The sequence below is a fragment of the Microcaecilia unicolor genome, chromosome 7, assembly GCF_901765095.1.
Source record: "Microcaecilia unicolor chromosome 7, aMicUni1.1, whole genome shotgun sequence".
NCBI lineage: Eukaryota > Metazoa > Chordata > Amphibia > Gymnophiona > Siphonopidae > Microcaecilia > Microcaecilia unicolor.
The window spans coordinates 254129640-254263637 of NC_044037.1; the positions used below are offsets into that span (position 1 = coordinate 254129640).

Sequence of the window (133998 nt, forward strand, 5' to 3'; positions counted from 1 at the left end):
CCCTCTTTAGATATCAGCTATCAACAGCACTACTGGAAATGTTTCTTGAAAGAATATCAGAGAAAGTAAAACATGATCAAGTATAAAATATCACATTTATTGCTGATTGAAATCTCGAATTGATAATGAATGTGACTGTTGGGCAGACTGGATGGACCATTCAGGTCTTTATCTGCCGTCACTTACTATGTTATATAACAACCAAAAAGTAACCTGGTCCTTCTCTTTTCTGTCTTCTCTGTCACTAGAAAGGAAGAAGTAGTATTAATCTCTATAAAAGGACTTCTCTTCTAGTAAATTCAACAATTAGGTTATCTTTGTAAAAGAGTGCTGTGCTGTTCATCATCTACTCTATCATTCTATGTTACTCTATTATAGTGAAAGTCTATTAAAACAAAACCTAAGTTCAGGAAAAAATTTGCTTTAAGCAAACTGAGAACAATTGACAACAAATGATGTTACAGAAGCTAACATTGCAAATAGTTGTCAAATGTCAAAACTAGCAGCGCTGTTTAAAGTCATTTTGGACTTTGCATTAAAAGAGTAGGGGAGAGAGGTTTATTTTAACCCAGGATTTATTTCCCGCTTTCTCTCATGAGTAAATAAAAATGCTGGCTAAAGGCAGATAACCCCCACTTCTCTCCATTCTACCCACCGTAAAGTTTTCCATAGTTCAACCCTTGACTTGCAGATTATACACTTTGATTTGCGAAGGATTCTAATTAATAACCTGGCCCTTTGCTAATTGAATTTGCTGTATAAGTATAATAAATGGGCAATTTATTTCTTTTACTTCTGATTAAACATTCCCTACTAACAAGAAAAAAAGCATTTAATCTAAAGTAAGGGGACTGCTTCATCCTGCTAATGTACACAATACATTAATGAAATGTCTTCAGTTCCTGCCCCACCTGCTACTCCTTTTGCAGGTGGCCTGTGACCTGTGCTTTAAAATAATTATCTCATAATTGCAAGAAGGCATTCCAGGGTGTATGCCGTAATGAAATATTTGGGGGTGGTTGAAAGCATTTAGCCTTCAGTTTCATGACTCACACTTTAACCCACAGTGTTCACTATGAAAAGCCTGGTTTACCAAACTGTGTTTTCAGAGACACAGAAATGAGAAGAAGGTTGTGCAGCCTAACTTTGTATAAGATGTCAGATCGGACAACAGACATTAGGTCTGTACACACAAAACTGCAACAGTACTTTATAAACACTTGCTGAATACAGAGCTTGCAATAAAATAATATCCTGCTTATAATCGAAATAGAACAACGCCTATATTGTGACCCAAATCGGGAGATAGACGTTTATCTCACAAAAACGAATAAAGCGGTATAATCGAAAGCCAAATTTGGACGTTTTCAACTGCACTCTGTCGCAGATGCGGACAAAGTTGATGGGGGCGTATCGAAGGTGTGGTGAAGGCGGAACTGGGGCGTGATTATCGGGCGATCAGAGATGGTCGCCTTTCGCCGATAACGGAAAAAAAATATGCATTTTTAGCGAGAATTTAGGGCACTTTTCCTGGACCCTGTTTTTCCACGAATAAGGCCCCAAAAAGTGCCCTAAATGACCAGATGACCACTGGAGGGAATCGGGGATGACCTCCCCTGACTCCCCCAGTGGTCACAAACCCCCTCCCACCACAAAATATGCCGTTTCACAACTGTTTATTTTCACCCTCAAATGTCGATACCCACCTCCCTGGCAGCAGTATGGAGGTCACTGGAGCAGTTATTAGGGGGTGCAGTGGACTTCAGGCAGGTGGACCCAGGCCCATCCCCCCCTCCTGTTACACTTGTGCTGGTAAATGGGAGCCCTCCAAACCGCCCCCCAAACCCACTGTACCCACATGTAGGTGCCCCCTTCACCCCTTAGGGCTATAGTAATGGTGTAGACTTGTGGGCAGTGGGTTTTGAGGGGGATTTGGGGGGCTCAACACCCAAGGGAAGGGTGCTATGCACCTGGGAGCTGTTTTACCTTTTTTTTTTTTTTGTAAAAGTGCCCCCTAGGGTGCCCGGTTGGTGTCCTGGAATGTGAGGGGGGCCAGTGCACTACGAATCCTGGCCCCTCCCATGAATAAATGTCTTGGAGTTATTCGTTTTTGAGCTGGGCGCTTTCGGTTTCCATTATCGCTGAAAAACAAAAACGCCCAGCTCAAAAAAAGATAAACGTCCATGTTTTTCGAAAATACGGTTCGGTCCGCCCCTTCACGGACCCGTTCTCGGAGATAAACGCCCATGGAGATAGGCGTTTCCGTTTGATTATGCCCCTAATCAAGCAGGCTCTGCTTGTAACGATAAAAAAGCGAAGAAAAAAAAACTTCATCATGAAACAGTATCAACTTAGACCTCTAGAAGGAAGCAGTTAAGAAGGTTAGGCTGAGAGCGGGAAATGGCATGACGTGAAAACCTGAAGCTGTTTACCCCCCCCCCCCCCCCCCCCCCGTCTTGCCGTGCAGCCACCATTTTAATACGCTCGAAACAAAGCAAACAAACGTATCAGTTGCTGCATCCACATTGTGGCTATTGCTGGTAGCATTTTTATTTAATATCACTTATATTTTCAAACATGACAGCTCGTGCAGCACACGGAGGAGTGCAGTGGAGGAGTGGCCTAGTGGTTAGGGTGGTGGACTTTGGTCCTGGGGAACTGAGTTCGAGTCCCACTTCAGGCACAGGCAGCTCCTTGTGACTCTGGGCAAGTCACTTAACCCTCCATTGCCCCATGTAAGCCGCATTGAGCCTGCCATGACTGGGAAAAACGTGGGGTACAAATGTAACAAAACAAAAAAAAAAAAGGAAGCAAGTAGTAATTAGTTCTAAATCATAATGTAGGGAATTTGGGGGGGGGGGCTCATATTCAGCTTCAGCAGACATACCAAGTCACATGCATTTGGCCCCATTCTCTAGCTCACACACCAAAGCCCCCCTCCTCATGCATTGGGAAAACCTTCCCACATCTACCCAAACAATGCCCTGGAGCTGTAGGGTAGATCAGGCAGGGATCCCCCAGTCACTGCTTTGCTTGTGGCGGCCATAAACACTCACTGTTGGCAGACCTACTACTCTAGAACACCAGTAAGGAGGGAGGAACTGCATGGGGAGGGGGAGAGGAGGCAAGGAGAGAGTAAAGCTGCAGTTACCATTCCAGGAGGGAGATTTGTTGACCAGTCCTGGTTTGAAACTGACATCCCAAAGCAGTGCAGTATTTTTAATCCACTATTCTATTCATTGAAATAGATCCCATAATGCACTAAGATAAGGTTGGCAGAAATCCAGGATTGGCCAAAAAGTCTCCCTCCTGAAATGGGGAACTTGGCAGCTGTGGGAGAGAGATGCTGGACAGGAGGTCAGGCAGGGAAGAGAGAGATCCAATGAGAGGGTGAAGAAGAAAGAGGGCACAGATTTGTCCGGCTTAGCAATGAGTTTAATAGAACATAAATTTAAAAGAACATAATGATATATTGTTATTTAAGTTAGGAATTTGTGTTAATTCTATTATTTGTATCATTCTGTTCTTTTGAAGACGCCATCTGAGCAAAACATGGTTCCAGCATTGGGATAGGCCATTCTTGGCATCTCTGCTTCAGGGTCGATTCAAGTTCTGGTTTGTACTTTGCCCGCCTGCTCATAGTGAAAGTCTGGAGCATGGGGGGGGGGGGTCGGAATTAATTGTACTACAAGGACAGGCAGAAGGGAAAGCTGGGGAAGCTATTATGAGGATCAGAGAAGTATACACTAGGACCAATTAGAGAACCCTTGGGGGGGGGGGGGGGGTTGCAGGGATATTCAAGAATCCTAGTTATCCCTGTTAAGAGAAAATTGAAATACTTTTTTGTTTATTTGAACATGATTAAAGTTTAAGGCCTTCTCAGCTATGTGGGATACAAATGCTACAAATAATAATAATTTGCCTCAGTGTTTACATACCCAATTGAGGAGTCACAAGTGAGGCTCGTGTCCTCAAAGACCCCAGAAACCTTTGGCCATATAGCTAATGGGTGGCATTTTGGCAGATCTGAGTACTCAAGTGGTTGTGTGAGTGCCCCCTTGCGACAATGCATAGTGTCATAGAAAATGTACAAGTATTTGCTAGTATGTACATGACATTTTATAAAAGTTCACATCACTTAGGGACTTTCTGCATGGAAGTAGCATCATTTCACTGCTTATACATGTATATACCGACATTTACTCTTCTAACAGATTTTGCAAAATTCCACACTTGAGGGAAGCCACGTCAAGACCCGAGCTCGAGGGAAGCCACGTCAAGACCCGAGCTCAGAAACTCTCATCCATTACCCCTTGAATTGATTAACCAGTTAACCATACAAATTTTATACAGAGAATTATTAAAAGAGTTTGGTACATTTCCCAGGTGCTAACAACATTCTTCACTTGAATATAGCCAGGTTGAGTTTACAGTCCTTCCCATGAACTACAGATTACTTCTTAGGTTTTAGAACCGTTAACCGTTGTTTTAGAACTGAAATTCAGTGACAGAACAGAAAATTCTCAAGGTAGACAGAGCTATCTCTGTGTCAGTGAGAGGTGTTAGTTCTCCCTCCCAACTGTACCTGAACGTTAACAACCCTAGGCACTGATGCTCAAAAGTAAACACGAGTGCTAGAGGCCATAAGCACCATACTAATACCTGCATTTACTTGCGCAGAATGTTCAGAGGTGTGGAGCGTGGAAACAAGCAAGCGCACAGTTGAACAATGTTCTAATGCAGTCATGCTCATGTTAATGAAGTCATTTTGTACTCCTGCCCAATGCTCAGAAAAGGATGCCCGAAACAAAACTGCCTTTTCTCTGCAAAAAGTAATGCCTGGTCAGAACTGGCGGTAGGCTATTAGATGACAGGATTTCTCATGATTCCCATGCTTCTCTCATGAATCGTTCTGCAAGATCTGCTGGTTTTGAATGCTTTTGGAAACAGAAGGAAGCCCAAGCAAGCCTTTAAGCACTGGGCTTGAGAAACAGCAGGCCCAAGTGAAAACACACATTGCCATCTGCTTCCTGCATCTAATTATAAGCATCCAAGCTTTAAAAAAATGGGTAAATTTAGGCCACAGATAGACACCAATGCGTACTTCATATTCTCAAGCCGACCTTACTGCAGAACTCTTCTGCACATTTGCCAAGCACAGTCTTCCTGCCAAACTTCCGAATGCTCAATGCTATGAGCACACCTATATTTGCATCTCATTAGCACTGAACATTAGGATATTGTCCTTCTGCGCTATTCCAGCTGTATTTTTTTGAGCAGCGAGGCCCTAGACTACAAAAACATTAGCTAAAGCCCAAAACCCAACTAGAACAAGCAGAAGTTCATTTAGGTATGTCATATACAGGCTCATTTTCAAAACAGGATGCCCATCTTTCGACAAATCGGAAGATGGGCGTCCTTCTCACAGGGTCGCCCAAATCGGTATAATCGAAAGCCGATTTTGGGCGTCCCCAACTGCTTTCCGTCACGGAGACGACCAAAGTTCACGGGAGCATGTCGGAGGCATAACGAAGGCGGGACTTGGGCGAGCCTAACACATGAACGTCCTCAACCCATAATGGGAAAAGAAATGGCGTCCCTGACGAGCATTTGGGCAACTTTACCTGGTCCTGTTTTTTTTTATGACCAAGGAACAAAAAGGTGCCTGAACTGACCAGATGACCACCAAAGAGAATCGGAGATGACCACTGGGGAGAATCGGGGATGACCTCCCCTTACTTCCCTAGTGACCACTAACCCCCTCCCACCCTAAAAAACATCTTTAAAAATATTTTTTTGCCAGCCTCAAATGTCATACTCAGGCCCATCACAGCAGTATGCAGGTCCCTGGAGCAATTTTAATGGGTGCAGTGCACTTCAAGCAGGCAGACCCAGCCCCCCCCCCCCCCCACCTGTTACATTTGTGGTGCTAAATGTGAGCCCTCCAAAACCCACCACAAACCCACTGTACCCACATCTAGGTGCCCTCCTTCACCCATAAGGGCTATGGTAGTGGTGTACAGTTGGGGGTAATGGGTTTTGGGGGGCTCTGCACACAAGGGAAGGGAGCTATGTACCTGGAAGCAATTTGTGAAGTCCACTGCAGTGTCCCCTAGGGTGCCCGGTTGGTGTCCTGGCATGTCAGGGGGGCCAGTGCACTACAAATGCTGGCTCCTCCCACGACCAAAGGGCTTGCATTTGGTCATTTCCGAGATGGGAGTCCTTGGTTTCCATTATCGCCGAAAATCAAATGACCAAGCCTAGGGACAACCATCTCTAAGGACGACCTAAATTTCAGGATTTAGGTGTCCCCGCCCCTCCACCGGGATGTTTTGCGAGGACATCCTCAGCAAAACTTGGGCATCCCTTTCAATTATGCCCCTCATAGAAAACATTATATGTAAGCTATTTTCTCATGCCACACTTAGGATGGAAAACTATAAATATGGCTCTACCCAAAGGATTTATGCATCTCCCTTTGAGAGTTAGGCTCCTAAATCAGCCTCTTGAAAATTTACTAGGACCAAGTGCATACATTTTTGCTCAAAATTTCACTGAAAAAGTGAATGGCAACAGAGGCAAATGTAAGGCAGGGGAAAAAAAGTTAGGTGATTTGCACAAATTTTCAGCACTAGGCTCTTAATTCTAGGCAAATGAAGGGCAGGCCTACATTTTTAAGCATAACTTTTAAGCTCTTAAATTATGATGGATTTTTACCTGAAAACAAAGGATCCTAACTTGGGCTAAAAATAGGGCACATATGCAGGAGTTCAGCTTAAATAGTAAGGGATAAAGGGATTTATTTAAAGCAATATTCTTTACATGGCTTTCTCTCTCTCTAACAGCACAGTTTATGTTATTAAGCATGCTGTGCATGCCCACTTATGGTTTTGTGAACTTGGATGTAATATATGCTGACGACACTTACCTTGGCTTCTCAAGCACCCTAACAGCTGCTCTCCACTAAATCTTTATATGTACCTTGAAAGCAGCAAAGGTCTTGTAAAAGTACTTCACTAATCTACCATATCAATCACTTTGCATGGTCTGTGCCCCTAGGTCACAAAGAAGACTATTTGAATAGTGTATTATCAACAACTCTTAGATGTCTGCAATTAAAAAATGGTAAATTGTAAGACAAATGGGCCTACGTACTGAAATCATTTCCAGGATGCAGGAGAGAGTTTCAGCCTGTGCACAACATACAATTCTAAAATTAGATTATCAATAATCATGCAGAATCTTGTACCCTAATTGGTTAATCATAACCATGACTGAAGGAGTAACGTAATGGCAGTGGTGGCCCAAGGCAAGATGGCACCTGAGGCAGGGCCAAGATGCCACTGCACCTCTCCCCCAGGCTAAGTTTAACTTCTTTATTCATGTTCCAAAATCTGGCAACATCAGTGATTATAATACGCTCCCCTGCCTCCAGCACCGGCCTCTTCTCTACTGCAGCCATCTCTGACGAAACAGGAAGTTACATCAGAGAGGCGGCCGCAGGAAACAGAAGAGGCGGGTGCCAGTAGCAGAGTAGCGTATTGAATTTGCTGCTGCTGGTGGCTTTTGGAACAAGAAGAAGAATGTAAATCTCGGGGAACAGAGTGGAGGAAGGAAGGGAGAGATGCCACTCCCCGAAGAGTGCCACCTGAGGCCCCCACCTCAGGTGGCCTAACGGTCAGGCCACCCACACCCAATGGTTGAAACCTTCTGCTCAGTGTGCTGCTGTGGCTAAGAAAGCAAATAGAATGTTAGGTATTATTGGGAAAGGAATGGAAAACAAAAATGAGGTTGTTATAATGCCTTTGTATTGTACCATGGTGCGACCGCACCTCGAATATTGTGTTCAATTCTGGTCACCATATCTCAAAAAAGATATAGTGGAATTAGAAACGGTGCAGAGAAGGGCGACAAAAATGATAAAGGGAATGGGACGACTTCCCTAAGAGGAAAGGCTAAAGCGGCTAGGGCTCTTCAGCTTGGAGAAAAAGCAGCTGAGGGGAGATATGATAGAGGTCTATAAAATAATGAGTGGAATGGAACGGGTAGATGTGAAGCATCTGTTTACACTTTCCAAAAATACTAGGACTAGGGGGCATACGATGAAGTTACAATGTAGTAAATTTAAAACAAATTGGAAAAAATATTTCTTCACTCAATGTGTAATTAAACTCTGGAATTCGTTGCCAGAAAATGTGGTAAAGGCGGTTAGCTTAGCGGAGTTTAAAAAAGGTTTGGATGGCTTCCTAAAGAAAAAGTCCATATTCCATTATTAAATGGACTTGGGGAAAATCCACTATTTCTGGGATAAGCAGTATAGAATGTTTTGTACTTTTTTGGGATCTTGCCAGGTATTTGTGACCTGGATTGGCCACTGTTGGAAACAGGATGCTGGGCTTGATTGACCTTTGGTCTTTCCCAGTATGGCAATACTTATGTACTTATGCTGGGAACCAGAAAAGCCAGAGTTCAAATCCCACTGTAGCTCCTTGTGATTGCGGACTAAATACATAGGGGGTATTTTATAAAATGTACCCAAAGTTAGGCACTCAACTTAGTGTGGGAATTTTGCATATAGATTCAATATCCACATACAAAGTAATTAACCAAATTGATGATAGAAACATACAAACATGACGGCAGATAAAGGCCACATGACCCATCCAGTCTGCCCATCCTATGTAACCCCTAATTCTTCCTGTTCCTACGCGATCCCACATGCTTATCCCATGCCTTTTTAAATTCTGGAACAGTCAATAATTGGCATTAACAAGCATTTAATTGGCAGTCATTAGGTGTTATGCACAGATCTGTCCTAAGTCCTATTCTGTAACATGCATACCTAATTTTCACAGTGTGCAACCCCAAAAGGGGCATGGACAGGTCAGGGTCATTCCTAGAATTTAGCAGCGGTGTTATACAATACCTGCATTTCTGCACCTGCCATTATTTGAGCGCCAGGATGATCCGTGCTGAGCTAGTATTTCATTGAGGCTGTTCCATGCAGAATGACCTTTACAGAATACTAGCTTAGTGCGGATTATCTCGGCACCTAACTTTGGCCAACCTATACAGAATGCCTCCGTTAACTCACCATTGCCTCAGGTACAAGCTTAAGAGTGAAAGCCCTCCAGCAACAGGAAAATACCTACTGTACCCAAATGTAAATCATCTTGCCTGTTGATACTACTACTACTACTTAACATTTCTAGAGCGCTACTAGGGTTACGCAGCGCTGTACAAAATAAACAAAGAAGGACAGTCCCTGCTCAAAGGAGCTTACAATCTAAAGAACGAAATGTCAAGTTGAGCAGACTAGATTTCCTGGGTAGAGGTGTAGAGGTTAGGTGCTGAAGGTGACGTTGAAGAGGTGGGTTTTAAGCAGAGATTTGAAGATGGGCAGGGAGGGGGCCTGGTGTATCTTGCCTGTTGATAAGATGTAACACTTGTCTTCCTGAGCATTATTGCATCTATAGAATCTATTGCCCGAGTTCAATCCTCAAGGACTGCAAGCAGACAAGGTTCTTGGGATAATCTCTCATGAATATGGAATGAGAGAGATCTGTATACAATGGATGTAGTGGGCATGCAAACTCGCATATGCATATTCATGAAGGAAATCCTGAAAACCCAGGCTGCTCACAGCTTTGATGACTGAGCTTGGTCAAGCTTGTGTTGTAGTAACCAAGGGCTAAGAATGTTTGATGGCATCATGACGGAGCTGTTAGGGATGCTGCTGCTAAAATTAAACAGGCCATTTTGGGTACAAGATAATGTATTTAAATATCACAATAAAACATTTTCATCCTGCTTTAAGTAATACATCTGGCATTTACAAGCTCTTTTTTGCATCCCATCATATGGAACAATTTATCCTCCACCGAGAATGTGAAGTGTTTGCTAATAACTGAAAGAAGTGAATTAGAATAGCTGTCCATACTGTAAAACAAATACTGAATGACAACACAATGCATGCCTGTTAGAAAAACAGTTAATGGTTTTCAATGAAAGTAGTCTTGCAAGATGATTAGAGAAAGCAATTTCAAACTACTCAGCTAATAGTCTGCCAAGAAACTGACATGCAAGTGGCAGTCCCTGTAATAAGTCAATTCTGACTTAGTAATTTACCTTTACCTTACCTTTTAGTCTTAGCAACAGACTCCAACTGTGCTAGGTATGTGTAAGTGTAAGACCAGAGCAAGTCTCTAACCAAAGGGACAAATGCAGAATGTGGCCAGCTGTGTTTCAACAGTTGCACCTTTTCTAGCAGCATTTCATGTCAGCTTGTACAGATTGAAGTGCAATGGAAATTGTGACCAACTAGATCAGGTGTCTAAAATTCACCTCTGTCCATGACCGAACAACCTCTAGAAAATGTAGAGTTTTTAATTTTCATTACGCAGCTAAGGGGCCCTTTTACTAAGCTGTGCTAACAAGGGCCATGTGTTATAATTAGTGCATGTAAGCTGAGGACACTTTTAATGTGGATGTAAAATGGCCGCATTTCCATATTTTCTATTAATAAACAGGTGCTAATTTCCAAATTAACACATGGCCATTAGCACATAAGCCCCAACACCTTTTGAGTAGGCGGAAAGGGCAAATGTGCTAACAATGCATTAATCAATTGGTGTGCAGCAATATTCCTGGACTGAGAGACTCGCTGAGGCTTCAGCTTGAGTCTCAGAGGAGGAATCCGCTTCTTTACCATTGGAAGTCTGCCACAGACTGCAGGGTGAGATAACAGGATTTGCTACCTATTAGTTAGGGGATAACTAGCTCTTGGCTTTTGTCTGAGACAGATGGGTTTTATGTCATGACTTATGGTCTGTGAATTTAGCTGCTGTGTATTTTGCATAAGACGTGGTGTAAGTTCTTATAATCATTAGGATATCAGTATTGTGATTGGTTGTGTAATCACTCATTTAGTTAGTCCATTAGGATAATCATATATCATTATCTATATTTTGGTGATAATCTATTTTTATAGCAAGTTATTTTGTATTTTGCTTCAGAAATATTTATATATATATTTCTTTACCTAATAAATAATATATATATTCCATCTGTGGCATTGTTCCTTTTTTCAGCACATCTAGCTAGCCATAGGGCCAAAGAGGTACGCTTCCCCTAGACACGAGTCCAGAATAATTGCTATTTAGTAGTGTTCAGTCAGCTAAGTACCTCAGGATATATATATATATATATTAGGAGTTGTCCTCCTGGATATATACCCCTACAGAGCCTTGACTGACATTTTTTAAATATGGCGGTGCCGGGCAGGGGGAATAGTGGCAGCACAGCGGACAGGAAAGAACATGTTCCCCCTTGCAGAGGCCACTAGATTACCAGCAGTGTGACTGTCAAGTTAGGAATGGGGAGGGGCTGTAGTGTGCAGCGGCGGGCATCCGGGAATAGCCTTTGGGCCCTTGGGCACTGCCCGGTTGCCTGAATGGTCAGTCCGCCCCTGCCCCACGGTAGTGCATTTTGAACTTACTGCTGCTTAGTAAAAGGACCCCTAAATTTGTTATTCTCAATCTGAGAAGAGCTTTCTGTCATGCCACCTCCTATACAGAAGAAAACATAAGTAAATCTTTCAATACAGGAACAGACATCAGTGAAACGTGTAATGTAAATAATTCACAACAGACATTTCCCCCCTGCGCGATTTCATGTGTAAATATAGATTTTATAACTACGCATGTAGATTGTGTTAAACAGCTCTTAAGCACTAATTGACAAAAATTAGAATTTGCACACATATATTGCTAAGCGTATTCTGTAATGTACTGTGCCTAAATTCTAAAGTGCATAGGCAAAAAGGGGCGTTTTGTGGGCATTCCAAAATCTCCACGCATTGTTATAAAATATGAGACAGTTGCGAATAAATCTACATGCAGGGATTTACACCAGCTTTTCACTGGCATAAATGGACGTGCATAGATTCAATCGTATTAACTATGCCTAAGCATATTCTAAATACCACATGGAGGGGCATAATTGAACGCGAACGCCCATGTGTAAAAACGTCCATCTCCGGAGATGGCGCCGTGAAGAGGCGGAGCGAACCGTAAAATCGAAACGAGATGACCGTCCATCTTCGGTTTCGATTATACGGTTCGGCCCGCTGAAATCCCATCATTTGTGTCGACTCTAGAGATAGACAACACAAATGATGAGATCGCTGGACCTAGAGATGGCCGTCCGCGGTTTTCAGTGATAATCAAAACCGCTGCCGGCCATCTCAAAAACGGACCTAATCCAAGCCATTTGGTCGTGGGAGGGGCCAGCATTCGTAGTGCACTGGTCCCCCTGAGATGCCTCTATGCCAGCCTCAAATATCATACCTAGCTCCATGACAGCAGTATGCAGGTCCCCCCAGCAATTTTAGTTTAGTTGGTGCTGCGCGGGACCCATGCAGAGAGCAAAAATCGGAAGAAAAAAAACCATGCAAGTGCAGTCAGGGACGTCCAAAAAAAAAACCATTTAAGTGCAGTCAGGGACATCCAAATTAAAACAATAGTAATAGGGGGATTCAAACTAGCCACTGTCTGATTACAAGACTTGTGCTCTAACCACTGCACCACTTATTCAGCTGCCTAGAGCTCCTTCCCTTTCCATTAAGTCCCTCCAAGTTTCTGTCAGCCAATCACAGCTCGTTTAGCTGACACGGATGTCAGGTAAATGAGCTGTGATTGGCTGACAGAAACTTGGAGGGACTTAATGGAAAGGGAAGGAATGTCTACACAACTGAATAAGTGGTGCAGTGGTTAGAGCACAAGTCTTGTAATCAGACAGTGGCTGGTTTGAATCCCCCTATTACTATTGTTTTAATTTGGACGTCCCTGACTGCACTTGCATGTTGTTTTTTTTTTTGGACGTCCCTGACCGCACTTGCATGTTTTTTTTTCTTCCCATGTTTGCTCTCTGCATGGGTCCCGCGCAGCACCAACTAAACTAAAATTGCTGGGGGGACCTGCATACTGCTGTCATGGAGCTAGGTATGGTATTTGAGGCTAACATAGAGGCTGGAAAAATATTTAAACAGTTTGTTTTTTAGGGTGGGAGGGGGTTAGTGACCACTGGGGGAGTCAGGGGAGATCATCCCCGATTCCCTCCGGTGGTCAGCTGGTCAGTTTGGGCACTTTTTGGAAGCTTGGTTGTGAAAAAAACAGGACCAACTTTGTGTGGACTAAATGCTCGTCGGGGACGTCTTGCTTCTTTCCATTATCAGGAGCGGAGGTCCATCTGTTAACCACGCCCCGGAACGCCCCTGTTCCGCCTTCGCTACCGTTCGGCCACGCCCCCGAGAATTTCGCCCGCCCCATGATGGAAAGCAGTTGGGGCCGTCCAAATTCAGCTTTTGATTATACATGTTTTTGAGACGGACGTCCATCTCCTGATTTGTGTCGGAAGATGGGCGTCCGTCTCTTTCGAAAATAAGCTGGATAGTAACATAGTAGATGACGGCAGAAAAAGACCTGCACGGCCCATCCAGTCCGCCCAACATGTAAATCTATGCATGGTATTTAGAATACGCTTAGTCGTAATTGCCTAGTGAACGTTAATTTTAGGCGCTATATATATAGAATTGGGCCCTTTAAGTTAAATGCTTCTTTACTACTACTACTACTTAACATTTCTAGAGCGCTACTAGGGTTACGCAGCGCTGTACAAATTAACAATTAAGGACGGTCCCTGCTCGGAAGAGCTTACAATCTAATGGACGAAATGTCAAGTTGGGGTAGATAAGTTTCCTGAGAAGTGGTGTAGTGATTAGGAGCCGAAGGCGACATTGAAGAGGTGGGCTTTGAGCATTGATTTGAAGATGGGTAGGGAGGGGGCACGGCGTATGGGCTCAGGGAGTGTGCTCCAGGCATGGGGTGAGGCAAGATAGAAGGGACGGAGCCTGGAGTTGGAGGTGGTGGAGAAGGGTACTGAAAGGAGGGATTTGTCTTGAGAGCGGAGGTTACGGGTAGGGACGTAAGGGGAGATGAGGGTAGAGAGGTACGGAGGGGCAGGAGAAAACATTTTTTACTAAATGTAATTGCAATGCAACACCATTCATGGGAAAAAGAATTAAGATGTTTGCAAATTTACAAATAAAACAGAAGAAAAGAAAATAGCAGTAGATCATAAAAAGAGAAAGGAATCTACCTGTAATGAAAACATGCAGGTTAACTCTGCAAACCATGAGAGAAAATAATTAGAAATCTACCACAACTTGATCAGTGAAGCAAATGAGGATCCCCCCTTCATAAGAACATAAGAGTAGCCGTACTGGGTCAGACCAATGGTCCATCTAGCCCAGTATCCTGTTTCCAATAGTGGCCAAGCCAGATCACAAGTACCTGGCAGAAACCCAAATCAAGGCAACACTCCATGATACCAATCCCAGGCAAGCAGCTGCTTCCCCATGTCTGTCTCAATAACAGATGAACTATTCTACAATACTGAATTTCCTAAGGTATAATACATACATATCTCAAAGTAACCTATCCAACACCAATGTGGTCTCCTTTAATCATATCTGAAGCCAGCAAGCATGGGAACACGAATATCCAAAACACATGTCTAGCAAAACGAAGAAAAATTCATACTGCAGTAACATCTTTTAGGCAGTGTAGGTGTTACTGTCTTCTGTCCTGTACCAAAAAGGAACAGCAACATATTAATGCTGATACTGTAAAAATCTACTCCTATGAAATGCAATTTTTAAGCCTTTTTCTTGGTTACACATGATGGATTATTACATCCGACTGATCGTCTGATATGTTTTCTAGTGGGTGGCTCTCTTTAATGCAATGGAGAGTCCCTACCTCTAGAGCTAGAACCACACCCATAAAGTTTGGAAATCTCTCAACAGAAATAGAAGTCAAAAATATAAAGGCAACATCTTTAGACTGGAGTAACTATACAAGTGGACTAATACAACAACTTAATATCTTTATCCAAATGTCCAACTTATTGCAATCGTTCACGATGTAAATGAGCTTTAAACCCATCTCACCTATGCAATATGCATGATTGTATTCTTGAGTATGGCAATGTCTTCAGGAGCCAAATATCAACATCAAGATTCTTCCAACTACAAAAAGGCTTCAGAAGGACGTTTTTGCAGTTTTATTATTCCTCTGTTAGAGGAGTTTAGGTTACAGTGGTTATGTTCCATGTGCTGAGTTGCATGGCCAGAATCGTATTGTGGCTTACCCTTAGTTTTCCAAATAAGGAAGGAATGTGCACATCAGCTGGTTGATCTTCTAAGGCAGTTAATGGCATTCCAGTGTCAGACTAATGTCAAAGCCAAGAGATGCAATGACTAGGTTTTAATAATGTGTATATTTGGGATGTTTAAATTATTCCACTCTGGTCGCCAGAATTCTTCTGGGTCCGAGTGAGATTCTCGAAAGCACAACTGATGAATGTGATGTTTATCAAAATCTGAACACTAAACTCAGCAAAATACCAATGGATCCCAGTTCTGGTGAACGTTTTTGCCAAACAGATATTCACAGAGACATGTAAACTGCAGGGAGGTTTACTCACTTCCTTGCTAATCACAATCTACCAAACAAATAAGGCCTCGGCAATGTGTCACACTTATGACTCAAGTTCCAGTTCCCATTGTGGGAATGTGGCATCACTCTCCTAGAAAGTATTAAACAAACATGAAGCCTAAGAACACAGTGGCTGTTTGCCCTTGTGAAAATTTAACCTGGGTTCTTTTCCCCTATTCATTTACATTGACAGAAATACAGCTATTTCGAATGAGTTCAGCGTCTTCATGCCATTGCCTTGGACTACCTTTATCTGTGCCATCACTCAGAACAAGAGAATAATAATTTTCATTAAGAGCACTAAAATATTCACAGCTTTGATGAACAAAACATTTGTTCTTTTAATTAGTTTATTAGAATACTCATTATTGATAGATGATATCCAAATGTCCTTGCCAGGTGTCTTTCCATAAATTATGGAGGAAGGTAGGTGAAAGTCGCTGGCCCATTTTCCATTATTCTAGACTATTAGTAAAATGTGAAATTAATTGAACGGCTAATACTTTGCTCAGTCTTGAACTTTGCATCAACTTTGGAAGACCGTACCAGAGTACTTAAGTCACGACAATGTGTAGTTTCTTTGTTTACAAAGTTTCAAGTTGGCTGAAGATGTAGAACTTGTCATGTCAATGCAGGTTCTTGATTCAGAGTTGTCCTTCTTGGATCCTTCTAAATGTGTCTCTATGGATGATACAGGACAGGTGGACACTGTGTCATAGTAAGTGCATTCCAGCCATGAGTGCGGTAAGCATTGGAATACTTATCGTTCTCCTTCTGGCATCTGAAGTCCTGCGAGCATGCATCACTGAAAATACTGCATTGGTGTGATTTGTTGGAACCTCTATATTACAAATCATCCCTTCACAGCAGGAAACACACTCCTGTAAATAAAAGGAAGATGACAGGTGAAGCATTCACTGAAGACACACATAGTACAGCATACTGTAAGTTCCTTTGGCAGACAGGTCCCTATGATAAGCTGCTAGAGTACATGGAAAAATATAGCTCTCATATATTTCACACAAAGACAGCAGTGGGTGTCTGAGCAAATAGTTCATAATTATCAAAGGTCCGTCAATTCATCAAAAACTGATGTCAGAATTGCTAATGGATATTATACCCATGAATGGAAGACATTTTGCTCATTTAAATGGCTGTTTACTCTTGTACTTTTCCTACTAGTGCACACTGAGGTCTTGTAGAGATTCAGGGTTGGATTTCTTTGCCCTGGATGGTTTGGAGTAATTCTCTACAGTAGGCACCAACATTTATGTGCACAAATGTTTACAATACAGTGTTATTCTATAAGTATGCACATACTGAGGCTTATTTTCAAAGCACTTAGCCTCCCAAAGTTCCATAGAAACCTATGGAACTTAGCCTCCCAAAGTGCTTTGAAAATATGCCTCACTGTATCTTCAGTAGTGCAGTTTACAGATGGGCAGAGAGTGGGCAGGGCACAAAGTTATTTATGTATTTCTATTTAACTCATACTTTTTTCAGTAGTAGCTCACGTTGAGTTGACATTCAGGTACATTAGGTATTTATATATGCCACCTGCAAGCCCAAAATCTATCAAAGCAATGTACATTTAGGTACACTAGGCATTTTTCTGTCCCTGTAAAGCTCATAATTTAATTTGTTACCTGAGACAATGGAAAATTATATCACTTGCCCAAGATCACAAAAGTAGCCGCAGGATTTGCCAGCCCAGTGCTCTAAGCACTAAGATATTCCTCCACACCATTATGTGCATGTCACTGAAACTTAGAGCTGGAGTAAATGTGTGCCTATGGCTGGTGTAAGAGCTCAACCCTAAGTGTATGAACACAGTAAATCTAGTATTCCATAAAGAAAAGTAGGTCCCTAGCAGGCTTATTCTCGAAAGAAAAGGATGCCCATCTTTCGACACAAATCGGGTCGGCAAAATCGGCATAATCAAAAGCCGATTTTGGGCGTCCTCAATTGCTTTCCATCGCGGGGATGACCAGAGTTCACGGGAGCATGTCAGAAGAGTAGCGAAGGCGGAACTGGGGCGTGCTTAACATATGGGCGTCATTGGCCGATAATGGAAAAAAGAAGGGCGTCCCTGACGAGCACTTGGCCAACTTTACTTGGTCCATTTTTTCTTGCGACCAAGCCTCAGAAAGGTGCCTGAACTGACCAGATGACCACCAGAGGGAATCGGGGATGACCTCCTCTTACTCCCCCAGTGGTCACTAACCCCCTCCCACCTTAAAATATTTTTTTGCCAGCCTCAAATGTCATACCCACCTCCCTGACAGCAGTATGCAGGTCCCTGGAGCAGTTTTAGTGGGTGCAGTGCACTTCAGCCAGGCGGACCCAGGCCCATCCCCCCTACCTGTTACACTTGTGGTGGTAAATATGAGCCCTCCAAAACCCACTGTACCCACATGTAGGTAACCCCCTTCATTTCTTAGGGCTATGGTACTGGTGTACAGTTGTGGGAAATGGGTTTTGAGGGGGGGAGTTGGGGGGCTCAGCACCCAAAATAAGGGAGCTATGCACCTGGGAGAAATTTCTGAAGTCCACTGCAGTGCCCCCTAGGGTGCCTGGTTGGTGTCCTGGCATGTCAGGGGGACCAGTGCCCTATGAATTCTGGCTCCTCCCACAACCAAAGGGCTTGGAATTGGTCGTTTTTGAGATGGGCATTTTCGGTTTCCATTATGGCCAAAAACTGGGGATGACCATCTCTAAGGTCGACCATCTCTAAGGTCGACCTAAATGTTGAGATTTGGGCGTCCCCGACCGTATTATCGAAACGAAAGATGGACACCCATCTTGTTTTGATAATACGGGTTTCCCCACCCCTTCGCTGGGTCGTCCTCAGGAAAACTTGGGCGCCCCGTTCGATTATGCCCCTCCATTTTCCTTTATAAATAGGCTCCTACCAGGTGCCCTCTGGGTGCTTATTTATAGGTGCACAATTATAAAATTACCTTCTATGGGAGCAATTCTATAAGTGGGTTCCCTCCTTTTAGGCATCCCAATGCCACATGCTGACAGCCTATTCTATAACAGCAATAGAGGCAGACTGAATTTCAGTTTCAGCACCGAAACCGACATGAAATCTGGATTTGGGTGTCAAAAATGCCCATGCATTTTCAGTGGAAACTGAAACCATAGCCCCTGCCCTCCTGCCACCATGCCTCCCCGGGCTGCCAACCAACTTCGCCCTCTCCCCCCTTCTGTAGGCCATCCCCAAGCCTACCTTCAAAAAGCCCTAGTGGTCTAGTGGCCTGTTTTGCGGCAGGAGCACCCCTGAGTTGCTCCTGCCCTCACTGGCTGCATTGTCAAAACGGCATGAGTGACTTCTTGCAGCAACCTTGTGAGACTGCCACGGTAGGCCGCGGCTTCCATTTTGGAATTGGAGGCGGCGTAAGCAATTCCAAAATGGCAGTTGCAATCTCCCACAGTCTCATGTGGCTGCAGCAGGAAGACGCAGCCATCATTTTGACAATGCAGCCAGCGGGGGCAGGAGTAACTCAAGATTCTCCTGCCCCAAAGAGGCCCCTAGACCATCAGGGCTTTTAGAAAGTAAGCCTAAAGAGGGCCTACAGAGGGGTGGGGTAAAACAGTGAAGTTAGTGGGAGGCCTGGAAGGGGGCACAGTTTTCTGTCAGGGCAGGAGGAGGGAGGCTGACTCAGGGGGACAGGCTTGTGGTGGTAGCAGGGGTGGGGCCACAGTTTCAGTTTTAGTCATCCTCTAAAACAGCATCTGGGCACCTGATTCTGTTATAGAATACTATCAGTCGCACCAGCCTTTGACCTGATGTCATCATTCTAAAGTAAATGTAGCAGTTGTGCATGTAACTGACAATCTTCTGTAAATTACACATGCAAGTGCAGCACTGCCCATGCCCCTCCCATGCTTCACCCATGTGAATGCTCCCTTGCCTTTACACACTATTCCACTTATGCATGCCCTTACAGAAAAGTGCTCAAACTTGATGCATTTATGTATTCAAGTGGTGTGTACATGCAGGCGCTCGGTTATAGGACTGCTCTTTATCCCCCTCATTCTCTAAAATCAGGTGCCATGTGTATGTAGATGTTATAAAATACTAGCACATACGTGTATGTTATGCACACATACACACAGAAGTATGAGCTCTGCATGCAGCAGTATTCAATAATGTAAGCAAACAACTGCTTTACCATGCAAATGAGAGGGGTGGGGGGTAATACGTGTGGGCAGAGCATGGGTGGGTCACTTAGGTACGCCAATTTACACCTGCCGTAGACCTGGCAAAAGTGGGCATGCCGACTAAGCTAGTATTCTATAATGGAATCTGGGTGCAGCTGGATGCAAAGTTTTCTCAATGAGCTCTTCCCCACAAAGAGTGCATATGGAGAAATTAGAGAAAGAAAATTGAGTTAGCTATTTATCAGGATTTATTTACTACCTTTTTGACGAAATTCAAAGTATAAACCCCAGATGTAAGCAATGGACATTTACAGAGTAAAAATATATTCAAACAGTACACATAAAGGGGCATAATCGAACGGAAACGTCTATCTCCATGGGCGTTTATCTCCGAGAACGGGTCCGTGAAGGGGCGGACCGAAGCGTATTTTCGAAAAACATGGACGTTTATCTTTTTTTGAGCTGGGCGTATTTGTTTTTCAGTGATAATGGAAACCGAAAGCGCCCAGCTCAAAAACGAATAACTCCAAGACATTTATTCGTGGGAGGGGCCAGGATTCGTAGTGCACTGGTTCCCCTCACATGCCAGGACACCAACCGGGCACCCTAGGGGGCACTTTTACAAAAAAAAAAAACAAAGTAAAACAGCTCCCAGGTGCATAGCACCCTTCCCTTGTGTGTTGAGCCCCCCAAATCCCCCTCAAAACCCACTGCCCACAAGTCTACACCATTACTATAGCCCTAAGGGGTGAAGGGGGGCACCTACATGTGGGTACAGTGGGTTTGGGGGGCGGTTTGGAGGGCTCCCATTTACCAGCACAAGTGTAACAGGTGGGGGGGGATGGGCCTGGGTCCACCTGCCTGAAGTCCACTGCACCCCCTAATAACTGCTCCAGGGACCTGCATACTGCTGCCAGGGAGGTGGGTATGACATATTTTGTGGTGGGAGGGGGTTTGTGACCACTGGGGGAGTCAGGGGAGGTCATCCCCGATTCCCTCCAGTGGTCATCTGGTCATTTAGGGCACTTTTTGGGGCCTTATTCGTGGAAAAACAGGGTCCAGGAAAAGTGCCCTAGATTCTCGCTAAAAACGCACATTTTTTTCCCATTATCGGCGAAAGGCGCCCATCTCTGATCGCCCGATAACCAAGCCCCAGTTCCGCCTTCACCACGCCTTCGACACGCCATCAACTTTGTCCGCATCCGTGACGGAGTGCAGTTGAAAACGTCCAAATTCGGCTTTCGATTATACCGCTTTATTCGTTTTTGTGAGATAAACGTCTATCTCCCGATTTGGGTCACAATATAGGCGTTTTTTCTATTTCGATTATAAGCAGGATAGTGGCATAGTTTGCTACTTATAATACACAATAAAACATCTTAAGATAGCAAAGGAGACCAACGGAGATTGAACATAGTACTCGGCATGTGATATTGAGGTGTTGAAATTGTGACACCCAGTTATAGAATCCTCTCCCCCCCCCCCCCCCCCCCCCAATATGTTGTCCAACCAGAAATGGGAGTCAGACTGTCTAGTTTTCAGATTCTTGTCATGGGCAAGTGAAATACTTGTAGAGTACAGGGCTCTGGTGATGAAATTTTATTTATTTGTTGCATTTGTATCCCACATTTTCCCACCTATTTGCAGGCTCAATGTGGCTTACATAGTACCATGATGGTGATCGCCAATTCCGGTATGAGAAATACAGAGTGGTATTGCGTTAGAGTTCAAGAGTGGTATTGTAAATTAAGTAGAGGAGTTGAGTTTTGTCCAGCTCCATTATAGGTTTTGTTGTGTTGCATGTTTCTGGAAATGGAAGACAAAGCGATGAACTGGCTGCTAACAAATAAATATGTATGATTTACTTGCTACGTGGACAGTCCCCAATAAAAGAGGATATACTGCCTGGCTAACACAAGGGCCCTGGATAATTGGGATGGCTTGGATACACACCCTTGCAATGCAGAGAAGACACAGAAAATAAAATTACAGATCACCTACAAAGAACACAATGAAAATTCCTGTTATTCTATCTTACCTCTCTGTATGTTCCATCTCTGCTTGTGTCCTTCTATTAAGATGTTTTAATGTGTATTCTGTTGACATTGTAAGTTTCTTCCTATGCCATAATGTGTACCGTTTGAATACTTTTAATGCTGAAATTGTCTATTGCTTATGTCCAGCTTATTCTTTGAATTATAAAGGCAGTGAATAAATACATTTCATTAACTAATTACTCCATATGCATTCTTTGTGAGAACTCATTAAGAAAGCAATGGATCCATTTGTCTGTCAGTCTTGACGAGCATACAACAGCCTCTCTCTGCGTCCAGGTTGGAGAGGAGGACTCGCAAAAGTATGTTGTGGGAACTTTCACCATTAAACTCTGTGAAGAAGGTTTATACACAAAGGCAAACATATCTTAAAATGTTTGCCTCTCACACACAAAGGCACAGTTCTGATGGAATAAGTCAGTAGCCAGTATTTCATATTCCATTTGTAGTTCGGTGCACAAACGAAATGACTGGATACTGAACAGGTATGGTTGCTACCCTCAGAAACTCTGGGGTAGGCAATCAAAAGGATTGAATTGGGTAGGAAGGCTCCTACTCTGTTAAATCTCACTGGCCAGCAAATATTCAGTAGTACATAACTGGCTAGTGCCAGGGCCGCTGAGAGACTAAGCCAGGCCTGGGGAAGGCCGACCCCCCCCCCCCCCACACACACACACACACCAAACATGATCATTGTCGCTGCTCCCCCCCCCCCCCCCCAGATCGCTGCCGCAACTGCATTGTAAATACCTTGGCTGGCGATGAGGCCCCACCAGCAAAAGACGTTTCGCCGGCACTGCTCTTCACTCTGCCGATTGCCTGCCCTTGCGTCTGCTTTTTCTCTCAGCACGTGCTCGGTTTCAAAATCGAGCATGCGCCGAGAAGAAAAGCAGCCGCTTGGCATTGGCAAACAATGGGCAGAGTGAAGAGCAGCGCTGGAGTAAGACCTGCAGTGTCTGCTCCTCCGGGTCCTCCCCTGCCTCCAAGGGGGGCCTGGCACTGGAGTTTTCTCTCTCCTGCTCCTGTTGGGATGCAATCACCTGGGTCCTGCCAGGAGCAGGAGAGAGAGACCCTGGCCAGGGCCAAGGGAATTTTGACCACCCCTCTTGGCGGCCCTGGCTAGTGCTATGGAGTATGTCCTCTGACCTGCGGCGTTATTCAATTAGTGTCGAGTCAGCCCGAGGACGGAATGAGGATGGAGCTGGCACTTAGCTTCTTAGCGGTGATTCTAATTCTGCTAACCGAGTAGCTGCCCAGATAAAATTAAAACAGCAAAAAGTGTGTCCTAATTTCATCCAGCCAATTATCCAGGCACTGGTCTGAATACTGACCATATCCCGAGAACTTCCGGTGGTCACCTATGGCCCGGAGTTGTCCCAGCATTGAATATACAGATCAGATTCAACCTGCAGAAATCAGCACCTTGAAATTTGCTGACCGCCGTGGGCTCAGAATCGGGGAGTCTGGTCCTCTCAGTGTAACAGAGTGCCACTCCTAACATATTACAGTCTCTGAATGAATATATTTCTGTTTACAAACTTTGATGCTTACCGTGTGCCCAGAGTCCCTGTAGTGGTGACATCCCACAGGATGACACTCCTCCTTCGTGGCACATTTTTTGGTAACAGACCTACTCCTTCCGTGACTTGCAAAATGATGAACTGTCAAACAATACTTTGTATCTGCATAGAAAAGCAAAACATTGTTTTTCTTGCACAAGCTACATTGAGCCTGCAAAAAGGTGGGATAATGTGGGATACAAATGCAATAAATAAAATAAATAATTCTTGGCATGCACTGTGTAGTCGGATTTTATTAACTATCAGAGAACAATAAATCCATCAAACAAATGTGCTATCCTCTGAGATCATCAAACAAGCATTTCCAAACGCTGTTTTCAGGCTGCATCCGATAAGGTTATTTTAAGAAGCGTTTGCGTGCCACAGTGATGGCTGTATGACTCAAAAGATGACTTTGCAAAATAAAAGTAGCTCAAAGGCATGAATGTGGCACACCATGCCGTGACAAGAACCCAAAATTCTGGTGTGGAGTTTCTCTCCAGGTCAGCAGTATTGTGAAGCCTCAATGATTTCAATGACAGAAATGAGTGAAGGACCAGCAGGGGAATTTATGGAACTTATACTTATTCTCACTCAAGAATGTACAGAGTTTTGTAAACTGACAAGATGGATGGGGGACAAGAGAAATGTTATGTTACGTTCCACCAAATTTCTATTCCGCAGGTACCTTAACAGTTCTATGTGGATTACACAAATTCAAGACGACTGGATAAGCAAGCATTCCAGGAATTACAATGCACTCGCCAAGCAGGATCTAATTAACTAGCAATACATACTTGTGAGATAAATGTTTTCAAAATTTTCCTAAAATACTAAATAATCAGGGATTAATCAAAATCTTGAGATGGCAGTGAATTCCAAACTAAAACTGCCCAATATTTACCATATATACTTGACCATAAACTGAGATTTTTGGACTTACTGGTCCTCCTCCCTCCTCTTGCAGTGACCGGCACATTTTTCTCTCCTCTTCCCCCTTCCCCCAACAGTGCACATTGCCTCTAAAGCTACCGCTGACACAGAATTACGGTAACTACAAGCACAGCTGGTGCAGGGCCTTGAGCATGTAATGTCAGCATGCTAGGTGAATAACACTTCCACACCCAGGAAAACAAATAAATATCACTTGCTTAGGGTGTACAGATGACAAAACTAGCACAGAACGCTTCAGCCTGATCTGCACTAGGCCATTTTTCCTCAGTTACGCACACATTAGCGCTTAACACAGCTTGGTAAAAGGGCCCCCAGTAAACAGATTGCTATTTTGAGTTTAGCACATGCCCATCACTAAGTCTTTGTCTCATTATAATTATTTATGTACAACAAAACAAAGTAATGGCATAGTCTAGTAGCTTGAGAAAATGAACAATTTTAAAAATGTCAGCACAATGGAGGTTTTTGGGCTATCCAGGTCCCTTCTTTGTGGTCACATCTTATGAAGGGACCTTTGTGGTGTCAATACTCCTGTTCTAGAATTCTTAGGTTAGTCAATAAGGACTAGGTTCTATATATGGTCCCTGAAAAATCGGCGCCAAAAATATTTCCACCTAGGCATATTATGTAAGCCGCGTCTAGATTTAGGTGCCGTTTTGTAGGGTTTATAGACTATGCCTAGCAGCCATGCCTGTGCCTAACTCTAGGTGCTTCCATTTACGCCAAATAAAACTTGGTGTAAAAAAACGGCATCTAAATTAGGCATGGAGCAGGTGTATTCTATAGCCCTGTGTGTAGTTTTTACGAGTTATTGTGTTAATACAATCATCCAGGTCCTGGCACACAGCAGGAGGAAATGACAGACCAAGGAGGTTTTCATCCAACTTCCTTGCGACAGACTGAGGAAGGTAAGGGGGCAGGGGTAGCAGCCCGAATGTGGGGGGCACGGCACGACGGTGGTGTAGTTTGGGGCGGTCTTGTCCCGGGCCCGGCTGCATCTCTTGGCAGAGATGTATCTGTATAGTATCTGTATGTATCTGTATAGTACTATGTACATCTGTTATGTGCTATACAAATCATGATAATAGTGATTTTTCTGGATGAAAGTGTAACACTTACTCGGAGGACACCATTTATCTTCAGCCCATCTGTTGCAGTTGTAATTATCTACTGCATTTTCACAGGTAAAACACTTAAAGCTGTTTGGGAAAGGGGTAGCTTTGAGAAAAAAAACAGAGATATGATTATTATTTTATTGTCATTTAACATTTTTAAATTTCAAAATTGAATGCAGCATATATTGTAAAGTACACTTCTTAAAATGCTGAGGTTGAAAACAGCTGTAGCCACATTAGCAAATTCCACAGTTGCTACCAGTAGCTGTTTATTAAAGCACTATATAGAAATAACAGGTAGCATTACTAAGCTATGCATTATGTTTCAATACAGGAAAACATTATTTCTGCAAATAATGAGCAAATTATAAAGCAAAAGGGTGTGGTCACAGTGAAATAAAGTAGTTCTCATTGTTTCAATGCAATGCAATTTCAGTTAGTTTTATAAAGTGAGCGCTAAAATTTATGGGCCAATTATGCTTGTAAATGATTAGAACAATATCAGGCTTATTTTCGAAAGAGAAGGGTGCCCATCTTCCGACACAAATCGGGAGATGGGCATCCTTCGCTCAGGGTCGCCCAAATCGGCTTTTTAAAGCATATTCCTTTGAAAGCTACATATTTATTTCCTGACAACCTTATACACACTTTACAACAGGCTCTGTGTTCAGCGAGCCTTTTGTAAAATATTTGAGAATTGGGCTTGTCCTAACCTGCCTGACTTGGTTCTTCCCAAGACGCCCTATGCAAAGTCTGAGGCACTCCCTCGGTTGCATGTCTAATAAGGTACTACAAGAACAGTATAACTCAAAGTGCAGTGGTATTTATTATTAGCCTCTGAAATTCCTAAAATTAACTGTCAGATTTATGAATGTAGTGGTTTTGTTGGGATAACAGGGGAGGATGAACTGAGTGCACAAAACCTGCAAGCCACTTTCCCTGCACATCAATGCACCACGTCCCTAGTCTTGGCCCATGACAAATAAATAAATAAATAAAATAAAATAAACTAGCAAGCTCTTCTGAAGCATTTTTGGATTTCTGCCCAGTTTGTAAAATTTATCACGTTTGGATAAAAGTTCCTTGGGTCAACGTGCAAAAAGGTCTTTTGTTTGCACATTTTTTTCCATGATTTTTTTTTCCTGTCAAATGTTGTAGCAGATTGTATTTGACCACACTGCATGAATTAAAAATTATGCAAGCAGACCAAGCAAAAAAGGTGAATCTCCCATACATCAAGAAAAATGGGGGAAAAAAGCTGAAACTTAAGCCCACAGGTAAAGACCAAGATGCTTTCCTTTGCATTGTGTAAAGCATTTCAAATTAGAAAAACAAAATCAGTTCGGGGGTAATTTTACAAAATATTTTCCATGTGTAAAGCATATTTTACATGTGGAAAAGTTGCATGGCAGAAGATCGTATACAGTTATATATGCAACTACTCATAGGTGTTTCTGTGGACATAGTTTGGGTAGAGTTGCAATGCTCCTGTATATTTTATAAAATATCTTGTATTATACACATGTATGCAGTACAGGTACACATTTACATCATCTTCAGAACAGGTATAAACCTATGTTGCCTTTATAAAATAGACACTTTTTAAGCAATTTAAATAGGCACCCTGTTATTCAATTACCCCTTAAGGGGAGATTCTATATACAGTGCCTAAAAAAAAATCTGCGCGGAAATCAGTGCCAAGCGCATTCTATAAGCGGCGCCTAGATTTAGGTGCTGTACAAAGAATATGCTTAGTTAATATGTCAGTGCCTAAAACTACGCTCCTCTATTTACATCAACGAAAATGTGGTGTAAATCCCGGCATGTAGATTTAGGCACACTCTACCACGCGCGTAGCTTTTGGAATGCCCACAAAATACACATTTTCCCGCCCATAACCACGCCCTTTTTTGCTTACGCGTGTTAGAAGTTATGTGCACTGCATTACAGAATGTGCTTATCGAGTTGTGCACATAAATTCTAATTATTGCCAATTAATGCTGATTATTGCTTGTTAAGAGCTGTTACCAATGCTGATTAGCTTAAGCCAATTAAGTTACGCACATTGTTATAGAATATGCTTGGATTTTGGCGAGCTATATAGAATCCCGGGGGGGGGGGGGAGGGTTAGTTGGAGCAGTAGCACTTCTCAGGGTATAAAATGCCTGATGTATGAGGATCAGAAAACATAAGGTTGTCACCTAACTCCATGTTCCTAAGGAGCAGGCTACTCCAGTCCTGGCTTTACCTACCGCATGTATGATTATAGTTTTGGTTGCTTTCCGTGGGACAATCAAAACTACAAGTCTACGCATGTAAAAAGGAGAAAGGAGGACTGGATTAGTTTGTTCCTTAGGACATGGTGGTAATCCTAAATAAATAAACAGCTTAAAGGTGCTGAAGTATTCCATTTTTGGCTTTATGTTGTATGGTCTATAAAGTGCCCATTCTACCATCTGTACGCATTTATAATTTAATTCTGGAAAAGAATCCAAAAGTTAGCTAGCCCACCCTGTAATCAGGCATATTATAGGGATAGATACGATGTCACATTGTTTTGTTGTTCAATTCACATAACATAAGATTAAATTATGGTATATAAAATTGTTGGGCAGACTCGATGGACCGTACTAGTCTTCATCTGCCATCATTTACTATGTTGAACTAAAAGATATGCCTCATTTTATGTCTATGAGAAAAATGCCTAGTAACTCTAGCCCAAATGTTGAGAATTCATATGCATGCACCTTCCGTAGCTATGGTAGGGACAGGGCTTTTTTTGAGGGGGTATTGAGTACTGGCACCTTTTCCATTGTCTGCTAAAATTGACCCATGGACCCCATGTTTTAATGAAAGAGCTCAGGCTCTACACATCAATTCTGCCTTGTCATAGATTCGGTGACTGTTTGCAGAGGGCTTGAATATTGTGGGGTGGGTCCCTCAGTGATCACCCCACCCCTGAAGGGTGGCCCGGCATTTGAGCATTTTGAATATCCCTACCCAGTGCATTTTTTCTTGCGACAAATGTGCTGGTACTCAAAGTGCATCAAATGTATGCTTCCCCTACTCATGGGACTGCAGGTGGATACTCACGGCCTATCTGAGGTATCACATTGTAGAAGTTGATATTTCTGGCTGAAACCCAATTCTTTGAGGAAGGAATGAGCTGAAGAAAACAGGCAATAAGCAGCCGATGGGATGTCTGCATAGTGCTAGGCACTGGTACCTCCTTGTGGGAAAGGGATGGGTGGAATCGCCTAAAAGAGAAAAAAAATTAGAAAATCTAAATTTTAGAATTTATTGAATGCCCCCTGCCCCCCCCCCCCCCTCGGTACCAAAAGAGAAAAAAAGTTTGATGCTGAAGACAACCCATCACGCCACATCAGAGGCATAGCCCATGTTCAGGAAGTTGCAGGGGTTAATGAAAGGTCAGAACTGCTTTTATTCTGGTAGAGTGTTAAGGGTTCTGGTAATGCTGTACAGGCAGAACCTAACCAGCTCTACAAAATGAATAAAACAGAGAAGCTGGTGTGGATCACTGGGGCTGCAACTAGGGACAAAATAAAGTTCAGGAGGAAGGTAGAAAAGCTGGAAAAGAGAGGCTAAGGGAGCTGGAGGAAGTAATAAGAGAAGATGGGAAAGGAAGAGCTGAGAGACAGACGAGGCAAATGTTGAGTGAATATAGACAAAGGGATGTATGAAGCACTGAAGGGGACAGGTTAGAGAAACGGAAAACTATAAGAGGGATCAAGGAAAGACTCTTGGAAGAACAGAAAAATATTAATAGACTGAAGGTCTCTTATCCTATGGCCTTGTCACAAATCTGTGAAAAAAGTGCTGTAAAATTTACAATCATAGGAATTTGACAACTGCTGTGATGTAAAGATTTCTGCTATGGCCCCTGTGGTGGCAAAGAGACCACCAGTTCATGCCACATAGGCCTCTTGTATTATAAAGCTGTATCAACTTGAGATGAAGCTGAACTGCTGACCTAGAGGTGAAAGGGTCTGTGGCACAGGAGCTGGCTCTGTAGGTGCTGTGGGTGCTTGAGCACCCCCAATATTGAGAGAATTCCTTCTATGTGTCCAGGGAGGGGTTATTTCCATTGGGCTTAGCACCCCCCTTAATTCTGAAAAGTTGGCTCCTATGGTCTGTGGTACTATAGCATTTCCCTTCAGTCAGTTAGTGCAGGTGTAAATGCAGGTAAGGGAAAAGGGCGTGATCAGAGAGAGACTGTAGCAAGTGAGTGGTTGCAATATGAGCAAGAAAAAAAAGTAGGGAAAAAAGAATGAAAAGCAGAGGAGGAGAAAAAGAAAAACAAAAAACAAATGGAACCTGCCAGATATTGTGTTCAGTTCTGGAGGCCATATCTTTCTAAAGATGTAAAAAGACTGGAATCGGTGTAAAGAAAAGCTACAAAAATGGTATGGGATTTGCATTCCAAACCATACAAGGAGAGACTTGCTGATTTGAACATGTACAGCTTAGCAGAGTTTCAAAAAGGTTTGGACGGCTTCCTAAAGGAAAAGTCCATAGATCATTATTAAATTGGACTTGGGGAAAATCCACTATTTCTGGGATAAGCAGTATAAAATGTTTTGTACTTTTTTAGGATCTTGCCAGATATTTGTGACCTGGATTGGCCACTGTTGGAAACAGGATGCTGGGCTTGATGGACCTTTGGTCTGTCCCAGTATGGCAATACTTATGTACTTATACCTTGGAGGAAAGGAGAACAGGGGTGACACGATACAGACATTCAAATATTTGAAAAGTATTAATCCGCAAACAAATCTTTTCCAGAGACAGGAAGGCGGTAGAACTAGAGGACATGAATTGAGGTTGAAGGGGGGCAGACTCAGGAGTAATGTCAGGAAGTATTTTTTTACGGAAAGGGTGGTGGATACATGGAATTTCCTCCCGCAGGAGGTGGAAGAGACGAAAATGGTAATGGAATTCAGACATGGGTGAGACAAACACAAAGGAATCCTGTTTAGAAGGAATGGATCCATGGAATCTTAGTGGAGACTGGGTGGCAACACCGGTAATTGGGAAGCAAAACCAGTGCTTGGCAGATTTCTACAGTCTATGCCCTGATCGTGACTGAATAGATGATGGGCTGGAGTGTAAATTTTAAGGGGCTTTGACGTTAACGTCAGAAATTTTAGTACAAGAACAGTGCTGGGCAGACTTCTATGGTCTGTGCCCTGAGACTGGTAAGGACAAATCAAACTTGGGTATACATATAAAGTATTGAATACCATGTAAAATGAGTTTATCTTGTTGGGCAGACTGGATGGACCATACAGGTCTTTATCTGCCGTCATTTACTGTGTTACTTTATTCTAAAAGAAAACATCTTTGCGTTTTTAGTAAATTTACTAGTGCTCTGTAGAGTTAGAACAATTCAACCACAGAATTTTCTAGAATCCATGCCCGAGCTGCCGCATGGGTCTTCCAATGCGGAGTTGAAGCCGCAGCTCCAGATGGAGTACTGAGATCTGTGGAAATCCCAGGGGAGCTTTTAGCTCTGAAGAGGAAACCCGAGGTGGTGATGATGGATAGCATATGAACTGCTCTCCAGAAGCTGGACTTAACAGTGATTAAGGCTACCCAAGAGGTTTCTACATTAGTGAGTACTGTTGATAATTAAATCTTTAGAGAGAAATATGGTTGAATTTGCAGCTGAAGTTTTGGAGGTTAAAGGAAATAAAAGAACTTGCAAGATTTGACTGCAGCCATAGTGAAGGATAAATTAATTCTGCAGAGAAGGATTGAGCAGATGGAGAATTACAATCTTAGGTTAAATCTCCGCTTCTTGAACTTTCCTAAAATCACAGGAATTTGCTCCCCTAAATGTATTTCAAAGATATTTGACTGAAGTTTTGAAAATTCCTCCCGACGCTGTTTCTCCTAAATCGGATATATTATGTTCCCTCTAAGTTTTTGCCAGGGAGAACCAGGGGGCACAAGTCAAAGAAGCGGGTAAGAAGGATTTGTTGAATGTCTCCGAGTTGCTGGAAACTTTACTATCGGATACTGCTCAGACTGCAACTTTACTGGTGTCATTTGTATTTGAACAAGACTTAAATGCAGTGATGAGTCTCTTTTCAAAATGCACAAGTTATCTTTTGTGGGGAAAACTTTTTGGATGTATCCTGATGTCACCAGACAAACCCAAGCGAGAAAGAATTTTCTGGCAATGAGATCTGAAACTGTGGCACTTGGAGTGTCTTTTCTACTTGTTTACACCTGTAAATGTATAGTTAAATATTTGGGAGTGAGATGTGTTTTTCTCCGCGGAACAGCTAAAAGCTTTTATTGATTTGAAGAAAATATTTACTGTTAACGTCTAGCTTAGTTTTGGGATAAATATATAGTTGGGGGTCCTTTTTTGCGTGCTAAGCCTTTTTCTTCATTTCTATTATTGTTAATTAGCTACTCCGGAGATTTGGACTAATCTCCTCCTAATTTGTGGTCTAGGGAAGGAAAAGATTCAAGGGGTCCTTTTACTAAGGTGCTGAAAAATGGCCTGCGGTAGTGTAGGCGCATGTTTTGGCCATGCGCAGAATCTTTTTTCAGCACACCTGTAAAAAAAAAAAAAAAGCCTTTTTTGGGGGGATCGAACATGAAAATTGGCACGCGTCCTTTTTGGGTCTAAGACCTTACTGCCAGCCATTGACTTAGCGGTAAGATCTCACGCGTTAACCGGGCAGTAATGTTCAAAGCACATTGAAATGCTGATTACCGCCCGTTTGACTAATAATACATCTTTTGATTAGCTTTTGAAGGCAATATCTTCTTCAGATCAGAAATCAAGAAGGTGGCATTGCCCTCACAAGCTAATCAAAAAATGTATTATTAGTCCAATAATAAGGCATCATCTTATATTCTTTTCTTTGTTTTGTCTTATTTCTATTTATGACCTTTAAAAGTGGACTAACAGCTACCATACCTCTTTATCCGAGGTAGAATTAACAATTGTGCGGTGGATGCGTGGATGCAGTCAAATAATTTTATAAAAACCCTTTTCCCTGTGCCTGGTGTGCATCAAGGTGGGTTACTTAAAGTTTATAGGACTGATAACTGGGGTCAAGGCTGGGACTACCAAAAGCTAGGAGGCTGGCCAACACTTTAATCCACTTAGCATAATTAAATCAGATAATAAAGCATTCCACACATGAATATCAATTCCAATCCAAACCAAGACTGTTTATTCAAACTACAAGTCAACTAAGACAGTGTTTAAATGCAACTATTTACATAACTTTGTACCTGATAGGCAGGTTAGATAATCACAGATACTGTCTCTTATATTCTCCTTCCCTAATTCTCTAGTCTTAGTTACATACCTTAGCATAAAGCTGTTTCTCCCCAGAGGGAAATCTGGTGTTGGAGGCTGTATCTTGGCCGCTCCTCTGGGATTCTCCTTGTTCCTTCTTTCATTCCTGGCTGGGTCAAGTAGCACCTCTTCTATCCTTCCTCTTTCTGCTCCACAGCAAGCATCGACATAGAAAGGTTTCCCGTACCTGTGTTCCCTGGAAAAAGACCAGCAGCTTTCTTTGCTCAGAGACTGCGCTATAGATTTTGAAAAAGTGATCATTTCAGCCAGGGCCTTATATGAGGTATTATCGGAGTCATTCTCCTTAATATTATGGAGTTTATGTCCACCTCTGCTGTTTAGCAGGTGTAAAAGAGGATGTGAAGCTCCCCCCCCCCCCCCCCCAATATACATGTATTGTCTTTTGTGAAATGGGGAATACATTTGTAGATTTTAGTCTTACCTATACCAAGCCCCCTTGAAATCTCTACATAATGTGAATCTCCATGTGGAAACAATGGCTTTCTGAATGTTTTTTGTTTGGGTTTTTTTTTTACACAAAAATGCAATTCTGTTTACAAGTGAAAATTACAAAAACAATTACTATGCAACACTGCCAGTCCAATATACAAAACTTGAATAACCACATGCCCTTTACCAGGGCAACAAGCACTAAAAATGAATTTGCCCTTTTCTCATTTAGGGGTCTGAAAGGAACTGGCTACACAGAACAGTGTTAGGTTCAGAGAGTCAGTGCTATCTCTGGAAAGCATTAGATTAGCTAAACCTGCCCTGCCCGTGGGACCCTCATCTCTGGCATCTCTCATCATGCTGGCACTAAGGCCTGTCATCACTGCTGTGCACGGTTTCCAAAGCAGGGAGCAGTTAACACCTGCCCGCATACCAAATCAAGCGACATCTGGTCATATCCACTCTGTGCAAGTCACTTAGGGGTCCTTCTCTCAAGGTGCACTAAAATTTAGCGCATGGTAACGATTGTGCATTAAATGCTAAGAAGTCCGCAGTTATGTAATGGGCTGCGTGGCATTTTGCGCAAGCTAAGCGTTAGTGTGCACTAAACCCATTAGCGCACCATAGTAAAAGGACCCCGTAACATTTATTTCTCAACAACATTCTTAATCAAAATGCATATTTTTGTTTGGTTGAAGATCACAGGTATAACACGTTTCAAGAAGGTCCTTGCTTTCCTTTACATACAGGTCAAATTATGTTGTGGCTCGTATGTCGTGTTTATACTGCAATAAAGTACAATAAACACAACTAAAAATTGAGTATATACAGTATTGTATTAATTAATTTAAAACATAAGAGCCCAAGACCAATACAGACCCTAGGTTTTATAATATCCTTTTAGGTCTCCCCAATAGTGCAAAACTAATTCTTTGAACAATCCCTAAAAATCTTTTACTATCTGAATTAGATTGTAAGCTCTTTGAGCAGGGACTGTCTTTCTTCCATGTTTGTGCAGCGCTGCGTATGCCTTGTAGCGCTATAGAAATGCTAAATAGTAGTAGTAGTAGTAAGTCACTTAACCCTCCATTGCCCCAGGTACAAATAAGTACCTGTATACAATATGTAAGCCGCATTGAGCCTGCCATGAGTGGGAAAGCGCGGGGTACAAATGTAACAAAAATAAACAAAAATAAAAATGTAACAGGTGGGGGGAAGGTATGGGCCTGGGTCCGCCTGTCTGCGAATCAGCAGCGTACAGCATGGCCACGGAGGAGGATGACAAACAAGAACTTTGAAGACCTTGGTGGCTGGCGGGGGTTGGGGTCCCCCGCCAGCTGAAGAATTATTTTTAAAAGCAGGCGGAAGCGGACCTCGGCTGGCGGGGGTTGGGGTCCCCCGCCAGCAAAGGTAAACAACGTCAGCGGGGGAGGGTTGGCGGCGGGAGAGGAGGTGGAGAGAGTCGTTGGTGGCAGGGGGGGGCTCTGGCAATGGCGGGGGGGGGAGTCGTTGGTGGCAGGGGGGGCTCTGGCAATGGCGGGGGGGGGGGTCGGTGGTGCCAGGGGGGGCTAAATGTGCCCCCTCCCTCTGGCCCTGGCCCCCCCTACTGCCAGAGTCCAGATACGCCCCTGGTGTAAAGTAAAGGTTCTTTCTGTCATGAGGGATTAAACCATGGGTCAATGTGACACTGAACTCAGTTGTGTCCACTTCGCTGATGTTTTATTTTATATTGTGTTCCGATGCACTCAGTGTTTCTCCCAGAACAAAAGCAGTTCCACGATATCAGTCTGTGCACTGGAGGAATTCCAAGATTGATAGTCCTATCTGGCACTTCAAGACACATTAGCCGACATTAATCTAATGATTTACTCCACTGGTTTCTTGGCATGCAGGAAGGAAGGCTTCTACCTGTGGAAGAAATTTGCCAGAGGGGTTTTGTGCCTCGCTCTTTAGCACCACATACAATTACCCAAACAGGCACAGCGTAATTCAAGAACGCAAAACACTGTGTACTAAGGCTTTCTTTCAGGCACATGACCTGAACAAGAGACTTTAGAAACATCCAAGTCTGAATCCTCATTGCAATTTTCCTGAGCTGCTCCAAAACTATTTTAATGAAGGAAAAAAAAATATTATATATATAATATTTTTTTGTTGGCATGACACGTATTGCTATCAACTTTGGACTTAATTAATTTTGTCATATCGATGTGCCCTGCTGAGTATTGATAATGGGGCTCTTTGCCAGATCTGCTGCACTCGGTGTAATGCTTTATAATAATCATAATCTGTGCTAATTTTCTTCCAGGTCACCAAGCTAGAACCTCTATTGAAAAGTAGAAGGTGGAAAGAAACACCCTCCCCCCTCCACCACCACTTTTTTTTTTTTGTGTTTAACAAAAGCTGGCCACTGCAAAAAATAATTGAATCGGAGTGCGGGAGCTCTCTTAAGTTCCCTCCAGTAAGAGGTAGCACTTACAGTCCTCTAGGGCAGCGAGTTCACAAACTGTGTCGCAGCACAGCAAACTTGTACAAAACTTGTACAAAATATACAGGGGTGCCGCTGTATATTTTCTTCACCTCCCTCCCACAGAACTGCCAAGTCCCCGCATTCAGTGGGAGACTCCCGCTTTGCTGGATCATCTCTCCCACACTCCTGCCAAAACGGGACATTCTCCCGCTGAGACACACTGCCACCAGGCACCACTGCCGCTGCTTCTCCCAATGAGAAGCAGCGGCGGCAAAACAGAAAGCAAGCATGGAGCCGCAGCCTTCAAGCATGCGCTGTCGGCTCTGCCGATCCTCAACCCCCACTGATGTCAACTTCCTTTTCTGGGGCAGAGCCGACAGCATGTGCCTGAAGGCTGTGGCCCTGCATTTTCTATTTGTTCTTTTTCCAGGGCTGCTGCTGCTCCTCAGGAGAAGCAGCAGTGGCCAGAAAACAGAAGATACAGGGTGGAAAGGGAAGAGGGGTGTTGAGAGAGAGAGAGGCAGGAGATGTTGAATGGAGAGAGGGGAGGAAAAATGAGTGGGGATGCTGGACAGAAGGGGGAATGGGAGAGAGAGAGAGAGGAGTAGAAATATGGGGATGGAAAGCGGGCAGAAGGATGGAAAAGGGCTAGAGAGAGAGAGAAGGTGGGCAGAAGCTGGATGGAAGGGTAGGACTCAATACCATCAGCGGCGGCAGCAGCAGTGACAACAGGGGGGGGGGGTAGATTTGAGAGGAAATGTATAACCTAGGGGTGCCATGACCTGAGAAAGTTTGGGAACCACTGTTCTAGGATCTTCTTCCTTATTCTCCTTTCCTGTTTACAGCCTTGTGGCCAGTCAGATTATGCTTGGACTTTTTAATACATCATACAGAATGAAAATATACTGCACCTTGTGTTGCTAAGGACTGGACTGTCACATGGTTAAAAATGGACTCTCATCTTTATATCATGACACATGGTTTCTTGAATATTGAATTTCAATGCTGCCATAACACCCCCGAGAACAAACAGCTGCTATTCTGCTATCACAGCAATCAGATTCATACAGTTTTTCCATTCACAAAAATCATGGCTCCATCCACAGTGGTAATATTACCTGTTGCTGACCCAACGTCTAAAATTTGTATTTTGCCATTAATCCAGAAAATAGAAAATCAGGGCTTTTACGGCCTGTAAAAGGACTCTTTAGTTACATAAAATGCTCAAAGCCTATTTTTTTCTGGTCATTTAAATAATCAACTGCTACACCACAAGTATTGACTATAGTGCTGAAAATGATGAGGGGGCCCTTTTTACCAACCTGAGGTTTATCGCAGATTAAATACATTACCATGGGGCGTGCTCAGATGTCCTGCGGTAGTTTTGGAATCTGTGCACCCTACCCATGCACAAAGTAAAAATTTATTTTTTTAGCTCTAGGGACATGTTTGGAGGCGGAGAGTGGGCGTGGCTATGCTAATCTGTTAGCGACTGAGCATTGCCGTCCGCTGATTAGCGCAGGATTAGCAAACGAGTCCTTACCACCTACAAAATTTGTGGCAGTAATGGCTCGTACGCTAATGGGAAAATTAGCGGATGGCCATTATAGGAAAATTGGAAAAAGCTACCTTTTACCAGCGGGCACTAAAAGTGGCCCTCGGTGTGAGGTAAATACCTGTGTTGGGGCTACCACAGGCCACGTTTTAGCGCTGCTTGGTAAAAAGGGCCTCTAGGCTTCTTCTGAATATACTGTGTATAATTTGCATTATTTGGCCTACAGGGCTCTTTCAGGAAGTTCCAACGACTCCACCCTAGGGAAAACGCTAATCAGTTGCCACCAGTAGAGTTCCTGGGTTTGATTTCCGAGCATGTTTTTATTTTCCTTGATTTAAGAATCTGGACACTTATATGTAATATCCAATACAACTGCATTATTGAGGAATCCTATGACTGCCATTATAGCAGCAGCCCAGTAAGGCAGCAGTTGAAAACATTATATGGGCTTGCAGGACAGGTCTGAGGGCAGAAGTGTAGCCAGGTTGAAGGCGCTGGGGGAGCAGGGAGCAGACTTGCTGGCGCATGTTTTAAATGGAACGGATCACGTAAAAAATAGGAACCATCAGAAGTTCGTTGGGGGAGCCGGCTGCTCCCCTGGCACCCCCTAGCTAGGCCACTGTCCGAGGGTCCTTCACAATCATCATGAATTTTATATATTTACTCTGCTAGTGCTTGGTTTATACAGGACTTGTTTATTTTACAATTTCCTTGGGCCAACCATGACTGAGGATGCCACAGAGGGTTAGAATGGTTGAATAACTCAAGGGTACTATAAATGAAGATTTATGGCACCAAAGCCCCAGTAAGAGCCATCCACAACCGAGCTAAAAGCCCAAAGGAGGAGGAAGAGGAGGAGGAGAATGCTACTGGGCGAAAAAATCTCTATAGGGGTTATTCTAACAAATGAAGACACTAAGGGAAGAAGTTATCAACATGGGCTACTGTTAAAATAGGATATTTTACCATAAGTCATTTTATACAGTGAGTCTCTGCTAAAATCGCATGACTTGTGATAAAATAACCCATCTAAATGGTATCCCATGTTAATAACTTCCCCCTAAATCTTATTCAAAAGAAACTTTCGGCCTGGTGGCTCAGTAGTACTATGCAGAGGGACTTGTTGATTCCCGGATCAGGTCTTCTGACCTCTTGGTCAGTTGGGGCTGGAATGTTGTAAAAGCCAGTGTTCACAGCCCCTGAGGGTGGGGAGGGAGGGAATTAGTCATTGTGCAATGACGACATCTACTGGTCAGATATAGAGATCACGACTGCGGTGTTCTGGAAAAAGTCACCTGGACAAAGCTAAGGGAGATAAAAAGAAGGGGAAGAATTCCCAGACAGTTGCAAATTAAGATTAAGTGCCAGATCCCAGTCCAAAAGAGATGGACAAAGCTACCAAGTCAAAACTAAGTGCCATGAAGGGAACCCCCTCCCCCAAATCTGTACTGAATTAATGCCCACTGTATTTCTGTCAGAACTCAGGTGATTATGACAAATATATTTATATATTCAGATTTTTCAGGACAGTCTCTCCGAAAGATAATTGCCCTTGATCTGCATTTGATACTCTCTGCTTTGGTTGGGAACCTCTTGTTGGGGTCACTATTGCAGTGGCATACACAACTTGCCTGAAATAGCTATATACCAGCAACCAGCATCAACGCTACTCAACTATTTGACATGGCAAAAGAAGATTACAACAGCAGCATAAAACATAAAACCACAGAAAGGCAGTATATCAAGTCCCATTCCCTTTCCCCATTCCCTACAACTAAGGGGGCAATTTTGAAAAGCATTTCTGGGGTTCAAACTATTTTATATATGAATATAGGCTTTTAGAAAATTTCCCTCCTATAAGCCAATAAACTCATACTGAGCAGAAGTGTTCCTGAAATTAGCATTAATATGTCTACTTTAGAAAACATTGTATGCCAAAGAGCAGGTATAAGTATGTGATCATAAAGTTTCTCAGCGGAACAATGTGCATGCATTTGTTTAGAAACTTTGATGGTACCGGCACAGGGAAAAGTGTGTATATACTGGGAGTCATTTTATAAGCCAATTATGCACATAAAATGGCCTACCCTACGGTTTGTACAAGCCACATTGAGCCTACAACTAGTGGGAAAATGTGGGGTATAATTGTATTAAATAAATAAATATGTGCATAAAAGTACACATTACATATGCATAGCACATATTTATGTGGATTCAGAAAAGGGAGGGATGAGTTGGGTGGCCAGTACAACCACTCTCCTGTAAATCAGCACATTCGTGTCAGGGAGGAAAAATTGAGGAACCTGAATAAGAAGGTGGTTCAGGCATCACTGCCCCTCAGCACAGATCACTAATAAAAAGGGTTGAGGAGGCAGCACAGACTGCTAGAAGTGTTCGTTGGGTGGACAGTCCCATATCAGAAGTGACTCAAGGCTCAGCCAATCCCATCAGATTCTATTAGACCAGGCATCACTCTGGGGACCCCGAAACCCACATGGTGTAGGAAGAAAAATTGTGGCAAAAGTTCTGCAACTCTGGAGCCCTGTTTCTGAAGAGAAAGACCGTGTTTGTCAGCTGAGTGATCTTGCTGGCATTGTTGTTCAGGGGGAGAGGGCGGCAAAGAGGTAAAGGAGGACCTCTGGTGTTGCCAGCATACTCAAAATCAGAACCGTGATTCAATGCCATGAACTACCATTTTTAAGTACTTAGGTACCCCCCACCACACACACACAATTATTATCTCTCCTCCAAAATCACTGAGGGGTCCTTTTAATAAAGGTGCCCTGAAATTGGCCTGTGGTAGTGTAGATGTGTGTTTTGGGTGCGCGCAGAATTATTTTTCAGCACATCTACAAAACAGGCTTTTTTTTTTTTGCCGAAAACGGTCGTGTGGCAAAATCAAAATTGCTGCGCATCCATTTTGTGTCTGAAACCTTACCGCCAACCATTGACCTAGCGGTAAAAAATCCGGGCGGTAATGACTTACACGCACCAAATGCCACTTGGCGCATGTCCATTACGCGCACCCGAAAATAAAAAATATTTTTCAGACGCATGTATCGGACGCATGCCAAAAATGAAATTACCGCAAGAGCCGAGTGGTAGTTGGGTGATAACTCCATTTTGGCGCACGTTGGACTTACGCGGCTTAGTAAAGAACCCCTTAGCCCTCTGCCTATTCTGAAATCCTGTAATCATAGGCCCTAAATATGACCAGCAGGTGTCAGCATTGTGCAATGACTAGCAGCCCCCCCCCCCCCCCCCCCCCCCCCCCCCCCCCCCCAAAGGCAGGGATTCTCAACTCAGTCCTTGGGACACATCTAAACAGCCAGGTTTTCTGGATACCCACAATGAATATGAATGAGATATATTTGCCTACAAGGGAGGCAGAGCATGCAAATTTATCTCATACATATTCATTATGGATACCTTGAAAACCAGACTGGCTTGGTGAGTCCCGAGGACTGGGTTGAGAACCCCTGCCCTACAGACTGAATGCTACCCTCTGTGAAATCCCCAGTAGCTTGCCAGATGCCCTTGACCTGGATTGGCCGCTGTCGGGGACAGGATGCTGGGCTCGATGGACCTTTGGTCTTTTCCCAGTATGGCATTACTTATGTACTTATGCACTTGAACAGCAGAGTCCAGGCTCAGGAAATGTACCCATGCAGGGTACTTTTTGTTTTTAATTTTAAATGTTGAAATTCAATAAGGAAACTTTGTCTATTTATTAAAAAAAACAAAAAGAAAGAAAAAAACCCACGGGAAAATATGAACAGAAAAATATTGTTAGCCTGCATAAGAAAATGGAAGGCACTTACGTTAACTCTATAAATCCTAATAAATAATAAAACAAAACACTGACAGTTCTCACAAGAGTATTCTAACCTAATCTAATCCTAATTAGTAAAGCTCACCAATATGGACTAGCTAAGTATAACTTTACATTATAAATGTGTACCAAAAAAACAAATCATAAATTCAATCAGTTTCCACAGATTAACATTTTTAGAAACTTTCCTGGCTTGTATTTACCTTTCCCAGCTCCAGGGAGAATGATTCTCACACTCCACTATCAGCTTCCACTTATCTGTACCTGCTCAGGGATCTCTTTTCATAACACTTTTCCTCCAGTCAGCAGAGAAGCTATCACAGGTCCTGCAAACAGAAGGTGACAGATCTTCACCAGGCACTTAACACTCATTCAGCTTTCTTTCTCCTGTCAGAATGCAATGCAGTTTTTAATGGGGCACATGGTTACAGCTGGTAAAACTGGACCGGCTGACACTTCATTAAAATCACAGAGCAGAAGGAGGGACCTAACTACTTGGCTTCAATTTGCACATCTTTCCTGCTTCATTACAGAACAAAAAGAACAGGAGATTCAAGCAAAGAGATGAAATAGCATATTTATTTTCATCTTAAAAGCAGTCTGTTTTTCTAGCAAAAAAGGTGCCAGTACTCAAATGCCAGGCCAACCTTCAGAGGGACCCACCCCGCAATAGCCAGGCCCCCTGAAACCAGTCACAGAATGTATAACAAGGCAGAATTGGTGTGTAGAGCCTGAGCTCTTTCATTAAAACTTGAGGACCATGGTTCAATTTTACCAGACAATAGAAAAGGTGCCGGTGCTCAGTACCCCCAAGTACACCCTCAAAAAAAAGCCCTGCTTAAAACATTCAAAGGGAAAGGAGAAAGGAGATGGGATTTGATGTGCCACCTTTCTTTGGTTACAATCAAAGCAGTTGATCATATTATGTATTATATACAGGTACTTATTTTGTACCTGGGGCAATGGAGGGTTCTTTTACTAAGGTGCGCTAACGTTTTTAGCATGCACTAAAAATAGGCATGCGCTAAACGCTAGAGACGCCTATGTATTTCCTATGGGCATCGCTAACATTTAGCACGTGCCTATGTTTAGCGTATGCTAAAAACGCTCGTGCACCTTAGTAAAAGACCCCCTAAGCGACTTGCCCAGAGTCACAAGGAGCCGCAGTGGGAACTGAACCCACCTCCCTTGGTTCTCAGGTCACTGCACTATGCTTAAAGGTCCTTTTACTAAAGTACTGTAAAGCTTCACTCTTACCATCCAGTGCAGGGGTAATTCAGATTTTGAGCCCTCCTGGGACAGGAAAATACCCAGTGTACCCAAATATAATCCACCTTGAGCTACTACTGAAAAAGGTGCGAGCAAAATCCAAATAAATAAATTGAAGTGCTCAGAGGTGCCTACTTTCCTTCACAGAATACCAGCATATATGCAGTTAGGCATGAGCACTTACACCATCCACAGAGCTCACACCCTAAATGCCAGAGATACGTGCCCAACATATAGGAGTCTATAAGTTATGTGCATGAGTGAGCCCCAATCATGCTACGCCTATGTATACGCACTATGTAAGATATGTAAGAACGCATCACTTTCAAAATCTGCACGACTGTTGCACATGCTCAGTCTCAAAACAGCATGCACGGCCTGAGTGCCCAGCAGCTGCTAGGCAGGCAATGCAAGGAGGGCCAGTGCTGAAGTTTTCTCCTGCTCCTGTCAGGACGCAATCACCTGGGTCCGATCAGGAGCAGGAGAAACACAGAGAGAGACCACTGCTCCGGGTCCTCCCTGGAGGCCCGGGGAGTTTTGCCCCCCCCCCCCCCCCCCCACACACACACACACACTGTGGCTATGATCTACATTAAGAGAATATCTGCTTTTACATCTACCTAGTTGCAAAAATAGAATTTATTAAGACTGTTTATACCGCTGGTTTTGGATATCAAAGTTTTAAATGGTAGAATTTCATTCCTAAAGAAATCAGAAGTATAAGTTTTTATCTTCCATTTCAAAAAGCTTTCAAAACATATCTGTTTAAAAATGTTTCTCTATGTAATTATTAACTATCCATTATTTGTATGCTGTTATTCATTGTTTCATTGTGAGCCACAGCCACATTGAACCACAATTTTATTTTTTAGATAATGTGGGATATAAGAATGAATAAATAAATAATCCTGTATTATGTCACAGTGGTGTGTATATTTTTATAGAATCTACTGTATTTGATTTTTGAGTTATTTTTATTATTTGTATTGAATGTGTTTAATCTTTCGCCATTTGAAATCTGTTCTCTACTTAGGACCCTGTTTACTAAGCCGCGCTAAAAATTAGCGCACGCTAACACTAGAGACACTAAAAAACGCTAGTGCACCTTAGAGTTGTGTAATATAAGTGGGTTATAAATGTATTAAGTAATTGGGTAAAAATTCTGAGCTACTGCAAACAAGGATTCCTAGCATCATATCTCAGCATGGCTCAAATTGACCTGGAAAGAAGAGAGAACTGTCTACTTAAAAATACAATACACAAAAAAGGGATTCATTTTGTTGGATCTAGAAAGAAATAAAGAGATGTAACCCAGTGTTTGTCAGATTGCTTGCAAAACCTGGTAGAATTTCCACCCTATAAAGATTAACCCACGTTCTATTTAACCAATCCCTTTCTTACTCTTAAGGGGCATGTTCACTAAACATTATCATACATTTTTCTAGCTAAATAAGTAGAACTTAACTTCCAGATGCTTCTCTGATCTCTACAACACTAACACTTTCTTTGTTTTCCTCTGTAGTCCCCCCCTTGTTTCTGTACATAGGATAATGTCATTATCTTACCCATTTAAACGACTGTTGTAAAAGAGAAGACTTCAGTCCTGTGAGCAGATTAAATACAGGAAACTTTCTCCTTGTATTAAAATTTCCATCATTCTATGACATTGACCCCTATAAACAGCACCCGATTCTGTCATTGACGAAGGTAGTTCCTTATTTATGACGGTCTGACCTACCAACCTAGGGAATTATTGGTCTTTTAATGATCTATTATTGGCTTTTTCAACACAATGACCCACAAGATCATCCACGGCGAATCCCCTGGCTACATGAATGAATTGATCGATCTCCCTGCTAGAAACAGATCTAATTCTTCACGAACTTATCTTAACCTACGCCTTCCCAATTGTAGAGAAATTAAGTACAAGACCTACTACGTATCCAGTTTCTCCTTTTTGGGCAGCCAGCTTTGGAACGCTATACCCAGACCAATCCGATTAATAAACGACTTCTTGCCCTTTAGAAAAATGCTGAAAGCTCATCTCTTTAAGCAAGCCTAGCCAAATGCCCCAACCTAATCTCGCCAACTTCCACCCCCAATTCTGTTCTGACTTAAATACCAACCTCTCATCCTTCTCTTTCCATCTCTCCTTAATTTTATCCCTCCTTAATTTTATCCCACCTTACTCTTTCTCCCGAATTACACTATCCTATCCTGTCTACCCTCTTTTATCCTAGTCATATATTATCTAGCGCAACTTATCATACACTACTAAGCCCAACTTTACATTGTTTTACTACTGTTTTATTAAAATTCTATTAACTTTGTATTTCAAATTACTATGTAAGCCGCATTGAGCCTGCATTATGTGGGAAAGCGTGGGGTACAAATGTAATAATAATAATAATAATATAAAACATTTGTCCTTTATCCAGTTTTGCAGTGTTAGATCTGTTCCACTGACTTAGGAGATGAAGCTGAAGAGGGTGAATGTAAGTTTTTGTTAAAGGAGTAGCTTGATACCTGATGCCTGACATAAGCGAATCATTATTAGCCAAGCCTTCTTCTTTAAAGCAGATTATATTACCTTATCTTGCTTTCTTCAGGGGAGAAAAACACTATTATTTCTGTTTTATATTTGAAAGTAGAACTTTTTCAACCATGATCTACTTTCCTACATTGTGCCTTAAAGAGATCTGCTAGCAGACACCTATTATGTCGATCAGGATGGACATGAAAATCCCCTTTGTACAGAGAATCTATAGGTACTGCCATAACTTTGTAAAAAAAAAAAAAACTCTTGGCACAGTCCCTAGACTAAAAGGAAGATAAGTGTACTGAAATTGCCAGTTTTGTATTACAAGGTGAAGGAATCTCCCCGTTAGCTAGTCTGATAGGAGCACATAGATTAGCCTCCAATGTCTATACAACAAAGCAGCCCATCAGTCTGAGCTGCTTGGACTGTAAATATAAATGTCTCTGTATATGGGAAAAAAAAAAAGCCCCACACTGAGAAGCTTGTTTAGGAAAATTCAAGACCAGTACTACTTTAAATTCTTCTGTCCTTCTGGCTGTGATGAAATAATTGTTCAGTCTTGTTCCTGCAGCGCCACTAAAATTATGATCCCTATCACTGACAAATGGTGTACTATGCTCAAGACTGCCAAAGCTTTCTCTTACTTCTTCACAGCATAACATATTTCATCTGTCAAACTTTAAACAGAAACCCAAATTTGTCAAATGTTGATGATCACTGATTTTGCAAACAGCACAAACATTCTACCAGAAGAATTAAAAGCTGCTAAGACTCTTTGAATCTCATGCTCTAAAATAACAAAGTGAGGAGGATACTCCATCATATTTAATTGATCAGGAAGATGGTACATAAGAACATAATCAATGCCATACTGGGACAGACCAAAGGTCCAACAAGCCCAACATCCTGATTCCAACAGTGGCCAATCCAGGTCACAAGTACCTCAGAAGATCCCAAAACAGTACAATACATTTGATGCTGCTTATCCTAGAAATAAGCTGTGAATTTTCCCCATGTCCATCTTAATAATGACTTACGGACTTTTCTTTTGGGAAGCTATCCAAACCTTTTTTAAACCCCGCTAAGCTAATTGCTTTTACCACATTCTCTGGCAATGAATTCCAGAGTTTAAATTACAGATTGAGTGAAGAAATATTTTCTTTGATTTGTTTTAAATTTACTACTTTGTACCTTAGTACATTTCTTGATTAGCTTTCGAAGGTTGCCCTTCTTCGTCAGATCGGAAATAAGCAAATGTGCTAGCTGACAGTGTATATAAGTGAAAACCTTCAAGCATTACTATGACAGTCTGACAGGGTGGGAGGATGGGGGTGGGTCGGAGGTATGTATGGGGACATCAAAGCATATCATTGATATTCTAACAGGATGGGTGTGGATAGGTGAGGGGTGGGGTGATCAACAGAGACATACAGCTTTATGGTTTATAATGGGCTAGGAACCCCAGGTCCTTGTTAAGTCCTTTATGTTGGGTGTTAAAATATTCAATCATTCTGACTTCAAAGGTCTTACGTTCTTGTATGGTTTTAAAGTTACCTTTCAGTATTTTCACTGTGAAATCACTGGTACAGGTGGGACAGCACTTCACAGAACCAGGACACTGTACCAGTGATTTCACAGTGTTGATCTGTTGAGATTTGGGCGTCCCCAACCGTATTATCAAAACGAAAGATGGATGCCCATCTTTCGTTTCGATAATACGGGTTTCCCCGCCCCTTCGCCGGAATGTCCTTAGAGATGGACGCCCTTAGAGATGGTCGTCCCCGTTTGATTATGTGCCTCCACGTGTTTTTGCCTGCAATGCAATTTTTTTCAAAGTCTCTCTTTGTCTTCCTTATCAGCGCTTTTCATTTGACTTGCTATTCCTTATGCTGTTTCTTATTATTTTCAGTCAATCCTTCTTCCATTTTCTGAAGGATTTTCTTTTAACTCTAATGCTTCCTTCACCTCACTTTTATACCATGACAGCTGTCGTTTTGACTTCCTTCCTCCTTTTTTAATGCATGGAATATAACTGGCCCGGGATTCCAGGATGGTATTTTTAAACAGCATCCACGCCAGATGTAAATTTTTGATCTTCGCAGCTGCTCCTCAAAGTTTTTTTTCCCCACCATTCTTCTCATTTTATCATAGTCTCCTTTTTGAAAATTAAATGCTAACATATTGGATTTCCTGTGTGTACTTACTCCAGAGCTGATATCAAATCTGATCATATTATGATCACTGTTACCAATTGGTCCCAGCACCATTACCTCCTGCAACCGATCATGCGCTCCACTAAGGACAAGGTCTAGAATTTTTCCTCCTCTTGTTGGCTCCTGTACCAACTGCTCCATAAAGCAGTATGTAGAAAATCCTAAATCTAGTTCCCCCCTCAAAAAAGAATCCCAAGAGAATTTACAAGAATATCCAAGCACCATGCCCTGGAAAGATCTGAAACATTGCCTCCGCATTTCCAGACCAACTAAAAGAAGAAAACTGATCATCACTCAACACCTCTCAGATGAGCCAAAGTAGTAGTATAACCAGACAGAAAGATATTGATACGCAAGACTTGGTATAAACAACCACACAACATCCACTGGAAAAAAAAGACACTATCTGAAAGCAGAGGAGGAGCACATTCTCTATCTGGCCAATATACAAAAGGAGTTATGAACTGGTCACCTGGTGGCTACAGCATAGCTATCTGAAAAGTTATTTAAAATATTATCCATAAAATTGAGCAGGGTCAAGGGAGCAGCAGAGGTGGTACCCAGATAGTGATAATATTCAGCCGTTCTCTGAATAAGTAATCCAGACAGGCCTTCATCTAGCCAAATAGTGTTCTGACAGTCGCCACTCAGCACCATAAGCTTAGCCTTGTTGAGGCATTGACTGGAGCGGAGAGAGGACGCAAGTCCATTTGGGGGAGCGGTCACTCCCCTGGCGACCCACCTAGTTATGCCTCTGCTCAGCAACTATATACATCACTAAATTATCCAGAGAGCAGCACTGAATACATGGGACAGAACAGCTCTCCTAGAGCTCAAAACCAGTGTCAAGTTCTGAGCATCACATTCCATCCCATATGCAGCCATCTCAGCCTCCTCAAGCTTGTTCCATAGCTCAAAAAGGAATGCAACTCTCAGTGATCAGTCCTTCTGGATACCTATTATCAGGGGCGGCCCAAAGCAATCTGTCGCCTGAGGCAAGAATGAGATGGCACCCTAGCCCTCAGCATTGTGGCCCCCTCCTCCAGTCCAACATCTTTCTGCACTCTCTCTGCCAACTCCCCCCCCCCCCAGCTGCAGTCTGGCATCTCCTCCCATCCTTCCTCAACCCCCCCCCCCCCCCATGAGCTTACCTTCTTTTTTGTTGTTGTTTTCAAAAGGCGGTGGCAGCAGTGATCTCTACACGCTACCCTGCTGCCAGTACCGGTTTCTCCTCTGTACGGCTGTGACCCGTCTCCAAGGAAACAGGAAGTTATGTCAGAGAGGCCGGCTGCAGTACAGAGTAGAAGCCGGTGCCAGTGGCAGGGCAGCATATATGGATTGCTGCCACCCGCTACCTACTTTAGAAAAACAAAAATAGATAGGCTGCCTCAGGGAGGGAAGATGCTGCTTCATAAAAAGTGCCACCCGAGGACCCCACCTCAGTTGTCCTAATTGTAGGGCCGCCACTGTCTATTACATGTAAGAAACCATGCTTTTTCTGTCAACAAGCAGGATAGAGTCAGGCATACAAGTAGGCAGCACCCAGCTCAGGTTTGCTCAATATTGTCCAGAAACCTCCCAATCATTAAAAATGCAAGTATTGTGAATGTTACAAAGCCAGATTGACTATCATAGCTCAACCAAATGTGCTGTTTCTAGTTGCGGGTTGGTCCACACAATGTGTCATGTGGAAGTGTAGAGCAAGGATCATGTTGCTGCTTTACACATGGGATAATTGTATAATTGTTCACCTATATTTGACGCTTTTCTTGGGTGCTGCCCATGCTGCATTTAGGCATCCACAATTATGCCAGGTTTACGGCTGTTGTAACTGCAGGGCATGCCAATACTGGTTTATGCTAGTTTTCTTGAATGGGATCTGGGTGCTCACTGTGCAGCACTGTTCCACCCACTAAGAGGCACCAACTTCTGAAACTGCCACCTCAGAGGATGCCTTAACCTCAGACCTGTGCGAGTGTGCCGACATCTGCGTTTTAAGTCTAGAAGCCTTCAAAGGAGAATCGTGTCAATTTGGCAGCAAATGCACAGGAAGGTAGAGGCAACATTTGCAGAGAAGGATCAACTAAAAAGTGCAGATATTAGACATTTACAGTTGTTCGTACATTGGTGACATTAGGGTATTCAACTCTTTTAGCAATAAACAGTTTATTTTGTGGTAACATTGCCCAGTGTTTGACTGCTACTACACAATACTGATTTTGGCACCGAAATTAAGAAATGAAATATTTGTGTTTAATTACTTTAGTTCTGTGATTTAATAAGCACTATAGCAGCACATACTGTACCAATAACACACAATTAAAAGACACAGTCCAGAAAAAAAAATCATAAATGCCCCTTCTCATCATAGAATTTTCCAGAAGGTACAGAAAAGTTTATGCAGTCCTACTACTACTAAATCACTTATATAGGGTTACTTGGCATATGCAGCACTTTACAACTATACAGAAGAGACAGTCCCTATTTGGTAGAGATTACAGTCAAATCTAATCATGCAGAACAATCTCACTGGGCTGCTGCAAAGGAAAACATTACATGACAGAACAATCCGCTTTTGAGGACTATAAAATCCACGTGCCAATTTATCTGCCCTCTGTTCCTAAAATTTAGGCAATGACATCAGGTACAAATTGTACTGACCTGGTAAAAATTACTGCACATGCCTTGCCTGCAGTGCTCCTATAGCTTCACTTTCATTGACATTGATAGTTGTTCTGATCATGTGAAGGCGTAACCTCTGGTTTCGTACCAATATTTAATCAAGAAAGGAAACATGTTCTGTGAGAACCTGTACCATACAGCCCTTTATACAAAAGGCTTCCTCTAAGCACTGTGACAGTTATCTGAGCAACAGAAAACTGCAAAAGTAAAATAACTGAGGTATCACGCTTAGTACTTCATATTAAACTATATTGAAAAAAGGTCTATAATCTAGTAGGGTACTTCACAGATCTTTTCCTATGGACAAAGAATTGGAGAAGTCATTTTGACTAGAGGCCAATGTTATTTTAGGTGTAGTAGATGTATACTAACAGGGGCACAATCGAACGGGGCACCGTTTCCCTGAGGGTATCCTCACAGGACTTCCTCACAAAGGGGCGGGGAAACACGTATTATCGAAACAAGATGGATGTCCATCTTTCGTTTCGATAATACGGTCGGGGTCGCCCAAATCTCAACATTTAGGTCGACCTTAGAGATGGTCGTCCTTAGAGATGGTCATCCCCGGTTTTCAGCAATAATGGAAACCGAGGACGCCCATCTCAGAAATGACCAAATCCAAGCCCTTTGGTCATGGCAGGAGCCAGCATTCGTAGTGCACTGGTCCTCCTCACATGCCAGGACACCAACCGGGCACCCTAGGAGGCACTGCAATGGACTTCAGAAATTGCTCCCAGGTGCATAGCTCCCTTACCTTCGGTGCTGAGCCCCCCAAAACCCACTCCCCACAACTGTACAACACTACCATAGCCCTAAGGAGTGATGGGGAGCACCTACATGTGGGTACAGTGGGTTTGTGGTGGGTTTTGAAGGGCTCACATTTACCACAACAAGTGTAACAGGTAGGGGAGGATGTGCCTGGGTCTGCCTGCCTGAAGTGCACTGCACCCACTAAAACTGCTCCAGGGACCTGCATACTGCTGTCAGGGAGCTGGGTATGACATTTGAGGCTGGCAAAAAATATTTTAAAAGTTTTTTTTTAAGGTGGGAGGGTGTTAGTGACCACTGGGGGAGTAAGGGGAGGTCAACCCCGATTCCCTCCGGTGGCCATCTGGTCAGTTTGGGCACCTTTTTTAGGCTTGGTCGCAAGAAAAAATGGACCATGTAAAGTCGGTCAAGTGCTCATCAGGGATGTTCCGGCCACTGAGGCTTGTTTCATGAAGCTCATGCCGTGGAGTATAACCCTGGCACATCAAATCACCTGAAGTCTCTATTATTTTTATGAAGTCTCTTTTATTGAATAAATCACAGATCATTTACTCACAGACAGATGTTCAGGATACAGAGACTTCTTAATCTGGAGGCTGTGGGGGGTGGAGATCTGAAGAGAGGTAGTTGTATTGCAGGTGGGGAGGGTAGTTGAACAGGTAGAAATAGTCCAAAGCTGGGTGACTGGAATGTGCGATATCTCATTTGGAAGGAGATATTCTCAGGGTAAAAAACCAGGTTCTTTACAGGGAGTTCTCAGCAGGACACAGCTGTCTGGAGCAAGATGGTGTTAGCTCCATGTCCCTGGCTAGAATGGTGAAAGAAGCCCCTCGTGGCTGAAAGGACAAAGAAATGGTGGGGCTTCACACAGGGAGGAGCAGATAGAGACCAATGGGGACAGAGCCTGCCATTGGATAGCAAGGGGTGGTCCTAGAGATAGGAGGGAAAGGTCATACCTGGCTGACCTCTTAGGACAGATATAGTAAGATTGAACAGGAAATGATAGCAGAAAGACAAAAGAGCCAGGCTTGGCAGAGAGAGAAAGGAGGTCTGGGCAGCCTCACAACCAGTGGTAACAGTTCTTACATAGCCAAACAAGTGTAGTTGCACTGCCTGTGAACTACATTACCCACAATGCATTGCTCACGTATTTTTCCAGTGAGAAACTGCAGCAATGATAGTCCTTGGAACTGAGAATAACAGTAAAGGCATTACACACATTTTAGGATCACGTTATAAACTAGTGCGAGGCTGTCAGAGGACAGAACAAGGGACGCCCTTCTTTTTTCCATTATCGGCCAAGGACGCCCATCTGTTAAGCACGCCCCAGTCCCGCCTTCGCTATGCTTCCGTCATGCCCCCGTGAACTTTGGTCATCCCCGCGACAGAAAGCAGTTGAGGATGCCCAAAATCGGCTTTCGATTATGCCGATTTGGGCGACCCTGGGAGAAGGACGCCTATCTTCCGATTTGTGTTGAAAGATGGGAACCCTTCTCTTTTGAAAATAAGCCTGTTAGTAAACCACAAATGGAGTAATTTTATAAGAGAATGAATTTAAAAAAAAAAAGCTAAAACTGCACTTATTTTACAAAGGCTATATATGCATGTATGTGTCTTGATAAATGAGGCTTAAATTAATCCCCAACAACCCACAAATGCTCTCACACAAAGTTACACCTGCTCTGAGCATGTGCAGCTTTGTGTGTGTACTCAATTGGGGTACATGTGTATTTTATAAAGGCCACACACCTAGGTGGTTAGTGACTCAGCTGTTTGGGAAGGCTAAGGTGGAGTTGGGCTAGGGAGGGGCTACTGCGAGGCTGCATTAGGGTTAGATAAAATTGTAGGGATCGATATTCAAAATGAGTTAACCATCAAGACAATGGTTCCTGGCCAGTTAAATCACCTGTTTAGGGCTAACCACTAATTTCCAGCAGCACTTAATTGGTTAGTACCACTGAAAATAACCAATTAGTGCCAAACTAAAAGTTGACTATTTTGAGGGTGTTCCGGGGCAAAGTCGGCACTTGGCTGTTGACTGCCAATATTCGGCACTTAACTGGCCAGGTTAACCACGTAAACAGGACCACATAAAAGTCAGTCCTACCTTTATGCACTAACCCATAACCAGTTAAATGCTGAATATCATATACTTAACCAGCTATGCATAAGCTGGCTCTGGAAACCCTAAATTCAGTGCCTGCGGCTGGACATGGCCCGGCATTGAATTGCCAGGTATAATACCAGCAGCAGTCAGCAAAACGCTGATCGCTGCCACCTGAAAATCAGGCACATTAGTATAGGGGGCAAAGAGCAATATCAGAAGTAAGCAGACAATAGAGACACTTTAATTAGTTTAACATAGTAGATGACGGCAGAAAAAGACCTGCACGGTCCATCCAGTCTGCCCAACAAGATAAACTCCTCAACACAACAGGGAAGGATCCCCTTCACCATCTCTCTGGTGCAGATGATAGAATATCCCTTAAAGATGAGGTGAACACTAATGCACACCAACATAATACAACATACACAGACTATTGCAATCCTTTTTTTATTCAGGCTGTTGTAACAAGTTAATTAAGCATCTTCAGATATTATAAAAAATACAACTGCTAGACTAATTTGTCCTGCTAGAAAATTTGAGCAGGCATCTCTCTTTTGATTAAGTTACATTGGTGGCCAACAGGAGCACAAATTAATTTTAAGATCTGCTCCCTAGTTCATATGATTTTCTTTGGGTCAGCTCCATCATATGTTACAATTGGTAAATAGACCCCTTAATAAAATAATAGACAGAACATTTTATTTCAGGGATCAATTCATTCTGAATTTCCCTTCAGCAAAAAAAATATAAAATAAACACCTTTTCCATTGTTTTTCCTTATCAGGCTGCAACATTTTGGAATGTTTTGCCATTTTATATTAGATCTGAATCAAATTATATGAATTTTCATTGAAATATTTGATAATGAGAGAATTGTAATATTCCCAGAACTGGCTGGCATATTTTATTGTAAATCCACAATGAACCAAAATTTGGTAACTACAGTATAGAAGCATTTGCATTGTATATTAAACAGAGTAGTATGTTCAGTATTCTAGAAATATATTTCCTGTTGGTCATGTGAACAGTAACGCTCTGTAGCAGAAATCCTGTGGTTATTGGTAATACATAAAATGTTTTACCTAGAAGGGTTGTTTTGGTGTTTTTGTGTTGTTTTTTTTTTTTTGGGGGGGGGGGTAGTTTGCCAAATGGTCACCAGACCTCAGATCTGCTGGACTTTAGTTTACCGTTGACCTACCAAACATGTTTGGAAAATGTGAGATCCTTGCTGGTCGAGTGGCAGGATGGAACAGAGTGTGCTAAGTGTTTGGGTTGTGGGGAGTAAGTGCAGAGGACAGGGAAAATGTTTTGAGGCTATTAGTGTTTATTGTAGTCTATTTATTAGATATTATGTTCATTGTATATTTTTTTATGTTGTACATTGCTTTGGGCATAACATTGAGGAATGATTTATGAATTTGATATAATAAATAAATGGATATAAAAAAGTGAACACAAGTCCCAAAATTCTATAAAAAGTGCTAAAAATTATATGTGCATATTTGGGCATGCATAATTTCAATAACGAGCCAATTAGCACTAATAATTGAGATCTTAACAAGCAATTATTGGTGCTAATCAGATTTAATTAAATTTACATGTGTACATTTTACGTGCAGGTCCAAAAAGGGGGCACGGGTGGATCAAGGGCGTTCCTTTAATTTCCGCCCATTATTATAGAATAAAGAGGATCCGTGCCTAACACAGGTGCAGGGATTTACACTAAGGTTTCGTTGGTGTAAATGGTCGCATGTGAATGTAGTCAAGGTTCTCTGTACTAAGCATTATTCTATAAACAGCGCCTACCTAAGTGACATTTACAGAATAGCGCTATTTTTCGGAGCATCATTTATAGAATTCAGTCCAAGATGTATCTCTCTTTAAGCAAGAAAGCATTATGGAGCTGTTTACAATAACAAATATTTTAGGAGAGAAAATAAAAAAAAAATACAATAAATAGATCACAAGGGAAGAAGCAGGTGGAGCAAAGATTTCACCAGAAAATACAATATTCAAACACCACAAAAGAAAAGCAGCAAAGGACAGACACCATCAGCCAAAGAAACTGAGCTATGCCAACAACATAACACCAATCTGCGTGATTATATATCTATCTTTAAAGATGCCCCAGGTCTTAATATGGACCCCATCAATTAACTATACCAAACGTCCCATACGCTACAGTAAAAAAAAATAAGGGCCTAGTTACTCTTAGACTACTTCGGGATTGGTGGAAATATACTTAGCTGGATCAAGGGTTTTCTAACCACCAGAACATACCAAGTGAAATCAAACTTAAACATATCTCCTCCTTGGAAAGCAGACTGTGGAGTACCTCAAGGATCACCACTATCACCAACACTTTTCAACATAATGATGATCCCACTAGCCAAGTCCTTATCAAAGCAAAGCCTCAACCCGTTCATCTACACAGACGATGTCACAATATACACTCCCTTCAGACATGATCTAACAGAAATCAACAATAAAATCGAACTCGGTTTGAACACCATGGATTAATGCGCAAATTCTTTTCAAACTGAACACTGAAAAAACACACTGCCTCATCCTCTCATCTCAACACAACACGTACAAACCCACAACCTTAATCACCCCAGACCACACCCTCCCTATCTCAGACAGTCTGAAAATACTTGGTGTTACAATCAACCGCAACCTCACATTCGAGAGCCAAGTGAACTCCACAACAAAGAAAATGTTACACTCAATGTGGAAATGTAAACGCATAAAAGCGTTCTTCACGAGGGAAATATTTCGCAAACTTGTACAATGGTACTAAGCTATACAGACTATTGCAATGGAATCTATGTGGGATGCAAGGAACAACTGACAATCTCCAGACCGCTCAAAACACAGCAGCCAGATTGATATTTGGTAAATCGCAATTCGAAAGTGCCAAACCCCTCCGGGCAAAACTGCACTGGCTTCCAATCAAAGAACGAATCACCTTCAAAATCTGCACCCTGGTCCATAAAATTATCTATGGCCAAGTCCCAGGATACATGACAAACCTCATTGACCTACCAATCAGAAACATATCTAAGTTCATCTCGAACATACCTAAACCTCCACTACCCAAACTGCAAAGGACTCAAATACAAAGCAACCTACGCATCCAGCTTCTCCTATATAAGCACACAATTATGGAACGCACTGCCAAAAGCTGTGAAAACAACCTATGACTACCTAAACTTCAGGAAATCACTGAAAACCTACCTATTCAAAAAGGCATACCCCACCGACCCAACATAAATACCTACACTCTGCAACACAGTAAAACCAAAGCTCATAATGGCCACTATATACATTGTACCTGATACACATTTCCCTTTATTCGACCACAATATCACCTTGTATTTGTTTCTTTACCAGACTTGACGAATGCCGTTATTCAACCACATTATCACCTTGTGTTTCTCTACCGGACTAGGCGAATGCCTTTACGGTACTATGTAAGCCACATTGAGCCTGCAAATAGGTGGGAAAATGTGGGATACAAATGTAACAAATAAATAAATAAAATCACTTGTCAGGGCTATCCACTGACATTCAGTGGCACTTAACCAGACAGCATCCCTGAACCTCACCACACCCCACTCCTGTGCTATCTGGTTAGTGCTCGGGTGGACCATTGGCAGATCATGGGAGGAGCCAGGTTTTAACAGGTTAGCAGCCAGTTAAGCAAGCATCTAAAATTAGAAAAAAAAGGCTGTCCTAACTTTAGCCACAGAGGCAACCAGGCACTGGTCTGAATATTGGCTAGTGCCTGGTTGACCTCTGGGAAGCGTAAGAAAAATTCTAGCTGTCCCCCTTTTTCCAATCCTCCTTCTCCACCCCACCCACCCACCACCCCTAGAACTACATAAATACCTTTTCTGATCCTCCCTTCCACCTCCCCAAAACAACCTAAAGAAACCCCACCACCACCATCTTCCAATCCTCCCTCTCAGCCCAGAACTGCATATATCCCCCCTCCCATTCAGATCCCCCTTCCCCCGAAAAAAAACAGGACAGGCTTGAACCCTCCTCCTCCCTCTACCCTACATACACACTCACCACTTCCTATCCACCCACATAGGCCTCCCAGGCCTACCTTGAAACTACTGGTGGTCTCGGGGGGGTGGGGGGCGGTAATACATGGAGGAACGATGCCCACTCATCCCTGCCAGTTCAGTTACCTCTTCAAAATGGCTGCCGTGACCTCTGGCAGCATCCTTCATGGTACTTTGGTAGTAGCGAGGAAGCCTCTAGAGGTCAGGCAGAAGCGCCTGACAGGAACAAGTGGGCACCGCTCCTGCCCGTATGCCATCCGAGACCACCAGGGAGCTTCAAGATAGGCTTTGATATTCCTTCTGGGTGGGAGGGAAGAGTGGAAGGGAGGTTTATACCGTGGGGGAGGGGGGCAGAAGGGAGGTTTGGAAGGTAGAGGGTGTTATGCTTTTCCGGGGGGGGGGGGCAGAGGGGGATCAAAATCATGGCATGGGTCAGAACCTGGTCAGAAACTCTAATTGGGGTCGTGGGACCTGCATAATCTCCGGTGGCTTCCATAGGAAGAATTAGCCCCAAACATTCAGTGCCAGTACTTCAACACTGAACATCTAGGGCAAATTCTACCTGCAGTAGTCAGTGTTTTAAAAAAATGCCGACCATGGACTAAATATTGACTGGCAAGTTCTTAACTTGCATTTAAAGTTCCCCAGTTCAGCTCACCATGTAGTTCAAGTGGCAGAAGGTTTCAGTAACGCGGTCCCAGATACGCAAAGCAATCTCCTTCCTACACAAGATCCCTGGTAACTCATGAACATATGCTCTTGGTACAGTGCAAGTGTTATTTGGATTTGAATTTTAGATTACTCACCTTTTCAATCAGAGAAATGTTTGTTTTCTATCCCAGCTTTCCCAGGTAAAACAGCATTGTGTGCAACTACTGGCAGCTTCTCGGTCTGTTACTGTTTCACAGTAAGCTAACTGGATCTGGGATCATGTAGGTACCCAGCATGCTACACCTGTAAGAGAGGATACATGGCAAGTATAAGCTCAGACAGTTTCTCCAAAGGAAACCAGAATAATAAAGACAGGTCCACGAGGAGCTAAAACCATGGCGAGCGTATCAAAACATCATTCAACAAAAGCATAACAAGCTATAAATCATAAAACAGCCTGGCCACCTACTGTAGCAGAACCCCACTACATAAACAGTAGCAGCAGGATGAGCAATACCTTTCAACCCTGACATTTCTAACTTATCTTTCTTATTTTATTGTTAGCATAACATGCAATGCCTCACTTGCTGTTGCTAAAGACACAGTTGAGTGTGTCTTGCAATAATAGTCTTGATTACACTGTACAAGAAAATCTATCATAGATTATCCTTAAGCTTCGTATAACGAGCGAGCATGCTCACACTTATTCTTTCACTAACGATGCCACAACTCCGACAGACCTTCCAGCAAAATCCTCCTAGATTCTGCCAAAATACAACATTTTTAGCAGGGCTCTAGAAGACATGATAATTATCCAAACCCCAAGCCAATGTGTGGCATAGAAACATGGGATTCATCTCTAAAGTGGTAAGCGTGGGGAAGGAAACAGGCACACGTGCCAGCTATTATGCTGACGAATCCTCCTTGTTCAAAACCATTACTGTGTATATTTCCTAAACATCAGCTAAACATAAATAATCATTTCAGGCTACAAACACTACCTATGTAAATATACGGTTTCAGCTACGTATATATATGTGCCACCGTCTTTTTGTTCTGATCACTAGACTGTAATTTGTATTTACTCTATAATTAACAGACCTGCACAGCACTATTATACAAGCAGAAAGCAGACTGCAACATGTTGTTGAGAATAAGCAGCAAGTGCTGACTAAGATGGCTGCTTTGCGAGGTAATGTGTGGCCTAGCAGTGAAAGTACCGCACTTAAGATTCGGGACAGCTCTTAGTTCAAGATTCACCTTTGTGGCCATGCAGTAAGATTGCTCTTATCATGTGATCATGTGGAGGGTGGGCGCTCACACTGGGGCTGGAACTACCGCTAGCACCTGCACTGGGTGTGAGGTAGCTCCAGCTTAACATACGGTAAGCCCTCGTTGGGCTTACTGCCACAGGGCCCCTAAGTGATATAGCATGCATATATATGCTAGTGTGTGCTATTTTATTTAGTGCACACTAAAAACAAAATGACATGAAATGATAATGAACATACTTACAACGTAGGGCTTTTTTTCTTCTCTGTTTCCCAATAGCAGAGCAAAATACTATCCTCCTATACAAAAATGAAGGAGAAATTTACTCTTACCTGGTAATTTCCTTTCCTTGAATCCCGCTAGATCACTCCATACTAGTGGGTTAAGTTCCTTTACCAGCAGGAGCTAATGGTGAGGCAGCAAAACCCTCCAGCCTCAATGAGTAGAAGAATCATAATCTGACTCCTGGAAGCCTACACAAGCTACCCTCAACCACTGGATACAAAAAATAGTATGTGTCTAGGGGAGTCAGTCCTGTTACCACAAATATCTTGCTGAATCAGTCCAATCTACAGCATTTGTTTGTTCATTGAAGCTATTGCTACACTACGGTGCTCTTCTCTGTTCTGACAGTGGAAGTTTATACCTTATATGAAAGTTTTTTTGTAACAAACTATTGACTTTACACAATCAGCTATACATCATTAGACTCCTGAAGAAGGCGTGGGCTAGCGCTGAAACACAGCTGTGTTGAGTCGTTGTCACTTCGCTTGCAATAAAGAATTGTTTCTTTATAGACGTCTCCTCTGGTTTTTAGAAGGGCTTAGAGATAAAAGCATATAAATGCTCTGGCACAATGGGTTCACCTAAATCTCTAGACCAGGGGCGTATCTGCTATGGGGCCACAGGGGCCTGGCCCCCACAGATTTGCCCCTGGACCCCCTTACCAATGACACTCTCAACCCCCCTCCTCCTGCCGTCACTCCGCTGTTGCACCTCACCTCCCTTTGCTGGCGGGGGACCCCAACCCCCGCCAGCCGAAGTCTCCATCCTTCCTTCCTTTGTTTGAGATTGGTGGTTTCTGACGTCCTGCACGCACGCACGTACAACGTGCAGCGTGCAGGACGTCAGAAACCACCAAACCCAAACGAAGGAAGGACGGAGACTTCAGCTGGCGGGGGTTGGGGTCCCCCACCAGCAAAGGGAAGTGAGGCATGACGGCAGAGTGACGGAAGGAAGGACGGAGACTTCGGCTGGCGGGCCAGCCCCCGCCAGCAAAGGGAGGTGAGGCACGACGGCGGGAGGAGGGGGGGGGTTTAAAGTAGTTGGAGCTGTCTTCCGCGAGAGGGGGGGTTTAAAGTAGTCGGGCGGGGGGGGGAGTGGTGGCATCGTCGTCTTCGTCTTCAGTGGGGGGGGGGTCAGTGCCGCCGGGGGGGGGGGGCTAAAATGTGCCCCCTCTCCTCGGCTCTGGCCCCCCCTACCGTTGAAGTTCAGATACGCCCCTGCAGTCTAGACCAAGTTTCCACCCAGACTCCCACTCAATTTAGGCAATTCTATGATCAAAATTGTTTACCAGAAGGACATTTTTTGCATTTTCTCACCTCCTAACAACACATTCTTTTCCATTGTTTCAATAGCCTTTTCCATAAAGGATATACAGTGAGCTACTTGAACATAAGCAAAGTGGTCAGCATCACCTAAACTATAACTTGTTTGCAACGAAGCAAAGGATTCTATTTTCCCAGCATCATCCATCAAGTGTTTAATCATAGTGATCCCTTTTTGTTTCCAATATTGGAAGACTCCAGAAAAACCCCCCACTGGGAAATCTGCATTTCTCACCAAAGGCAACCACCCAGAACAGTGCCAATCCACTTCCACGTTCGTCTCGCAGGATTCACTGAAACATTCAATTTAGCGGGTGGAGAAAGGCAATGGGCTGGAGAATGAAGTAGGTAATTAAGCTGTAATGGATAAAACAAGCCCCGATCCATTCCTAGTACCTTTTAGCCAATCGAAATATGTCTCAAGTGGCATACCTTAGCACAATAACCTAGGTCAGGGACAGCTAATTCCCCTCCCCCTTTTCCATGTATGTCTCATTTTCCATTGTACACGAGACTTCTTATTATGCATAGAAACGTCCTCAAATGTCTGTCAAATATAATATTTTAACTGATGGGTGATCTTTTTCTTCCTTATGTAGGGAGTTTTTTGTTACTTGTGGATGTTTTTTCGGAAAGGAGGAGGAGCCCATAATACAGGCCAATTCAGTGGAGTCCTAATTAATGGTTCCCTGGGCTATTGAGGCTAGTTTATAAAGTATATGATATATATCAGTAATGTGCAATTTCTCACAGAGTGTATAGCAAGAGTGCATTCATGAGTTTTTTGAGATATAGGGAAGCCATTTGCAGAATATAGAGCCATTTTAGAAGGAGCACCATCTTACAGAGTGCTATCCTTCCCAGAAGGGCCAGCAGGAAAACCCTTCAGTTATTTAACAATTGCTTAGATATATCTAGTAAAGGTTTGCTATTGGCCTCATACAGTTTACTTGGGTGAGAGGACAGCTGAATGCCTATATAGTGGATAGACCCCCATGGGCCACCTAAAAAGAACACTCAACTGCCTCTGGGTTGTACTGTTTAGAGAGAGACCTAAAACCCGAATATATACTAAACTCATTGATAACTCTCAGCTCTCTCGGTACAGACAGGTGGGGTTGAGATAGGAAGAGCAACATATCATCTGCAAAAGCAAAGTATTTCACATGATCTAACCTCACCTGAATTCCCGATGCATTTAAATTGTTTCTCAAATTCTTTAATAAAGGTTCCAAAGACAGCAAAAATAGCAGCAGGAGAGGGGGCAACCCTGACGCATTCCCTTCCAGATAGAGGAGTGTGGTAGCCGTGTTAGTCCACTCTTAAGGAAAGCAGATAGGAAAGCAATTAGGGGAGAGAGACAAAAAAAAACTGAGCTGTTGCTGGACCAGGGTTGGGGGTGGGGGGGGGGGGGGGGGGGGGGGGGGGGAAGGAGGGCAGGAGACATGCGGGCCACTGTGTACCCCCTGCTAATAATTCATGTACCCCTTAGGGTACAAGTACCATCTGTTGGGAACCTTTGTACTGCTACACCTTGGTTGGAACATAAGTCTTGTTTTCACCAGGCCTCATCAGTCTGAGCTTAAGCTTTATGCTTTAACCTGACCAGACATTAACTTCCTCTACCCAAAGGATACATTTAAGACAACATGTCTGAAAGAGAGACAATATAGCTCTACTTTAAAAGGAACTACTTCTTAAACTTTCTAAACCCATGGCTGAAAGATCAGTTTACACAGAAAGGCAGACTAAACAAGCCATTAAAATAATTCAGCAAGTAGCCAGAAGCTATACTAGAAAAGAAGGTTACTTAATGGTCTGCAGCTAAAAAGCTCTTTGCAAGTATAAATGGTTTAAAAAAAAAGGCACTATTAGACTTTAAGAAAGTTTAAAACTGAAAAGGCTCCATTACCTAAACTGAGCTAGTGCCTAGCAGTTGAAGTGATATCCTGCTGAAAAATTAACTGCACTGGAAAGGGTTATTCTTTCAGAAATGGACATCAGCAGACAGCAGGAAGACATTGTCCGGTGATTCCAGCTGCAGAAATAAATATCCTAAGCTTAAATACATGAATATCATAAAACCTCAATATGTAACAAAACAAAACCATGGGACCAATATTTGGTGATGAGAAACCTGCTTAAATTTAACCATCTTGTTATCCAATCAGTGCACGGTACAATACCTACCAAAAAAATATCGCAGGAGCACTTACTGCATGCTAAGTGCTCCCGTGTTAACTCTGCTAAACCTAACGTGCTACATGGATAATGAAGGAATGCCCACTCTATGCCCCCTCCTAAAAGGCTACAAGGATGAGAGAGAGAGAAGATTATGGGCTACAAGGTTGAAAAGAGGGAGAAGGAGATGGGACATGGTGGGAATGCTGGAATCTTGTGGGAGAGATCAAGGCAGTATGAAGTAAATAAATGAGAGGAAGATAGTGAGTAAAGAGAGTAAAAATATGGTAATGAGAAGCAGATGAAAGATACGAGTAGGAGGCTGGGGAAGGAGTGAAATGAGAAAGACTGGAAATTGATAGGTAGGTGAAAAGTAAAAAAGAAGGGTGAGAAAGAGGGTGAAATTTGAGTGGATAGAAGCAGAAAAAAAAAAAGAAAGGGATGAAAGAACTAAAAAGTGAAGAAGATCTCAAGCTAAAAATATTTTGATTTTTTTTTTTTTGAAAGAGTATACCATGAGCGAGAGTGTGTGTTTCTATACTAACCAGTTAGTGCATATACATTACTACTTGCTAAGAATACCATGTGAGCCTTTACTGCCTTCAAAATGACTGCACGCTAATGGCAACATTGATGCATGGTCTTACACACACAAAAAAAAAATCAGCCACTTTACAGCTGTAGTACAAATGGCTTTGACACGTTTTGCTGCAGCTTAATTAAAATGATCGCAGCATTATCAATATTAATAGTAGGTCACACACATACACCCTTTTCCCCATACTCCTTTACTAAAGGAAGAGGGCACCAGCAGCCCTAGCACTGACCCTGTTTCCCCACCACCACCTTCAGATCCTTCAGCTTAATTCCTCTCTCTTCCCTTTCCTGGAAAGGCTTATGCTCCAACCCTAATGTAAATTCTGCATTACTTGTTAATAGCCTTACGCAAAAACATCTTTGCCTCTAATCCTCCCTCTTTCTTCACATACTGCCATTCTTTTCATGCCCACTCAATGAACACCAGACCCTTTTGTTTTAGCCTTTTGATGTAATTGGGAATGAGGCTTTGCCAATGGACATAGACTTGTCTCGCCCATTATCAACTCTCAAATAAAGCATAGCCGGCACACCACGTTGTACTGTCCAAAATCTGGAAGGCCTAACTCTCCTCTCTTCTCGCACTGTTTACAGAAATTAGGAAAGCTGGCAAACTGTGCAACAATATAATAATCAGTGATTTCAATTACCCCAATATTGACTGGATAAATGTTACATCAGAGAGTGCTAGGGAAGCAAAATTCCTAGATATAACAAATGACTGCTTCTTGAAGCAACTGGTCCAAGAACTGACAAGAAGGGGAGCTATTTTAGATCTAGTTCTTAATGGAATGAAGGGTGTTGCGCCCACTGGGGAACAGTGATCAAAACATGAAATCTGAGCTGATAACTGGAGTGAAGTCACTAAAGAAATCTACTGTAGCAGCATTTAATTTTTAAAAGGGTGACTACGATAAAATGAGGAAAATGGTTAAAAAAAAAAAAAGATAAATGGATCGGCTGCAAAGGTTAGGACTTGAAATCAGGCATGGCCGTTGTTTAAAAATACCATCACGGAAGCCCAGACCAGATGTATTCCTCATATTAAAAGTGGAAAGAAGAGCAAACAACAGCCAGCATAGATAAAAGATAAAGAGGGGCATAATAGAACGGGGCGCCCAAGTTTTCCTGAGGGCATCCTCGCAGGACGTCCCCGCGAAGGGGCAAGGAAACCCGTATTATCGAAACAAGATGGGCGTCCATCTTTCGTTTCAATAATACGGTCGGGGATGCCCAGATCTCAACATTTAGGTTGACCTTAGAGATGGTCGACCTAAATGTTGAGATGGTTGTCCCGGTTTTCGGCGATAATGGAAACCGAGGACGCCCATCTCAAAAATGACCAAATCCAAGTAATTTGGTCATGGGAGGAGCCAGCATTCATAGTGCAATGGTCCCCCTTACATGCCAGGACACCACCCGGGCACCCTACGGGGCACTGCAGTGGACTGATGAACTAACTGAACGGAAAAAGCCCTTCCCTTACTGATCCCTTAGCGATTCTGAAAGGAACGGGCATGCATGAAGGAAATTGCATGCAAATGAGCTGCTTGCTGTTAGCTCATTTGCACACTATTTCCTTCCTAAGGAGGGGAAGCCAGTGCAGAGCAGCCAAGCATTATGCATGGTTGCTCTGCGCATGCCAAAGACGGCTTCATACACGCAGACAAGCCATCTACTTTTAAAAAACAAACACAAGTCCAGGTGAAAACATCCAAGTGCTCGTCAGGGCCGTCTTTTTTTTTTTTTTTGGAGTATGGGTGAAGGACATCCAAGTGTTGGGCGCCTTTGCTATGCCTCCATCCCTGCGACGGTGTTGGGTGCTGTTGCTATGCCTCTGTCCCTGCGACGGGCAGTTGAAGACGTCCAAAATGTGGATGTTTCTATGAGAAGGACATCCATGCCTTTGCTATGCCTTGCACCCCCTTTATTTATTTATTTGGATTCTGGATCACAAGTAGCAGCAGTGGGATTTGAACTGGCCACCTCTGGCCTGCAAGACCAGTGCTCTAACCACTAGGCCACTCCTCCACTCTCTTGAAATTTAGCAATCCCTGTAGGGGGGGGCAGTTCAGGACATCCAAAATGTTTGAAAGAAGGACGTCCACGCCTTCACTATGCCTCCACTGACACACACACCTCTCCCTCCCACCCCTTCCCCCCCACCCCCCGGGACCTGTATACTGCTGCGATGGACCTGAGTATGGTATTTGAGGCTGGCAAAAAAAGTTTTTAAAGTTGTTTTTTTCAGAGTGGGAGGGGGTTAGTTACCACTGGGGGAGTCAGGGGAGGTCATCCTCAATTCCCTCCGGTGGTCATCTGGTCAGTTCGCGCACCTTTTTGAAACTTGGTCGTAAAAAAAAATGGACCAAGTAAAGTCAGCCAAGTGCTCGTCAGGGATGCCCTTCTTTTTTCCATTATTGCTCGAGGATGCCCATCTGTTAGGCACGCCCCAGTCCCGCCTTCGCTAAGCCTCTGACACGCCCCTGAGAACTTTGGTCGACCCCACAATGGGAAGCAGCTGGGGACGCCCAAAATTGGCTTTCGGTTATGCCGATTTGGGCGACCCTGAGAAAAGAAGCCCATCTTCCGATGTGTCGAAAGATGGGCGCCCTTCTCTTTCGAAAATAAGCCTGAAAGTGAGCCAAAAGAACATCCTTCAAAAAATGGAAAAAGGTTCTGAATAAAGAAAGTAAGAAGCAACATAAGCACTGGCTATCTAAATGCAAAACACTGATATATAAGGCTAAAAAAGAATATGAAGAAAAACTTGCCGCAGAGGCAAAAACTCATATTAACAACTTTTTCAGGTACGCCAGAAGCAGAAAGCCTGTAAGGGAATACATGGGATTGTTAGATCACGAAAGTGCAAAAGGAGCACTCAGGGAGGACAAGGCTATAGTGGAGAGATTAAATGAATTCTTTACTTCAGTCTTTACAGAAACAGAAATAATAGTGGAAACTATTATAAAGAATAAAATTACAGAACTCATAGACAAACAGTTTAATGGGACAGAGTCAGCATGGGTTCAGCCAAGGGAAGTCTTGCCTCATAAATCTGCTTCACTTCTTTGAAGGCATGAATAAACATGAGAATAAAGGTGAGCCAGTTGATGTAGTGGATCTAGATTTTCATAAAGCTCTTGACAAAGTTCCTCATGAGAGACTCCTGAGAAAATTAAAAAGTCATGGGATAGGAGGCAATATCTGTTTGTGGATTAGGAATCGGTTATTCGACAGAAAACAGAGTGTAGGGTTAAATGGCCATTTTACTCAATTGAGAACTGTGAATAATAGAGTGCCGCAGGGATCTGTACTGGTATAGTGCTATTTAGCATATTTATAAATGACCTGGAATTCAGAACGACAAGTAAGGTGATTAAATTTGCAGATGACACAAAAATATTCAAAGTTGTCAAAACACATGCAGACAAGTTCCTGGGACAAGTTCCTGGAGGAAAAGTCCATAGTCTGCCACTGAGATGGACGTGAGGGAAGCCACTACTTGCCCTGGGACTGGTAGCATGGAATATTGCTACTATTTGGGTTTCTGACAGGTACTTGTGACCTGGATTGAGCACTGTTGGAAGCAGAATACTGGGCTAGAACGGACCATTGGTCTGACCCAGTAAGGCTAGTCTTATGTTTTTACCCTTTAATAACATACCGCCCCATCAAGGGCAAAGGAAGGTCATGCTACATTCCCAAAGTTGGCTTGCTACCTGGGCCACAAAAACTCAGTGCATAAATCTCTTTCAGAACCCATATCCTCAAATATTTTCAAGCAAATATTCAGAGCAAAATAACCTCCTAACCACTCATAGAGCCACATAGTGATGCTGAAAATCTGGGGAAACTGCTGCAATGGAGTCAGAATTTATCGGGTTATCAATCATATTTGGCAACTCCAGTATTGCCAGACAGACTTCTATGATGTGGGTCCTACAAAAGACAAAAGATAAATGAATATTCAACAACTCCAGAATTGGGGAACTAAGGCCAATGCTGGACAGACTTTACGGTCTGCGTCTTGCAAATGGCAAAAAACAGATGAAGATTTGGGAACTCCAGTATTGTGTATCACTTTATTATCATACTTTGAGTGAGGGTGCTGTATGACTGAAGGGGTAGGGGAAGGCACCTTAAATATCAAGTTAAATACTGTTAGCTATACTTTGGTCATAACATGTATATTCTCAAGACTTCATCATATTTAACTACCTATCTGTGGTTGACATGATGGCAAATCGTCAACCAGTATTTAAGCCTGAATGACTATAACCTGCACAGTTTGGCGGGGTGCAGCTCTGGCTGCCCTGTTGCCCAATTATCAGCACTAATTGGTTGGTTACTCAAATTGTGTGTGCAAATTGGCCACGTGCCCAATTATGTGTGCCATATATAGAATCTGGGGGTCTATGAGTATGCCTGTGGCTTCTGTTGCCTTTCCAGGCTGCCAAATAGCCCACTTTCACTTCCAAACTGGGGAAAAGCAGGTCCTATACAGAAAACCCATTTCCTTTTCTGAAACTGCTTCATTCCATAGAACTAGCTCAAGGGTAAAATTCACATAATTATTATTTTTTACTTATTTGGATTTTGCTCACACCTTTTGCAGTAGTAGCTCAAGGTGAGTTACATTCATGTACATTGGATATTGTATGACTCAAGGGGTAGGGGAAGGCACCTTAAATATCAAGTTAAATACTGTTAGCTATACTTTGGTCATAACATGTATATTCTCAAGACTTCATCATATTTAACTACCTATCTGTGGTTGGCATGATGGCAAATCTTCAAATCCATTCAGATGAGCCATGAGCACCATGCAATCAAATAAAATATTAGGTTGTGTGTTACATGAAATAATATAGCACTGGGTTCCAAAAGCCTCCACCAGATATCCATGACTATTCCTGTCTAGTCAGCTTCAATCTAAGAGGAATCTGTCACCCTGATTTACACAGCAGGTGCCAGCTAACAGTCAACTACTGTACAATACCATCAAAATGCAGAGGAAGCAATTAAGTTTATGACAGGGGGAAAAAAAGAAACAACTTAATGACCTTGTAGAATAAAGAAAACTCCACTGATCTATTCTCAGCTTCACTTTTATGGACAGTGTCAGACAGACTTAAGCTAATACCATTGAAAAGAAAAACACAAATCCCAGGAATAGCATTTTCCCCCTGGCTACCACCAAGATACCTTGCAATTTAAGTTTTAGTGCAGAATGATCTCCCGATGTTTGGCTCTTTCCATAACCTTGCCACAAATAAAATTTGGTCTTCAAATTACCAATAACCAAAATATTAAGGGTGCATTTACCAATGGCTGGCGCAAACTAAAACTGTTAGCATGCACTCTGATGTAGGGCCCATTTTATTGGTAAATTATTGCTTAAATCATTTTTATTATATTTAGGCACATACAAATCAAGGTAAGGTATACACAAAAAGTAGCACATATGAGTTATCTTGTTGGGCAGACTGGATGAACCGTGCAGGTCTTTTTCTGCCGTCATCTATTATGTTACTATGTTACTATTAAAGTGTTTTATTTGTATTGTGCTGACACAGGGTCAAACTGACAAGGATCAGGGGTCTGGGCCCCCCCACCCCCACAACTCTTCCCCCTCCCCAGATCAAACATCTTTCTCCTCTTCCCCCCTCTCTCCCTCCCCGATGCAACATCTCACCCTCTCATTCTCTCTCTTTCTTTCTTTCTTCCTTCCTCCCCTCCATGAACCACCTCTGCCCCTCTCTGCAGCTCCACCAACTCTGCCCCCTCTCTCCCTTCCCCAGGTCCAACATCTCTTCCCCCTCGTGAGGCCAACATCTCCCCCTCTCTACTCTCTCTCCCCTCACATTTATCTCAAAAGTCCCTTTCTCCGTTCAGGGCCCTGGCTGTCTGCCACAGACCGGAAACTATCTGCTGCAGCCCACCCTTGCGGAAGCTACGTCAGAAAAAGGTGAGCCATGGCAGAGAGAAGGTTCTGGTCAGCAGCAAACAGCCAGGGACCTATACGAAGAATGGGACCTTTGAGGTAAACTGGGGGGGGGGGGGGGAGGGAATGAGAGAAGGGAAAGAGATGTCAGACAAGCACTGGGCCCTCAGGCACTGCCCGGTTACCCAAATGGTCACCCGCCCCTGTGCTGACATCATGAGCATCATATCTACGTTATATGATTGTTCTTACATGCTTCCTATTAGAGGCCATACACATGATGTGCCCAGCTGCTGGGTGGGCCTCAGGTAAAAGCGAAGAGGCCCAGGCTGGCACAGGCTCACCCACAGCTACACTCCTGGCTTAAACTCTTCAAACTAAGGGACCCTTTTACTAAGCTACATTAAGCCCTAAATACAGGCTTAACACAGGAAAAATGGCCCAACGCAGGATGTGCTAAAGCGTTCTGCATTAGTTTTGCCATCTGCACATGCTAAATGTGTGCTATTTTTTTTGTTGTTGTTGTTTTTTTGGAGGAGCATGTCGGGGGCAGAGAATGAACATGGAAGCGCTATTCAGCTAGTGTGCTGACATTAGTGCCGCACTAACTGGTTAGTGCATCCTTAACGCGGGAGCCTTCAGTGTCTGCCAAATAGGAGTCGGTAAATGCTCCTGCATTAATTTTTTTTTTAAAGGGCCACACACTAGCACACAGCCACAAATTCACCTTAATTAGAAAACGCCTATTTTCTGGGCCATGCTAGAAATGGGCTTAACACACAGGAAAGTCTCAGGGTGCACTAAGCCCATTTCAGACAGAACTCACCTTGTTCCTAGTTCACAGAATTTTTGCTACTGCTTTCCTGGTTACCTGAGCATTGAAAGGTAAGGCTGGGAAAGTGTAACACGAGATTAGGAACGCACACACAATAAAACAAACTGAAAACTTCAACAGGAATGACCCTTAGAAAATTAAACAAAGCCCCTCTAAACAATATTGACAGCACCCACATTGTAACCCTGATGATATGCACTGCAAACAGTCCTAAGCACACAGGCAGCCCACATTTTAATATCTAATCTTGCCAGCTCTGGGCTTGATTAAAAAGTACAAAAGTTCACACAGCATACAGTGGGGGAAATAAGTATTTGATCCCTTGCTGATTTTGTAAGTTTGCCCACTGACAAAGACATGAGCAGCCCATAATTGAAGGGTAGGTTATTGGTAACAGTGAGAGATAGCACATCACAAATTAAATCCGGAAAATCACATTGTGGAAAGTATATGAATTTATTTGCATTCTGCAGAGGGAAATAAGTATTTGATCCCCCACCAACCAGTAAGAGATCTGGCCCCTACAGACCAGGTAGATGCTCCAAATCAACTCGTTACCTGCATGACAGACAGCTGTCGGCAATGGTCACCTGTATGAAAGACACCTGTCCACAGACTCAGTGAATCAGTCAGACTCTAACCTCTACAAAATGGCCAAGAGCAAGGAGCTGTCTAAGGATGTCAGGGACAAGATCATACACCTGCACAAGGCTGGAATGGGCTACAAAACCATCAGTAAGACGCTGGGCGAGAAGGAGACAACTGTTGGTGCCATAGTAAGAAAATGGAAGAAGTACAAAATGACTGTCAATCGACAAAGATCTGGGGCTCCACGCAAAATCTCACCTCGTGGGGTATCCTTGATCATGAGGAAGGTTAGAAATCAGCCTACAACTACAAGGGGGGAACTTGTCAATGATCTCAAGGCAGCTGGGACCACTGTCACCACGAAAACCATTGGTAACACATTACGACATAACGGATTGCAATCCTGCAGTGCCCGCAAGGTCCCCCTGCTCCGGAAGGCACATGTGACGGCCCGTCTGAAGTTTGCCAGTGAACACCTGGATGATGCCGAGAGTGATTGGGAGAAGGTGCTGTGGTCAGATGAGACAAAAATTGAGCTCTTTGGCATGAACTCAACTCGCCGTGTTTGGAGGAAGAGAAATGCTGCCTATGACCCAAAGAACACCGTCCCCACTGTCAAGCATGGAGGTGGAAATGTTATGTTTTGGGGGTGTTTCTCTGCTAAGGGCACAGGACTACTTCACCGCATCAATGGGAGAATGGATGGGGCCATGTACCGTACAATTCTGAGTGACAACCTCCTTCCCTCCGCCAGGGCCTTAAAAATGGGTCGTGGCTGGGTCTTCCAGCACGACAATGACCCAAAACATACAGCCAAGGCAACAAAGGAGTGGCTCAGGAAGAAGCACATTAGGGTCATGGAGTGGCCTAGCCAGTCACCAGACCTTAATCCCATTGAAAATTTTTGGAGGGAGCTGAAGCTGCGAGTTGCCAAGCGACAGCCCAGAACTCTTAATGATTTAGAGATGATCTGCAAAGAGGAGTGGACCAAAATTCCTCCTGACATGTGTGCAAACCTCATCATCAACTACAGAAGACGTCTGACCGCTGTGCTTGCCAACAAGGGTTTTGCCACCAAGTATTAGGTCTTGTTTGCCAGAGGGATTAAATACTTATTTCCCTCTGCAGAATGCAAATAAATTCATATACTTTCCACAATGTGATTTTCCGGATTTAATTTGTGATGTGCTATCTCTCACTGTTACCAATAACCTACCCTTCAATTATGGGCTGCTCATGTCTTTGTCAGTGGGCAAACTTACAAAATCAGCAAGGGATCAAATACTTATTTCCCCCACTGTATATTGCTGCTTTTAAAAGAATAATTATGCTTGATGTTCAAAAGTGATTTAACTAATTAGGTAGCTAAGTTAACATACTGTGGCTGCCTCTCCCAAAGGCTAAAACACCTTTCCTCCAAAAGGGTTGGCCCTTCCCTGACAACCAAGGGAGATGGGGAGGAAGGGGGAAGGGACCCAGTAACCTCAAGTTTACCACCCTAGAAGCTGGAGAAGAAAATACCTTTTATCTCCTAGCCTCTCAACAAGATTCCCCAGGTACAGCCAAAAAAAAACAGAGGGAATTTCTTATTAATAATGAAGTACTGAGTTAATACCAAAACTATTAAGAAAAAGAACTACTGAAGAAGATATTCATAAATTGAAAAACATGTGAACAGCAAAAATGTAATCACTTAGCTTCTCCACCTGGGTGGTGATCCAACATCCAACCTTGATGAGAGTCTATTAAGGGGAAGATCATCGTTGCAGGTGCCCTAGACTTTTGAGGTTTCCTTTATTTAAATACTAGTAAATATGGCCCATTTGAGAGATAAATGAAACGGGCGCTAGCAAGGTTTTCCTGGGAGTGTGTTTGCTTGAGAGAGTGTGTGTGAGAGTGACTGTGTGAGTGAGAGAGTGAATATGCGAGTGTGTGTGTGTGTGTGACAGAGAGAGTGTGTGCGAGTGTGTATGTGAGACACAGTGACTGTGAGAGAGAGTGTGTTGCACACAGATACACTGTGTGTGAGAGAGAGTGCATGTGTGAGAGAGTGTGTGCAAGAGTATGTGTGCAATATACAGACTCTCTGTGAGTCCAAGAGAGTGTATTTGAGCGAGTGTGTGAGACCGAGAGTGTGTGTGAGACCGACTGTGTGACACATAGAAAGTGAATGTGATTCAGTGTGAGACAGTGTGAGAGAGAGAAAGACACTGACTGTGAGAAAGTGTGTGTGACAGAGATACCTCCCCCTCCCTCTGTGGTCTCAGGACCCCCTCCCTCCTCTGAGGTCTGAAGATCCCCTCCCCCTCCCCCCTCCTGTGGTTTCAGGACTCCCTGCCTCTCCCCCCACCCCCCTCTGCATGGTTTGCAGCACCGTGCGAGTGTGTGTGTGTGACAGAGAGAGAGTGTGTCTGTGAGACAGATAGTGTGTGTGAGGCATAGAGTGTGTTCGATTCTGCTGTCTCCCCCTGCCCCCCTGCAGCCACCCAGCGTTTCTGCTCTCTCTCCTGCCCCCCCCCCCCCAGTCACCCAGCGAATCTGTTCTCTTCCCTGCCCCCCTACAGCCACCCTTCGATTCTGCTGTTTCCCTTGCCCCCCTTCAGCCACCCAGCGATTCTGATCTGTCCCCTGCCCCCCCCAGCAATTCTGCTTTCTTCCCTGCCCCCCTTGCAGCCACCCAGCGATTGTGCTGTGCTCATGCCCCCCCCACCCCATCTTCCTCCTCTGCATCCACCCAGCGATTGTGCTCTCTCCCTTGCCCCCCCTTCAGCCACCTATCGGTTTTCCTCATCTCTCTTCTCTCTATTTAAAACGCACCTCCAGCGTTCTTTTGAAGCCTCCAAAAATTCCGTTTGTGTAGTGGTGTAGATCGATGTCTGCCCCGCCCTCGCGTCAAACGTGACGACGTCGAGGGCGTAGCGAGGCAATTGGTTGAGTGCCATTGCTCCGCCCTCGATGTCTTCACATTTGACGCGAGGGTGGGCAAACACTCATGGGCGAATTTTGATCTACACCATTATGGATTTAGAACGTTGGGACTTGTGGAGGCTTCATTAGAATGTTGGAGGTGCGTTTTATATAGAGAGATTCTACACATATGAAGTCCTGGGTTACTAGCTAGTTAGAGCAATTTTTTATTTAGTTTCTATGTTTTTGCTCTTTAGCATATTTTGATTTTTGAGTTTTCAAGTAGCATACTATTCCATACTTTGTATTGTTAGGTGAATATTTTTACTGCTGTAATTGCCTAATGCTCATGTTTCATCTATTCTTACTGTACACCGCCTTGAGTGAATTCCTTCAAAAAGGAGGTAAATAAATTCTAATAAATAAATGCACTTTCATGAACAAGCCCGATAAATTTTCTATTATACATTATTAATATATGTTTCTTCAAATCAGTTTTGCTTCAAACAACGTAGTGCCACAAAGTGAGAAAAAACAGTTTTAAAATTAAAGCAAGAGCCTGGGAAAAGCTGTCATGAGACGGGACTGCACTGAATCTGTAATCGAAACACTACTGATGAAAGTATGTAAAAGTCAGGTACAGTACTGTGCCCCAGACATGTCACTTCAGCAGACTGTTTCTAAACAGCGTCCATGATATTCAGCTCATGACAGCAGTTTTTTTAAACATCGACTGCTGTGGGCATGTTATAACCAAATAATCAGTGCTGGGAGGTCCCCTGATACTGATGCAGAATATTTAAGGACTCGGCAGCTGCCAACATTTATCTGGGTCCTGGCGATAGTCAGACCTGTACCCGCAGAACTACCTGGATAAGTCAGGACAGCTTTACCCGGGTACTCTCCTAGTTAGCAAACTGAAAGTCACTGGAACTGGGTAACTCCTAGCTTCACACAGACCAGTGGTTCCCAAACCTGTCCTGTGGAAACACCCAGAAAGTCAGGTATTCAGCATGTCCACAATTTTTATTATATTTATTGGGATTTATTAACTGCCTTAATGAAAAGATTCACCCAAGGCGGTGTACAGAAGGTACAGTTTAAATAAAACTTACAATTTTGTTAACAGCATAAAAGTAAAATAACCAAAAATAAACTAGATACAATAAATACATAGTAACATGGAGGGGCATAATCGAACGGGGCCAGCCATCTATAAGGGCGGCCATCTCTAATCACAGCCCCGTCAAGTGGCGTACCCGACCGTATTATCGAAACATTTGGGCCGCCCTTAGGGATCGCCGGCGATAGAGATGGCCGCCATTGGTTTTCGCCGATAATGGAAACTAATGGCGGCCTTCTGAAACCCGGCCAAATCCAAGCCATTTGGTCGTGGGAGGAGCCAGCATTTGTAGTGCACTGGCCCCCTTCACATGCCAGGACACCAACCAGGCACCCTAAGGGGCACTGCAGTGGACTTCACAAATTGCTCCCAGGTGCATAGCTCCCTTAACATGGGTGCTGAGCCCCCCAAAACCCACTCCCCACAACTGTACACCACTACCATAGCCCTAAGGGGTGAAGGAGGGCATCTACATGTGGTACAGTGGGTTTTGGGGGGTTTGGAGGGTTCAACATTTACCACCACAAGTGTAACAGGTAGGGGGGGGGATGGGCCTGGGTCTGCCTGCCTAAAGTGCACTGCACCCACTAAAAACTGCTCCAGGGACCTGCATACTGATGTGATGGAGCTCGGTATGACATTTGAGGCTGGCATAGAGGCTGGCAAAAAAATGTGTTTAAATTTATTTTTTTGGGTGGGAGGGGGTTGGTGACCACTGGGGGAGTAAGGGGAGGTGATCCCCTATTCCCTCCAGTGGTCATCTGGTCAGTTCGGGCACCTTTTCGAGGCTTGGTCGTGAACAAAAAGGGACCAAGTAAAGTCGGTCAAATGCTCGTCAGGGCCGGCCTTCCTTTTTCCATTATTGGCCGAGGCCGGCCATCTCTTAACCACACCCCCATCCCGGTTCAGTACACTGCCGACACGCCCCTTGAACTTTGAACAGGCCTGCGATGGAAAGCAGCTGAAGACAGCCAAAATCGGCTTTCGATTATACCAATTTGGCCGGCATTAGGAGAAGGCCGGCCATCTCCTGATTTGTGGTGGAAGATGGCCGCCCTTCTCATTCGAAAACAAGCAGGATAGTAACATAGTAGATGACGGCAGAGAAAGACCTGTATGGTCCATCTATTCTGCCCAACAAGATAAACTCATATGTGCTACTTTATGTGTATACCTGACCTTGATTTGCATCTGCCATTTTCAGGGTACAGACCGTAGAAGTCTGCACAGCACTAGCCCAGCCTCCCACCACCGGCTCATGAGGTAAACATGAAAACAATAAATTGAAACCTAATAATAGAACTACCATGAAACAGTATCAAAAATATAGACATTTAACAGCACTGGATTTCAAATACCAGAGATATAATACAATGTTAGCATAATGCTAATGATACACCTAATAAGCGTGTATCAACTAACATAGATATGATGCTAAAGATTTTCTACAATATGGCTTACCATATTCACCTCCTTCAATGCATGCAAATCTCTCTCATAAATATTCATTGTGGATATCCTGAAAACCTGACCGACTGGGAGTTCCCCAGGACAGGTTTGGGAATTCCTGACCTAGACTCTGCCCCTGAACTAACTTGATAGTGCCAAAATGGTCTGAGCAGATATCCAGCACTAGCCAGTCAAATGTCACTACATCCCTGGGCAAGACCTGACCAATGCAAGTTAACCAGGTAGCATTATGCTCCGTTATCGACCTCCATATGTTTTGAGAACTTCAAAACAAATTGTAGTAGAGGTCTGAAAATCCTTCAGAATGAGGATGTCAAATTATTTAATAGTTAGAAAAAAAAAAAAGCAGTAATAAGATTTCTTTAAAAAGCAATAGCTGAAAAAGAAAAACTATTTCCCTGGCTCCTGACACTTAGAATTTTTTAATTTGGATTTAACACACACCTTTTCAGTTGTAGTTCAAGGTGAGTTATATTCAGGTACACTAGATACTCCCCTGTCCCTGGAGGGCTCATGATCTAAGTTTGATTAGTGCCTAAGTTTCATAAATAACTTTCCACCCCAATTACTGGCATAAATAAGTTTAAGCAAAGGCAATTTGCTGTCATGATCCAGAGATACCAGGTTGTCTACTCTAAATGAGCTAAGTCAGTGTTCTACATCAGTAATTACACAGCAGAGGGTGAACACATGCTGCACAATGCAAACACATTCCATATAGCATAATTGATGATGTAGACAGTAGACCTCATACCTTTAGGCTAACAAACAATGCTGTGCACTCAAGTCACAAAGCAGATTTACAACAGTTTTCCAGCACAAATGACAGTATAAACCAAGGGATGGGCAATTGTCAAAGCCACTTATGCAGGCAAATAGCTATTAGCCCATGTAAATTGTCACTCCAAAAACTGTCTACCTCCAACTCTCTTAAAAACATGTGCATTCTGGACCACCAGAACACATTCTGGGTGTGTTTAGGCTGGTGAACAAAAAGCATGCATATAGATTGTATGCTTGTGGCAGAGTTAGAATGTATTGCAAATGCACAGATCTCAGCTAATTGAAGCATTCCCCATTTAACAGGAATCTGTACAAGGAGAAAGATATACTGGCTTTCTTTCCCCCCCCCCCCCCCCCCTACAGGGCCAGGTATATTTAAAAAAAAAGGTTTTCTCCAGTTTGTGACTGGGAAAAATCCTTTGTACATCTAGCCCTATCCTCAACATAACATGCTCATTCTGTAACAAGCATCTCTTTCAACGTCTACTGAAATGTGGTGTAACCTATACAGGAAAATAGAACACAATTCTATGGTACACCACCTGTCTCCACTTAACCTAGGTTTCCCCTGATACACTGCTTACAGTGTTTGCATGAAAATTTCCAAGCACTCCTGTAACATCATTACAAGAAGAGGTAGGAATGGGGTCACCTTAATGAGAAGGCAGATTACATCTGTTGGTCTCCATCCGAAAATTAGTCCAGCCAGGAACCATAAAGTCACCATTCCTTGCTTTCCACTTCAACAACACCACTCTTTGTGTACACCTGACAGAAAATGAGATATCTTCATTCTGCTGCTAATATGCCCAGCAGCAAACGGCTCAAATATCAGGGCTTGCATTCCATAAGACTTGTTGGCTACAGTGTCAATCAACCAGAGCCCAGGACAACATATGACAGACACCATTTTCCTACTAACTCTGCTCAGAAACCTTACATTGGGATACAACAGCATTAAAAAAAAAATCACGTGTACAACCAGTGCATCAATTTTACAGGGCCATCAACACACGAACTGAATTTGAAATCAGAACAGAGCTAGCTAAACGATGACCCAAACGCAAACATCAAAGCTTTCTTTCCTGCTCCATGTTTCTGAATGAGAGCTTTTTCAGAATTCATTGACAATGGGCAAGATCATTTGATAGCTGATGAATAAAGGCAGCTGTATTGAAGCCTGCAAGCAAAAAGAGTTCACAAAGGTTGAATTAACAACTGATGAAACTGTCTAGTGACAGACAGCCATCTCTTCTACACTGCCATCTTCTGCCTCTCACTTATTTTCTGTAACTAGAGTTGCCAACTGTCTATTTATTTATTTGTTGCATTTGTATTCCACATTTTCCCACCTTTTCGCAGGCTCAATGTGGCTTACATATTGCCATTACAGCGTTAGCCGATTCCGGTCTGAACAAATACATGGTACGAATGAATACAAGGTGATGTTGTGGTAGATAAGGTACATGTAAGGTAGGTGTAGTTGGGAAAACTTAGAGGGTGGTGGGGGGGAGGAAGAGTCAGGTAATGTCCTTTACGTTCTTTGGTTGCATTGTGTCCTAGGTGTCCATGTATTTTTACGTTGGGTCGGTGGGGTATGCCTATGCCTTCCTTCAGCTTGAGGCAGGCTCAGGGCCCCCTGTAGTATGGAGGCCTAGGGCCCTGTTTGCCACCCCCTAACGCCGGCACTACCTATAAATACAGCCAGTGGGAGAATATTTATTTGATAAGGAACATTTTATACAAAATGCCCTGGACTGTGTGGGTTTTCCTATAGCCACACATGAAGTAATCCTCCTTTTCTCACTTTTGCATTCCTGGTATTCAGCATGCCCAGTCAGATTCAGAGCTTGCCTCTACCACAGAGATGCATAAAAGATGAAAAACGATGATGAAAACAAGTAGTGGAATGAGGTAGACTACTGGGGCCACACCCCACCAAAATTCTGCCCAACTCAGTGTCAGCATCTACAGAGCTTGGGGGTGGGGCCAGAGATATGTTTGTTTTGGCCCATCCAACCAATATGATATTCAACTGGGTGAACACAACCTTAATGTGCAAAGTTTATTTCAATAATGTTATCACATTATTGATAAGAGGGACATTGGAACAGTTGAATTTATTTGTACAAGAACTCAATACATGTCATAATACGATTAGATTTGAAGTTAAACACAGTGTTTCATCGATAGCTTTTTTGGATGTGGATGTAAATTTAGAACAACACCATTTGAACACTTCTGTGCATATCAAACCTACTGATAGGAACACGACTTTACAATACAATAGTATGCACCCGCATCATTGCAGGACCAACATTCCTTTCGCTCAATTTCTTCGATATAGAAGGATTTGTTCATCTCGAGATGGTTATGCACAACAAGCCACTCAATTACAATCCAAGTTAATAGATAGAGGCTATCCTAAACAATTGGTGGCCAAAGCTAAGAAAAGAGCTGGAAATAATCATAGAGATTGGTTGTTACACCCTCCACAAAAAATTCAGGAGGCAGAAGAAATATTGACATTTGTTACACGTTTGAATGTTCATTCAAATAAAATGATTAAAATTGTCAAACGCCATCTATCTTTGTTACAAGTTCACCCTTGTTTTCAAGACTTGCGTGTGATTTTTGCCTTCCAACGAAATAGTAATCTTAATGATGTGTTATGTCCCGCGGATGTTTGGAATCGAGACACCGTTGGAAGAAGAGAAGAAGGTGGTCACAGTTCTTGTGGACATTGTTCTGTATGTAACATTATGATGGAGTCTAGTATATTTACGGATCCTCATTCAAAGAAAGCGTATACGCTACATGTTAAAACAAATTGTGCTTCATCGCATGTAATATACGTTATTACATGCCCGTGTGGTTTATGCTACGTGGGACAAACATCACGGAATTTAAGAACACGGTTAATACAACACCAACATTGTATACATACGGGTAAAATTCATGAGCCCATGGTATCACATTGCTTGAAACATCAACATCAATTTTCGGCTTTAAAATGTATCGTACTAGAACAAATAAAAATAACAGAAAGGAAGGGAGACATCAGACGAATTTTAAGACAAAGAGAACAACGTTGGATATTTAATCTACAGACTGTCATTCCCAAAGGTTTAAATGTGGCAATCGAGTGGAAAGCGTTTCTTTGAACAGTATTCCGTTTGATTGGATGAAAAAGAGATGACGTCAGACGCTGAGTATATAAACTTTTAACGGGTATTGAGAAGCTGTCCGCCATTTTCTGTTCCAGTGAGATTGGAGATGGAGATATTTCATAGGCTTGGGATTGCGTACATTATGAAAGATTCCCCTGAAGCAGCTATATTATTTAGCGAAACAGGGCTTCCCTGTCGGGACCTTTCGAATGTTAAGAACATATTGAACACGGCTGGACTTTCTAAGCATTTACATATTGAGATAAGTACTCTTGCCAAGCTTTAATGTATATGAAAACAGTGTCTCTTATGCATCTGCTTGTTGGGACTTGAAATTTATGAGAAATTGAGTGGAGTTTTTTTTGAGACCCATGATTGATAAGGCCTCCTCATTATACAAAAGTCTTGTCCTTTAAGAACGAGGAATAGCCGAATGACCTGAGGTCTTTTTTTCTCCACTTTTTTGTATTTTTATCGGAAGCGTCCCTTAAACACGTTGCATAACTGGTAGGATAGTGATAACATTATTGAAAATAAATCCTACTTATTCCGAATTACTACAAAGTTTATTTCACCCATTCATTCTCCCAGGATCTACTGCATTCTTCAGTTCTCCCACATACTTGCACTTTTTCATTTCCACACTATAGATTAAAGAAAGTGTTCCAATCCTTTTTGTTCTTCACATCAGGCAGTGCTTTGCTGGAACCTATATTGGGTTTAGAAAAAAAATGTTTCTAAATTTAATCAGTTAATTATGAAATTTGAAGCTTTTCTAGACCTTGATATCTACCCTAGAAATAAACAGTTTCTTAAGATCGTAATCCACACTGAACCATGTGGGATAGTAGCAGAATATATATGTTTTTATTGCATTGTATTGACAGATATGTATAAGGAACCACTTCATTTACAGTGTTGGATGAAAGCCCTTAGAAAACAAATTAGATGTTAATAGGGATTTTAAAATCAACACCCGGGGTCATGAAACCTATAAAAATGTGACAATTACAGACACACAAAAGTAACAATGCATAACAGAAAAAAGGGTGATTATGTAACATGCTGGTATAAAATTCAGAACTTATGGCAAACGATTCAAATGAAACAAAATGACAATTACAAAAAAAATAAATAAATAAAAATAAGTAGGGAGTAGACCAATAGTATTTCCAACAACAGACTCAATGCACTCCTGCATTTCAGCACAAGGCGCCTGCCTCAGGAGTCATATAAATCATCTCAGCCATTGACGATGAACACAAACACGCTAAGAAATCCAAAACGTACAGCATAAACTGTGTGGATCAAGAAATATCACCACATGAAACGTGCCAGTCACAAACTATGTCGCCATGTTTCACGTCAAGTCTGTTTTAATAAACCCACTTGTTGGAAATACTATTGGTCTACCCACTACTTCCTTTTTTTTGTTGTTGTATTTGGTTATGTTTTGTTGTTAGGGGGGGTGGTATTTCTGCTTGTTCTGTATGAAATAACTGCCAGAAGGAAGCAACGGTGAACTGAAACCTAAATGCAAGGGCCTGGACTGTGGAACAAAATGACTTTTCAGAAAAAGAACAGTCTCGCTATTCACGCTGTTGCACACCTGACAAGGATTAAATGGTGCATTTAAATAGAAGATGAATTATTCATTAAATAAAAAGTGTACCTTTCCCCAGGGTAAGCAAAGGGCTTTCCAAACAGCAGCGGTGTAGAACAGGCAAACTGGAGCTGGAGCTGTTTAAACAAACCACTCCTGTAGATGACAGAGGCAGTTTCTTTAACTCTTTGCTGGAAAAAGGATTCATCAACCTGACTTTTAAGTCCTCATTAGATTTTAGAGTAATTAGTCCTTCTAAGTCATAGTGACATAGTAGATGACGGCAGAAAAGACCTGCACGGTCCATCCAGTCTGCCCAAGACAAACTCATATGTGTATACCTTACCTTGAATTTGTACCTGTCCTTTTCAGGGCACAGACCGTATAAGTCTGCCCAGCAGTATTTCCCGCCTCCCAACCACCAGTCCCGCCTCCCATCACCGGCTCTGGTACAGACAGTATAAGTCTGCCCTCTCCTATCCTAACCTCCCAACCACCAACCCCTCTTCCCCCCACCTGCTCCGCCACCCAATTTCAGCTAAGCTTCTGAGGATCCATTCCTTCTGCACAGAAGTCCTTTTGTAGCCTTTCACAGTCATATGAATGCTATTCTAGGCTCAACTGCTTCTGTCTCCCAGACAGTAAATGGACTCCCCTCATGACAGGAAGGTTATAGAGGGCAGGGTATCTCGTCCTGATGTACCCATAGGGACTGGCAATCTGATAGATTTGCATGCAATGAAAGCAATTGTCTCATGCTTATCTGAAAAGAAAACTGGTGTGGGAGGACTGGCTTGAGAAACTCTGATGTAGGGAGTCATATTCTAACTGCCTGCATCAACACAAAGTCTATAAATTTACCTGTGGACTTTGCCACAATTTTCAAGTGAAAATACACACTCATTTTCCTTTTGAAAATCCTCAAGAAAGCTAACTACATATATTTATACCTGCAAATTTGTGCAGATAATTTTTCCAAGAAAAAATATGTACCTATCCCTATGCTAAGATGTTTTACTAATAAATAAATAAAAGTGCTGAAAAATGTGGGCGTATATGCATAGGTGAAAGCCCTTCAAGGATTTATCTTGTCACTGTAATATCTCTTTTCTGTACTCTCCTCCTTTATTGTATGTACTTTTTTGTAAACCACCTTGCAGCACTCCTCTATCGTCAAGCACTGGTCAAAATAAATAAACCCTACTGCCATTGTGGAGTACTAGCTAAGAGTGGCTCTCAACCCAGTCTTTGGGACACACCCAGGACTACCGAGAGGGGGTGCGGGGGGGGGGGGCAAAATTCCCCGGGCCTCCAAGGAGGGCCCAGCGCTGGGGTCTCTCTCTCTCTCTCTTTCTCCTGTTCCTGACAGGACCCAAGAGATCGTGTCTCGACAGGAGCACAAGAGAGAAAACTCGGGCACCACAGTCGGGCTCCCCTTGGAGGCTGGGGAGGATCTGGAGGAGCACCTCCAGCGCTGCTGTTCTGCCCTGTTGAGTGGCTGCTTTTCCTCTCAGGCCCGCATGCTCGATTTTGAAACTGAGCGTGCCCTGAGAGTAAAAGCAGCCACAGGGGCAGGCAATCGGCAAAAGAGCGGCGCTGGAGGAAAATGTCTTCTGCTGGCAGGGCCTTGGGTTTCCCGCCAGCCAACAATTGCGGCAGCGATCTTGGGGGGGGGGGGGGGGGTACGGTGGCCCTGCCCATGGCTCGGTTCAGTCTCTCGGCGTCCCTGGACACACCCAGAAAGTTGGGGTTTTGGCTATCCCTAATGACTATATATGAGAAAGATTTGCACACAACGTAAGTGGTGCATGGAACTCTATCATGTCAGTGGCGTAGCTACAGGTGGGCCTGGGTGGGCCAGGGCCCACCTACTTAGGGCTCAGGCCCACCCAACAGTAGCACGTTTTTAGCGGTAGCTGATGGAGACCTCAAGCTCAGCCAGCTGAAGACTTCCTCCTGATGGTAATGAAAATGCTACTCTCCACAATACTGGCACCTGTGCATGCTCAGTTTTCAGCACATGTCTACTGCAGACTGTCAAGGTGGAAAGAAGCATTTTGCCGCTAGCTGACATTTTTTTTTTTGGTGGGGGAGGAGGGGAAGAAAACTTGGTGCCCACCCACTTTTTGCTTAGGCCCACCCAAAATCTGTTGTCTGGCTACGCCTCTGTATCATGCATGAGGATCACTGAGCTAAAAGTTAAATAAGTTATTTGGGGATTCTTTTACAAAGCGGTGGTAAGCCCAATGCAGGCTTACTGCTCGCTAAACAAAAGTACCACTGGGCTACCGCAGAAGCCTGGCGGTAGTTTCCACCCCAGTGCATGCCATTTCTAGGACTACAAAAATATTTTTATTCTTGTAGTGCTGGTGTATACCCAGCGGTAAACAGGCAGTGCCGCGCACTGCCCTGTTACCACCAGGTTGGCACGGGAGCCCTTACTGCCACCTCAATGGGTGGCGGTAAGTGCTCTCCCCCAAAATAGTTGCACAGCTACATAGCCATTTCTGTAAAAAAAAAAAAAAAGACAGACCTGCCTTTTGCCCACTGCAGTAAAAGAGTGTCTCGGCACAAATCAAAAACACACACAGACGCCAGCGCAGGCCCCCTTTTAGAAACATAGAAACATGACGGCAGATAAAGGCTATATGACCCATCCAGTCTGCCCATCCTCTGTAACCCCTAACTCTTCTTTTTCCTAAGCAATCCCACATGCTTATCCCATGCCTTTTTAAATTCTGACACAGTCCTCGACTCCACAACCTCCACTAGGAGGCCATTCCACGCCTCCACCACCCTTTCCATGAAATAATACCTTCTTAGATAACACTAAGCCTATTCCCTCTTAACTTCATCGTATGCCCCCTCATTCCAAAGCTCTCCTTCAGTTGAAAAAAAGCTTATTTTCTGTACATAAATGCCCTTGAGAAATTTAAATGTCTCTATCACGTCTCCTCTCTTCCAGCATATACATGTTGAGGTTCATAAGCCTGTCCCTATATTTTTTGTGTTCAAGACCGCTTACTAATTTTGTAGCCGCCTTCTGGACCAACGCCAACCTGCCTATATCTTTTGCCACAGCTTTGTAAAAGAAACCCTCGGTGAACTAAATAAATCTATCATTAAACAGTCACAAACAAAGGAGCAATTTATCCATATGCCTCCATTGTCCAGGCAGCAAACAAGTAAGGAAGGTATTATGAAAGTGCTGTACATTGATTAAAGAACACACGTTCCCTTAATCTAAGGACTTCTAATTTCACCTATATTTCACGAAACTTTCCCACCTTTCATTGCTGTTCCTTATTAAACCCCTCTTCCCACATTTGCCCTATATTTGAATAAATGGTTGAGGCAGTATTTCAATTAGTAAGTGAACCTCTGTTATGAATCATATGACAAGTGACCTTAACATGTTTCTACCCTTTATTACACCCTTTGTTTCTGAATGCACTATCCATGACTTATATGCAAATGACATTATCTATATATATAAAAGGCACCACCAACATTCTAATGAAGCCTCACTTCCGGTTTGCATGGTGGTGTAGAAATCCGGTTTTCCCCATGAGTGTTTGGCCCGCCCTGAAGGGCGGAGCACTGACACTCATGGGGAAAACAACGAATGACAACCACATCCACACTACAGGGGCAGGAGTAGGGAAACACGCGGAGCGTGTTTCCCTACTCCTCCCCCAGCCTACAAAGCAACCCTCACTGCCCCCCACCAAACAAAACACCCCAAAGCCAAGCCCCTACCCCCCCCTTCGCCCCATCACACAACCCCCTACCCCCCTCGCAGCATCACAGAAGCCCCTCCCCCTGCCACAGCAACAAACCCCCTAAGAGTGGCTCCAGAGACAACAGTCCCCCCTCTCCCAAGTCGCCGCCGCTCCCCCCTCTCCCTCCACCCAGCAACTTTCCCACCAGTCCCGCCCACACACACACCTAACAGACCTGTCGTGCCGCTCCGATCTCTGCCCGAAGCAGCAGTACTAGACCAACAAAAAAAAAATCATCAGCTGTTTACACGAAGCAGGCACGGCACCGCTGGCAGCTCATCAGGATTGCCTGTTGGCTCTGCAGCCGCTCCTCTCGCCTCTCACGTCGCTCCTACGGGGTCCTTCTCCAGGGGCAGTTACGTCGAGGTGTGAGGACCGGCTGCACAGCCAACTGCCAGTCCTGATGGCCTCCTGCGGTGCCTCGCCTGCTTCGTACAAACTGCTGCTTCGGCCACACATCGGACCTGCTGCCGCCACCTCTGTGGATGGAGAGAGTTGCTGGCCGCATGGAGAGGGGGGAGCAGTGGCGGCAACTTGGTGAGGGGGAGGGGGACAGTGGCTGCGCAGACATCCTGGGGGGGCAGCGGCCGACATCGTGGGGGGGGGGGAGCGGTGCTAGCGCCCGTTTCATTGCTCTCTGAAACGGGCCTTTCACACTAGTGTTAAATAACCATTATTTAATATAAGCCCTTGTACTTTATATAGCTCAGGGTGTCCACATTCTCACTCCTCCCTCCCTATCAGAAACATCCATTTTTACCCCTAAAACATATTTGGGCAACCCCAGTGTTGTCAAATGTGTTGTCTTTCAGCTACTGGTATCCGAGTCTTTTCTTAATATGTTGATTCTCAGCTTTTAACTATTTAGATTTATATAGAAACTATAAGGAGATAATAATCAATACAAAAAAGAAAACCCCCCAAAAAGGCAAAAGCTTGCAAACTCAAAAATCAATTTGAAATAACAAAAAGATGTTTTGTTTTTTTTTAGTTTTTTTGATTAGTGGTACTAGCAAACAAACAGTTATTGAGGTCGGCCACTTTAAATTAACTTTACCCTTTTACTATGCTTATGCATTTTTTATATTTATGTGATGTTGATATAATTACACTTGCATTTTGCTTTGCTTGATAATACCCAGGAAATGAAATAAGAGGTGGTATAATGATACGGCATTCAAATGAAACCACAACATGCTTTATAACTGAATATTTGTGAAACAGGCACACGGCTGTCTATTGTGGATAAGTGGCAACAGCTTAGTATGACCACTTAGAACAAGGATAGAGGAGAAGGACTTTTGCTAGTGTAAATTAGCTAGAAATATAGAATCTTAAACGCTCAGGGTCACAAAGAAAGTCATAGGCAAAGGGGAGACCAAAACTCACACTCTTAACATTTCTTAATTCAATGCTCTGGCTGCAAGATCACACCTTCTCTCCTCCAGTACTTCTAGAACTCTAAGCATAACCATCTTCAGGGTCTTGTTTGGTTGGCTCCAACCTCTCAAATTTGACCTTTTCCCCAACACCCTTGTAAATATATACATTTCCAGGTGACAAAGATAGACTTCACTAGAAAAAAGATCTCAGTATCAATGATGGTTTTCAAAACCTACTCAGGGCCACCAAGACAACAGAAAGTGGAGATCAGCCCTGCCCCTTTCATCCCTTGGGTGAGTCAGGGTCTCACAGGGGTTGGGAACAAGAAGGTTTAATGACAGGAGACAGCATGAACCTATCTGGTTTGAAGCCAATGGGTGGAGCTTGCCACCATATTGGTTTGTCTAAAACAGTAGCAAATGTTATAGAAAACAATAGCAAACTTGCAAGGTTTATATTGTTGTGCATTCTTTCTGTTAGGAGAGGATCGGGGAGGGGATAAGGGGACTTGGGGAATTTTAGAGGGGTCTGTCAAGGGGGAGGAAGGAATATATTCAAAGTTTTTCACATTGCTCCAGAGCAAGAAAAAGTTCTCTTCAGTCTGCTTCTGAAGTTTCATGAAGTACCATCAAACAGATAGCCATTTGCAAAGAATTCATTTGGAAGTTCTGCAAATTATGATCCTGTCAATTTGGTAAGATTGATATTTAAAGACATGAAAAAATAAATATTCCAATAATTCCATTTTTACATCATGCACTCAAAATGTCTTTAGGCTGCATCTCTCAAAATGTTGCTCCTCCTGTAATCAGACCTCTGTATTAAAAAGCAGCTGATGTTAAGACATGCAAACACATAAATTATGTCTCATCACTGCGAAATACAGATATCAGTGCATTCCATTTCGATCTGATTGTATGCCAAATGACACAGATAGCAGGACAAAGTGTGTGGATTTTCATGTGGTGGCTATCAGTTTCAAATTTGACATCCTTCCCAAAATGTAAATGCTAGATCTAAGACATGAGTAAATTAATAACAATAATAAAATTCTCATGAATGCACTTCTATAACTGCTGTCAATTATGCTCACCTCTGTGAAAATAGCACAGTTCACAGCTAATCTACAATATATTGTCTTTATTAACAGGAGAAAATAAAAAAAAAACCTAGTGCATTCGTCTGTGCCCCCTGTTAGATAGTGCTGCAGCCTTGCAATTCCTCACCTCTCGCAGCAGTCAGCCCGTCCGTATCCGCCCGGTGCAAGCAGCACCATGAGGCCACCTTCACTCCCAGCAGACATCCATATGCTGCACAAATCGGCATGATTTTAACTATAACTGACGGTCTGTTTTGGGCAAACCCAGATGGTAGTTGCTGGGGGAACCGGCTTCAAGCCTTTTGATACCATGCCATCTTCTGTCATTAAACCTCCTTGGTGAGAAGCATAGAGGTGATATGGGACAGGGACAGCCTTCATTTGCTGATTGTCTAAGGTGAAGGGTTCTAAAGGAGGCAGGACTTGAATGGGAAAGGGGAGACTAATAACATTTATGCCTGAATCAGAGCTAGAAGAGGTTATGGAGTTGCTGGACTTGAGGGGGGGCTTCCAATTTGAGTTTTGGGACCCTATAAAAATCATACCACTGCTACATGAAAGAGCTGACTTTTTCCCCTAAACTGTGTTTTAGCAAAAATTGGCTTGTAAATCCTCATTTTTGCATTAATGAGCTACTCTGCATAAATTTGCATTGTAGTAGTTTATTAATGCCAAATTTAAACAAACTTTAGTACATTTTTGGGATCTTGCCAGGTATTTGTGACCTGGATTGGCCACTGTTGGAAACAGGATGCTGGGCCTGATGGACCTTTGGTCTGTCCCAGTATGGTAATACTTATGTACAGTAATGATATATAGACCTTATTTGGATTGGTGCTAAATCAATTATTGGCGTTAAGCACTTAATTTGGCAATAATTAGAAGTTGTGCGCAGATTTGCCCTATACTCTATTGTATAACATGTGCGAGACAAAATTTCATGGCGCGCACAACTCAAGGTGTGGCCATGGGAGGGGAATGGACAATTCAGGGGCGTTCCCAGAAATTAGACGCAGTGATAGAACACCTAACTGCCAACAGTTGAGAATGAGCATTTACAGCAGCGTTTGGCAAACATAAGTGCTTGCTCCCAAAGTTGGGCAGCTCTGTCCAGGCCATTCACTTAACCCTCCATTGCCACAGATACAAAATAAGTACCCAAAAATAATGGGTTAGATTCTATATATGGCGCCTGAAAAATCCACACGGAATAAATTTCCGCCTAACCGTATTCTATAAGTGGCACCCACATTTAGGCGCGGTATATAGAATACTCTTAATTGATATACCAGTGCTTAGAACTATGCGCATCCATTTACACCAAGGGAAATGTGGCGTAAATACCGGCAAGTAGATTTAGGTGCAGAGGGGCATATTCTATAACAATGCTCATAAATTCTGGAATGCCCACAAAAGAAACATTTCCCCGCCCTTAACCACGCCCCTTTTTGGCTCCACACATTACAATTTAGGCGCTCTCCATTACAGAATATGCTTAGGGCTTCTTTTACAAAGTTGCGCTAGCGATTCCCACGCAGCAAATGAGAGGAAGCCCATAGGAACTGATTGGGCTTTCTCTCATTTGCCGCACCGAGAACAGGTAGCACAGCTTTGTAAAAGAGGCCCTTAAGCGAGTTAAGCACGTGAATTTTAAATTATTGCCAATTGATGCTCATTATTGCTCGTTAAGTGCTGTTAAAAACACTGGTTGGCTTGTTAAGCCCATTAAGTTTTGTGCATCATTACAGAACATGCTTCCCTTTCCCTTGATATTCAAAGGGATATAAGTAGTCAGAAGAGACTGCTGCCTGCCTAAACTGCAATCAGCAGGCCAAAAGGAAGGGGGAGGGGATATTCAGCCCCACTCAAACAGGCACTGCCATTGAATTTCCTCCTGCCTGGTTAGTGTCAGGGTGGTCCAGGGCCAGATTTGGGGCAGAGCCAGCAGATATGCACATAATCAGTACCAGTGTTCACATACCTAACCTGCTGGATAGGATCGCATAAACCGCAGTCTTAACTTTGTCTGGGTACATTGTACCAATACCCGCATACCTATCAGCCAGCACTCACATAAATGACCTGGATATCTAAAGCCAGTGCTCAGACTGCCATGGATTGCTTTTAATTTGGGGGGAAAAAATGATCAACCTGAATTTCTTCTTTTGAATCTGATTTTCTAATGTCCCCAACTTATATTGTCAAGAGTCCTGTCCATCAGTAACAGATGCAGTAGTCTCCTGCCTCTGTGAGATCTTTAAAAATTCTACCCCATAGGTTTACTGTACAATGTATGGGAAAGAGAATCCCATAACTCATTTGTGAAGAAGGGTGGGAATTAAGTAACAAGGGAATTTGTATAAGAAGTGTTTCTGATAGGATCGCAAATCATGTGGCAACTCAAGACATTTGAAGGCTGTCCTTGTAAACATAACCTAATCCCCCTCCTTTTCTAGATGCCCTAGAGGAAGAGAATATTGAGCATCCAGGTGGGAGGCACTGTGAAAATGAAGTATTTTATGTAGAACATAATCCCCAGTATCATGCATATAAACCAATACTAACACAAAAATGTATCTGAACTTCCAGAAGCAAGAAGCCAAAAAAGATCTGCTTATATCAGAAAAAGGGCTCAAATTTCGTGAAGTTTTTGCAAAAGTTTTTTTCCAGTTCCCAAGTAATCCTTTCCCTAGTTACAGCAGCTCAGATCTTTTGAAACCACTCTAATTTAACAGGATCTCTCTTCCAATATTTTGCTAACGTGCTTCTAGCTGCCAGAAGTAAGCAATGTACCAAACAAGTTTTAAAACTGCAACAGCCATTAGGAGTCACCTCCCAAATCATGCCAGAGGAATTTAGGAAATTTCAGCCTTAATGATTTGAGCAAAGGCCATATGCACATCCTTCCAAAAAAGATGACTTACAGTGCAATCACACATGGGTACACAGCAGGTTACAGTTTCTTCAGCAAAGTACAGAGATATTGGGATCCGACTTGTTTAAAAGCTGCAACACAGAGTTTCCACAAACTGTGCGCCGCAGCAAACTCACAGGGTTGACGCGAGACATTTGGGAGTCCAGACGCCAGTTCCTCTCTCTACCACCCACCCGCTCGTTGCAGGCTGCCGGCAGTGATGTAAGAGCTGCCTTTGGCCTGCCCTCGAAGCCTTCTTAGTACAGCATCCCGCCTACGCAGGAACAGGAAGTGGCTGTACAAAGAAGGCTTATGGGGCAGGCTGAAAGCAGTACTTACACACTGCTACCGATGTCGGCAGCCTGGAAGTTTGGAGGCCTGCTCCCGCCCCGGGACCCTGGCTGTTCACTACTCAGCTGTCAGGGAGGAAGAACGGGGGCTGCAGGACATTATATGTTGCCTCCTTTCTGTGCTCAGGTCCTGGCTCTTCTTCATCCTCCTCTCCTCAGGAACAAGGTAAAAAAATGGATTATAATGGATTACAAGGGGGCATGGGTTGGGAGGGGGGAGATGGTACATGGGAGAGAGAGGGAGAAATATTAGACATGATGTGGGGCGGGGGGGGGGTGGAAACCTGTGTGGCCCTGAGGGGGGGTGCCACAAAAAATTGCCACGAGTCGAAAAAGTCTGGCAACCACTGCTGCAACACGCATCCTAAATAAGACATCTATTTGTGGAGGACTAACACCAACTGCATTCACTGCAGCAGGACTTACTTATCCTCACCTACTGTAGCGGAAATCAATTTCCTGTACTTTTTCTGACATTGTGTGTAATGCTTCCTTAAGTTAATCACTTTTACTTCTATCTAACTCCCGTTACTCTATGTTCCACTTCCGCTTACAGCCTGTGCTGTCTATTAAGATGTTTTAATGTGTATTGTGTTGAGATCATAAGCAGCACACTATGCCCTAATGTGTATTTTTTGAATACTTTTGCTGCCGTAATTGTCTATTGCATATGTTCGATTTATTCTTCCTTAACACCACCTCGGGTGAATTTCTTCAAAGAGGTAGTAAATAAAATTTTAATAATTTTTCCTAATAATAATGGTAACCAGGGACACAGAAATAGAGCACTTTGCTATAGAAGCATTTTACTATATTCAGACACAGAATTCTTCCAGATCTTCTTGTCCTAAGATCAATTCCAAACCTGTAATATATCCATGCAAAATATTTTGTTCATATCTACATATTATCCAACAAAAGCTCTCTTTACATAAAACCTTTTCATATTCCAACTGTAGGCAGGTAAAATGAGAAATATGAACGATTAGATCTGTTCCTTTTACTAAACATTTTCGGATGCTGGTTCAGGTTATTGTATTACCTCAGTTGGATTATTGTAGTGCTTTATATGGTGGATTAAATTCAAGATTAATTAATAAATTGTAATTATTGCGAAATACTGCAGCCAACTTGATCTACGGCTATTCATGTTATGATAATGTAACACTGTTGTTTAGAAGACTACATTGGTTACCAGTCTCTGCTCGGATAGTTTTTAAGTTCGCCTATATTGTATTTAGTATACTGCTACTACTAATCATTTCTATAGCGTTACTAGATGTACCATTGTACTAAACATCTCTAAGCCTTTCTAACTTTCCAGTATATGTTTTGAATTTATGTAACCTGCTTAGACTCTTTATGGATATTAGTGGGCTATAAATGCCCTGAATAGAATAGAAAATCGCTCAGGATCTGTTACAAACTGTTATATTCAAAGCTAGTGGAGAGAGAAGGAAACGTCTCTAAATCAGTCTGATTTGCATGACATCAACTCTGGTACAGTGTCACAAACCCCAGCACATCACTGGCTGTTCTCTCCCTTCTTCACCTCGTGAGATCCTCTGTGCTGGTGCCCTGTTTCATTGAATTCTGTAACTCCTCCACTGGGAGTCCATTCCACAAATCTGCCATCATTTCGGTAAAGAAATGTTCTGATGTTGCTCCCGAGTTAAAAAGTTTTTGCAACTTCAAGACCTGTTCCAAGTCTGTTTGCCTTATCACTCAGCTTTCCATGTAAGATTCCACAGAGAGCGTGAGATGAAGTAATTTAATTCACACATAAGGCAACACTTTAGTTATGTATTGAAAATCCAAACGCAAAAACTATACATGAATATGTTAGGTAGTAGACTCTTACATCACACACTAACGTAGCCTTGGAGGTAACTCTTTTCACACAGCCCTGTGCCTCACCTAGATCATCACTGGCTCTACAGATATTAGTGTGAAATGTGTTCTTCAAACATTAAAACCCAAATTTCAACACTTAAACTTGATAACTCCAATCCAAATTTTAATAAAATCTCAATCAGATCATCACGTTCTTATTTAAATCTCCGCCACCCTAGTTGCAAAGGTCTCAAATATAAATCAATTCATGGATCCAGCTTCTCATTTATAGGCACAAGACTCTGGAATGTACTCCCCAAAACCCTGAGGACTACGTTCGACCACCTCAACTTCCCGAAATTACTAAAGACTTACCTGTTCGGAAGAGCATATCCTACTGACTCAACTTAATTTACCTAAATCCAACACCACAAAGAAATCCAAACTTGTATTGAACTTTATATTCGTTATATAACTTCCCTCTTTATGATCCCTTGATGTGTCTGTTTATATCTATTTCATTGTAAATAACTTCAATCTATATTTGGTTCTTCACCGTAGGTGGCTATCGCCTCACGGCACTATGTAAGCCACATTGAGCCTGCAAATAGGTGGGAAAATGTGGGGTACAAATATAATAAATAAATAAATATAAATAAATAAATTTCATTCACAAAAAAACATTTCTTCACTTATTTTTTAAATGTTTACGTAGGGGCCCTTTTACAAAGTGGTGGTCAGCCCAATGCAGGCTTACCGCTCGCTAAATAGGAAGTACCGCTGGGCTACCGCAGCAGCCCAGCAGTACTTCCCACCCCCAGCGCGCTGTCATATCTAGTGCTACAAAACTATATTTTTTTTGTAGCGCTGGTGTGTACCCGGCGGTAATCGAGGCAAGCGCTTCACTTGCCGCATGGCCAGTTCCTTAAAAAAAAAAAAAAGACCTCCCTTTTACCCGCTGAAGTAAAAGGGGGCCTCAGTGCGCATCAAAAACACGCGCAGATGCCAGCACAGGCCCCCCTTTTGTGCCGTAGCTTGGTAATATCTGATATTAAAACAGTACAGATACCAGTAAATTCAGACAAAAAAAATAACTTCCATTTCAACATAACATCAGTTTCGATGTGCTAAAATCATCTACCATCCCTCTTCAGTTACATGGAATTCCATCTTTAATCTCCTTCTTTGATATCATTTTATTGTTAGTGCTTTTAAATTCATTTCCTCTTGTTCAACAAACACGGGTACAGAGAGCGATGTTTGCTTATCCAGAACACCATTACCTATCCTTTGAGCCGATTCAAGCAGATTGCTGCCTCCTATACAAACATTACACTGCAAAATACTGCTCACTAAACTGTCCACGAGATGAGCTGAAGAAGCTTTAAATACAAAGGAAGTTGTTGCCCAATTAGTTCTTTGGATAAGATTCTCACATGTCTCAGGTTATTGCTGAAAAGGTGCATTGAAAATGAACATGTTAATACTGTTCAAGAAAGCAGCCGGTCTCGTGTAATGCTGCAACACTGAGGCAAATCCCCTAAGCAAAAGGCAGAGCCTCATTCTTCAGTAGATCTCAGTACTCCAAATAGGGCTGCATTTCGATAAAAATTTTAATCACAAATTAGTTGTGTGATTAAAGGCATATTTATTTATTTTTTATTCCCACTGCAGCTCCTTGTGACTCTGGGCAAGTCACTTAACCCTCCATTGCCCAGAGTCACAAGAAGCTGCAGTGTGAATAAAAATAAATAAGATACCATTAAATTGTGTGATTAATCGCACGATTAATCACAATTTCAAATTTTAATCGAAATGTAGCCCTATAAAAAAAAAATTAAAGAATACAAGTAATGAAAAGATAAATACAATATACAAACTGAAAAATGACTAAAGATTCTAAAACAGCGTGCAGAATTACTATAAACAGCCTTACAGTTTTCACAGCCTACTTCAGAAATGCAGCCCTAATTTGAAATGATGTCATACAAGAGAGGTTTCTAAGGGGCCCTTTTACTAAAGTGTATTAAGCATTTAACACACAATTAGTGCCCGGAAAAAGGCTACCGTGCAACCATGCATTATTGAACTTTTCAGAATTCTTCTGTCAGGGGGTGGGCATGGGTGGAGAGGGGGAGTGGAATAATTAGCCAACTCATTACACTTACCGCTTGATAACTGGCTAAAGCAGAGCTAACGTGGAGGTCTGCAGGGCCACCGAGAGGAGGGGCAGGGGGCAAGATTCCCCCAGGTCCGGCCTCCAATGAGGATCTGGCGCCGGGGTCTGTCTCTCTCCTGCTCCTGACAGGGCCTGGGTGATCTCGTCCCGAAAGGAGTAGAGAGAAAACTCCAGTGCCGGGCCCCCCTTAGAAGCTGGGGAGGAAAAGACGCAGGGCTTCGGGGCCTCTGATTTGGCTGGCGGGGGTTCCCAAGCCCTGCCAGCAGAGATCTTCCTCCAGCACTGTTCGCTGCCACATTGCCTGCCCTGCATCGGCTTTTCCCCACACATCTCACATGCTCGGTTTTGATTAATTTGAGGGGAAAAGCGGTGGAGAACAGTGCTGGAGGACGGTTTCTGCTGGTGGGACTTGGGGACCTCCACCAGCCAAGGTATGTGGAGTTGTGGTGGCGGCAGGGAGGTGGGGCAAAATGTGCCCCCCCCCCCAAAAAAAACAATTTTGTAGTCTGGGTATGCGGCAGTCCAGGGGGGATAGAGCAGCACTTCTTGGGGGGAGGGCCAGCAGCGGCAGTCCTGGGGGGCCGGGCAGTGGTGGCCCTGCCCCAGCTCAGTCTCTCGGCAGCCCTGTAGGTCTGAAGTAGTCCCATGTAAATTCTCAGCAGGTACTGTGTGCTAACGGAGCATAAACACACAACCTACAATAAAGAAATACTAGAAACACCCCTTCTTGGTGCAATGCTAGTTTTGCGCTCGCAGTGCATTAAAATGCTGTATTATAACACGTTAAGCCCAAAACTTAACACTTCAGTAAAAAGGCCCCTAAACTTTGTACTTATAACTGCTCCTGTCCCTTTGTGTGAACACAGTGCAAAGAAACTTAAAGAGTGACTGGAGGTGGAGGCATTACTTTTCATTTAACCCTCATATATGAAGAACCCATTCTTATCAACTCAAAGTATGTAAAAGGTAAAATATTCACCAGTTATGCACAGCATTTAAAATATAGCGCTGCAACTAACTTCACAAGGAAGTAAATAACTTTTACATTGTTTTCTCCCAAAATTCGGGACTCTCTTTTGCCACACAGCCAGTTATAAATTACTTTTAAAAGGAACAAGTAATTGTAATAATTATTTTCAAGCAAATGTAAAACTATTACTAACAAGTAATATAGAGGGGCATTTTCAATATGACATCTAAATCTGATTTGGGGCATTTTGTGAAAAACGTCCAAAAATCCAGTAGCAAACATGGCCATTTTCAAGCCAGAAAAATATTGAACTTTTTGTTTTGAAAATGGCCATTTGCTAGATATTTTTCTGCTCAGTGCATCTATCTTTTAGGACCATTAAAAAAAAACACATCCAAGGGAATAAAAACAAACAAACAATTTGGCGGTATGGGGGGACCAGCATTCTTAATAGACTGGCCACACAGACATCCCAGCAGAGCAGCAGAGCACCCTAGGGGGCACTGCACTGGACTTCACATAAAAGGACCCAGGTACACACCTCACTGTTTCCCCCTCATATCATATAGAGAGCCCTCCAAATCCCACCAAAAACGTACTGTACACAACTACAATAGCCCTATGCCTGCAGGTGCCACCTATATGTACATACAGTAGGGTTTTGGAGGGCACACACTTTCCACCACAAGTGTACCAGTTAGAATGTGATATGGGCTGGGTCCCCTTCTCTATACTCCCCTGCACCGACCACTAGGCTATCCCAGTGTCACGCTTGCTGCTCTAATAGGACTGGAATAACATCTGAAGCTGTCATAAAGCCTGGTATGTACTGTTCCTTTCACATCTCGGGGGGAGGGGGGTCAGTGAACACTGGGGGAGAAAAGCAAGTAATGTCTTAGGGGTAGATGCACTAAACGTTTTTCATCGTTAAATGAGCCCTCAGGGAAGAATTTCCTATCCTTTCCATGCACTTAAGCCTATTTTCCGACGACAGTAGCAGCTAACGAAAACGGAATGGAGATGAGCAATTAGTGTGAAAACCCCATTGAAACGACATGCACTAACCTTTTCCGATTGCCTTTACGCAGGAAAAAGGCAGGAAAACTAACGAGAGGTCTGGACCACTCGTTAGGACAGCTCTGTGCCAGGAAAAATCATTAAGAGAAAAAATAAACAAACTTTGAGCCAATCCCAGCGCATTAGCAGAGCTAAAAGCGCTGTGATTGGTCCAAAGGACGTCAGAAAAACATAAATAAATAAAAATAAAAAAAGGATCGGGAGGGGCAAGGGCGCTCATCAGGAGCGTCCTGTACGGACGGCCTTGCCCCCCCCCCCCCCCCGCTGCTCCCCACTTTCCGCCACTCCCCCACCCCGAAAAAGCAAAATTCGAGCAGCCCCTGCCCCCCTCCCTTCCTCACTACTCTGCCTCCCCCCAGCTCCGCCTCCCGACATCCTCCGTCCTGTGCCCCGCCCCCTTTTGGGGTCGTCGCCGCCATTCCCCTCCTCCATCGGGCCCCCCTCCCTCTTACCGGGCCCGTGCAGCGCCTCTCTCCTCTGTCTGAAGGCGCTGCACGGGCAAGAAGACAGCTGATGCCTGCCTTCGCCCAGCTTCGATGGCGCGTCTTTCTCCTGCTGGGCCCGCCCCTGTCTGACGTCGGTAACCTACGTAGGTTACTGACGTCAGACAGGGGCGGGCCCAGCAGGAGAAAGACGCGCCATCGAAGCTGGGCGAAGGCAGGCATCAGGCTGTCTTCTTGCCCGTGCAGCGCCTTCGGACAGAGGAGAGAGGCGCTGCACGGGCCCGGTAAGAGGGAGGGGGGCCCGATGGAGGAGGGGAATGGCGGCGACGACCCCAAAAGGGGGCGGGGCACAGGACGGAGGATGTCGGGAGGCGGAGCTGAGGTGAGAGAGTAGTGAGGAAGGGAGGGGGGCAGGGGCTGCTCGAATTTTGCTTTTTCGGGGTGGGGGAGCGGCGGAAAGTGGGGAGCAGCGGGGGGGGGGCAAGGCCATCCGTACAGGACGCTCCTGATGAGCGCCCTTGCCCCCTCCCGACCCTTTTTTTTTGTTTTGTTTTGATTTGGGAGCCATGTGCTTGTGATTTGACTGTGTTTTGACTGTTTGTGGCATGCGCAGAGCAGCTAACATAACGCTTGGCTGCTCTGCGCATGATTTGGGGGCCGATTAACGATGTGTATTGTGATTCTTTGATACATTGTACGTTTCTATACCGATCTGAGCATGTGTGACTTTTTTTTTTGGTGCATTCTTCGTTTTTTTAAAATCGTTAGGGCCTTTAACGATTTTGATTTTTTTACGTTTGCTTGATGCATCTACCCCTTAATCCCTCCAGTGGTTATTTAAGGCACCTTTTTGTGACGTAGTCATGATTGTAACAGGTCTAGACCAAAACATCTCAACTTTTAGCCCTGGATGTTTTTGCTTTGCTTCATTATGGCATAAAAATGTCCAATGTTTTGGGAATGCCCAAATCCCCCCCCCCCCCCCCCCAACATGCCCCAAAATTGCCCCCTTGTGATTTGGATGCACTGCAGTGAACATCTCAAATCCGAATTTTGAAAATCACGATTTGGATGGGTTTTTTTTTTAGAAAAATGTCCAAATGTCACTTTATGCCTTTTTTTAAACATTGTTCTCTTTTGAAAATGATCCCCATAATGTCTCATTACTTAAATAAGTCTAAAGGTCCAATTATTGGATAGCCTGGCTCATATTCCCACCTTTTTGTTTACTCATTACTTAAATAGTCACAGTAACTTAAGGTTACTTTTATTAAACAGTAATATATTGCTTTTACAAAGTTAAAAGCAACTAGTACTTGTAATGTATTACTATTACTTTTATTAAACAAGTAAATAGTTAAGTGTAATATATTACTTTTACAAAGTAACTCGGGCAAAACTGCACATAGCTGCCCACCCTCCAAGTCTACTGGGCCTCTTCAAAACCTGCTGGGGGGGGGGGTCAATCGTTCCAAGATATTCTCTGCAAACTTTCCGGTGCGCGGCACTAACCAGGAGGTAATCGGCATTGTACGCGTGTAGACCATTACCGCCCGGTTAATGTGTGAGACTTTACCACTAGGTCAATGGGTGGCAGTAAAGTCTCAGACCCAAAATGGACACGTGCCAATTTTTAATTTTGCCGCACATCCATTTTTGTCCAAAAAAAAGGCCTTGTTTGCAGTCACGCTGAAAAATGTACCTGCGTGCATCCAATACACGCGTGTATACCAGCACAGGCCATTTTGCGACACACCTTAGTAAAAGGACCCCCCGAGTACACTAAAATTATATCTTAGATGGCTATAATTTGTCTCCGGTAGGTTAGTGTTATTAGAAGCTACTCCACATATGAACAGGGACATCACTCTTGTATTTCAAGGTTCAATTTCTGATGCCCTCCCCGTGTCTGTAGTTTTCTGTTCAGCATATCTCTAGAACAGTCTGTGCACAGTTTGTTATAACAGAAGTTGCTCTATGACATTTTGTTAACAATGCCGATTATTGCCCGGTTAATGCCGCACACCGGAAAGTTCCAGCGCACTTAGTGGACACGCATAAAAACTGAAATTACCACCCGGGCCACACAGTAACCAGGCAGTAGTTCAAAACTAATGTGTGTACGCACCTACGTGGCTTAGTAAAAGGGACCCTTGGATTTTGTGGCTCACTGTGGGGGGGGGGGGGGGGGGAAGGGGAGGAAGAATGCTCCCTTCCAGTGTTCCACACAGCAGCTGCCTCTTAGAAAGGAAGAATGATGCAATCCCCTCCTCTGACCCTCTCTACAGCAAAAAATACTCTCACCCCCAGTCTCCCCCTTCCCTGCAGCCTACATTCCTCCCCTGATCAAATGCAATCCCCTTCCTTCAGATACTCTCTGAACCCTGACATAATAGCGCAGGGTCCTAAGAAAAGCAGACAACAACTGAAGCAGTAGTGGCAATGCTCTGCGTACCCCACCCCTAACACCCCCTCCTCCTCCTTCTGGGGCATTTTAACAGTCTCCCAAGCCAGTATCCCAAGCCTACTACATATTCTTTTCACACTCACTCTTATACTCAAGATGCTGAGCAAATTCTTCACATTGTATGGGGGTGGGGCGTTATCTTGTCCGCTACACTGAAGAACACTTCACTAAGATATTCAAACATGACACAATAGTATCTAGGAAAGCACTGGAGCAATTACAAATATACAATCCTAACCATTTAAGTGACTCTTTGGTAACTAAGGGGTTCTTTTACCAAGGTGCGCTGAAAAATGGCCTGCGCTAGTATAGGCATGCAATCCATTTTTCAGCTCACCTGTAAAAAATACCTTAAAATTTTTTTTTGCCAAAAATGGAAATGCGGCAAAATAAAAATTGGCATGCGTCCAATTTGGGTCTGAGACCTTACCGCCAGCCATTGACTTAGCAGTAAGGTCTTTCGTATTAACCGTGCAGCACTCATCTACGCGTGTCAAGTCGGACTTACTGTCTTGATTTTCGCCGCATGCCAGAAAAAATATATATTTTCTGGCGTGCATAGCAGACACACATCAAAAATGAAATTACCACATGATGTAACTCAGAATTGACGTGTGTTGGGCACGCGTAGGCGCCTACATGGCTTAGTAAAAGGGCCCCTAAAACATTATCATTGGATTATTCAAATGATTGATATGTGCCAGCACAAGCTGTGTCTGTTCCATAGCTTTTTTTTTTTTTTTTTTTTTTTTTTTTAACTCAGAAGGCGTTCTGGCACTTAATGTACGTTTTTTGTTTTGACAGTGTGCAGTAACAATATATCCCTATTTGGAGTTTTTTTGATAATGATGACAGCAAGACCTCCTTGATTTCATTACTGCTGTAGCAGTGTTATTTTTTTTCTGGAGTCTGTTGAGGCTTTTTTCTCTCAGATTAAAAGTTATTGATGAACACTCACCGAGGGGGGGGGATTTATGATTACATTTGTTTGGATAGAAATATCTACTTTTAACAGCTAGGAAGTCAGAATCTAATAGTATTAGTATCAACTAGTTTCTGTAGTTCCGAGTTCCAGGAGCCATATTGATCTTGGATACATTTTTATTTTGGTCCAAGAAAACCTAATCGCAACCTCACAGATGTGCCAAATATTTTTTTTTTTCTGTCGTCATCTACTATGTTACTATAAAGAATCCTGTCAACTAAATTTTTAACATGATATGCTTCAGAGAGAGAACTATGCCTTACAAAAAGCAAATATTGATCTAAACAATTCTTCTGGTAGCAATTATTCTAATCCAAGTTTTAGTACAATGTTTGCATATTTAATGGACACTTCCATTAACTATTGCCAGCTCCACAATAATTATAGAAAAGAAACTTACAGTTCCTCCAAGTCTTACAGTCTAAGTTCGCTCCAGAAAGCGGAGGGTTAAGTGACTTGCCCAAGGTCTTACAAAAAATATCTGTGGGATTTGAACCATGATTTGTTAGAACTAGGGTAGGGGTGCAGGGAAGGTAGCAGCCAACAGTACATGAGTGCATTTCTCCGCTGGTGAATGCACACATAACCCATATGCCCACACATAACCTTTGTGCCGAAACACAGCTCGTGTTGTAGCTGTTTTCCCAATAAAGACTACTTGATATCCTCCTTGGGTCTACCTCACTGTTTTGTTTGTTGTTCACGTTCACGTGAGGATTGCTCCTCCTTTTCGCTTGTCTTGCACACATAACCCATCCAGGTGCAGTGCTCACATTCCACCATGGTACAGCCTTCTTTCCCTTCCACTCCACACCCGTTCTCTTCCCTCATGCTAGTCAATAGCATTCCCCTTGATTACTCCAGTCCCCTTTGCAGCGCCTTCCCCTCACTCGTTGCTCCTCTCACCCTCACATTCAGCCCTTTCACTCTCCTCCCAGGCCTTGGTCCATCCTCCTTCACCTCTGTCCCATGGGCTCTCTTCTCGCCACTCTCCACCCTGCTCATCAAGAAACCTTATTCACCCCCAGGAGAGCAAAAAGGCACACTTTCAAAACCCTGCCCAAAAGGGGGGAGGGGGTGAAGAGAAGTCACATAGCTCTCAGTACAAAAAATTAAATCTGACAATATTGATTAACAACTGAATGAATTATACCTCCAATTTTATATTCACTATCTTTCATAACCTCATTCTGCAAATTACACCTTCCCAACCTAATCACACTTCATTCGGGGCCCTGTGAGCTTTAGGAAATTGCTGTTGAATAAAGATTTTGTCCACAGACACGGGGTGGGGAAAGTCATTTCTGAATATGGCCCCAGCCTCTTGCAAATATTTACAAGTCTTGATAAATGGATCTCAATGGAACTGAAACAGCTACATTCCTTCCTCACAAAGCCTAAAATGGACAGATGAAAGTTCATGACACAAGCTCAAAGCAACAAGACTCATTCAAAATAAAAGTCCAGTTTTTAAAAGTGCTATAACTTTTTAATCCAGCATTCAGTTTACAAAAAACCACAAATAGAAATTGTACTAAATCACCAGAAATAAATACACTCCTGGATTCCATTTTACAATGAATCTCATTATTCAATTTGAGCACATTAATCCTACTTGTTCTACAGTTACAACAAATACCTAAGAAACTCTATGGTTTCTTTATCATTTTGCCTTCCCTTTATGTCTTTTCATCTAAAACAAATGCCACGATTGTCCTCAGATTGAACTGCTCATCACCATGCCTGTGCTAGCAATGGGTTATCCTATGGTAGGGGCTGGCAGTCTCTTTTACCCCAATGATCACATCACTATCAAAACTCAAGGTTCCTTAAAGGGACAGGAAGGTGCGATATCGCAAAGCCCTGTAGTAGCCATCATGCAGGAAATGTAACTAGGGGCCTGATATTCAGCCCACAGCGATTGTAAGCCCCGGATATTCAATGCTGGGATATGCGTGGCTTCTGATACTGTATATCCCGATATATGCAGTTACCCAGGAGTTAAATCAGGCAAAGGACAATATTCAAACCAGTGTCCAGTTTACACAGGGCATAAAGTTCAGACAGCCTTTGTGATGTCCCAACTTTATGAGATTACCGTTTATTGCAGATTCGAAGCCCAAGAGGGAGTAACCATCCTCTGGCTACCAATATGTTTATTTTCTCAGAATCTGCATTTGCTAATCAGGCAGCGGAAGCAGTGGCCCGTCTCATCTCTCTGGGCAAAGTTACATATGCCCTTCAAATATCTAGCTTTCCCAACCTTGAATCTGCTCATGGCAGTTCGGTACAGGCTCAGCCGTAGCTAAGTCTGTAATTAAAGAGGAACCCAGTTTTAATTAGTTAAAGAGATATAGTTTATTAGTATTAATTAGCATTGATACATTACCCAATAATGAGGATACCAGCAATTCAGTCAATCATACAGTGGAACAGAATCGCACGACACACCAGCTCTTCGTGGTACTCTGTCTCTCTCCTCCATCAGCATCTGCATCTGCCTCTGCGTCTCTCTCTCTCTCTCTCTGTCTCTCCTTCTGCGTCCTACACTTCTCGGGGTGCTTCCTTTATACTGTCTCAACCCAATGGATTCCAATGGGATCCAGCTTTGTCAGCAGAACTTGCTATCCCTTATCAGTTGATAAGGAACCGATAAGGGTGACTTCATTAGGTCCCAGGTTCCAACTATACACAAAAGGGGTGCAAAGCACAGGTGGCGAGATGACTTCATCAGTCATCCTGCTCTTCTCAGCTATTCTCAGCTCCCCTCTCCCTCTGAGTACTCTCTAACTACGTACATCTACCCCTTATCTACTTTCATTAGCCCAAAACATCTTTCATGACTCTTCACTGATGCCAGTCCCAGGCATGTTTATAAGAGCAAAAGACCCCCTCCCGTGCCAGCTCCCTGAGAACTCAGTTCAGCTTGTGCTGCAGAAAAATGTATTTTGTATCAGAGATGACTTTGGATTTTTAAGAGAAGCCTAGCTCTTATTATGAGCCATTTGCTTGTAGAGGCCTAGCTCTTTAGCCTGAGCCATTGACCTGTATATTACTGAGAGCAAGGGCGGCCATATATATACATTACTTAGCTGGCTGGCAGACTGAATATTGCTACTCACTAGCTAAATAATGACTATCCAAGCTCCGCCCCCAGACTGCCCCTAACCTAGCCAAATTAGGGAATGGCCAGATAGTGGAGATATTTGGGGGCATTACCTAGGTTTAAGTACCACTGAAAATTGGCAGCTGGCCAGGTCAGCAGGGTTTAACCGGGCAGGAGCTTCTCCCGGGTTTTTTTTTTTGTTAATTGTGAGCCTCCTAAAGGCTGTAGAAGTGTTGTACATTCAGGTACAGTAGGTATGTTGCTGTTCCTGGAGGGCTCACAATCACAAAATATAAGAACTAAACTGGGATTTGAACCCGAGTTCCTTGGCTCACAGTCCACTGCACCAACCACTAGGCTGCCCCTCTGCTCTGCACGGCTCTCTGTGTGGCCATTTTCAAAAAGACTGCTGCCATACAGATGTCCATGGCCCTTGTTTCCTTGTCCTCCCCCCCCCCCACCCCCCACAAATTTATAATTTGGATATTCCAGTTTGTAAAATGGATGTTTCCATCTTATAGATGTCCATCTCACATATTTTCAAAAAAGGAAATCTTGACATATTTCCTGTTTGAAAATACATACGAGATGGACATCTATTTGAAACGTTCTGACTTGGATGCCATTTCAAAAAATGCTCCTCCACATGTCTTTATAACATAGCTCCAAAACAGGTGTCTTCCTGTTTATTTAACACGGGCGCCCTGTTATCAAATCAGCGGCGTAGCCACAGGTGGGCTTGGGTGGGCCAGGGTCCACCCATTTATGGCTCAGGCCTACCCAACAGTAGCACATGTTTAGTGGTAACTGGTGGGAATCCCACAAGCTGAAGATTTCCCCCTGATGGTAACGAAAATGCAACTCTCCACAATACCGGCACCTGCGCATGCTCAGTTTGCAGTGCATGCCTGCTGCCAAGGTGGAAAGAAGCGTTTTCCCACCAGCTGAGATCATTTTTTTTAGGGGGGGGAGAGAACACTTGGTGCCCACCCAATTCTTGCCTAGGCCCACCCAAAATCTGTTGTCTGGCTACGCCCCTGTATCAAATTCCCTCTTATTGTAGACTATCATTTTCGCAGCCTCTTTCTAGGCCCTTTCCAGCTTATCTATCTACTTTTGGAGGTATGTCCTTCAGATATGTGTAGTTTGTGTACTTATTGGGGGGGGGGGGGGGGGAGCAAGGCTTATGAAGTTATATCGGCAAAATGAGGAGAGGCCAAATCAGCATTAGTTGTTGCAGTTTTGAGGGAGGGGGTTGCCGTCTTATGTCCACCCCAAACTATGCCTATGACTGGACACAATACTCTAGGCAAGGTAACACCACTGAACAGTACACTGGCATTATTATCATTTACTTCTTTGCCGCTGTTTATATCTCACCAACAGCACCCCAATATCACCCCTGGCTCTGGTCATTGCTTGCTTTTTTTAAATCATTAAATAGCCAGGCAGCAGTGACTTTTTGCAAACCTATCTTTTTTCACTGAGAAGTAATATTTTTAAAAAATGTTATCTAAGAAAAAATCTAAACTGAAAGCACAGTTTTAAAGAATCCATCAGCATTAACTTTTAATAAACCTAGAAATGGAAAATGTATGCAATATTCTTACACACATTTCCAAACAACTGGAGGAGCAGCCAAATGGTTAGAGCAGCAGGCTGAAAACTTCTTGTGATCTCTTGAGCAAGTCACTTCACCCTCCATTGCTTCAGATACAAAGGTAGATTGAGAGTCCCCTGGGGAGAGGGAAATACCTCATGCACCTGAATGTACCTCACCTTCATCTACAATTGAAAAAAGCATGAGCTAAACCCCAAATCATTCCCCTTCTCTTAAGGGCATTGTGGGAAAGTCTATCAAAGCCCAAAATAGTCAACATTAAAAGATCTACAATGGTATATAAGACACCATGAGCAGGATAAAAACTAATGGTTCATTAAAAACTCTTAACTTAATGGTGCATGTGCGGTGCTTGTTTTTCTGCATCAAATCTTTCTCATTACTGGTTCATTCTTTTTGAGGGTCTGGCGGTTTCCTGCTGCCCCCTCAGGCATTTAATGTTCTCTCTTTTTTTCTTGGAGGGGGGAGGGAGGAGAAAGACCTGTATGTGCATTTTGCAGAACACTTAACTTTATGCAGTCAGGACAGGGGGACACCTTCCCCCCCAACACCTAATCATGTGCTGTTACAGTAATTCTAAATAGACAAAATTAATTTGACCTTCCTTTCTACCTGCCAGACAAAGATGGTTTACACTGTATGGTGCCCATGTGTCCTGGTCTATAAAGTGAAGACTCGGCGTCCTTTAAGGGTTCGGATGACTGAACACCGGAGCTGTCTCCACTGTCGAGGTGAGAGAGCACCTACAGGTTCACATTGTTTGCAGTTTGGACATGTGTTTACCACGTTGCGCTTTTGTGCTTCAGAAGTAGTGATTCCCCCATGTTTGAGGGGGTGACGTCAATGCACATTTAATTCATAAAAAGAGATGTGGATTTATAAGCTTGACTGCATTGAACCACAGGGATTGAATAGAGAACTGGATTAGTGTCATACCCTCGGATTCTATACAGCGCGCCTAGAAATCTGTCCCAAAATCCAGGCGAATCCTACAACACGTGTAACATGTTTAACAAGCTAATTAGCATTGATAACAGCACTTAACAAGCAATAATGAGCACTAATTGGCAATAACTGTAACTTACGCCCAAATCTTGATAAACATATTCTGTAACGCACTCCGTCTAACTCAGAGACAAAGAGAGGCATAATTATGGGCGTTTTGTGGGTGTTCTGAAATTTAAATGCCTGGTTATACAATATGGCCCTCCATGCCTAAACCTACGAGCTGGGATTTACACCATGTTTTTGTTGGTGTAAATGGACGCGCATAGGTTTAGGTGCTGGTATATCAACTAAGCACATTCTATACACTACGCCTAAATCTAGGTATCGCTTATAGAATACGCTTAGGTGAAAATGTTTTCCTTGCAGATTTTTTTTTTAGGTGCTATATATATAGAATCCCCCCCATAGTGCATTTTACATATAGTTGTTGTATGTGACATTACAACAGGCAAGCTTGATCCTCAGCAAGGTGTTTCTATTACAGGAGACGGCATGATGTCAAAGTTGAAGCCATCTCCCCCATGCAGCCGCCATACTGCGTGACCCCAAACATGCGCAGACTCTATTGAAAACAATAGCAAACTTGTGAAGTGTTATTTTTTTTTACAGCTTTTTTTTATTTGAAAACTTCCCATATGTAACCTGAGGATTTTTTTAACCTCTGGAGGGGGGTCCTGGTACGTGAGCCGGAGTCCCGCCACAGTTGCTGGCACTCCAGAGCAGCAGACTTGTTTTTGGAGCTGTGGGAGGACCAATATTTGCAGGGGGCAGCTTTAAGCAAGGCCCCAGCTCTGCCCGAGCCTTGGGACTGAATTGTGGGGACTCCTGCAGTTCCAAAAACAAGTCTGACGCTCCGGAACACCCGCAGCTCATGCCCCAAGACCCCCCCCCCCCCCCCCCCCCCAGAGGTTTAAAAAAAACCTCGGGTTACATATGGGAAGCTTTCAAATTTAAAACACACACGTGGGCAGTCATAAATGTCACAAGTTTGCTATTGTTTTCAATAGCATCTGAGAACGTTTAGGGTCACACAATATGACGGCAGGCTCTACCCATTGGCTATAGCATCTCCTGTCATAAAACCTCCTTGATCCTCAGCATCTTTTAGACATGAGGCGCCATGTTCATACCTCTCACCCTAAGCAAGTTCTTTTAAGGGCTACATGTAGGATATTTGACAACTTTTGATAGAATAAGACAACCCCAGATGCAGGCAGAGGACTGTCAGAACACCTTTATTTTTGAGAACAGCATTTTGCTACTTACTATAGGATCTTTTGACCTTTGTTGGTGTAGGGTATGCTAACCTGAACTTTGTGCTGAAAACTGCTCTAGATAAATATGACATCTTATCACTGTGATACCCTTTCACTGTGTGGACTTAAAGTTAGAGATGGCATATGATGGAGGTACAAACAGTATAGGTCTGGATGCAATATGGACTCTTATGATTCTTGTATAATGTCCTGATACCATTTCTTTCTAAATATCTATCTCTGATGCCATATTCCACAAAAAAATTATTTTTTGAGTGATGTAAAGTAAGAATTGTTTTTGTTCTTTTATTGTACCATTCCAATAGTTATTTCCACTTTTATCATTTTTGTGATATATGCTTTGCAGTGGAAGCATTTTTGTTCCCTAGTTGGTTTTTGAACTGAAAGTACTGCCAGCAGTACCCAGCCCTCTGTCTTTCTCCCTTATTCTCTCCGTCTTTTCTCCGCTTCCATCTCTCAGCTCCCTCTCACCTACCCCTAAAATCCATCTTCCTCTCTTGCCCTTCCATTCCTCTATCTCCTCACCTTCTTCCTCCTCCACAATTCTTACCCTCGGTCTACACCAACCCTCCATTTTCTCTCCCCCTTTGCCCTGCATCCAATCTCCTCTTGCCTCCCCCACCCCTGTGGGCCAACACTTCACAAGACCAGAACACGGCACCAGTGATTTCACAGTAAGAATACTGAAAGGTAATTTTAAAACAATACAGGAACTTAAGACCTTTGAAATAAGAATGATTGAATATTTTGACACCCAACAAACAGGACTTAATAAGGATCTGGGTTTTCTAACCCATTATAAACCATAAAGTTGTATTTCTCTGTTTATTTCTCTGTTTATCACCCCCTCTTACCTACCCACACCCATCCTATTAGAATATCAATGAAATGCTTTGATGTCCCCATGCATACCCCCACCCTCCCACTCTGTCAGACTGTCAAAGTAATGCTTTGATGTTTCTCTCATATATACTATCTGCTACCATATTTGCTTATTTCCGATCTGAGGAAGAAGGGCAACCTTCGAAAGCTAATCAAGAAATGTATTAAGTTATGTCCAATAAAAAAAGGTATCATCTTATTTTCTTTTCCATGTTTTATTTTGTTTGATTTCTGTTGATAACTCTTTGCACAAGAAACTCACAGGTCTAACTTAAGCACAGTAATGATCAGCGCCTGAGGGGTATTTCAAGCCACAATCCATTGTCACCATTCTTCTTTGTTACAACCATCGACATGTGTCCACCGTTTTCAACTGTTGGGAGTTAAAAGATCTTATCCTAGATATAAATTTTCCTTTCCAAAGTCTGTATTTCACCACCTCAAAGTGTAAAAGTTTTTGAAAAAGATCCAGCTTCGGTATGCTGAACCCCTCCACAGCAGCTAAGTGACAGGTGGAGAATTCCTGGTTTGCTGCTTGCGGTTTTGACTCAGTGTAACACTATCCAGACAAACGTGCTGTGAAATGCAATCTGGTAAATCCTCAGCACTCCGGAAATAACTTTCCAAAACTCTGCAAAGGCAGCAGCCGCTCTCCGCCACATAACAGTTACCAGACAGCTTTTTCTCTTGCATGCTGCGCCTGTCAAGGGTCAGACGTGCTGAGCCTGATCTAATTCATTGTACTGTGTTATTGGAAAGGCAAGACAAATCTGAATTCCTCCCGAGAAAGCCTCGCCCTCCACCGGCAAATATCATGCTAAGGAGATCTATATTAACAGTCCATCACATGCATGTCTAAATCTTCCATTTACAATTAAGAGGAGGCGTGCCTGCAAATCTCTCGTGAATATTCATTGTGGGTATCCTGAAAACTTGACTGGCTGGGGTGCCTCCAGGACCAGATTTGGAAACCACTGCTCTACTCACATGTACACCCACCTCACAGTTACACGCTAAGCAATTTTGGCATCTATTTTGTAGAATACCACTTAGCTTACGCGTATTACATTATATTATTCTATGACATACAGTCACATTTGGTGTCCAGCGTTAGGCAACAATTATAGAATGAGGAGAATAGTGGAAGTGTTGTGCCTTTTGCTTATCCTACCTTTGTTTACCTTTACATACTCAACTTACTCATTCTCAAAACCTCACTTTCACTGCTTATAATATTCTCCTCTAAGACTCTGCTATTGTAATTGGAATTGTATTAACTATGTAAGTCACATTGAGCCTGCAATGTGTGGGAAAGCGCAGGGTACAAATGTACTAAATAAATAAATAAGGGCAGTGTTAATGTGAAGTTTTCCATTAATGCAAATCTCACTATCCATAAATAGAAAACTCAGTCTAATTTTGCAATAAATGGTGCTAAAAAAATGTGCACTGGGAGCTATTTTCTGCAAAATGGCACTAGTTGGGTGCTGCTTACAGAAAAGCATATAGTGCTGGGATCCATGCCCAACTTTTAGGTGCAAAGATGTACACCAACTGACCCCCAGTGTAAGTTCCTATGCCTAAATTAGGCCCAGATCCCCCAAAATCTATAATAGTGTGTACATCTTTAGTGAATGCCCCTGACCTGCCCAGGCCCCTCCCATGGCCACACCCCCTTTTCAGTTGCACACTAAAGAATTCACATGTACATTTTTACAGAATAGCGCTTAGCAAGATGCACGTGTAAATCCAAACTTACCAATGCAAATACTTGTTACCACCCAATTACTGGTACTAATAAGGCTCGTTACTCAATTAAATTGCATGCGCAAAAAGTTTGTGCACACCATTCATAGAATTCCCAAGTGTATGTTTAAATCTTTTAATCAAGATGCACAGAATTATGAATAATTTTGTAGTAACCTATCAGTGCGCCATTGAGTAAATTAGGAGTGTGAGTGTGGCAGGGGGGGTGGTTCTTTGTCTTGACAAAAATGAATTGTCAACATGTTGTGCACATACAGATCTTTCTCCCCCCCCCCCCCCAAACAAAAAAAAGAGAGAGAAAAGAACAGGAAACTGCCAGACCCTCAAAACGAATGAACCAGTAATGAGAAAGATTTGATGCAGAAAAACAAGAACTGTACATGCTCCATTAAGTTAAGAGTTTTTAATGAACCATTAGTTTTTATCCTGCTCATGGTGTCTCATAGACCATTGTTGGTCTTGTTGACTGTTTTTTGCTTTGATAGACTTTTCTACAATGCCCTTAAGAGAAGGGGAGTGATTTGGGGTTTAGCTCATGCTTTTTTCAATTGTAGCTCAAGGTGCATTTTAATCTGCTCACTAAAGTTTGAATCATATCAAGCCATATCACTGGACTGGCAGTAAGGTAAACGCATTTTGAGGTCAATGTAATAAGCCGTGCATTAGAATTGTGCGCTTAGCTTTCGCATACAATTTCCTAAAACGTGTGCTAAAAAAATTAACTTCTAATGAAATTAAACTAATGGAATATAAATTATTTCAGCACTAACAAAAAAATAAGTCCCGCTATGCTGTAGTAGCATACCACAAATTTTCTACATTGGGTGGATCTCTCTTCAGTCCTGTCAATGACATCATTGATATTAGCCACACCACCACCACCAGTTTCAAAAGACATTTTTTTTTACATTTTTTATTTACTAGTCTTATCAGATTGTGTAGAGAAAGCAAATTCAATTCATTTAGTTTCCCTTCTATTAAAGGCAAATTTTGAATCTCTATTTCTCTTTCAAGCAGCAATTGGGAAGGGAGATGGATGAAGTTCTGCAGGCATCTCACAATTAAGTTAGATTTTAGAAGGAGAATTAAAACTATATTGTTTCACAAATATATGTTAACTGACTAGATCATAGCTGCAGCGCTGTCGTGGGGAAAATAAATAAACATACCTACCTTGAATTGCAATTACAAATTTTAATCAAGACGCAGCCCTAACTAAATTAGAGAATAAAAAGTAATGAAAAGATAAGAAATACAAATTGACAAATTACATATTAAAAGACCCTAAAACGGCATTCAGAATAGCTATAAACAGCCTTACAGTTTTCACAGACTACTTCAGAAATGCAGCCCTTATTTTTTTTTTTAATTCTCATGCTACAGAACAGATATTTTTAATTATTTATTGGGATTTATTAACCAAGGTGGTGTACAGCAGGTACAGTTTTTGTTAACAGCATAACAGTAAAACAACCAAATATAGATACAATGAGGTAAACTTGGAAATGGCAAATTTAAACCTAATAATGGGACTCAACATGAAACAATATCAAAAAGAGGCACATTTAACCGCATTACAGAACAATCATAACAGAAATATGATAAATGTCAGTGCAATATGAATACCATAAGAGATGAGCTGTCTCAGGAGGAGAGGTGACAATTATCCATTCGTTATGGAACTGTATTTATTTACATCGAACCAAGAACTCTCTCCAAACTTACTATGTCAGGAGTCTAAGGGGTCCTTTTACTAAGGTGCGCCGAAAAATGGCCTGCGCTGATATAGACGTGTATAGGTCCATTTTTCAGTGCACCTGCAAAACAAAAAGGCCTTTTTTTGGCTGAAAATGGACGTGTGGCAAAATGAAAATTGGCACACATCCATTTTGGGCCTGAGACCTTACTGCCACCCATGGATTTAGCAGTAAGGTCTCATGTGTTAACCGGGAAGTAATAGTCAGCATGCGTACAATGACGATTACCGCCCGGTTTCCAGCGCGTGTAGTGGATGCACGTAAAAAACGAAATTACCACTGGGGCCACAAGGTAGTTCAAAATTGACACACATAGGATGTGCCTACGCAGCTTAGTAAAAGGGCCACTAAGTAAAAATCAACACAGCAGCAGCCAATCAATCAGACAGATTTAACCAAGTCTCTCTGTCCAAACATATGAGGTGACAGTACCCCATCTCACACTGAGGAGAACAATCCATCTTAAACTGTATATTGTCTTCATGTTACAGCCCCATTCGCTATAAATTTTAATTCTGAAAATATTTCCTAATAAGAAGGCTGGTTGCTATTTTAAGACGGTGTTAGAAATGAGCTTTGATCATCCTGAGGATAATTGCTTCCTTTGCTAACAAAGTAAGTGTATCTGGTACCTAAATTACTCTACCACCACAATCATTATCAGATTTCCTCACAAAGCCATCCAACCGCCTCCACTCTCTTTCTTTACCTGAATAAAAGGTCGGGCTTAAACAAGGACAAATGGAAAATAACCCTGTACAAGTGGGCTTGGCCTGTTATTGCGATCATTTCAGTGACAACAGGGAAAAAAACTATGTTCATTAGAAAACCGAAAACAATTAAAAATACGAGCTCATTCATGAAACTATAGGCAGCCCCAAATAAACCACATTACAGTAACCAATGCCTGAAAACACCATTGCCCGCAGCGTAGACCAAAATCACGGGTGGAAATAATATCAGCAGCAACAACTTTAAACATTTCTAGAGCGCTACTAGGGTTAAGCAGCGCTGTACAGTTTAACAACGAAGGACAGTCCCTGCTCAAAGGAGCTTACAAGCTAAAGGACGAAAAGTCAAGTTGGGGCAGTCTATATTTCTGAATAGAGGTATAGTGGTTAGGAGCCAAATGCGACATTGAAGAGGTGGGCTTTGAGCAAGGATTTCAAGATGGGCAGGGGGGCCTGGCATATGGGCTCAGGGAGTTTATTCCAAGCATGGGGTGAGGCGAGGCAGAAAGGGCGGAGCCTGGAGTTGGCGGTGGTGGAGAAGGGTACTGAAAGGAGGGATCTGTCTTGAGAGCGGAGGTTGCGGGTAGGAACGTAAGGGGAGATGAGGGTAGAGAGGTAAGGAGGGGCTGCAGATTGATCTGATCTTTAAATTTAATCAAAGTCTGAGCTTACAAGCAACTAACCTCCGGTATCCTCTCGGGAAGAAGCAAGGAACCCCATTAAAGTACCTTCATCTTTGCCAAATTCAGGACCAGCTTTACCTCCTGCAAGCCACTCACTTGCTCGCGCTATCACCATACCTGCTATGTGTCAGCATAAATACAGGACTGGACACCCACCTGACATAACAGAACAGCAAATAATCCTAAATAATTATTACACAGTGTGGTCAACAGGGCAATCTTTTGTGGCACACCAGATTGTAGGCATCTGCATGATGGTAAGCTATAAGATACAGAGGGGCATTTTCGAAAGGGACGTCCAAGTAATTGGAAACAAAACAGGAGCTGGGCAGACTTCTATGGTCTACGCCCTGATCGTGACTGAATAGATAGGGATGGGCTGGAGTGTAAATTTTAAGGGGCTTCGATGTTAGCTTCAGAACTTAGTACAAGAACAGTCCTGGGCAGACTTCTACAGTTTGTGCAAGGACAAATCAAACTCGGGTATACATATAAAGTATCACATACCATGTAAAATCAGTTTATCTTGTTGGGCAGACTGGATGGACCGTACAGGTCTTTATCGGCCGTCATTTACTATGTTACTATGTAAGTTTCGATTTGGACATTCTTGCAAAACGTCCAGGGGCAGGGAAACCCGTATTTTCAAAACAAGACGGACGTCCAACTTTTGTTTCGAAAATGTCCAAGTCCTTAAATTTGGTCGTCCCTAGATTTGGACGTCCCTAGACATGGACATTTCTGATTTTCGGAGATTTTCAAAACCAAAGACGTCCATGTCAGACATGACCAAATGCAAGCCATTTGGTCATGGGAGGAGCCAGCATTTGTAGTGCACTGGGCCCCCTGACATGCCAGGACACCAACCGGACACCCTAGGGGGCACTGCAATAGATTTCATAAATTGCTCCTAGAAACATAGCTCCCTTACCTTGTGTGCTGAGCCCCCCCAAACCTCCTACCCCCAACTGTACACCACTACCATAGCCCTTACGGGTGAAGGGGGGCACCTAGTTGTGGGTACAGTGGGTTTGTGGTGGGTTTTGGAGGGCTCGCTTTTTCCTCCACAAACATAACAGGTAGGGGGGATGGGACTGGATCCACCTGTCTGAAGTGCACTGCACCCACTAAAACTGTGCTCCAGGGACCTGCATACTGCTGTCACGGACCCGAGTATGACACCTGAGGCTGGCAATCAATATTTTTAAACATGTTTTTTGAGGGTGGCAGATGGTTAGTGACCACTGGGGGAGTAAGGGGAGGTCATCCCCGATTCCCTCCGGTGGTCATCTGGTCACTTCGGGCACCTTTATGTGCCTTAGTCGTAAGAAAAACACGACCATGTGAAAACGTCCAAGTATTCGTCAGGGACGTCCTTGTTTTTTTCAATTATGGATCAAGTACATCCAAGTGTTAGGCACGCCAAAGTCCCGCCTTCGCTACGCCTCTGACACGCCCCCTTGAACTTTGGTCGTCCCTGCGACGGAATGCAGTTGGAGACGTCCAAAATCGGCTTTCGATTATATCGATTTGGACGTTTCTGTGAGGACGTCCATCTTCCGATTTATGTTGAAAGATGGGCGTCCTTCTTTCGAAAACGAGCCCAATAGTGTGTCCAAACATGGAGAATTTACTCTTTTGGGGGGACGTTAGAGGGCCCAAGAGCCTAAGAGATGAAGAGTGAGCATTCTGGGGTAACATTAAAAACTGATCAAGATCTGGAAATATAGGCCCAGAGAAAATGTGCACATTGTAGGTGCCAACCTTCACATCAAAACTGGCACATCAGGAATTTTGGAAAGTTATTTTTTTTCTGGTACTTGAGTAATCTGCTCTCCACACCTCCCACACAGATCCAACGTCGGTTACCCTTGTAATCTGTAACTTAGATTAGACCTGTCAAAGTATTCTAACCTCACCCCTAAACTCCTAACCCTGTATACTATGGATTTCTTGACTTATGTAAATATAAGAAAGCAGGCACATTTTCTAGTACCCATTAATCATCAAAATGACAGCTGTGCCACATAACAAAAGGATTGGAAGAATGAACTCCATGGAATACATGAAATTACAAAGGTGTTCTATACGGCAAGTATAAAAGTCCAAAATGTGTTTGTGTGCAAGACACAGAGAGGCTGTATTTGTGTAATGTGAGCAAGAGCGAGACACAGGTGGGAGTGTGTTGTGTGTTGTTCCTTATGCCTTGTATGGGTTAAACTGAAGCTTTATTTCAAGTTGTCTATGAAATACAGAATGCATGTGTGTTTGGCAAACGAGATGGGGTTGTTGCTCGTATGAGTCAGGAGGCAGTGTGTGAGTAATGGAGTTGTGGAAAGCATGTATGTGCCTGCTCCTTTGATGATTTCCAGGTTCTTTTTTTTTTCACAGCTTGCACAGGTAACTCTCCCCTTGATAGTCAATTTACACAGCTAACATCCATGGCTTTGGAAAACTATGCACTATTACAAAGAACAAAATTATAGAGCATATACATAAGCATGGATTAATGAGGCAAAGCCAATGGAAATCTTGCCTCACTACTACTACTAATCACTTTTATAGCGCTACAAGGCATACGCAGCGCTGTACACCATACACATAAAGACAGTCCCTGCTCAAAGAGCTTACAATCTAAATAAGACAGGTAACAGACAGAACTAAGAGGCAGGGGAATTAAAGAGGAGGGGGATAAAGGTACACCAATCTACTACATTCCTTTGAAGAGGTGAATAAACATGCGGATATAAGTGAGCTGCTCAATATTGTGTACCTGGATTTTCAAAAGGCATTTGATAAAGTACCTCATGAAAGACTTCTCGGGAAATTAGAAAGTTATGGAATAGGAGGTAATGTCCTACTGTGGATTAAGAACTGGTTAAAAGATAGAAAACAGAGTAGAGTAAAATGGTCAGAATTCTGGATGGAGAAGAGTAAACAGTGGGATTCCCCAGGAGTCTGTGCTGGGACTGATGCTTTTTTAACATATTTATAAATGATCTAGAGATGGGAATAACTAGTGAGGTAATTCAATTTGATGATGACACAAAGAGGGGCATAATCGAAAGGGGCGCCCAAGTTTTCCTGAGGACGTCCTCTCAGGACGACCCGGCGAAGGGGCGGGGAAACCCGTATTATCGAAACAAGATGGGCGTCCATCTTTCGTTTCAATAATACGGTCGTGAACGCCAAAATCTTAACATTTAGGTCGTCCCTAGAGATGGTCATCCTTAGACTTGGTCGTTTCTGATTTTTGGCGATAATGGAAACTAAGGACACCCATCTCAGAAACGACCAAATGCAAGCCCTTTGGTCGTGGGAGGAGCCAGCATTCGTAGGGAGGAGCCAGCATTCGTAGTGCACTGGTCCCCCTCACATGCCAGGACACCAACCGGGCACACTAAAGGGCACTGCAGTGGACTTCAGAAAAAGCTCCCAGGTACATAGCTCCCTTACCTTGTGTGCTGAGCCCCCCAAAACCCACTCCCCACAACTGCACACCACTACCATAGCCCTTATGGGTGAAGGGGGGCACCTAGATGTGGGTACAGTGGGTTTCTGGTGGGTTTTGAAGGGCTCTCATTTACCACCACAAGTGTAACAGGTAGGGGGGGGATGGGCCTGGGTCCGCTTGCCTGAAGTGCACTGCACCCACTAAAACTGCTCCAAGGACCTGCATACTGCTGTCATGGAGCTGAGTATGATATTTGAGACTGGCAAAAAATATTAAAAAAAAATTTTTTGAGGGTGGGAGGGGGTTAGTGACCACTGGGGGAGTAAGGGGAGGTCATCCCTGATTCCCTCCAGTGGTCATCTGATCAGTTTGAACACCTTTTTGTGGCTTGGTCCTAAGAAAAAAGGACCAGGTAAAGCCGTCCAAGTGTTCATCAGGGATGCCCTTTTTTTCCATTATGGGTCGAGGATGCCCATGTGTTAGGCACGCCCAAGTCCCGCCTTCGCTACGCCTCCGACACGCCCCGGGAACTTTGGTCATCCCCCGCGACAAAAAGTAGTTGGAGATGCCAAAATCGGCTTTCCATTATACCGATTTGGGCGACCCTGTGAGAACGCCCATCTTGCGATTTGTGTTGAAAGATGGGCGTCCTTCTCTTTCGAAAATAAGCCTGCTAGTTATTCAAAGTTGTTAAATCGCAAGAGGGTTGTGAACAATTACAAGAGGACCTTATGAGACTAGGCATTCAAATGGCAGATGACATTTAATGTGAGCAAGTGCAAAGTGAGGCATGTGGGAAAGAGGAACCCAAACTATAGCTATGTGATGCAAGGTTCCACATTAGGAGTCACTGCCCAGGAAAGGGGTCTAGGTGTCATTGTTGATGATACGTTGAAATCCTCTGCTCAGTGTGCAACAGCAGCAGCTAAGAAAGCACATAGAATGTTGGGAGTTATTAGGAAAGGAAGGCAAAACAAAAATGAAAAGGTTATAATGCCTTTGTATCACTCCATGGCGCGACCGCACCTCAAATACTGTGTGCAATTCTGGTAACCGCGTTTCAAAAAAAGATATAGAGGAATTAAAAAAGGTACAGAAAAGGGTGACAAAAATAATAAAGGGGATGTGGCAATGAGGAAAAGTAGCTAGGGGTCTTCAACTTGGAAAAAAGACAGCTGAGAGGAGATATGATAGAGGTCCATAAAATAATGAGTGGAGTGGAACGGGTAGACGGGAATCGCTTATTTACTCTTTCCAAAAATACTAGGACTAGAGGGCACACAATGACGTTACTAAGTAGTAAATTTAAAACAAACTAGAGAAAATATTTCTTCAGTCACACTCATCCTGTAATTAAACTCTGGAATTTATTGCCAGAGAATGTGGTAAAAGCAGTTAGCTTGGATAAGCAGCAAAAAATGTACTGTTCTGGGATCTTGCCAGGTACTTGTAACCTGGATTGGTCTGTCCCACTATGGCAACACTTACGCTCTTATGAGGACTCTGTGGGAGCAAATGCCATTTTACTGCATCCAACATAGACAACTCGCACACCTTCAGTGCCATCCAAGTTACGCCTATCTTTGAAAGTTAGAGGAGTGCTGTACACTGAGAAAGAACACAAGCAGAAATCAACATCAGCACCAATTAATGAGCAGGGCTTAAGTGCAACTGTGGAGCTGGGAGAGGCTTGGGTGGACCAGGAGCAACAGGAGAAGAGGGGCTGGTTTAGGAACTAGTGACTGTTCTGTGCTCTGCTCCATAATATAGGCAGCCGAGACCCCTCGGGCATAATGGTTATCTGATATTAACAATAATAACACCATAATAATAACCCGACACATGGTATTTTCTTAATTATGGCACAACTTGGCTGCAGCTTTATTAGATACAACACTATGCTGGTGCCCGGACGCCTGAAGAGGCCGTCCGGGCTCCGCCCAAGGGCTTTTAAACTCCTTTGTAGCTCTTCCCCATTTCAGCGGGGTGCTCGTGGGCGGCGGGAACATGCCCATCACGCCTCGCTTGCACCCCGCTGGCCCGGTGCGCATGCCTGTCGGGGCATGGTGCCATATTATAGGCGGCGCACCCGTCGGGGCACTGCGCCTTGCTTGACTCACTACCTCCTTCCTCTTCCATACAGGATGCTTGGAAGGGAGGGGATAGAACAGAATGCCCCTGGCTGCTCTTGAGACTCAAAATAAGTGGTGAAACTGTGTTTTAGGCCATTCCTCCACAAATTAAGCCCTGCTAATGAGCCATTCAGTAACAGCCTCTGGTTCTAAAACTCAGACCACATTTCTGACTTCACAGAGAGGTAACAGAGAAGGGCACCTTCCAGAAACACAGCAAAGACTGTGGGCAGTCAGATAATAAGGACATCTTGCCAGAGTGCAATGAAAAGGCCAGTATACATCACATGACAAACATATATGCAATCTGTGTACAGCTTTAAAAAGAAAAAAAGTGCAAAAAATAGCTTAAACATTTTTTCCTTAAACATCGGTGGTAACAGCAGCAGACTGAGAAACGGGGAAGCCTGGGTTCAAATCCTATCTCTCCCACAGATAATTCTTCTGGCCTTGGCCACCTCAATTTCACCTCCATTGCCAGTTTACCTTACAAAACCAGCTCTGGGGCATAAACCTAAATTATTGTCACTGGCCACAAGCATGACGGATCTTTGCGGTGTTGCCTGCAATTTCTCTTCCATTTAGCTAGTCAATCCACGTTTCTTGTTTCTGCATAAGGAATTAGGTTGCATATAAATATGAGGTAAAGATAGGAGGGCTTGGATAAACTTGGGCAGGTTCTGGTTTCGCCCTGTGCCTCTAACTGCTAAATTCAAATTTCTTAATTATGATAGATCCTTCACGTTCGAGTTGGAACACAGATCAAACACCGAAGTCCGCAGCCATACTTTTACACAAGAGGTAAATAAAAAAAAAAAAATGCATTCACATGGCGATTCGATTCAGCTACAACAAGTCAAATATATACATTCAAATTATTGCGTCTATCAAATATTAATAAAAAAATATTACAGAGCTCATTTGGATAATTACAAAAGTCAGTGCCCTCAGGGACAGAATTTTGCAATGTCTTGCATTGAATCAAAGCATTTTAGCATAACCTGAACTAGACAGGCTTCAAAATCCTTCCTCCTCACTGATGCAATAACGTTAGCGAAACAGAACAGATTACTACTTACAAAACATATCAGGCAATGCAACAGAGATGTTTTTCCCTGCCAAGCAGTCAAGATATTTCATTTCTCACTACATTAGAACGTGAAGATGCCTTGCACAGAGTCTGTAACAATCTGTGTCAACATAAACACACTTCCAGTACAAGCAAACACACTCTTTGAAGATTTAAGAAAAACTTCAAATGGTTCCAACTTCGGAGCGCGATCGCACACACATAAGACACACTGAACCCTCACCTGCAGTGCGCGGAAGCAGACGCGTCGCCCGGGCTCCATCACATTCTCTGCTGCTCCTGCTGCACCGTCTGAAGCAGCGCGCGGACTCCTAGGCTCCAGCGTCGATCTGGCAAGAGAATCTGGGAGAACGCGGCAGTGGCGCCAAGTGGGCGGTTCCCTCAGCCATCAAATGTGGCTCTTTTCAAGGTAATGGGCGGGGCTACCTTCTTTCTTCGGCTTTGAGCGGGGCCCAGCACGAGCTCGGTAATCTTCGGGTTTGTCTGTCTGTTTGCTGCTTGCAGCTTTCTTCTGGCACGGAAAAGAAAATATGATATACCTTTTTTATTGGACATAACTTAATACATTTCTTGATTAGCTTTGGAAGGTTGCCCTTCTTCGTCAGATCGGAAATAAGCAAATGTTGGGAGATGACAGTATATATAAATGAAAAGGGGCGTAGCCAGACCGAGGTGAGGGTGGGGGGTCAGAGCCCGACCCCCCCCCCCAGCCACTTTGGACCCCACCCCCCCACCGCCGCAACCGCACCCCCCCCCCCCCCCCCACCACTGCAACCCCTGCCACCACCCCCACCTCTCTCCACCGCATCAGGTACCTTGTTTGCTGGCAGGGGTCCCCAATCCCCACCAGCCCTCCGGCGCCTTCGTGTGATCATCTGTTTCTGATGCCCCTTACAGGACGTGAGGCATCAGAAACAGATGATCACACAACGAAGGCACCGGACTGGAGGGTGAAAGCGGTGTTTTCCACTGGTGTTGGCCAGGAACCTGTAGGGCCTGCATTAGAAGGTGGCAACCAGGGTATTTACCTTGACACCTCCCCACCCCACCCCCCCCCCCACCCCCCACCCCCATGACGGCCTCAAACTGAAAGAGAGATATAGCCTGCAGGCAGGCTATATGGAGCCCTCACCCCAGTTTCTGTCCTGGGCCTCTGTGTCGCTAACAGCAGCCCTGGGAACCAGTAACATTAGTGATGCTTCCCCTGCACATTGGTGCATGTTATGGTCATCCTAAGGCTGGCACAAGGTAGTTGATATTATTCTCCCTCCAGTCTCTTGGGCCTAGGGTAGGGGTTTGTTTCAGACAATGATATAAGCTGTCATATCAGAACAGTGTTTCAGAGAAGCAGTCACAATGAACATATTTTTTATGTAACTACTGATCTTTCATGAGAAACTATAATTGTATCTATATTTGGTAAGTAAATAAAAAGAATTGACTTTCTCATATGCATGTAGCCCTGGTTTCTTTTATCCCCCCCCCCCCCCCCCCCCCAATTGTTGATGGCTGGTACATGCTAATTTGGTAGAGGTATAAGGGGCCTAAAAACAGATGCTCAGATCACAAAGAAATCAGTAAGTCTTTCAGGTCATCCACAATACATATGCATGAGGTACATCTGCATGCACTACCTCCATCCTGTGTAAATTTATCTCATTTATTTATTTGTAGCATTTGTATCCCACATTTTCCCAACAATTTGCAGGCTCAATGTGGCTTACATTTGCCGTAATGGCGGTTGCCATTTCCAGGTAACAGAATTACAAATGGTAATGTGTTAAGTTGCATACATAAGTGGTAACATACATGTAACATAACATACATGAACAGATCATGGTATAGATATATATCATGTGCATATATATGTTAAGGAAGAATAATTTATGGTAATACATGAAAGTTCCTGAGTAAGAAATTGGAAGAATAAATTATAGTAATACATGAACGTTCCTGAGTATGAAATTGGGTTGTATCACTCTTTAGGTCATCGACTATGGAGAGACCATATTCCACATAGAGATTGAAGTGGTTATGCTTATTCATTAGTGGTAAGGAGGTTGATCAGTCAAGTGATAAGATTTCAATTATGTCTATGTCGTGTAAAGTCTTATTTTTTGGTGTTTAAGATGGGTGTTTATGGTATGCCTTCTTGAACAGATCTGTTTTCAGTAGCCTTCGGAAGATGGTTAGGTCTTGCGTTATTTTTATGGCCTTCGGTAGTGCGTTCAATAGCTGCGTGCATCATTCATAGTCATTGTGGACATCCTAAAAACCTGACTGACTAGGTGTGTCCTGAGGGTGGGGTTGAAAAGCACTAGTCTAGTACTACGAGAAGGGCATCTGAGGCACCTGCATTCATTGTAAACCTGGGGGCCAGTGCCAAAAGCTTTTGTTAGTAGAGCCATGACTGATTGTATAATACTGCTTCTACCACAAATACAATTCCCAATTTTTGCTCACAGTGGTTGTAAGTAAACAAATTATAGAGATATAAGACTTGTGCTCTATTCAGGGAAAGTATACTAGATGCACACAAGGTTCTGTAATAAAGGCAGCTGGAGCTGAGTGCATCTCCTAGCAGAAAAGTGTATCTGCAGGTGTGCTAGAATGCTATTCTGTCCGTTACATTTTTACCATGTCAATATTTTATTAAAAGATTGTTACTGGCTGAAGCAATGATAATTTCACACGTTCACCAGAATTCTAACGTCTTAATAAATGAATGGGACTTGTAGCAGTAATCCTAATATAATACCATTTTTTTGTTGTTGTTTAAGGACCTCAGCAGGCATTAGAAACGACGTGTAAATTCTTGTCGATCTAACAATGAATTCCTACCTTGGCACTGGTCCAAAGATATTTTTATGATTTTTGTAGCTTTATCATATATTCTATTTCTTCAATTAGTTCATCTTCAGGAACTGCCAAAACCTCTAGGTTACATATATTTCAAGAAACACTTAGCTTGATAAATACTGGTTGTGGAAAGCAATTTGGTCCAACAGCGGCTGTTTCAATGATCAACCTTCCTGTGTTAAGCCAAACCATACATGTTGACTCAATTTCTGTCATCTTGATGACACAGGAGGGTTGATCCTTGAAACAGCTGCTTGGCGGCAAAACATGATTCGTGTCGGACCAAATTGCTCTCCCACAGCCAGTTGAACAATTTTTTTTTAATACAGGCATTTTGGGCTCCTTTTAGAACGCTGTGCTACCAATTAACGCCACGCTAAATGCTAAATGCATTCTCTTCCTATGGGCTTCTTCAGATTCAGGGCGCCACTAATGTTAGTGCTGCTTTGTAAAAGGACCCCCTTCTGAGATTCCCATACAATCATCTTGTATTTTAGCTCTGGCAGTGCTGGTGGTATCTCCACTGGGGAAAATAAGAGCGCCATAGCCAGGTATTCAAAAAGCCAAATTGGTAGCTACGTTAATTTAGCCCTAGGCAAGCAGTGTAAAAGTAACCATCAGGTTTGATGCAATTGTCAATACCTTACGTGGGAAACCTATCACGAAAGCACCTTTAGAGCACTGTGGGCAAGAGGTGCTATAGATGTGTGCTTCTCTTTTTTTTTTTGTTATAACTTTTTATTAACCCATTAGTGCCCGATGTTCCCATATGGGAACAAATCAATTTGTTTCCATATGGTTTATTATGGGAACATTGGCACTAATGGGTTAACCTCATTGCAAACATACAGTGAACATGGTGAGCGCAAAACAAATTTCAATTTAAACCATCAAATAAATCCCCCCCCCCCCCTAAATCTAACTGTGTGACTGTGTTTAAGAAACAGATAACTTGCTCCTGAAGATTTAATACCAAGAGCCTGTCAGCAGCAGTTAGGATCTGGCATAGTGCAGCGTGATATCTAAACTCATGTCTACTCCCTAGCTGCCATATGTTCACATTAAATTATTTAGAGGAAGATCTGCAGAACAGCTTCTATGTTTACTCACAATCATAAAGGAGACAGTGACAAAGAGGCAGTTTTCATACACTTAAAACTCAAGCTCAGAATGAATTTTAATGTATGGAAATGCATCTGCAATTTTATTATGATTGATAGCATTGCACGTGCTTGGATAATACATTTCCTTGAAATGTACAGAATAAATCCGGGATTGATTGAATGCATCAAATTCACCATGAGCATGTGGCACACTATACTGTATCTGAATGATAAAGAAAAACAATCTGTCATACCTACATACACAAAAAAAAGAGCATGGCCTTTATATATATATAAACAAAGTATCGCAGACAAGTCAGAACAAAGTGTCAAAGCGTTTTACAGGGCCAGCTTAAGGCATGAACCAAGTGCGGCACTCAGTGGCGTAGCTAGGGGGGTGCCAGGGGAGCGGCTGCTCCCCCAAACGGAGTTCTGCCGGTACCGGCGCCTATTTTTTTTCTCAACGTGTTGCATTGAAAATGTGTGCCAGCGCCGGCAGAAGTCCGCCTTCGCTCCCCCCGCGCCGTCAACCTGGCTCCGCTTCTGGCGCCACTGGCACAGGACACCAAAACCCAAGGGCACCAAGAGCCTGCCTCACCAGATCACTCCTGCAGCATTATAATTGTCCCCTTCCCCCCCTCTTCTCCTTTTCCTCTTCCCCTGCAGCACCTCTGCACACACTCTTCCTGTGACACCCCAGTTTACCCTTCTCCTCCTCTCTCCCCCCTCATCCCTTGCCTGTGCTTTTAGTAGGAATGAGAGGAGGAGAGTGGATGCATGCTAAACTACATCTTTCTCCTTTGCTGCTCTAGCTCTGTCTGCAGAATTTGAACTGCAGGGCTCAACAGAGTCCTGCATGATTCTTATTCTGCAGTTGGGGTCCTTGCTCACATTTTTATACGCCAACTAGTGGAAGACATTATGGTCTGACATATGTATTTTGTTGTTAATTTTATGATGGTATGTTGTTTCAATTTTATTATGCTTTGTAACTGTTTTTCTGTTTATTTTATTCTGTCTTTTGCTTATTTTATTTATTGTGTAAACCCTTTTGAATGACTGTAGTCATAAAAATGGTATAAACACTAATAAATAAATGTTTTTGAGGGGAGGTGCATGCCAAAATAGGGTTGTACTGAATATTCACATTGTATTCAACCAAATAGTGATTTAAATTTGAATATGAATAACCTGGGGCTCTAATTTGCTAAATCCTACTGAAATAAACGCTTGATCTCCAATATCATGTTGCTTCTTTTATTATTTGTTATGTTAAAGCTCAATGCCCATTATTCGTCTTCAGCCAAATAATATTTTTTATTATTCACATTCGGCCAAATAGTAAAATTGCTATTTGGTACAGATCTATGCCAAAGATACAACAGCAGGGGCGGGGGGAGTGGAGAGTGCTATATGCGTTTGTATGTGTAAAAGGAGGCACCATGTGGGGGGGGGGGATGAAGAAGGGGAGAATAAAAGAGGGCAACCTTTGGGTTGGGGAGCCTGGCTGGAAAGAGGCTGATGCTTTGCAGAGGAGCTGGCTGGAAGGGAGCGGATGCAAATGGGTGGGCAGGGACATGGTGGGGGGGGGGGAAGCTGGCTGGAAGGGTGCTGATCTGGGTAGGTGGCAATGGAGAAAGCTGGCTGGATAGCAGCTGATAGAGGAAGGTGGGCAGGCATGGGACACCACTGCAGGCAGGGGGCACAGAAGCAAAAGTTGGCTCAGGGCATCATAGCTCTTTGAGTTGGCCCTAGCTCTTCATATGTATCTTAATTCAATGCAGTTAGATTGGGTTATGCTGATATACATGGAGGCATTTGAAGCTGAAACTATCCTTTCATATAAGGCTGACTGGGCTCAATCATTTCTGTCCTGTTATATAATCATAGCATACCCATAGTGTCAAGCAAGATACACAAGAAAAAGAAAGATGCAAGAGATATCTATTTTGGCACTGTGGTGTCATTCACTACTGTTTAAGTAAAGCTCCTTCAGACACTGCCATCAAAGGAACTGTAAGCATTCTCACAAAGCAGAGGAAAAATATGTGGCCCTTCAGCACAACACCTCAGGAATGGGTATTTTCTTAAGTCCCAGCTAGATGACATCACTCTTCAGTGCCAGGCTCCTCCCATAGCCACCCGAAGTTGTTCCAGTGATACCAGTGCACCTGAAGTTCATCCACAAATAGAAATCATCAAAGTTCTAGCAGCAGAAGTATGACTAGGAAGCAGTGTGTCACTGAAGCCATCACCTCATCTGCTCCGATGGACAGCCTGATACAGGATAAGGGAATGGGACTTGATATACTGCCTTTCTGTGGTTATAATCAAAATGGTTTACCCTACCAAGCCTGAATACCGCCACTTATTCCCCTTATATGCACAGGGCAGGGCACCACCATTTTGGAGACAACACTCAAAGGTACAGGGGGAAGTCAGGGGCAACGACCACCAGGACAGGTGACAGATGGGGGTAGGGTTGGCCACTGGGCCAACAAGGATTTCTTTTTGCTGGCAGGGGGTGCTAGAGATCCACCGGACCTCCAGTCCACCCCCATGTCTGGTGTGGGGGTTGGAGAAGGCCACTGGGCCACCAGAGAAAACTATCTGGGGGGGGGGGGGGGGGGGGTTGGGGGGCCTGCAAATGCTTGCTGGACAGAACTCCCCATTCCAACCAAATGCTCCACAAACCCTAACGCCAGCTCTGAGCTAGCATGGGATTTGCCACAGGAGCAGCACCAATATTTGGTATGCTGCCCATTGAGCATTGGGTAGGAATAATAAATTACCTGTTTAACATGCATTTGCATGCTACTTGCAGACAGAGCCAGCAAGCACGTTGTTTCATGGATGCAAACACAGGTGCAAGTATGGCGCTAATAGCCTCTAGCGCCCATGTTTGCTTCTGATCATCGGCCCAAGTGTCTCTGCTTCAGCAGGCAGGAAATCATGCCATAATGAAGGTACTAGGGAAGCGGAAGATGTACTAGGGCAATTTGATAAATTGAAGAGCAGCAAATTGCCTGGACTGGATGGTATATATATCCCAGCGTACTGAGAGACTTGAAAACTGAACTTGCAGAGCTATTGTTAGTAATATGTAATTTATTTTTATAATCAAGCATGCCACCAGAAGATTGGAGAGTAGCCAGAGGTGATCTAGGAAATTACAGACCGGTGAGCCTGACGTCGGTGCCAGGAAAAGTGGTAGAGACTATTTATAAATAACAAAATTACAGAGCATATGCATACATGCAAACTTATATTGTGAGCCCTTCAGGGACAGAGAAATACCCAGTGTACCTGAATGTAACTCACCTTGAGCTACTACTGAAAAAAGTATGAGTAAAATCCAAATAAATAAATAAATAAAATACATAAGCATGGATTCATGAGATAAAGCCAACATGGATTTAGTCAAGGAAAATCTTGGCTCACTATTCTTTAAAGAGGTGAATAAACATGTAGATGTAGGTGAGCCGGTTGATATTGTGTAACCAGATTATCAGAAGACATTTAACAAAGTACCTCATGAAAGACACCTGAGGAAATTAGAAAGTCATGGGATAGGAGGTATTCTCCTATTGTGGTTTAAAAACTGGTTAAAAGATAGAAAACAGAGAGTAGGGTTAAATGGTCAGTATTCTCAATGGAGAAGTGTAGATAGTTGGGTTCCCCAGGGGTCTGTGCTAGGACCGCTGCTTTTTAACATATTTCTTAATAATCTAGAGATGGGAATAACTAGTGAGGTAATTCAATTTGCCAATGGCACAATGTTATTAAAAGTTGTTAAATCACAAGATGATTGTGGAAAATTGCAAGAGGACCTTACGGGTCTGGGAGACTGGGCATCCAAGTGACAGATGACGTTTAATGTGAGCAAATGCAAAATGATGCATGTGGGAAAGAGGAACCTAAATTATAGCTATGTGATGCATTAGGAGTCACCGCCCAGGATAAGGAGCTAGGTGTCATCGCTGATGATACATTGAAACCCTCTGCTCAGTGAGTAGCAGCATCTAAGAAAGCAAATCAAATATTAGGAATTATTTGGAAAAGAATATAAAATAAAAATGAAAATGTTATAATGCCTTTCTTGTTCTATGGTGTGACCACACCTCAAATACTGTGTGCAATTCTGGTCACCGCATCTCAAAAAAGATATAGTGGAATTAGAAAAGGTACAGAGAAGGGTAACAAAAATGATAAAGGGGATGGGACAACTTCTATATGAGGAAAGACTAAAGAGGCTAGGGCTCTTCATCTTAAAGAAGAGACAGCTGAAGGGAGAGATATGATAGAGGTCTATAAAATACTGAGCGGAGTGGAATGGGTAAAGGTGAATTGCTTGTTTACTCTTTCCAAAAATACTAGGACTAGGGGGCATGCAATGAAGCTGTTAAGTAGTACATTTAAAACAAATCGGAGAAAATATTTCTTCACTCAAAGATTGATAGCGCAGACTTTTATTCTTGCACAGTTCGACTATTGCAATGCAATATTTGTGGGCTTATCAGGTCTATTGAAAAAAAAAGTGCAGACCAATCAGAATACTGCAGGCAGACTAATTTGTAGTTCATCTAGACCTGAGTCATTCTCTCCTTTATTTTTAAAATTGCATTGGCTTCCTATCAGGGCTTGGATTGTGTTTAAATTGTGCACCCTGACCTTCCAGATTTTACATGGTTTGGCTCCAGCTTATTTAGCTTACCTTGTAACTGTGGTGAACAGAAACAGCCCTGTCTGCTCAATTACCATTGATGTTGTAGTACCCCAGTCCTAAAAGGAACTGTTTATAAGACTGTGTTTAATGGATATTTTCCTTATCAGTCAATTAAATGGTGGAACTCTCTTCCTTTAGAGATAAGATCAACTGCTCACTATCATTTGTTTAGGAAAGTACTTAAAACATATCTTTTTAAAAAGTTCCTTGGATAATGTGTATTTTATTGATTGAATTAATGACAAATTTTGTTTGTATCTGTCTGGGAATGCCCAGCTCTGTTTCTTATTGTTAGCCGCATGGAGCTCTAATGGGACTATGCAGGATACAAGAGACTTATTGTATTGTAATTAAACTCAGGAAATTATCCAAACCTTTTTCAAACCCTGCTTGCTTTTACTACATTCTTTGACAACAAATTCCAAAGAGAAAAATCCATAAGACATTATTAAGATGGACTTAGGAAAATCTACTGCTTACTTTTAGGATAAGCAGCATAAAATCTGTTGGACTTTTCTAGGATCTTACCAGGTACTTATGACCTGGATTGGCCACTATTGGAAACAGGATAGTGGACTTGATGAACCTTTGGTCTGTCCCAGTAAGGCAACGCTTACCTTATGTTATTTTATACAGGTACAGGGACAATGGAGGGGTAAGTAACTTGCCCAGAATCACAAGCAGCTACAATGGGAATTAAACTCAGTTTCCAAGGCTGTCAGGCTGCTGCACTAACCACTAGGCTACTCCTAGCTTCTACTTTTTTGTCAGCTTCACTGTGGTTAGCAGGCCATATTTGTTTCCAGTATGGTGGCCAAACTATCAATACCCAAACCACGTTGATGAGCGGCAAGGGAGGAGTGGCTAGGGTTAGGACTCAAACAGTGTCTGAAAGGAGAAAGCAAGAGAGAAGAGAACCCAGGAAAAAGGAGGATGGAGACCAATGGCAGTGAGGAAGAGGACCATGCAAAGGGCAGGGAGAACACCAGAACAGGGATAAGGAAGAAGAAAAGTCTTTTTCTCATGCCTTTGTCAGTAGAAACAAAAACAAATTCACTGGAACTGGTATTCAAAGACACAGCTGCTGCATTAAACAAAAATGGATGATTTTATGTTTGTCTTTTATTCACAGTATTCACAACGAGGACGGTCCACACCCAGAGCAATGGTCTTGTTTGCCACCCCCTAATGCCAACATAGAGTATTCAGTGGCCCGATACAGTTAGGTAGGGCAGCTGAATGTATGATCCTAAACTTTAAACAAATAATTTATCCAGTTAAAGTTCTCACTGCTATTTGTGCCATCCACCTAAATTAATATTGACACTATTTATTTTACTTATTTTTCTAATTTATATTCTGCTTGAAACCAAAGTGGATTACAAGAAAACATACAAATTACGACTGAACAGAACATATATAAATAAAAAAAACAAAACATGTACGTAACTTAAAATTAAGCAAACTTGATGCTAAAAAACTATACATACCAATGTTTCCCCTAATTCTTAAATTCCCCTGGCCAGGGCTATTTTTCAGGGGACACTTGAATACTGTCACCTTTTCCATAGCCTTCTAAAATTGACCCACGGTCCTAAAGCATTAATGAAAAAGCCCAGGCTCCGCACACCAATTCTGCCTGTCCATAGATTCTGTGCTGGCTGCAGGAGACCTGGGTATTATAGGGTGGATCCCTCTGTGATCACCTCACCCCTAAAGGATGGCCTGGCATTTGAGTCCTAGGGATCTTTTTTTGCTAGAAAAAAATGCACTGCCCCCGATACTTTTCATTAATAAATACTAAAGCAGTATTAACTTGTCTGTTCAAAATCTGTTTTATAGCCCCTAATTTTAAAAACAAAGGAATTATTGTCAGCATCTGCTGTTGAATTAGGTTTCAACGTCGACTGAAAATTGAAAGTGATATGTTTGACATTTACCCCCATTTGCTAAGCCATACTAGTGGCTGCTGCACGGTAATGCCGACGTAGCCCCCTCCCACTCCCACTCCCAAAAATGTGATGAGAAACACTACTTGCCAGTTTCTATGCCAACCACAGATGTTATACTCAGGTCCATTAGAATAGCATGCAGGTCCCTGGAGTAGTCTAATAGTGGTGCAGTGCACTGCAGACAGGTGGACCCAGGCTCCTACCTCCTGTTACACTTGTGGAGGAAACTGTGAGGTCTCCAAAACTCACCAGAAACCCACTCTACCCACATATAGGTGCCCCTTTCACCCGTAAGGGCTATGGTAGTTGGGGGTAGTGGGTTTTGGGGGGCTCAGCAGACAAGGTAAGGGAGCTAGGGTGAGATGTGTACCTGGGAGCTTTTTATGAAGTCCACTGCAGTGCCCCCTACGGTGCCCTATTGCTGTCTTGGGATGTCAGGGGGACCAGTCTACAAAAATGCTGGCTCCTCCTACATCCCAATGACTTGATTTTGTGTGTTTTGTACTTGGACAATTTTTTTTTTTCAAAAATGGACTAAAAAAAATGTCCAAAAAACAAAATGTTCAAATCATAAAACAGTATTTAAAAAAAAAAAAAAATAAAAGATAAACGTTTTTCTTTTTCGAAAATGACCTTCCTTCCTATTTAGATTTTAGACGTTTTTTGCTAAATGTCCAAAGTCGGACTTAGACATCATATCGAAAATGCCCCTCCACGTCACTTAAATTTTCATTAGCTTGAAGAGATGATACATTAACTCATAATATCTTACTGTATATTGGGTCTTTGTCTTATATGTATCAGTCAATGACTTTTTCCTATGGGTAAAGCCTTGATACACAGTAACATGCAAGATTTCAGCTGGGCCCATTGCGCCTTTTCCTCTTTTTTGTTAAAATGGTGTGGTAGCTATGTTAGTCCACTTTTAAAGGAAATAGAAAGAAAGAAAAAAAAAGAAAAGATAAGTTAGTCCAATAAAAAAAAGTATCATCTTAGTCTCTTTTCATTGTTTCATTTCCATTTATTATCTCTTATGTTAAAAACATGCAGACAGAATTGTAAGAGCCACTCAGTAGCGTATTAAGGGTGGGGGCACACTGCCCTGAGCACCATCTTAGCAGGGGCATCTGCAACACAGACTTCAGCCGACACACTGCTGCTTCTGGCCCTGCTCCCTGAGCCCCCGAGAACAGAAATCCAGGCAACATCGTAAGTGCCGATTTTAATGACAACTGCTGGATGCAGGGTGCGCTCCCTCCGACAGCTAGTGCATCAGGCCTCGCAGGGACCTACAGTCATCAGAATGCAGCGTGGGACCTCCAAGCCGCATGTGCACCACTGATCCTGCAGCGTCCTGTCTGCTTAAAACACAGGAATCCTGTTTCTGCGAAAGGCAGGATGCTGCAGAGCCGTCAGCATGCGTCTGGGAGGTTCCACCTCATTCTGATAATGACCATTGCCTCTGTATCTATGATCCAGTGACAGCAACTGGTAAGGGGCTGGTGAGGCTGTCGGGAACTTAAGAGAAGGAAGTTGTTTCAGGGGACAAGAGGATTTGGAGGAGGGCTAGAGGGGATGCATCAGTGGGAATTTGGGAATAAAAGACACGGAAGTACAGTAATAAGGGGTGGGGGTGGCATCTTCCCTTACTACACCACTGGAGCCACCTCTGGTACCTCTTTCCTAATTTAGGGGTCCTTTTACTAAGGTACGCTGAAAAATGGCTGGTAATGTAGGCACATGTTTTGGGCGCACGCAGATCCATTTTTCAGCGCCTGCAAAAATAATGGCTTTTTAAAAATTTTTCCGATAATGGACGTGTGGCAAAATCAAAATTGACGCAATCCATTTTGGGTCTGAGAACTTACCACCATTGACCTAGTGGTAAAGTCTCACACGGTAACCGGGCAGTAATGACCTGCATGTGTCCGAAAATAAAAATTATTTTTTGGGTGCACGTCCAATATGCGCATCTGAAAATAAAAAATGTTTGGACTCACACCAAAAATGAAATTACCGCAAGAGCCATGTGGTAGCCAGGTGGTAACACCATTTTGGCATTTGTAGGGCTTGTGTAGACACTTATGCGGCTTAGTAAAAAGGTCCCTTTATACATTTAGCTTGGCATTGGAGTCTGGCACTATTAATTACCGGGAATGCATGGAATGTTTCAGAATATGAACTGGAAATGATAAATTAGCTTGGTGTGACTCAGATTTCAAGATAACACATTTTAGATATTCAGGAAGAACTGGTTCCTGAACTAATAAAAATATCAAGAGGTGCCAATTTGCATATGGAAAATTAACAAGTTGAAAAGTGCATGCCAAAGTAATTGAAGAAGTGAGCTCCAAAACTTGTTACGTAGGAAAAGCTGTTCTCTGGATAATGCAAGTTTTTATTTTCATGAATTCTAGCCAACAAGATTTTTTTCCACCGAGTATCAAATACCTTACCTATAAATGCCTTTTAGTGCAAATTTTACAAATCCTACACCTATTTAAAAAGGCAGTCTGTTTCCGGTATGAACTCATAAAAAAAAAAAAAAGGAATTAACAGATTTTGGAACTTGTTCAATTGCAGACATATTGTGCCAGATTCTATATATGGTGCCTTAAAAATCCACGTGGTAAACATTTCTGGCTAACCGTATTCTATAAGCAAAGCGTGGTATATAGAATATGCTTAGTTGATATCCCAGTGCTTAAAACTATGTGTCCATTTATAGCAGCAAAAAAGTGGCATAGATCCCTGCGTGTAGATTTACGCGCACAGGGCCATATTCTATAACACATGTAAATTTTGGAATGCCCACAAAATACCCATTTCCCTGCCAATAGCTGTGCCCCTTTTGAACTGCTCGCTTTAGAATTTAGGAGCAGTTCATTACAGAATCTGCTTAGTGAGTCATGCATGCAGTGGCAATCC

At 43.1% G+C, this 133998-nt stretch overlaps 1 protein-coding gene across 1 annotated transcript; it reads right to left on the minus strand.

Moving 5' to 3' along the window:
• Window positions 1-14406: 14406 nt before the first annotated feature.
• LYPD6B (LY6/PLAUR domain containing 6B) lies at window positions 14407-120771 on the minus strand. The gene is made up of 8 exons (XM_030210586.1): window positions 120654-120771; window positions 57513-57660; window positions 41259-41381; window positions 32759-32944; window positions 28500-28663; window positions 25411-25509; window positions 23330-23460; window positions 14407-16438 (listed from the first exon to the last, which is right to left on the minus strand). Exons 4-8 carry the CDS (start codon window positions 32764-32766, stop codon window positions 16271-16273), a joined length of 570 nt encoding a protein of 189 aa, XP_030066446.1. The 5' UTR covers window positions 32767-32944; window positions 41259-41381; window positions 57513-57660; window positions 120654-120771; the 3' UTR covers window positions 14407-16270.
• Window positions 120772-133998: the final 13227 nt, after the last annotated feature.

Coding starts and splice junctions, on each gene's coding strand:
- LYPD6B (XM_030210586.1), bottom strand. Junction 25,510..28,499: donor TGTGATACCTCAGATAGGCC/GTGAGTATCCAC, acceptor TTTTTCTCAAAG/CTACCCCTTTCCCAAACAGC. Junction 16,439..23,329: donor ACAGGGACTCTGGGCACACG/GTAAGCATCAAA, acceptor TTTTATTTACAG/GAGTGTGTTTCCTGCTGTGA.